The following is a 144,179-nucleotide window of genomic DNA, read 5'->3' on the forward strand; positions in this document are numbered from 1 at the left end:
TCTTTCCACAGGGAAATGGCCATTTTATTATCACAGTCCAATGAGAGAATATCCCTCTCCTTCTGTCAATTCCCTACCCCCTTTCCCCATCTCTCTCTCTCAGAGACTCCATTAATCTTTCCCGCTGTGCTATTCGTAATTCATAAGGATTTCCCGCATTTATCGGTTACCATGTGAGACTGAATTATGAGTACCCTGCATCCTTGTCTTTTTGCTACTGAAATCAGGAAAGCAGTGATAGGGTAACAGGTACTAACTACTACTGATAGGGTAACAGGTACTAACTACTACTGATAGGGTAACAGGTACTAACTACAACTGATAGGGTAACAGGTACTAACTACTACTGATAGGCTAACAGGTACTAACTACTACTGATAGGGTAACAGGTACTAACTACTACTGATAGGGTAACAGGTACTAACTACTACTGATAGGGTAACAGGTACTAACTACTACTGATAGGGTAACAGGTACTAACTACAACTGATAGGGTAACAGGTACTAACTACTACTGATAGGGTAACAGGTACTAACTACTACTGATAGGGTAACAGGTACTAACTACTACTGTGTGTGAGTAAAGCTTTTTATGCCGTTACCACACCACAAGCTCTACTATTTTAATTTTACTAGGCAAGTCAGTGTCGTGTATTGAGATTATGACGTTGTTAATGTTTTAAGTGGAACCAGAGAGGACGTTAATTTTAGTATCAAGAGGGAATGTTTTAGTGTAACGCCACATACAACAGACAGGAAGTGTGTTGTAGACAGGGGAGACTGGTGATTGGCCAGAAGAGGGAGCCCATCTTTTTGCATTGTTTATAAGTAGGGGTTAAACGAAGAAGAAGGGCAGAGCGGCCATTCTGAGGCGTCGCTCTCCGGATGTCATGACATCTGTCACTTATGCTGAAGCTTGTGAAATGAATAAACCTTATGATCCAAGTTCAGTATGAGCGGACTCCTTTGTTCATCAGCAATAATTGCCACCATTCACCCGATACGACATCAGTTAAGAACAAATTATTATTTACAATGACGGCCTACCCCGGCCAAACCAGGACGACGCTGGGCCAATTGCGCTTGAATAAAAGTGTGCAATAAGGAGAAAAACGAAAGATCTCAGCTAGTTACATCTGTCACGGTGTCGGCTATGGATAAGTGAATAAGAGGTGTGTGAGGGAAAGTAAGCTTTTGAATTGTGTGTGTGTGTGCATGTGAATGTGTGTGTGCATGTGAATGTGTGTGTGCATGCGTGCGTGCGTGCGTGTGCGCATGTGTGTGTGTGTAGGGGGCATCTATGAGGGTGTATCAAGACCTCTCTATTCTCTCTGTCTGAGTCACTGTTATTTAACCAGTTATTTTTGTCATCCACCCTCTGTCTATCCATGGTGTTAGTTTGTGCACTTCTAGTTACTTTCAGTTGTGTTACATATTAAAATAGTCCATGTTCAAAACAGAATAAACAGTGTATTTATTTTGAACTTAGTTGTAAGAGTACAACTCTTTTTCATTTAGGCTTTTGTCATTTAGATACTGTTTAATCTCTTTTGAAAGAGATTCCTGTCCTGATGAATAAGGGTGGTCTTGCTAGGAATAAGAAGGGGTGCATATTGGAGAATATGGTCAAATTACCAACACTGCTAAACGCTAGCATGACAAATCTACTCAACAGCTTAGCGAAATATTGTCTCTGCATTACTCACTCACTCTGTTTCAACACACACACGCACGCACGCACACACACACACACACACTGCTGCTCACACTCCGAGGTGTTTTTGTCACTCAGAGAGAGAGATAGAATGGAGTGGATTAATTTCTTGTAGTTTGCAATGAAACCACTGTAAACCGTCAAAAGACAGTAAAATCAATCAACTGGAAGTCAGTAGGACTTACTTGGATATTTTCCCAGTCTGGCCTAAGCTCCCTCTGCTCTAACCTACTTGGCTTTAGCTGAGGGGCTGAATGGGCGAGAGACACTCGGCGATCGATAGCATTGTAATCTAGAGATGTGGATGCTGGCTGCTTATGCAGAGTGTTTCATTCATGCAAACATTGATGTGCTTACTATGACAACAAACACAAACATAGAAACAAACAAAACCAATCCAGCTGAACCTTTTCAGAGAGTCTCTAAAAGAGAAATCTGGCCCCAGGAGCAATCTTAACATAGACGTTCTACAGGGGTGACATGGCCTTCAGGTCACTTCAGCTTTTAGAGAAGAGAGAAGCAGATTGTTGAGGTGTTTATCTATAACAGAAGATGCCAGATAAGCAAGTAAAGAGGTTTGATTGTTGTTGATTGTCAAAGTAAAAAAAAATCTAACTGCTTCAAGTGCTATTCTGTTTCAGAGTGGAAGAGGGGAAATGCAGGGACAGAAGTATATTTCCATGGCAACGGAAGTTGTTGAAGCATTATTTGTTTAATATTTTCTGGTGTTACTGTGGGGATAGTAATGCTATGGTACAACACACAGACACATACATAAACACACAGGTCATACCCTGCTGTCCCTCTTAATTATGTGGATGCTGAGTTATTATAAGCTGAAATCAATGGCTGTCATCTCTGGCTGAGTTGACTAATGTGTACAGGACCAGCTGGAAAACATGCCCATATCGCCTTACCTAATGCCTTACCACACACACACACAATAACACAGACACAATACAGCGTTTCAGACCCTTATCTATTATTAGGCAGGTAACTGCAGCAGCAGAAGACAAAGCCTGGGTCTTGTAATTTTAGTATGGCTAGGCCTCCTTAGGGATTGTTCCAGTGGTTTCCCTGCCCTACCTCAGATAGATGAGTTCAGACAAGCAGCTGTGTGGGAGTGTAGGCTTATGTATCGCAACTAATTTTATTGGTCACATACACATATTTAGCAGATGTTATTGCGGGTGTAGCAAAATGCTTGTCGCCATAGTGAGGTTGATTCAGCCACCAGATAGGTGTCACAATCATTGAGAGACAGGTCAGACCAAGGTGCAGCGTGATATGCGTACATATTTATTAAGACAAATAAACACTTGACAAAATAACAAAACGTGAAGTCCTATATGCTATACACACACAACAAGCCTAACAGGAACACAAACAAGATCCCACAACTAAGGTAGGCAACCAGGCTACCTAAGTATGATCCCCAATCAGAGACAACGAGCGACAGCTGCCTCTGATTGGGAATCACACCCGGCCAAACATAGAAATACAAAACTAGATCTCCAACATAGAAATACAATGACATAGATCTCAAACTGAACTCACACCCTGACCCAACCAACAAGAGTTCTCTAGGTCAGGGCGTGACAATAGGCCTATAGTCATTTCTCCCAGCAGCAGCTTGGTGGTGATAATTATAAAATGAGTTACCACTAACAAAGTAGGCCTAACCGCCATTATACCATAGAAGAAGAAGAAGAAGAAGAAGAAGAAGAAGAAGAAGAAGGCCTAAAGTGCTTTGAGCATCTGGGGGGGAAAGCCCCATGATGAATCCAATACAGTGGCAGTTGCATACAGTGATTTAGCTGCATTACTGATATTTGTTTTAATCCACACTAATTATATTTCAAACCAATTTGTTTGTTCACTGGTCAATGAATGCAAATGTTTTTGACAGGACAGTACGTGGCCACAGATAGTGTTATAAAAATCTTTGACATGGTCAGCAGTGAAACTCATGTTGCAATGGATTTAGAATATTAGCTTGCTAGCTGTTTTTTTTTTTGTAGACAACAATGCCGACAATATTTCAGATAGGCTTTCTTTAGCTAACCTAACTACTACTTATCGTTTCAGCTGTGAAACTGTGCAGGAAAGTGGCTGATTTTGTCCTTATTCCCTTTGAGTCATATCTTCGATAGTTGTTTTGACAGAATGAGTGCAAGGAGGAGAGGCTCCGATACTTCACTGTGACCCTGACAATCAAGCCCAAGTCCCGCGGATAGAAGCTGCAGGCCGAAACGCCGGGCACTGGGCAGATTCTCCGCGGCCAAAGACAACAGTGGCCCACAACACTCAGTCCTTAACCGTCAATTTCACTGTGGAGTACAGGTACAGGTGTCGTTCGCCATTTTAGTGAAAATAGCCAACAGTTTAAATGCCCAGAGCAAAGACCAAATTAGAGCCCGACCAATATATCGCTTAGCGATATTATCGGCCGATATTGGCCTTTTACCGCTATATCGGTATAGGCCAATAATTCCACCGATAACCAATATTCAATAAATAGGATGAAAAAAGGGAATCTCATATCTGAACACTTGCGGCAATTCTCATGATGTGTCATTATTTTCACAATGTGTGAAATCAACATTTGAAACATAGTTATTGGACAATTGCTCTTTTGGATGGCAATTTATGAGAATTCAGTGTGGAAAAATTTAACTTTTTCATTTCCCTACTGTAAAACAGTATATCGGCAGATATATCGGTATCAGTAAGTTCTGTCACCCAAAAAATCGGAATCGGTATCTGACCCAAAAAAACATATTGGTCGGGCTCTAGACAAAATAGTCGTATTCAATTAGAATTGAATGCCCCACTATTCAATTCAAGTCCAATTAATCTGTGTAGGCCTATGCCCATTGCCCGCCTAGCCCACTTCACAGTAAAGCTCAAGTTAATACTTGACAGCTAAAGCAGTAGACCTATGGATCAACCGACCCAATTGATCAGAGTAAATGGGTTAAATAGCCTGAAACAGGAAATGGTCCCATAGGACATAGGCCTACCAATGACAGGTGGATCCATCTGACCACACATGAAACAAAAAGACACCTCAAATGGGGATACATACAATTAACATTTGTTTTACCTCAACAAATAGCCTAATGGTAATTGGAAATAGTATAATGCATTTTAATTAGCACGAAACGTACGTAGGAAGCAACCCATTGGATTCCACAACACTTCCGGTAGATGGTTTTGACTAGATGGTATACAGCTATCTACGACTAGTCGAGAGGTTAGCAGCAGGTTAGGATAATTAACGTAGCAGATTAGGAGAATTAGGTTAAGGTTAGGAAAAGGGTTAGGGTTAGCTAAAAATGCTCTCCTAACCTGCTGCTAAAAGTCACTTCCGGTCATAGCTGTACTCCATCTAGTCACAACCGCTAGGCGTCGCATTTTCATGGAATCCAATGGGCTGCTTTAGCCTAGCTAGCCTAGCATGAGGACGAAAAAGGCAGGTTAATTAAAATCGAGCAGTATTTCAGTCTTCTCAATTTGTCAGTTTGGATAATGGGATAATTAGGAGTACAGCGACATCTTCCATCCCTACATTTACAGTGAGGGAAAAAAGTATTTGATCCCCTGCTGATTTTGTACGTTTGCCCACTGACAAAGGAATGATCAATCTATAATTTTAATGGTAGGTTTATTTGAACAGTGAGAGACAGAATAACAACAACAAAATCCAGAAAAACGCATGTCAAAAATGTTATAAATTGATTTGCATTTTAATGAGGGAAATAAGTATTTGACCCCTCTGCAAAACTTGACTTAGTACTTGGTGGCAAAACCCTTGTTGGCAATCACAGAGGTCAGACGTTTCTTGTAGTTGGCCACCAGGTTTGCACACATCTCAGGAGGGATTTTGTCCCACTCCTCTATGCAGATCTTCTCCAAGTCATTAAAGTTTCGAGGCTGACGTTTGGCAACTCAAATCTTCAGCTCCCTCCACAGATTTTCTATAGGATTAAGGTCTGGAGACTGGCTAGGCCACTCCAGGACCTTAATGTGCTTCTTCTTGAGCCACTCCTTTGTTACCTTGGCCGTGTAATTTTGGGTCATTGTCATGCTGGAATACCCATCCACGACCCATTTTCAATGCCCTGGCTGAGGGAAGGAGGTTCTCACCCAAGATTTGACGGTACATGGCCCCGTCCATCGTCCATTTGATGCGGTGAAGTTGTCCTGTCCCCTTAGCAGAAAAACACCCCCAAAGCATAATGTTTCCACCTCCATGTTTGACGGTGGGGATGGTGTTCTTGGGGTCATAGGCAGCATTCCTCCTCCTCCAAACACGGCAAGTTGAGTTGATGCCAAAGAGCTCAATTTTGGTCTCATCTGACCACAACACTTTCACCCAGTTCTCCTCTGAAACATTTAGATGTTCATTGGAAAACTTCAGACGGCCCTGTATATGTGCTTTCTTGAGAAGGGGGACCTTGCGGGCGCTGCAGGATTTCAGTCCTTCACGGCGTAGTGTGTTACCAATTGTTTTCTTTTTGACTATGGTCCCAGCTGCCTTGAGATCATTGACAAGATCCTCCCATGTAGTTCTGGGCTGATTCCTCACCATTCTCATGATCATTGCAACTCCACGAGGTGAGATCTTGCATGGAGCCCCAGGCCGAGGGAGATTGACAGTTCTTTTGTGTTTCTTCCATTTGCGAATAATCGCACCAACTGTTGTCACCTTCTCACCAAGCTGCTTGGCGATGGTCTTGTAGCCCATTTCAGCCTTGTGTAGGTCTACAATCTTTCTGATTGAGAGGGGGTCAAATACTTATTTCCCTCATTAAAATGCAAATCAATGTATAACATTTTTGACATGCGTTTTTCTGGATTTTTTTGTTGTTATTCTGTCTCTCACTGTTCAAATAAACCTACCATTAAAATTATAGACTGATCATTTCTTTGTCAGTGGGCAAACGTACACAATCAGCAGGGGATCAAATATTTTTTTCCCTCACTGTAGGTAAGTTTTCGAGCCATATCTCCGCGGCGCTCAAATTATGGCTTAGCATCGTTTCGACTTGGAGAAGAAAATCTCTCAAGTCGAAAGGTTTTAGCTAGAACAAGGGTCTATTGTCTTCAGCTAAAGCGGTGATCAGTGGTAGCCATAACCTGACCAGACTACCAGACAAATGTGTGGCTGGTGATTTCTTTAGCAATGTAAAAAGTCCCTCTGGTGGTATACAGTATTTCTCTCCCCAGACCAGGTCACCACAGACAGTTAACATCTGAGCCGATCCTGCTTGTATACAGCGCCTGGATTTAATGCCTCGTCTGTAACGATCTGGTGGGATGTCGTCAAGCCGTCTTCTCCTGGTCTTCTGGTTGTTAATCTTTGTGTCCTCTGCTTGGTCATTTAGTTAAGCTTGGGTCAGAATTAGACCATCTGCAGAGGAGAGGAGAGGCCACGAGCTCAGCTCAGTCCACACAGCCCAGTACAGACAGTTAAAGAGCACACACAACACAGTGTAACCTCACTGGCTTGGGGGTCAGCAGCTTGCACACATGCATGCAGGCACACTCATATGCACACACACACAGCTGAACTGCGACTTTGTATATTTGACTCTGACTGTGTGTCTTTGACTTTGTGTAGAGATGCCTGGTTGACCCAGAGAACTCTCCAGTTCCACCTCCGAGCTTCTCCTCCCTCCACAGCAGCCCAGAACCACCTGCCACCATGGAAACAGACATGTTTATCACTGAGGACAACATGGACCTGATGGAGAACAACATCTTGGACCACTAGAGCCTGAAGGTGAGCAGCCAGTAATAGGCCCCAGTCTGGACGTGATCCACTGTAGCTCAGCTGGTAGAGCACGGCGCTTGTAACGCCAAGGTAGTGGGTTCGATCCCCGGGACCACCCATACACAAAAAAATGTATGCATGCATGACTGTAAGTCGCTTTGGTTAAAAGCGTCTGCTAAATGGCATATAATTTATTATTATTATATCCACCAATCACAGGCCTCTGCCTGGAGGAGCTCCACCAATCATTAGCTCTAACCTAACATAATGATGTTTCAATCTCTCCTGTCCTGTCCTGTAGGCCAGTGTATTGTCTGAGCTGAGGAAGTGGAAGCTGGGGGTTGTCGTGTTGCATGGGCTGGAGCTGAGGAGAGAGAGGAACACACACGCCACACAGCTCAGCTCAGCTCAACACACACACACAGCCTCATGCAGCTGATACACACGCAGAAGTGTGAGTGCCAGAGGAGAAGCCAGGTACACACACCACACACGTCATCTACAGTTTATGAGGCAATGTATTTGTGTGTTGCGTGTTTTGTCAGGTGATCACAGAGCTGACGTGTGTGGAGCAGGCACTGTGGAGGCTGCTGAGGGCTCATAATAATGGCTGGAACGGAGCAAATTAAATGGCATCAAACACATGGAAAACATGTGTTTGCTGTATTTGATACCATTCCACCCATTCTGCTCCAGCCATTACTACGAGCCCATTCTCCCCAATTAAGGTGCCACCAACCTCCTGTGGTGCAGACACAGTGGGAACGCAATCAGCTGACCAGACCCTTCACACACTGGATAATCTGCTTCTTTCAGGCCAGGGAAGAGATCAGAGCACACACACTGAGTGTTATGATGTCATCAGACACTGCAGTCTCTCTCTTACGTTAACGCAGCAACTCTAAAGCATGCTTCCCAGTTGAAACATTTAGCCAATTTATTATGACAACATTTTGTGACGTTTTTGTTCGTTTTGATGTTGGGCAAGGGTTTTACACAAAAAATCAATCTTAAGGCAAGTCTAAGTTCGGTAGCCGAAGTCTACGCCCCTTCGTCGGTGATTGGTCAACAGTACTACTCCTAGTATGAGTGGAAACTATGGACGGTATTCTTCAATTAAGTGTTTGTGGTCATTCAACAAGAGATGACTGGTTTTCATGCACATTTTTTCACTTGAGAAATAATGCAACAAACATCTTAGTTAATGTCAAATTTAGTGGGACTAAACACCTCCCTCTGCAACTGGATCCTGGACTTCCTGACGGGCCGCCCCCAGGTGTTAAGGGTAGGTAACAATACATCTGCCAAGCTGATCCTCAACACAGGGGCCCCTCAGGGGTGCATGCTCAGTCCCCTCTTGTACTCCCTGTTCACCCATGACTGCATGGCCAGGCACGACTCCAACACCAAATCAATCAAAATCAAATCAAATTGTATTAGTCACATACACGTGTTTAGCAGATATTATAGCGGGTGTAGCGAAATGCTTGTGCTTCTAGCTCCGACAGTGCAGTAATATCTAACAATTTCACAACATATACCCAATACACACAAAAAAGTAAGGAATGGGATTTAAGAATATATACATATATGGACAAGCAATGAAAGAGCGGCATGGACTAAGATACAGAAGAATATTATAGAATAGAATGCAGTATATACATATGAGATGAGTAGTGCAAGATATGTAAACATTATTAAAGTGACTAGTGTTCCATTTCTTAAAGTGGCCAGTGATTTCAATAGGCAGCAGCAGCCTCTAATGTGATAGTGATGGCTATTTAACAGTCTGATGGCCTTGAGATAGAAGCTGTTTTTCATTCTCTCGGTCCCAGCTTTGATGCACCTGTACTGACCTCGCCTTCTGGATGATAGTGGGGTGAACAGGCAGTGGCTCGGGTGGTTGATGTCCTTGATGATCTTTTTGGCCTTCCTGTGACATCGGGTGCTGTATGTGTCTTGGAGGGCAGGTAGTTTGCCCCCGGTAATGCGTTCGGCAGACCGCACCACCCTCTGGAGAGCCCTGCGGTTGCGGGCGGTGCAGTTGCCGTACCAGGCGGTGATACAGCCCGACAGGATGCTCTCAATGGTGCATCTGTAAAAGTTTGAGGGTTTTAGGTGATAAGCCACATTTCTTCAACCTCCTGAGGCTTTGTTGCGCCTTCTTCACCACACTGTCTGCATGGGTGGACCATTTCAGTTTGTCGGTGATGTGTACGCCAAGGAACTTGAAGCTTTCCACCTTCTCCACTGTGGTCCCGTCGATGTGGATAGGTGGGTGCACCCTCTGCTGTTTCCTGAAGTCCACGATCATCTCCTTTGTTTTGTTGATGTTGAGTGAGAGCTTATTTTCCTGGCAACACACTCCCAGAGCCCTCACCTCCTCCCTGTAGGTGGTCTCGTCATTCTTGGTAATCAAGCCTACTACTGTTGTGTCGTCTGCAAACTTGATGATTGAGTTGGAGGCGTGTTTGGCCATGCAGTCATGGGTGAACAGGGAGTACAGGAGGGGGCTGAGCACGCACCCTTGTGGGGCCCCAGTGTTGAGGATCAGCGAAGTGGAGATGTTGTTTCCTATCTTCACCACCTGGGGGCGGCCCGTCAGGAAGTCCAGGACCCAGTTGCACAGGGCGGGGTTCAGACCCAGGGCCTCGAGCTTAATGATGAGCTTGGAGGGTACTATGGTGTTGAATGGTGAGCTATAGTCAATGAACAGCATTCTTACATAGGTATTCCTCTTGTCTGGTTGGGATAGGGCAGTGTGCAGTGTGATGGCAATTGCATCGTCTGGGGATCTATTGGGGCGGTAAACAAATTGAAGTGGGTCTAGGGTGACAGGTAAGGTAGAGGTGATATGATCCTTGACTAGTCTCTCAAAGCACTTCATGATGACAGAGGTGAGTGCTACAGGGCGATAGTCATTTAGTTCAGTTACCTTTGCTTTCTTGGGTACAGGAACAATGGTGGCCCTCTTGAAGCATGTGGGAACAGCAGACTGGGAAAGGGAGAGATTAAATATGTCCATGAACACACCAGCCAGCTGGTCTGTGCATGTTCTGAGGACGCAGCTAGGAATGCCGTCTGGGCCGGCAGCCTTGCGGAGGTTAACATGCTTAAATGTCTTAATCACGTCGGCCATGGAGAAGGAGAGGCCACAGTCCTTAGTAGTGGGCCTCGTCAGTGGCACTGTGTTATCCTCAAAGCGGGTGAAGAAGGTGTTTAGCTTGTCTGGAAGCGAGCCGTCGGTGTCGGTGACAATGCTGGTTTTCTTTTTGTAGTCCGTGATTGTCTGTAGACCATGCCACATACGCCTCGTGTCTGAGCCGTTGAATTGCGACTCCACTTTGTCTCTATACTGATGTTTTGACAGTTTCATTGCCTTGCGGAGTGAGTAGCTACACTGTTTGTATTCTGCCATATTCCTAGTCACCTTGCCATGGTTGAATGCGGTGGTCCGCGCTTTCAGATTTGCGCGAATGCTGCCGTCTATCCACGGTTTCTGGTTAGGGTAGGTTTTAATAGTCACAGTGGGCACAACATCACCTATACACTTCCTGATAAACTCAGTCACTGTTTCAGTGTATATGTCTAAATTATTTTCGGAAGCTACCCGGAACATATCTCAGTCCGCGTGATCAAAACAATCTTGAAGCGTGGATTCTGATTGGTCAGACCAGCGTTGAATAGTCCTTAGCACGGGTACTTCCTGTTTCATTAAGTTTGCCGACGACACAACAGTGGTAGGCCTGATCACTGACAACGATGAGACAGCCTATAGGGAGGAGGTCAGACAACCTCTCCCTCAACGTGATCAAGACAAAGGAGATGATTGTGGACTACAGGAAAAAATAGAGGACTGAGCACGCCCCCATTCTCATCGATGGGGCTGTAGTGGAGCAGGTCGAGAGCTTCAAGTTCCTTGGTGTCCACATCACCAACAAACTATCATGGTCCAAACACACCAAGACAGTCGTGAAGAGGGCACGACAAAGCCTATTCCCCCTCAGGAGATTTGACATGGGTCCTCAGATCCTCAGAAAGTTCTACAGCTGCACCATCGAGAGCATCCTGACTGGTTGCATCACCACCTGGTATGGCAACTGCTCGGCCTCCGTCCGCAAGGCACTACAGAGGGTAGTGCGTACGGCCCAGTACATCACTGGGGCCAAGCGTCCTGCCATCCAGGTCCTCTATACCAGGTGGTGTCAGAGGAAGGCCCTATTAAAAATGGTCAAAGACTCCAACCACCCTAGTCATAGACTGTTCTCTCTGCTACTGCATGGCAAGCGGTACTGGATTACCAAGTCTAGGTCCCAAAGGCTTCTTAACAGCTTCTACCCTCAAGCCATAAGACTCCTGAACAGCTAATCATGACTATTTGCATTGCCCCCCACCCCACCCCAGCCCCTCTTTTACACTGCTGCTCCTCTGTTTTTTATCTATGCATAGTCATTTTAACTCTACCCACATGTACATATTACCTCAATTACCTCGACTAACCGGTGCCCCCACACATTGACTCTGTACCGGTACCCCCTGTATATAGCCTCCCTACTATTATTTTATTTTACTGCTGCTATTTTTATTTTTTACTTATCTATTTTTTACTTAACATATATTTTTCTTAAAACTGCATTATTGGTTAAGGGCTTGTAAGTAAGCATTTCACTGTAAGGTCTACACCTGTTGTATTCGGCGCATGTGGCAAATAAAATTTTATTTGATGATTTGATTTGACTAAGACCTCCTCGGCAAAAACGTAGATATTTATTACATATTTCTTGATTGATCTTAGATGAATTCAGACTATTTTGGGGAAGCCGTATACTGGCTATGTTGTTGCTACGGCGTCTCAAGAGGGACATCAGTAATATTGGCACTTTTTTCTCAATTCAAGCAAAGGTCTTTTAAGGGAGTATGCGAAGCACATACATTCCCTTCGCCTAGCCCAGTTCTGAAAGGAGCAAACCAAACCTAGTATGTGGGCGCCTTTAGGCATTACAACAGCTCTCTCTCTCTCGCTCTCCCTGCCTGTCAGCTCCTCCATTAAGTCTAATAGCAGTCATCTACTGGGTTCAGAGGAGGCTGGTGGGAGGAGCTATAGGAGGACAGGCTCATTGTAATGGAATGGAATCAATGGAACAGAGTCAAACACGTTGTTTCCACCACGCAGACAGTGTGGTGAAGAAGGCGCAACAGAGCCTCTTCAACCTCAGGAGGCTGAAGAAATTCGGCTTGGCACCTAAAACCCTCACAAACTTTTACAGATGCACAATTGAGAGCCTCCTGTCAGGCTGTATCACCGCCTGGTACAGCAACTGCACCGCCCGCAACCGCAGTGCTCTCCAGAGGGTGGTGCGGTCTGCCGAACGCATTACCGGGGGCAAACTACCCACCCTCCAAGACACATACAGCACCCGATGTCACAGGAAAGCCAAAAAGATCATCAAGGACATCAACCACCCGAGCCACTGCCTGTTCACCCCGCTATTATCCAGAAGGCAAGGTCAGTACAGGTGCATCAAAGCTGGGACCGAGAGAACGAAAAACAGCTTCTGTCTCAAGGCCATCAGACTGTTAAATAGCCATCACTATCACATTAGAGGCTGATGCTGCATATTGAAATCACTGGCCACTAAGAAATGGAACACTCGTCACTTTAATAATGTTTACATATCTTGCACTACTCATTTCATATGTATATACTGCATTCTATTCTATAATATTCTACTGTATCTTAGCCCATGCTGCTCTGTCATTGCTTGTCCATATATGTATAAATTCTTAAATTCCATTCCTTACTAGTTTTGTTTGTATTGGGTATATGTTGTGAAATTGTTAGATATTACTTGTTAGATATTACTGAACTGTCGGAGCTGGAAGCACAAGCATTTCGCTACACCCGTCATAACAACTGCTAAACACTTGTATGTGACAAATACAATTTGATTTGATTTGATTGATTTGATTTGTTTGATGTGTTTGGTACCATTCCATTTATTCCATTCAAGCCATTACAATGAGCCCGTCCTCCTATAGCTCCTCCCACCAGCCTCCTCTGACTGTGTTATGGTTTATGCTGCTCATACGACTCTGCAGATCGCTCTGGATAAGCATAGCTACTAGAGCGCTACATGTACAAGACGTTTTACAGGCTAGAGATGCAGTATCTGTGATCAGTTACCGTTTAAAATCCACACATCCGGGTCTAGTAATAGCCTAGTTTATTCCATGAATTCATTGGAATATTACAATTGCTTATTTTCCCATGTAAAGTCAACTGACTTTATTCTTAAAAGTAGACAATAAAATATGTTATTCTTGTAAATAATATATGATATATTATAGAATAATTGACTATCGGGTCGTTCCATATGAATTCAATTTCTTTCTGACTGCACCCTTTAGATTTGAACGAAACCTTCCGAACATGTTTGCCCATGGTAGAAGTGGTCAGAAAGTGCCTTTTTGGAATAAATATTAACTATTGGAACCAAGACTTAAAAAGAACTGAAATTGCCACAAGATGGAGGCAAGATGGAGGGAATGTTGGAACATAACTAACGAAATTACAGTTAAGGAAAATGTACGCTTAATTCAGTATAAACTAATGTATAGAATTTATTACGCAAGAGACAAACTTCACCAATTCTACAGCATGGCAGAGTCATGTCTTAAGTGTAAAACTAACAAGGACTCAATAATCCATGCCTTCTGGGAATGCTATAAAGTCCAAAAGTTATGGGCGGAGTTAGAAAGTTGGCTGTCAGAAGTATTACAATGTAAATTTACTTTTAATCTGTCTGTCTGCGTATTTCAAGACATGGCATATGAGTGTGCAGTTAGATACCCGATGGGTTGCACGATACTTTTCTCATCAATCATCTTGAAAAAACGTATACTTAAAAACTGGAAATCAACCATTCCTCCATCGTTAACACAATGGAAAGGTCAAATGCTTTATTATTCTAAATGTTGAAAGTGCGTGGGCGATGGAGAGAAACAAAATGGTGCAGTTTGAGGCCATGTGGCGGAGAGCGATGCGGACCCTGGAGATGGGGATGTGAGCAGGTGGGTCTGGGCAGGGATGATGATGTGGATGTTTGTGAGCGTCTGTATGTTGTCGTTTGTATGTGTTTGTTTTGAATTGCAAAAAAATTAACAATCTTACAAAAAAAAGAAAGTGATTGAAATCATATGCAACGACCCTACAGTATACAACTTTGACTATACAACTGTTTTGATCCGGAATCTTGGCTCCTTCTCTGTGTCCTGGTCTGTGTGTATCCTCCTGCCCAGGCCCAGGGTGGCAGGCTGGCGGAACGGCACTACAGGCTGGGTTTAGAGAGGTGTGTGTGGGTTAGGTGGCAGGACCTGGTCAGGGCACGGTGGAGGCAGAGGGTGGAGAGGGAGAACCACGACAGGTCAGAACAGATCTGTCTACAGCTGGCTGAGGACCACAAGACCAGAATGGAAGAGGTAGGTCGTCTTTTTTATATTGGTCTGTGTACATTGTGTGTACAGTATGTGTTTTTGCCTTCAAGTGTGTGTGTGTGTGTGTGTGTATGCAGTGTGATAGACACGAACACGTTAACCGTGTGAGTGAATCCCCAGAACACGGCACTCATCTGTGTGGGAGTCGCCTCTGATGAATGGCTGAAAGGCCCAGAGAAAAGAAGAGGATGAGAAAGAGACAAAGAAAGAGTAAAAGAAGGATGTGCTGTAGACAGGTGCATCAGCAAGCTTGGTGAATTTAAAATGCCTTCTTTTCTTTTGTCGTTCAGTGGTTAGAAACTAGCATGAGCTGGCGCACACCCAGAGAAAATTATTTAGTGTAGAGGTGCTGACTAACGGGGAATAAACTGTACGCTATGAAAACTAGAAACTAGAGGGGAACATGCAAGTACCTGCAGTGCTTTTGCGGAGAGAGGGAGAAAGAGAGAGAGCGATAGAAAGTGAGGGGAGGGTGCAGAGAGAGAGGACAGTGCAGCAGTGTAACCTAGTGGTTGTTCTTTAATGTGCACCACTACTGTCTTTGGCATAAGGAGTGGCATGTTACAAAGACGGTACCCAAACTAACTCACCTCTGCACCTGCACTTTTGTATGGTGTACAGATACTAGTCTTATTGTGATGCTGTCACTAACAGAGAAACACAGCCAGAGGAAGACCATTGGCTTTAATATCCAACATTCACAGTGGGTGGCTACATACAGGTACAGGTACATGAGCATAATATACACGCTACATGAAGCACATAGACATTAGATGGTAACTGTAGATTCAAACACGTCATTAATACATACATTCAGATAACTTCAAATGCATAAATTCTACACAGCACGTTGCAGTACACAAAGCCTACCTGGCACTAGACACCTAGCTATGGACATGTAAGAATATACACACGTTATACAAAATCAGCCACTCCTCAGTAAAAGGCACATGAAAGCCCGCTTGGAGTTTGCCAAAAGGCACTTAAAGACTCTCAGACCATGAGAAACAAGATTCTCTGGTCTGATGAAACCAAGATTGAACTCTTTGGCCTGAATGCCAAGCGTCACGTTTGGAGGAAACCTGGCACCATCCCTACGGTGAAGCATGGTGGTGGCAGCATCATGCTGTGGGGATGTTGTTCAGTGGCAGGGACTGGGAGACTAGTCAGGATCGAGGGAAAGATGAAAAGCAAAGTACAGAGAGATCCTTGATGAAAACCAGCTCCAGAGCGCTCAGGACCTCAGACTGGGGCGAAGGTTCACCTTCCAGCAGGACAACAACCCTAAGCACACAGCCAAGACAACACAGGAGTGGTTTCGGGACAAGTCTCTGAATGTCCTTGAGTGGCCCAGCTAGAGCCCGAACTTCAACCCGATCAAACATCTCTGGAGAGACCTGAAAATAGCTTTGCAGCGACGCTCCCCATCCAACCTGACAGAGCTTGAGAGGATCTGCAGAGAAGAATGGGAGAAACTCCCAAAGTACAGGTGTGCCAAGCTTGTAGTGTCATACCCAAGAAGACTCAAGGCTGTAATCACTGCCAAATGTGCTTCAACAAAGTACTGAGTAAAGGGTCTGAATACTTATGTAAATGTGATATTTCCGTTTTTTACTTTGAGTACATTGGCAAAATTTTCTAAAAACCTGTTTTTGCTTTGTCATCATGGGGTATTGTGTGTAGATTGATGAGGGGAAAAACGATTTAATCCATTTTAGAATAAGGCTGTAACGTAACACAATGTGAAAAAGGTGAAGGGGTCTGAATACTTTCCGAATGCACTGTAGACAGATAGATGATAACTTTTTAGATTACTTAAACACATATGTAGTATTCTTCACAGCAGGTTGCAATACACAGCCTGCCTAGACATATGATATATTCTACTTGTTATGTGAACATATCATGTTTGAAAATGCCTATCTAATGTCTCACAATGGTGTTTGCACAAGGTGGGAAAACAAATACTTGTCACACCGACAGTAATGGTAAACATTTTGGTTTTCCTTGTGACAACAGATAGGATTGGCTTATTTCACAAGTTAGAATTCAAGGTTAAAACTCAGTCTGTGTGATTGACAGGAGAGATGATCAGAGGGGCAGACTTTTTACCACCACTAGTAATGCAAGGGCTAAATAATGAATAGAGTTTTTCATTGAAGGTGCAGCCAGTGAAAGAGTAGATATGAGACCTGGTATCCACATCATAAAAGGAGACCTGACCCTCCTCATAATCCACAAACATCCGCACCTTCTGGGGTTTCTCTCTCAGGACAACAGAGTCATCATTAGCGTGATACTTATTTCCATTCTTCTGGCAGCTTGGTCAAACCTCTCTGGGTTGTCAGGGAGACTATTAAGTGGGTTTCTCTGTCTCCCCTTCCTGTTCTAGACAGTGTGAGACAGAAGTGAGCAGTATCAGCATCCAGAGTCACATCCACTGCATACTGCTGAATCCTCTTCGGCTCAGCATCACACAACGTCTTCACTTCACTCCACAGTGCCTCCTCCAGCTGAGAGACAGCTCTCTGCAGGTTCCCCACACCCAGACTGCTGTGAACCCTGATCTCAGACCAGTCCTTGGTGGGAGGAAGGCTGCAGAGGGATGGGGAGCTCTGGAGGAGGTGGAGGTGGTATAAATAAATAAATAATAAATCGACAGTATTGGTAAACATATTGGTTGTCCTTTGTGACAACAGATAGGATTTCCCAAGTTAGATTTGGAGGTTGCAACTCAGTCTGTGTATTCAACAGGACATATGATCAGAGGGACAGAGTTTTTACCACGATTGGAAAAATAAGGACTGAAGTATGGATAGAGTTTCTCAGTGAAGGTGCAGCCAGTGAAAGAGTAGATATGAGACCTGTTCTTCACATCATAAAAGGAGACCTGACCCTCCTCATAATCCACAAACACCCCCACCTTCTGGGGCTTCTCTCTCAGGAAGAGTTGGACAACAGAGTCATCATTAGCTTTATACTCATTCCCATTCCTCAGCTCCACAGCCCAGTATAAATCAAGAGGGCTTAGAATAATGTCTCCCTTCCTGTTGCTGGACTCTCCGGCCACTCCTAAATCCCAGCTATCCCCTTCCACTTGTACCTCATAGTAAAATCTCCCTGAGGAGAAGCCCTCATTTCCCAGCACACAGGAACACTTGGAAAACCTATTTGGGTTGTCATGGTGATTGTTTGGTGTGTTTGACAGTCTTACTTGTTTCCTGTCCTTAGACAGGATGAGATGCACGTTTGCTGTATCAGCATCCAGAGTCACATCCACTGAATACTGCTGAATCCTTTTCAGCTCAGCATCACACAACTTCTTCACTTCACTCCACAGTGCCTCCTCCAGCTGAGACACTGCTCTCCTCAAAGTCCCAACACCCTGACCACTGTGAACACTGATCTTAGACCAGTCCTTGGTGGGAGGAAGGCTGCAGAGGGATGGGGAGCTCTGGAGGAGGTGGAGGTGGTCCTCAGTGTGTGTCAGCTGCTCCAGCTCAGTGTTTCTCCTCTGTAGCTCGGTAATTTCCTGCTCCAGCTCTTTAATAAGGCCTGCAGCCTTCCTCTCTGCTGCTTTCTGCTTCTCCTCAACCACCTCAATGAAATCAGCCTGGCTTCTCTCAATGGAGTGCACCAGAGCAGTGAAGAACTGCATGCTGTCTGCTATCTCTCTCTCTGTGTCTCTCTTGCTGAGCGCTACTGAGTGTTTGATGTCCTTTACCTTCTGCAGATGCTTCTGGATCATCTGCTGCACTTGTGCCCCCGTCTTCCCCAGCTGAGCTTTTTTCTTTCCATACTCTTCCTTTAGAGGGACGGTGTAGTGAGTCTTGTGGTCTGTTTTCATACACAAGACACAAACACATGTCTGGTCAGTCCTACAGAACAGCTCCAGGAGTTTGTCATGCTCTTTACACATCCTGTCTTCCAGGTTCTCCACAGGCTCGATCAGCTTGTGTTTCTTCAGGGCTGGGGCTATCTGATGAGGCTCCAGGTGAGTCTCACAGTAAGAAGCCAGACACACCAGGCAAGACTTCAGGGCCTTGTGCTTCGTCCCAGTGCAGACGTCACAGGCCACTTCTCCAGGCTCGGTAGGGCAATGGTCTGAGCTGCTGGTAGCTTTCACTTGAATTGACTTCCTGAACTGAGCAGCCATCTCAGAAATGAAAGTATTGACAAAGAGATCTGGTCTCCTATCAAATGATTTTTTACACATTGGACACTGGCACAGGTCAGTGGTATCCCAGTACTTTCTGATACAGGCCTTGCAGAAGTTGTGTCCACATAGAATGGCTACAGGCTCAGTGAACACATCCAGACAGATAGAACACAGGAACTGCTCTTCAAACAGGAGACTGCTGGAGGACGCCATGTCTAGACCAAAGGAGAAATCATGAGACATTTAATGGAATGAGTCCACTCACAAGACATTATGTTGGTCATAGTGCATAAGCTTATGTAAAGTGTCTTTGAAAGACACATACAAAAGCTTCCATAATTGTTTGAACTCTATAGTTCTCAAGGTGGCATTATGATACACTAACTGGCCAATTCTAATAGATATTTTACCATATTGCACAAGGAATAGTCCTGAAATAATCTCAAAGAAAACAGGTGAAGACGTAAACACTAGTTAATCAGTTCTTCATCTGTCCATGTATTACTCACCTGCTTTCTCAGCTCTTTCTGTTTGTAGTATCAAACGAGGCCTGGAGATTGTATGTAGTTATTCAAAAAAGATTTGTGAAGAGTATGCAAGACTGTGCTTCCATGTACAATACACACTCTGTCTCTTAAGTTTCACTTCAGCATAGTGACACTAACATGCTCCTCCCCAACTGATATGGTCAAGCAGTTTTTCTGCACTTCCTGGTAGACTTAACCCTTTACATGGCTAGACTCTCTTTGACAAGCTAGTTAAACCAGTTAAATGTAACTAAATGTCATCGAAAATGTCATCCAAGTAATCCCCAAAAGTAAATATTTATCATGAGAGGGCCATAAACAATAACTAGTAATGCTGCACACAAAGAAAGGTTCAAATCTCAGCTTTTTAGTGAAAATAGTTATAAATTGCTGAGGTGTAGTCACTTTTGAGGACACAAGCTCAAGTACAAAGTACAAATATGGTAAAAATATGAAAATCTGAAATGTTTTGTATGAAGTATTTCCTATTCAACAAATGACGTATATGTTTTATAAATATAGCATAATCAAATTCTAAAACGACTAACTATAATATTTCACCTTCCTTATAACTGTCAAATACATATTATTTGTATATTTAGTGTTAGAGAAAATGTGCATGTTTTCTAAAGGTCTCTCTTGATCAAAACGTCTGCCCCCATCGCTGTGAACATCTCACACAGCTCTAGCTTGGCTTCCTGAACTCGTTAGGAACTCGCCTTTCATCTCACATTAATCTTGTCCGTCTATGACAAACAGAAAGTGTTTTTTGTTTCAAATCTATTCATTATTTTAGATTAATGGCTAAAAATCAACCTCTGAATGTGTGACCGTGATGAAACCACTCTCCCCTGCTAAGCTACGATGTAACGATTGCAGGCATGTGCTTTGTCCGTGGCTGCGATGTAGGGTTCAGCCAGGAGTTGATGGACAGTCAGAAGAGTGAATGAAATGGTAGGAGGGAAATCCCAGGGCTTTGTGCAGGCCAGTTAAGTTCTTCCACACTGATCTCGACAAACCATTTCTGTATGGACCTCGCTTTGTGCACGGGGGCATTGTCATGCTGAAAGAGGAAAGGGCCCTCCCCAAACTGTTGCCACAAAGTTGGAAGCACAGAATCGTCTAGAATGTCATTGTATGCTGTAAGGTTTAGATTTTCCTTCACTGGAACTAAGGGGCCTAGCCCGAACCTTGAAAAACAGCTCCAGACCATTATTCCTCCTCCACCAAACCTTATGGTTGGCACTATGTTTTGCGCACGGTGATCTTAGGCTTGTGTGCGGCTGCTTGGCCATGGAAACCCATTTCATGAAGCTCCCGACGAACAGTTATTGTGGTGACATTGCTTCCAGAGGCAGTTTGGAACTTGGCAGTGAGTGTTGCAACCGAGGACAGACGATTTTTACGCGCTATGTGCTTCAGCACTCACCGGTCCCATTCTGTGAGCTTGTGTGGCCTACCACTTCGCGGCTGAGCCATTGGTGCACCTAGACGTTTCCACTTCACAATAACAGCACTTACAGCTGACCGGGGCAGCTCTAGCAGGGCAGAAATTTGACGAACATCCTATGACGCTGCCACGTTGAAAGTCATGTAGTGTATAATACAGTGGAGACATTACTTCACTTATCCAATGACATACAGATTAGTTAGACATAGGGTACTTCCAGAAAGGTAGGAAGGAGTTAACCAATCACTTTTTGAGAGCTGTCTCATTTTGCTCATGTCGAATCCTTACAGTCATTAATTGCGCACCACACAAGTTCTGATCATTTAGTCATCACTAGATACAGTGGGGGAAAAAAGTATTTAGTCAGCCACCAATTGTGCAAGTTCTCCCACTTAAAAAGATGAGAGAGGCCTGTAATTTTCATCATAGGTACACGTCAACTATGACAGACAAAATGAGAAAAAATCACATTGTAGGATTTTTTATGAATTAATTTGCAAATTATGGTGGAAAATAAGTATTTGGTCAATAACAAAAGTTTCTCAATACTTTGTTATATACCATTTGTTGGCAATGACACAGGTCAAACATTTTCTGTAAGTCTTCACAAGGTTTTCACACACTGTTGCTGGTATTTCGGCCCATTCCTCCATGCAGATCTCATCTAGAGCAGTGATGTTTTGGGGCTGTCGCTGGGCAACATGGACTTTCAACTCCCTCCAAAGATTTTCTATGGGGTTGAGATCTGGAGACTGGCTAGGCCACTCCAGGACCTTGAAATGCTTCTTACGAAGCCACTCCTTCGTTGCCCGGGCGGTGTGTTTGGGATCATTGTCATGCTGAAAGACCCAGCCACGTTTCATCTTCAATGCCCTTGCTGATGGAAGGAGGTTTTCACTCAAAATCTCACGATACATGGCCCCATTCATTCTTTCCTTTACACGGATCCGTCGTCCTGGTTCCTTTGCAGAAAAACAGCCCCAAAGCATGATGTTTCCACCCCCATGCTTCACAGTAGGTATGGTGTTCTTTGGATGCAACTCAGCATTATTTGTCCTCCAAACACGACGAGTTGAGTTTTTACCAAAAAGTTCTATTTTGGTTTCATCTGACCATATGACATTCTCCCAATCCTCTTCTGGATCATCCAAATGCACTCTAGCAAACTTCAGACGGGCCTGGACATGTACTGGCTTAAGCAGGGGGACACGTCTGGCACTGCAGGATTTGAGTCCCTGGCGGCGTAGTGTGTTACTGATGGTAGGCTTTGTTACTTTGGTCCCAGCTCTCTGCAGGTCATTCACTAGGTCCCCCCGTGTGGTTCTGGGATTTTTGCGATCATTTTGTGATCATTTTGACCCGACGGGGTGAGATATTGCGTGGAGCCCCAGATCGAGGGAGATTATCAGTGGTCTTGTATGTCTTCCATTTCCTAATAATTGCTCCCACAATTTCTTCAAACCAAGCTGCTTACCTATTGCAGATTCAGTCTTCCCAGCCTGGTGCAGGTCTACAATTTTGTTTCTGGTGTCCTTTGACAGCTCTTTGGTCATGGCCATAGTGGAGTTTGGAGTGTGACTGTTTGATGTTGTGGACAGGTGTCTTTTATACTGATAACAAGTTCAAACAGGTGCCATTAATACAGGTAACGAGTGGAGGACAGAGGAGCCTCTTAAAGAAGAAGTTACAGGTCTGTGAGAGCCAGAAATCTTGCTTGTTTGTAGGTGACCAAATACTTATTTTCCACCATAATTTGCAAATAAATTCATTAAAAATCCTACAATTTGATTTTCTGGATTATTTTTTCTCAATTTGTCTGTCATAGTTGACGTGTACATATGATGAAAATTACAGGCCTCTCTCATCTTTTTAAGTGGGAGAACTTGCACAATTGGTGGCTGACTAAATACTTTTTTTCCCCACTGTATGTCATTATGCTCCATTCCACCTTCCACTGCTCTGATGGTCGCTGGGCTAGGCCATATTGGCCCCCTCTCTCTCTGGACCTGCAGGCTGGGTGATTGGTTTGTGTGATTGCGTGCAGCCAGGCGGTCTGGTTAAGTGGTGTGTGTGTTAGGGTAGCTGTTCTCACTCATGCGGATGAGGAGTGTAATTCAGTGGGAGAGGCAAAGTGCTGAGTGGGCTGGGCCTGGTTGGGTTGGACTGCCTGGGGAAGGTCACAGCGCTCCCTGTCAGTGACAAACCCTCTGTACTCTACTCTAACACCCACTCACTGGCCTTACGCTCCACTGTGCCTGAACGGAATGGAGACACACACACACACTCTTCCTCTGTCTCACACACTCATACTCACCCACACAGACTTGCGCTGTCATACACATACGCACACGCATACACACTCACATTGTCACACACACAAATTCTCTCACACTAATATTATTTCTTTCTCTCTCTCACACACACACACAGAGACACACTGACATACACACACAGACACACACTCCTATACACACTCGTCTCCCAGACAGCGGAGCCCTGCAGTGTGAGGGGGACAGTCAGTGTGGTTGTGGTTCATCTAGCTGCACAGCTCCTCGTTACCTTTAATTAACTCCTCATTAATCACCCACTCAGCACTATCTTATTCTTATCACTGGGCGGCAGACATCTCTCTGTCATTACAGACTCCATTTAGATTTCCCTTATTTTTTTGTATTTCTTTTTTTGTCAGTTGTCCATATAAAAAGATTGGTTATATCTGTGGTAGTTTTTTTTTTCTCCTCTCTGCAGATAGTATCCCTCCGCCATGTGATGAGGCTGGTGGATGTGGTTCGCTCCCCCAGCTGGCCTCCTTCTCTGAGCTCAACCTTGTGCTCCCCTCTGACTCCGTCACTCACAGACACTCACCACAGACACCAGTGATTTCAGGCCTCTACTGATTATTCTACTGATTTAACCTTTATTTAAACCACAAGAATCTCTTTATTTTGAAAACCTATTTTACGAGAGAGACCTGGCTAGAAACTGATGACAATTTCTGTTTACTAAAGACATGGGATGAGGAGGAGAGTTAGGGTGGGAGATGCACCCTGATGCGCCCACTCTATTGTCAGACTGTGAAGACAAAACTGACTGATTGCTACAACATAGAAAATGTATCATTGATTGTGATTATTGGTATGTTATTAATCACTGTTAATTCTTTGCTTTCTGCCCTGCATGTTTCATATAGTGATTTCCACTGGCTCTGAGGTGGGGGAGAATGAAAGGGAGAGGAGGAGAGGAAGGCACTTCCAGCAGGTGTGCCACTACTGGCACACAGATCTTCTTCTCACACACTGGCTTTACCGCCTTTCGCCCGGTAGGTGGCACCACATCCACTGTCAGACAGCTAAGAGTCACTGGCCCAGTAGGTGGCACCACATCCACTGTCAGACAGCTAAGAGTCACTGGCCCAGTAGGTGGCACCACATCCACTGTCAGACAGGTAAGAGTCACTGGCCGTGTCCGAAATCTGTCTTGCCTACTACTTACTAAAACTACATACTGTGTACTAATAGTACTACATACTATTTAGAATGTACTGTTTAGTAAAAACGTATGCATTAAGCAACAAATATCAACACACATCTCATTCATACAGAGAAGGCATCATCTAATGCACAATACCGCTTGTTCCCCACCATTTGTTCATTGTTGTCAAACACATGTGAGTGTGAAACGACGAATTCTCTTCCTCAATGGTGTGCAGCGAATTCTACTTGATGAAAATCCGGAATGACTATGACATCCAGGCATTTCAAGAATAATACATTTTCAATATTTCACATCGCCTACTATAAACCATTCTATTTTCGTATACCCCAAAAAGCCTACTATTTAGAACGCAAGTAGCATATGGGTATTCGGACACTGGCTGCCTCACAAATGACATTACGGTGCACTTTAAAATGGCTGAGGATAATTTAGGATTATTATGAAATCATACTATGACATAAGGATGTCATATGTGCTCATGACAAGTCGTACATTACTGTATCATAATGCATTGTATATTTTGCACAGCAAATGAGGGACGCATAAACTGGAGTGTATCTGTGAATCGACTTCGCTCTCTCTGAATCAGCTGGCTGTCAGTCAAGTGGCGGTGGGTAGGTTTGGCCAATCAGCACAGCCAATTCGGAACCCCTCACACACCAACAGGACACACCCCTCTTCCCCACAAAAACACACCATCAAAGTAGTGAAGTAAACTCACACACGCACATGCACATAGCTTGTGTATACCTCTGTACACACGCTATGTACACTATGCACCTCACACACAAACAAAACTACAGCTATAACATTTGTTTTGCTGACATTTCAGATGAATATACCTGACAAATTAAACATGCATAGCTAAAATGTTGTGTGCAGGAATAATTTGATCCAATAACATTACAAGTATCTTGTGGGTATGAACAATCTAAAACATATATTTCTAATGTTCTACTATAAATGTGAACATTTCCAGGAAAAGGGTTGTAAGGTTTCCAGAATTTCACAACCCTGCACACACACAAACCTCCTGACAAGGTGGCAATATATAAACGAAGAAGTGTGCTTGGAAAAGGGGAAGTTTTTATTCCTGGCTCATTATATACAGGAATTACACTTAATTACAGTAACGTAGACTCGAGTTTCACAACCCTGCACACACATACAATGTTATCAAGAGAGTTAAGAGTTCGTTACAGGAATATCTACATAGCTTTGAGCGACGTAGTCCTCTCTGTTGCCAGCCCCCTTTATAACACTGGGTGTGGGACAGTATAAAGAGGAGTACTCGAGCTACGCAGGACATTCAGTTCTTTAAGACTAAACAGAACGTTCAAGTCTTTTGCAGAATATATAATAAGAATGAAGGGAGTTCTAGCCCTGCTACTGCTGTCTCTGTGCTGCTGCCTGTCTGGGGGAGTGGGTGATCATGGGGACAGTGAGGGGTACCAGGGGACTGGGGCTAGTCTAGCCGGCTGTCTGCCCGACACCTGCACCCTGTTCAGGGAACTGGCAGCCATGAAAGAGAGACTAGGAACCATGGACCAGACACAGGCTGCCCTGAAGGAAAGTTTAGGGGCCATGGGACAGAAACTAGGAGCTGTTGAGACCAAGCTACAGGCCAGTGAGAGTCAGGTGGAGGAGCTGAATAAAGTGAATACAGGTAAGTAGCACAGAGATGTAACAATCAAAGCGTTCTGTGAAGTGTTATATAGCTTCATGCACTTATTCTTATTTCATTTATTTGAACTTTGTCTTATTGATTACTATTTGTTGAGCATTTACTGCACTGTAAGGTTGAGGTTTTGTTATTAAATCTTTGCTGTTATTTCAGCTCAAGAGGAAGAACTGAAAGCCTTGAAGAAGAGCTTATCAGCTGGTAAGAGCAAGGTTCCACTCTTCCTCAAAGTGGCATCTATCTATCTATGTCCTTCTTGATATCTACTTGATCGTTCGTTCATTCAATCATTAACTCATTAACTAATGAATTCATTCATTCATTCCCCAGCCCAGCCAAAGGTGGCCTTCTCTGTAGCTCTCAGAGACTCTGGCGGTGGGATCATTGGACCCTTCAGCACCAATACCCCTTTACAGTACAAAAGAGTCTTCTCCAACACCGGCAGCAGCTACAATCCTGCTACAGGTAGTGTGTGTGTGTGTGTGTGTGTGTGTGTGTGTGTGTGTGTGTGTGTGTGTGTGTGTGTGTGTGTGTGTGTGTGTGTGTGTGTGTGTGTGTGTGTGTGTGTGTGTGTGTGTGTGTGTGCGTGCGTGCGTGCATGCTCTCGTATACGTGTTTGCGTTGTCAATCAGGTAATATTATTTATCTTCCTTCATAGGCATCTTCACAGCCATGGTCAGAGGGATGTACTGCTTCCGCTACTCTATGTACAGCAACAACTCTGGCCGTCCCAACTCTGTCGTGTCTCTGATGAAGAACAGTGAGAAGCTGGTTACTACATGGAACACTGATGACAGTATGAATGTCCACGAAAGCGCTAGCAACGCAGCAGTAGTGCAGTTGGAGGTGGGAGACAGTGTTTACATCCAGCTCTGGGCTAACAGGGTTGTCTATGATGACATAAATAACTATAACACCTTTACTGGGTTCCTACTGTTCACAGTGTAACAAGACCAGTTGATTTAACTGAGCTTTTGTAAAGATTAGAATTGATTGACAATATATTAATTTGGCCATACAGTATAGGTTTTTAAAACTGTAAAAACATCAGAAGTGTATAAAAATGAAACTAAATAAAAGTTAATTGGCTTACTGTATTTTATCTGGTGGCTTTCTGGCCCCTTCCTAACTAATGTGTTGAAGCAGATCTATTTGGATCTGTAAATTGCTCCTGAAGCCACTAGCTAGGGTGTTACCTAATGTCATGTTATGACAGGGTATTAGTGTGCTGCTGGTCCCTGGGCTGTGACAGTCTGTTGACACCATGGAAATCCTGTGGGCTGAGCTGCTCGCTGCTGCTGCCAGAAAGCCTGAATCAACGGCACAACGTTTAAACAACAGGCCCGCTGCGGCCAAGGCCATTGTCTTACCTTCGTACTGACGTCATGTGTATCCCTGTGGATGTGTGTGTCCTGTGGATGTGTGTACACAAATCATACATCACCACAGAGGAGCCATAACGACAAGCTGCAGGAACACTGAATACATACAGTCGCTAGTGAAAGTCTACACACCCCTTGCACAGTCTTCATATTTTGCTAACTTGTTTTTTTCACCTTTATTTAACCAGGTAAGCCAGTTGAGAACAAGTTCTCATTTACAACTGTGACCTGGCCAAGATAAAGCAAAGCAGTGCGATTAAAACAACAACAACACAGAGTTACACATGGGATAAAACAAAACATACAGTCAATAACACAATAGAAAATCTATAAACAGTGTGTGCAAATGTAGTAAGTTATGGAGGTAAGGCAATAAATAGGCCATAGTGCAAAATAATTACAATTTAGTATTAACACTGGAGTGATAGATGTGCAGAAGAAGATGTGCAAATAGAGATACTGGGGTGCAAATGAGCAAAATAAATAACAATATGGGGATGAGGTAGTTGGGTGGGCTAATTACAGATGGGCTGTGTACAGGTGCAGTGATTGGTAAGCTGCTCTGACAACTGATGCTTAAAGTTAGTGAGGGAGATAAGAGTCTCCAGCTTCAGAGATTTTTGCAATTCGTTCCAGTCATTAGCAGCAGAGAACTGGAAGGAATGGCGGCCAAAGGAGGTGTTGGCTTTGGGGATGACCAGTGAGATATACTTGCTGGAGCGCATTCTACGGGTGGGTGTTGCTATAGTGACCAATGAGCTAAGATAAGGCGGGAATTTGCCTAGCAGTGATTTATAGATGACCTGGAGCCAGTGGGTTTGGCGATGAATATGTAGTGAGGGCCAGCCAACGAGAGCGTACAGGTCACAATGGTGGGTAGTATATGGGGCTTTGGTGACAAAACGGATGGCATTGTGATAGACGACATCCAATTTGCTGAGTAGAGTGTTGGAGGCTATTTTGTAAATGACATCGCCGAAGTCAAGGATCGGTAGGATAGTCAGTTTTACGAGGGCATGTTTGGCAGCATGAGTGAAGGAGGCTTTGTTGCGAAATAGGAAGCCGATTCTAGATTTAACTTTGGATTGGAGATGCTTAATGTGAGTCTGGAAGGAGAGTTTACGGTCTAACCAGACACCTAGGTATTTGTAGTCAGACCCGCCGAGAGTAGTGATTCTAGTCGGGCAGGCGGGTGCAAGCAGCGTTCGATTGAAGAGCATGCATTTAGTTTTACTAGCGTTTAAGAGCAGTTGGAGGCTACGGAAGGAGTGTTGTATGGCATTGAAGCTTGTTTGGAGGTTTGTTAACACAGTGTCCAATGAAGGGCCTGATGTATACAAAATGGTGTCGTCTGCGTAGAGGTGGATCTGAGAGTAGCCAGCAGCAAAAACAACATCGTTGCTATACACAGAGAATAGAGTCGGCCCGAGAATTGAACCCTGTGGCACCACCATAGAGACTGCCAGAGGTCCAGACAACAGGCCCTCCGATTTGACACATTGAACTCTATCTGAGAAGTAGTTGGTGAACCAGGCGAGGCAGTCATTTGAGAAACCAAGGCTATTTAGTCTGCCAATAAGAATGCGGTGATTGACAGAGTCGAAAGCCTTGGCTAGGTCGATGAAGACGGCTGCACAGTACTGTTTTTTATCGATCACGGTTATAATATTGTTTAGGACCTTTAGCCTGGCTGAGGTGTACCCATGACCAGCTCGGACACCAGATTGCATAGCGGAGAACTGGTGGCCGGGGTAGGGGTAGCCAGGTGGGAAAGCATGGCCAGCCGTAGCAAAATGCTTATTGAAATTCTTGATTATCGTAGATTTATCGGTGGTGACAGTGTTTTCTAGCCTCAGTGCAGTGGGAAGCTGGGAGGAGGTGCTCTTATTGTCCATGGACTTTACAGTGTCCCAAAACTTTTTGGAGTTAGTGCTACAGGATGCAAATTTCTGTTTGAAAAAGCTAGCCTTTGCTTTCCTAACTGCTTGTGTATATTGGTTCCTGACTTCCCTGAAAAGTTGCATATCGCAGGGGCTGTTCGATGCTAATGCAGTACGCCACAGGATGTTTTTGTGCTGGTCAAGGGCAGTCAAGTCTGGGGTGAACCAGGGGCTATATCTGTTCTTAGTTCAGAATTTTTTGAATGGGGCATGCTTATTTAAGATGGAGAGGAAAGCACTTTTAAAGAACAACCAGGCATCCTCTACTGACGGAATGAGGTCAATATCCATCCAGGATACCCGGGCCAGGTCAATTAGAAAGGCCTGCTCGCTGAAGTGTTTTAGGGAGCGTTTGACAGTGATGAGGGATGGTCGTTTGACCGCGGACCCATTACGGACGCAGGCAATGAGGCAGTGATCGCTGAGATCCTGGTTGAAGACAGCGGAGGTGTATTTAGAGGGTAAATTAGTCAGGATGATATCTATGAGGGTGCCCATGTTTACGGATTTAGGGTTGTACCTGGTAGGTTCCTTGATAATTTGTGTGAGATTGAGGGCATCTAGTTTAGATTGTAGGACGGCCGGGGTGTTAAGCATATCCCAGTAAAGGTATTAAATTAAATTTCTTTCCCCACCAATATATACAACCTACTCCACATTTTCAAAGTGAAAGAGAAATTATAGAACATTTTCCAGAATAATAAAAAATTATGTCTCGATTACATACATGTATGTCTTCACACCCCATAGTTAATACTTGGTGGAAGCCAGTGGCGATTTTAGCATATAAATCTTGGTGGGGCAAAAAACAAAACAAGTGGGATGCATGCCAGCAAAGCCACTACACAACACTAAACAATACATTAATTGCACTATAACGGTGACAAACGGTGCCCACAAACTGTTAGGACCTACATAAAGCTGTCCCAACAGCAGAGTCCCAACAGCAGTCCCAACACCTTACCACTGCTACACCTGGCTATCAGCGGAGCCTTGTCTGGCAGCGAAACAGTTCATTCAGCCTCATTTTTATAAAAACATAGCTGATATGGTGACTTGCTTAAACAAATGTGGTTTCTACTGACAATTGCGATGTACAAATTATGGCATAAGGTGACGACAAGCGGATAAGAGGCAATCTGAAATGTCGATTAAAATATTAATGCGCAAGCTAGGACGGACGTAGTCAATATATCTATTTGCTCAGCACTTTTGAAATGTACAGCGACAGAATTCAGAACATGTGCCGTTCTTACGGTGTTCTCCCTGTACACCAAGTCAGAACTGTAGGATAAATAAAGGGGGCATATAAGCAGACAATGAAAACTCTTACAAAATTTGATGATTACATTTCTCTAAAACAGGTTATAGGCTACATGTGCACCACCAAGTCAGAACAGTAGGCGAAATTAAGAGGGGAAAATATACCAAATTATTAGTGTGAGGCACATGGGCTACTAACAGCTTACTACACAACATACACATGGTATTACTTTCTTAGCAGTATACAGTATACATATCTCCCTGGCATATTACATCATTTATGCATTAGCATACAATACATTTTTGGACTCACCTTGTTGTGCTGTGCTCACTTGAACAGGAAGGTGGCGCGGCGGTCCTTCGTGGGCAAATTTTGTCATCAAACTTTGTCATCAAAGTCTGGCATTCTCTGGATTTATTGTGCTTTCAAGACAACTGGGAACTCTGAAAAAAATAAGGTTGAATCATGAGGAGGTCAGTGATCTTCAGGTCGTAGCTCTAGAAAGAGGCCAGAGTTCCCGATTTACAATTCCGAGTTGGATGACCATTCAAAATGTATTTTCCCAGTCGGAGCTTGTTTTTTTCCCGAGTTCCCAGTTGTCTTGAACTCACTGAAGTGAGATTTCCCATTTACATTTACATCATTTAGCAGACGCTCTTATCCAGAGCGACTTACAGTTAGTGCATACATTTTTATTATTTTTTATACTGGAATCAAACCCACAACCCTGGCGTTGCAAACACCATGCTCTACAAATTGAGCTACATCCCTGCCGGCCATTCCCTCCCCTACCCTGGACAACGCTGGGCCAATTGCGCGCCGCCCCATGGGTCTCCTGGTCACGGCCGGCTACGACAGAGCCTGGATTCGAACCAGGATCTCTAGTGGCACAGCTAGCACTGCGATGCAGTGCCTTAGACCACTGCGCCACTCGGGAGTATGCATTTCCGAGTAGCATTTCCGAGTTAACAGTTGTTTTGAGCGCGGCACAAATTATGCTTCATTGACAGCATGGCCAATGTTGAATGTTTATAATTTTAAGCTTGGAAAAGAGACCTTAATCCCAGACTTGGGACCACACAGCCACTCCACTGAATAGCAGGCTAGTGATTGCTTTGCAATGCTTGCAGTTAGCCACTGATTCCTTCCAAACCACTCATTGTTGAATTTGCGATTTCCAACTTGTTGTGTAATGTTTATGTCCAATGGCCGATGAGCACTGATAAGTTTTATCTATAATTTCTCTTCATTATTTCTCTTCATATGGTAAAGGATTACAAAGGATTTGTCAGTAGATTGTCGACTTTGTTCATGAGGATGACTGCTAGCTAAGATTTTGAAAGTATGATGTTGACATGATCTGTCCAATCCAAGCTACTGTAGATATAACGTGATTTTACGTCATTTTATCTGTGGCCAATGACCTTGAGCCTTCTTGAATGGGCACTTCTAATGTAACTCTATGGCAGCACCCAAGGGGCTTGAATTTTCGAGCTCTACCCTTAGACTTTGCAGTGAGGTAGTGTCCCCATGAGTGAAAGAACACTGAGACAATCACGGCGCAACTAGAGAACATTACCAACCCATACCGGCTGGCCGTCCAGGCCCATGACCGGAACCGGCTCAGAAAGGGAGAGTAACGGAACGCTGCACCCTTGGGTTGAAACACCTGCATTTTGGAGCTGCCTTACTCAAGAAAGCAAAAAAGAGACCATGTTTGTATGCGGCTTATTAACTCAATGATATTTGTATTTTATTTTACATTGTTTGCAAACTGATATGTGACACGTGTTAATGCCAAAATAACATGCAAAACAGGCAAGCCCCCCCAAAAAACACGTTTTTTTGTTTTGTGCTAAAAATGTGGGGCTCAAAACAGGTGGGGCTCTGCCCTGAATGGCGGATCGCCACTGGTGGAAGCACCACTGGCAGCCATTACAGCTGTGAATCATTTGGAATAAGATTCTACAAATTTTACATAACTCTTAGGGCAACATATATCCATTGTTTATGTCAACATTTCTCATGCTTAGTCAATTCGGTTGGGAATCATTGAAAGACGGCAATATTCAAACCTTGTCTCTGATTTTCAAGCAGATTTAAGTCAGGACTGAGACAGGACCATGCAGGAACACTCAACACCTCTTGGAAAGCCATTCTGGTGTGTATTTGGCATTCAAATGTGCGTAATTTTCCCACTGAAAATTGTAATTGCTCCATATTTATTTAGATCCCGACAAACTCCCCTGTGTCTGCTGGTGATAAGCATACCCATAAAATGATGCTGCCACAACTATACTTGAAAATACAGACAATCAACAACATTGCATTCACGCCACATTACTGGCCTGTATGACAAAGTGGAAAGAAGGAAAACTGTGTTAATAAAATCCACTCCAAATAATACATTATGTTTGCAATAAGGAAGTTAGTAATACTGCAGGACAACACAGCAAAGAAAAAAATGTTGGGGCCTAAATTAAAATCCAATAGAACACAACACAGAGTGAAACCCTCTATTTTCCAGTCTTGTGGTGGCAGCATCGTGTTATGGTTATGCTCGTCACAGGCAGGGACTGGGGAGCTCGTCAATAATGTGAGGTACAAAGTGACAACATTGTTCATAACAATTGGGTTAATCGCAATGAGAGCTCCAACCTTACTGAAGTAGTAAATATTGGGAATCAATCTAGAGTTGCTTTGTCCAGTAATATTCAAGCCAGACTGGAGGACAAAAAGGGATCAATCCACCAGTCAGCAGGCTATTGAGGAAGAGAGACCCTTCACCAGTGGAGATTAAAACCATGCATCTCTTTCTTTCTCTCTCTGGCCCCCATGGAGCAGCAATCTAAGGCCATCTCCAAACAACACAAACAAGAGAACAATAGATAGAAAGACAGATGAGGAAAGAGAGATAGGACCGTAGAGCGATCACACATACTATGGTATAGTAGATGTGCTGGTGTGTCATCTCTCTCTTACTGCAGTGATGCAGCCTAGACTGATACAGACCAGCTACATGGTTAAAAGATACTGAAAAGAGAATGATCAGCACATGTTACATTTCAGCTGTACCCACATTATTACCACATCTTCAAACCTTTTATTCTATCTAGTTTAAAACGTTCCTTTTTTATGCCAGTAGTACTCACATATTGGTTCTTATATCAGATATTGCTCATTGTCTTTGTCTGTGTGTGTGTATCCAGGAAAAAATCTATTACAACGACAATCTCCCCTGCCCAGACTTGCCCTGGTCAGACATTGGGGTCATATTGGCCAAACATTCCCCTCACCAATGATGGCAGAGCAGAGATGTGGAGATTACTATCAAGAATCCATAATGTAGGAGTCCACAGAAATGGATCTGATTGGCTAGTCTGAGTGGACAGGAGGCAAATGATGGTTTGTTCAGAATTGGGGGCAACATTTCTAGCCTGGCTTTCCATGCTACTATGGCAGCAATCCCCAGACTCTGTCCCTCTCCTCACACAGACATACACAAACACACACCTGTCCCTCCATGCTCACCTCGCTCCCCAGAGAAATTCTATACTTGTGCCTGTCTGACCGACCGGCCGCTCCATTTGTCTGATCGCCCTAGCAACGTCCTGGTCATTGCCAACATGCAGTAGAGGATAAATAAAGTGTGTGTGTGTGATGAGGATAAATGAGGCCGACAGACAGAGCCTTGCCATCGTCAGTAAACAGAGAGAGAGAGAGAGAGAGAGAGAGAGAAAGAGGGATAGAGTGATAAAACACAGGGCCTGAAAAGTCCCGGAGCAAGACGGAAAAGAGGGGGAAGGGGGTAGGTTGCTGAAGATAGGGTTATTAGAAGTTGCTGTATTTCCTGTCTTTACTGCTGGGTCATATACAATAGATATGATAAATCAAGGAGGTAAAAAGGAAAGGGAGAATCCACTTATTTATAATAGAAATTAGGCAGATGCTATAGAAATCTAACCCTGCTGTTCCCAAATGGATTATGTAATCCAGTTGCATTATCACATAATGATATGGTAGATCATTGGTACTAGTACTATAGCTAACCCATGTATGATGATGGCTTGCTGTAAATTACAATGAAAACAACGTTTGAAGTGCTCTTCTTCACTGTGGTCTGCTATGTAGACATAGGTTCTCCCAACTGTTTTCTTTCACTACCAGTGATTCTGATTAGGTAACCATTGGTGTCTTCAAATTGGGCCATGAGGCCACATGCACGCAACACACACACACACACACACACACACACACACACACACACACACACACACACACACACACAGTGCAACAAGGTTTTATTGCATCCCTCTGTCTTGCCAAGTCAGTCAGCTCAGTGATGTCATTGTGTCAGTGTGCCTATACAGGATTACTGCCACAGCTGTTGTACCTTACTGAGATCCAAAAATACACACACAAACACACACCCTCTCAACTAGACATAGGCTACAGTAAAAACAAAGGACTGATAACCGAATGCACGCATCTCACACCGACAGAGAGTGAAGATAGACAGTAATACTCACATTCCTGCTCAAGGATGTAGACTCACTCACCATCAATGATTACATCAACAACACAACAGCACCATCCCAGCAGTGTGAGAACTAAATAATATCTCTTACCAGTAAGGGGCATAAGAAGTGTCTGAGGAGGGTTGGTGTGAGGTTCTCCTCCATGCTGTGATCGTTTAGGGAGGGTTAAAGAACCCTTAACACCTGCTGGGTGTGAGTCATTGAGCAGGAGGAGTGTGTGAACACACACACATATACACATACACACAGACACATACACACATGTTTGTTTTACTATCCTTGTGGAGACCAGACAATTGATTCCCATTCAAAATCATATTTTCCATAACCCCTAACCCTAACCCTTAATCTAACCTTAACCTTAACCTTAAACCAACCCCCTAAAGCATGAAATACACCGAGAATCTGATTGCCGGTGGACTGCCGATAGGTACTTATCACAGTAGGAGGCCGTTACTTCTCTTGCTAGAACAAAATATGTACCTGCTGTGTACCGACCTTGTACCGACGAACCTAGCTAAAAATGTATCTATGTTGTATGCGATAACTTGCAAGCTAGTTATCTAGCTGTGGCCATCTGGCTAGTATCAACATTGGCTTTCTACAACAATAGCAACATTATCGCAGCTAGCTAGCTAGCTAGCTATCTGTGATAGGGTTAGGTTTAGATTTAGGGTTATAATTGAGACACAATGGTAGGTTTGTCAAACGTTACCCTGCATGCCGATAGTACTTAGCACCTCTGAACAGAGTGTCGGCAGTCAATTTCCTTTGTGTTCACACTGCAAAGACCTTGAAGTCGTCAGCCACTCAGTCTTGTTAAAATAATACAAACCAGAAGGTGGCAGTAGCGTTATTTGGCAACGCATGCTAGCTAGCTAGCTAACATTGACTAGACCATAAGGAAACACACGAACATGCATTGCCAAATAACGCTACTGCGCATTGACTCGATTCCGGTACCCCTTGTATATAGTCTCGTTATTGTTATTTTATTGTGTTACTATTTTTCCTTTAGTTTATTTTGCGAATTGTTCTTACTTACTTTTTTAAAACTCTTCATTGTTGGTTAAGGGCTCGTAAGTAAGCATTTCACATTAAGGTCGACCTACACCTGTTGTAACTGGCGCATGTGACAAATACAATTTGATTTGTACACACATGCACACCACACACACACACACACACACACACCACACCACACACACACACACACACACACACACACACACACACACACACACACATACACATACACAATGGGCCCAACAGCCAGCAAATGAGGAATATGCAATAAGAGTGGGGGAGTGATTGAATTAACCTGCTGTCTCTTGGCTCCCAGCTCTTGACTCACAGCCCATAACTGAATAACAATGCCAGGGAGTCCAGGGTGATTTGCATCTCATGGTGATTGAATCAGATCCGTAATCTCATCCACTCTACTACTACACAACAGGTCATTTACAAGCATTCCCCTTGGCTATGCTATCAGTATTATGAGATTTTGGGAGGATCTTTAGTGGCACAACAACTAGAGCTGACCTCAAAATGTGTATCTCACTCTTCTACCATGAACTCTGGCCTGAAAATAGTTTTGGGATTGCAAACATTCACCCTGGCCTGCACTGCTCCCCCCCCCTCTCTCTCTCTCTCTCTCTCTCTCTCTCTCTCTCTCTCTCTCTCTCTCTCTCTCTGTCTGTCTTCCCCCCTCTCAGTTCAATTCAAAGGGCTTTATTGGCTTGGGAAATATACAGTATGTTTACATTGCCAAAGCAAATGAAATAGTTAATAAACAAAAGTGAAATAAACAATAAAAAATGTACAGTAAACATTACACTCACAAAAGTTCCTAATAGAGACATTTCAAATGTCATATTATGGCTATATACAGTGTTGTAACTAGGGCTGTTGCGGTGACCGTATTAACACTACACCGGCGGTCATGAGTCATGAAGGCAGTTAAATTCCACATGACCTTTTAGTCACGGTAATTAGGCTTCTCCAAGCTCTGATGCTGCTGCTGGTCATTAGTAGCCTACCAAACTTGCTAACTGCCTGGTACTCAGCATTCTATTGTCACAAATGTCGAAAATCTGATCAAACACTTAATGAGAGCCAATGAGCGCATGTTACGCAACATTTCTATAGGCTACGCAATTGCAAGAGAAAACAGAGTGATGGCCGCAAATAAAAAGAAGAGGATCCCATCAGATTTCTATAGGCTAGGCCTACTATATTTATTTCTCAACTTTCCTATTATTAAGCACATTGCTTATATTTACAACAGGAGTAAAACTGAAATATCACATTTACATAAGTATTCAGACCCTTTGCTATGAGACTCGAAATGGAGCTCAGGTGCATCTTGTTTCCATTAATCATCCTTGACATGTTTCTACAACTTGATTGGATTCCACCTGTGGTAGATTCAATTGATTGGACATGAGCTGGAAAGGCACAGACCTGTCTATATAAGGTCCCACAGTTGACAGTGCATGTCAGAGCAAAAACCAAGCCATGAGCTTGAAGGAATTGTCCGTAGAGCTCAGAGACAGGATCGTGTAGAGGCACAGATCTTAAATGGAAGAAGTTTGGAACCACCAAGACTCTTCTTAGAGCTGGCCACCTGGCCAAACTGAGCAATCGGGGGAGAAGGGCCTTGGTCAGGGAGGTGACCAAGAACCCGATGGTCACTCTGACAGTGCTCTAGAGTTCTCTGTGGAGATGGGAGAAACTTCCAGAAGGACAACCATCTCTGCAACACTCCACCAATCAGGCCTTTATGGTAGATTGGCCAGATGGAAGCCACTCCTCAGTAAAAGTCACATGACAGCCCGCTTGGAGTTTGCCAAAAGGCACCTAAAGACTCTCAGACCATGAGAAACAAGATTCTCTGGTCTGATGAAACCAAGATTGTACTCTTTGGCCTGAATGCCAATCGTCACATCTGGAGGAAACCTGGCACCATCCCTACGGTGAAGCATGGTGGTGGCAGCATCATGCTGTGGGGTTGTTTTTCAGCGTCAGGGACTGGGAGACTAGTCAGGATCGAGGCAAAGATGAACGGAGCAAAGTACAAAGAGATGCTTGATGAAAACCTGCTCCAGAGCACTCAGGACCTCAGACTGGGGCGAAGGTTCACCTTCCAACAGGACAATGACCCTAAGCACACAGCCAAGACAACGCAGGAGTGGCTTCAGGACAAGTCTCTGAATGTCCTTGAGTGGCCCAGCCAGAGCCCGGACTTGAACCCGATCAAACATCTCTGGAGAGACCTGAAAATAGCTGTTTAGCAACGCTCCCCATCCAACCTGACAGAGCTTGAGAGGATCTGCAGAGAAGAATGGGAGAAACTCCCCAAATACAGGTGTGCCAAGCTTGTAGCGTCATACCCAAGAAGACTCGAGGCTGTAATTGCTGCCAAAGGTGCAGAGTACTGAGTAAAGGGTCTGAATACTTATGTAAATGTCATATTTCCGTTTTTTTTATTATACATTTGGCAAGCTTTTTAAAAACCTATTGTGTGTAGATTCATGAGGGGAAAAAACAATTGAATACATTTTAAGATAAGGCTGCAACGTAACAAAATGTGGAAAAAGTCAAGGGGTCTGAATACCTCCCGAATGGCACTGTATTATTTAGTATATGTAAAGTCAAGATTAAATCAAGAATTGTCTGATGGGTGACAGTATTAGCCTGTCACTTGTGAATTATATATTATCACTTGTGAAAGATGCCCAGCATAAGAAACAATGCCTTTTTTAGGCTACTTTTTCTAATCATAGTCGCACACCTCATGTAGCCTAGCCCATAGGCCTATATGTTTTAATAAGGTTTGTATCACAACTAAAGTGGCCAAATAACTTCTTAAAATAATGCACATTTATCCGCTTTACAAGGGGTGTAGAGCCTAACTGGCATACATAAGCAGCGCATGAGTTTCAAGATTGGGGAACATAACTTTCACCATAAAAATGCACCTTTATAATAAAAGCATTACATGCATAATTGCATTTGCGGTCACTTTCTGTCACGGATACGGCCAAGGCTGCCCCTCCTCCTCGCTCGGGCAGGCTTCGGCGGTCGTCGTCACCGGAGTACTAGCTGCCACCGATCTATGTTTCTGTGTCTCACTAGTTCTGTCTTTATTTTTCACACCTGTTACTCATTAGGCTTATTAGTTTCCCTATATTACCTCTGTTTTCCCTCCTGGGTGTGTGCGTGATTGTTCTTTGTTACGTCGTCTGTTGAGCTGTTGTTTTGCTCTTCCCTGCGTGGAGGGTTTGCTATGGTTTACTTTGAGTCTAGTAAAGTCATTTATCTCTCAGTTCTGTGTCCTGCGACTGATTCCGTTTCCCCACTTCACCCAGACGCTGAAACTTTCGATGATGTTGTTTTCCGCTAATGGAACATTCGCGCTTATAGCCCACTACCATGTGCCCATTGCTGCGCTTATAATGTGAAGAAATAGCCTAATAGTTTATTAACATTTTATGCTAAACGTTCTGATCTGTTGTGTCTGCTACATTGCATAAAAAAATATGTTTTATGCTAGTGGTTGTATTAATTTGGGATCTATCGCATCCCACAACTGTCCCAGACTATGTTTGGAATATTTATTTCTCGCACAGAATAGAATAGGTCGACATTTGTACTATGGGGGATAGTAGATTGACATAGGCTAGTGCTTTTGTTGCTCGTTAGGCCTACTCATGTTGTTGGCTGACGGAAAAGAAATGTGGAAAGTTCTTCCAATATCTTCAATATGCACCTCGGAATTGGATAAGGATGCACGCAGTTGCGTCCCCGATGTGTCTGTCTTCACTTGTAGCCTGTGAGAAAGACCTGATCATGTGATGTAGTGCGCAGCACTGAGGGAGAAGGGCACAACGGCCACTGGCCGCAAAAGGCATCGATTCTTTGAGGGTGCATTACGGCCACACAAAGGGGATTCTAGGCATTATCAAGTGCTTGTCAAATTGTGAATGAGTGACTGATGTAGTGTCTACAGCCTGCACAAAAAACAAAGCAGAGCTCATGCCTTTGAAGTGACTTTTTTCAAATCATCATTAGAGTCGCATCATGCAGCCTTACTGCCACGCCTGCTCCCGCTCCCCCTAGGCTGCCCATCATTACACACACCTGTCACCATCGTTACGCGCGTGTTTTGTTCCATGTCTTTTATTTATTAAATCATCACCCTGTACTTGCTTCCCGTCTCCCAGCGTCTGTCGAACCGAGATCGTTACAGAATGCTGACACCATTATCAGAAGCATCAGGGAAGTTTTTTGTTTGTTTGTTTGTTTGGGTTGGTGACGTCGGGTCTGGATGCCGCTGCCGAAGGAACCAGGGATGCCTCAGCTGGCTCGTCAGGCTTCCATGCCTTAGCTGGCTCGAGACGTTTTCTTGCCTCGGTTGGCTCAGCAGGCTCCCATCCCACGTCATGCATTAGCCGGCACGTCAGGCTCCCACGCCTCAGCCAGGTAGTCAGGCTCCCACGCCTCAGCCGGCTCGTCAGGCTCCCACGCCTCAGCCGGCTCGTCAGGTTTCCACGCCTCAGCCGGCTCGTCAGGTTTCCACGCCTCAGCCGGCTCGTCAGGCTCCCACGACTCAGCCGGCTCATCAGGCTTCCACTCCTCAGCCAGCTCGTCAGGCTTCCATGCCTCAGCTGGCTCGTCAGGCTTCCACGCCTCAGCCGGATCATCAAGCTCCCACGCCTCAGCCGTCTCGTCAGGCTCCCACGCCTCGGACGGCCCGTCAGGCCCGACAGGTTCCCGTGCCCGTCAGGCTCGCCCAGGTGGGACGCTGGGTGGCATCCCTAGAGAGGTGGGGGGTACTGACACGCCTGCACCAGCTCCCCCTCCCTGGCGCTCGAGGGCGCCAGGCTGCCCCATCATTACGCACACCTGTCACCATCGTTACACGCAGCAGCTCTCATTGGACTCACCTGGACTCCTTCTCTTTGTTAATTACCTCCCCTATATCTGTCCGTTCCTCTGTTTGATCCCCGTGTCAGCATTGAGGTTGTTTCATTTCCCCTGTCCAGACGCTGTCCGTGTTTTGTTCCATGTCATTAATTTATTAAATCATCACCCTGTACTTGCTTCCCATCTCCCAGCATCTGTCGAACCGAGATCGTTACACTTACAATGTATTAAAAATGAAAACATATAGCCCAACGTTTGTAGAACAACTAAAGTTACATTAATAACTCTAAATTAAGCATAAAGGAGTACCTATTCCTTTGTTAACCGCTCAACACAGAATAGCCGCATGTGCGCATTCCCTCAAATCGTTTGGAGAAAATATCCTTTATATTTTATTCACCTTTGTTCAATTGTATTCTACATACTATAAAATAATGCCATGGAATTCTAAGAAAATCTTGTCTGCTAAATGAACTAGTGTAGCCCACAGCCATTTGGCATGGCCAGATCAGGACCTAACATAAGGACAACTCAGAGTATGCTATTCTGTTCTTCTGAAATAGACTACATTTTCTTCATATCATGCTTCTTTAAACCTGTCTAAAATAAATAATGGATTTATTGTGAAAGTGTAGGCTATATTACATTGATTTATTATACTTTTTTAAATGTAGATGTTCCAAAGGTCTGCATCAGTGGATTGTAGGCTATGTGTGGAAGTCAGGAGATGCTAAATGTGTTTATGTTCATTCAAGGTAAATTACCGTGAGACCGACAGTTATTTGCTTGACAATCAACGGCTGATGAAATTTCGTGACCGCCACAGCCCTAGATAGTTTTGATTTCAATTTCATTTGAAGTACAAAATATGGGATGTATTTACAATGGTGTTTGTTCATCACTGGTTGCCCTTTTCTTGTGGCAACAGGTCACAAATCTTGCTGCTGTGATGGCACACTGTGGTATTTCACCCAATAGATATGGGAGTTTATCATAATTGGATTTGTTTCCAAATTCTTTGTAGGTCTGTGTTATCTGAGGGAAATATGTGTCTCTAATATGGTTAAATATTTGGCAGTAGGTTAGGAAGTGCAGCTCAGTTTCCCCAAACTTGAAACTCAGGCACTGCTTATGTATGCCAGTTAGGCTCTACACCCCTTGTAAAGCGGATTCATGTGCTTAATTTTAACAAGGTATTTGGCCACTTTAGTTGTGATACAAACCTTATTAAAACATATAGGCCTATGGGCTAGGCTATATGAGGTGTGCGACTGATTCGAAAAAGTCGCCAATAAAAGGCATTGTTTCTTATGCTGGGCATCATCCTCAAGTGATAATAATAATAATATAATAATAATATGCCATTTAGCAGACGCTTTTATCCAAAGCGACTTACAGTCATGTGCGCATACATTTTTACGTATGGGTGGTCCCGGGGATCGAACCCAATACCCTGGCGTTACAAGCGCCATGCTCTACCAATTGAGCTACAGAGGACCATCTAATTCACAAGTGATAGGCTAATATTGTCACCCATCAGACTATTATTGATTTAATCTTGTCTTTATATATACTAAATAATACAGTGCCTTCGGGAAGAATTCAGACCCCTTGACTTTTTCCACATTTTGTTAGGTTACAGCCTTATTTAGAAATTGATTAAATTGTTTAGTTCCTTCAAGAATCTACACACAATACCCCATAATGACATAGCAAAAACAGGTTTTTAGAATTTTTAGCAAATGTATTACAAATACAAAAATGAAATATCACATTTACATAAGTATTCAGACCCTTTACTCAGTATTTTGTTGAAGCATCTTTGGCAGCAATTACAGCCTCGAGTCTTCTTGGGTATGACGCTACAAGCTTGGCATGTATTGGGGAGTTTCTCCCATTCTTCTCTGCAGATCCTCTCAAGCTCTGTCAGGTTGGATGAGGAGCGTTGCTGCACAGCTATTTTCAGGTCTCTCCAGAGATGTTTGATCAGGTTCAAGTCTGGGCTCTGGCTGGGCCACTGAAGGACATTCAGAGACTTGTCCAGAAACCACTCCTGCCTTGTCTTGGCTATGTGCTTAGGGTCGTTGTCCTGTTGGAAGGTGAACCTTCGCCCCAGTCTGAGATCCTGAGCGCTATGGAGCATGTTTTCATTAAGGTTCTCTCGATACTTTGCTTCGTTCATCTTTCCCTCAATCCTGACTAGTCTCCCAGTCCCTGCTGCTGAAAAACATCCCCACAGCATGATGCTGCCACCACCATGCTTCACCGTAGGGATGGTGCCAGGTTTCCTCCAGACGTGACGCTTGGCATTCGGGCCAAAGAGTTCAATCTTGGTTTCATCAGACCAGAGAATCTTGTTTCTCATGGTCTGAGAGTCTTTAGATGCATTTAGGCAAACTCCAAGCAGGCTGTCATGTGATTTTTACTGAGGAGTGGCTTCCATCTGGCCACTCTACCATAAAGGCCTGATTGGTGGAGTGCTGCGGAGACGGTTGTCCTTCTGGAAGGTTCTCCCATCTCCACAGAGGAACTCTGGAGCCCTGTCAGAGTGACTATCACATTCTTGGTCAACTCCCTGACGAAGGCCCTTCTACCCGATTGCTCAGTTTGGCCGGGCGGCCAACTCTAGGAAGAGTCTTGGTGGTTCCAAAGTTCTTCCATTTAAAAATGATGGAGGCCACTGTGTTCTTGGGGACCTTCAATGCTGCAGAAATGTTTTGGTACCCTTCCCCAGATCTGTGCCTCGACACAATCCTGTCTCGGAGCTCTACGGACAATTCCTTCGACCTCATGGCTTGGTTTTTGCTCTGACATGCACTGGAAACAGTGGGACCTTCTATAGACATGTGTGTGCCTTTCAAAATCATGTCCAATCAATTGAATTTACCACAGGTGGACTCCAAACAAGTTGTAGAAACATCTCAAGGATGATCAATGGAAACAGGATGCACCTGAGCTCCATTTAGAGTCTGATAGCAAAAGGTCTGAATACTTATGTAAATAAGGTCTTTCTGGTTTTTATTTTTAATACATTTGCAAAAAAATCTCTGTCATTATGGGGTATTGTGTGGAAAAAGTAAAAGGGTCTGAATACTTTTCGAATGCGCTTCATGTTGAAGAGGGTGGGGCTCAAGCTGCATCCCTGTCTCACCCCACGGCCCTGTGAAAATACATTTGTGTGTGGTTTTGTTTGTGTACATGGATTTCATAATGCCATATATTTTTCCCCCAACACTGCTTTCCATCAATTTGTGTAGCAGACCCTCATGCCAAATTGAGTCAAAAGCTTTTTTGAAATCAACAAAGCATGAGAAGACTTTGCCTTTGTTTTGGTTTGTTTGTCAATTAGTGTGTGCAGGGTGAATATGTGGTCTGTCGTACGGTAATTTGGTAAAAAACCCATTTGACATTTGCTCAGTACATTGTTTTCACTGAAGAAATGTACGAGTCTGCTGTTAATAATAATGCAGAGGAATTTCCCAAGGTTGCTGTTGACGCACATCCCAAAATAGTTATTGGGTTCAAATTTGTCTCCACTTTTGTGGATTAGGGTGATCAGTCCTTGGTTCCAAATGTTGAGGAAGATGCCAGAGCTGAGGATGATGTTAAAGATTTTAAGTATAGCCAATTGGAATTTGAGGTCTCTATATTTTATCATTAATTTAGGATACCATCAACACCACAGGCCTTTTTGGGTTGGAGGGTTTATAGTTTGTCCTGTAGTTCATTCAATGTAGTTCATTCAGTGGGTTCTGGTAGTCTTTAATAGTTGATTCTAAGATTTGTATTTGATCATGTTTATATTTTTGCTGTTTGTTCTTTGTTATAGAGCCAAAAAGATTGGCGAAGGGGTTTATCCATACATCTCCGTTTTGGATAGATAACTCTTTGTGTTGTTGTTTGTTTAGTGTGTTCCAATTTCCCCAAAGGTGGTTTGATTCTATGGATTCTTTAATTACATTGAGCTGATTTCTGACGTGCTGTTCCTTATTTTTCCGTAGTGTACTTCTGTATTGTTTTAGTGATTCACCATACTGAAGGCTCAGATTTTCTGGGTCTCTATGTTTTTGGTTCGATAGGTTTCTTAATTAGAGCTAATACTGGCCTCCTGAGAGCTACAGTAGAGACATATGCTCCCAGACAGACAGACATGCCAATGGGTATAATTTACATAGGCCTACTACTGTACATGCTGTAATCTAGGTGGATCTGTATATTATCTAGCCTGTTTTTGCCAGGGTGCAGGGGTTTGCCGACTGCACAATAATTTTGAATCCCCACACAATGCCCTTACATAATGTCTGTATATACTGTCTCTATATACTGCATTTGGGTATTTTGTGTTTGTGTAAGGTCCGGAGCTAATATTGCTAAGGTGGGCCGAGGAGCTAATGTTGCTAAGGCGGGGAGCTAACGTTTCTAAGGCAGGGAGCTAACGTTGCTAATTTATGCTGAGCTTTGCCTGGAATCCACAGAGCTGGAGGTAATCTGCTGCTTCTAGGGAAGAGGGATGGTATTGTTGTTTGGCTAACAGAGGTGTGCGTGAGTGTGTGTGTGTGTGTGTGTGTGTGTTCAGCTAATGGAGGTCTTGTGGTTTCCTCTCACGGGTCTCATGATTGCACTGAGCTCCAAGTCAGGGCCATGGAACCCATGACACAGCCATATGGTGAACTGCTAGTAGAGGAGAGGTTGCCCTTAGGCTCAGAACTAGGATCAGTTTACCCTCTTTAAATGCCAGTTTTAAATCCACAAAACTGACCCTAGATCAGTGTTTGTGGGTAATTTAAACACAAACACGTACACACACACTGAAGCTTGGCTGTATACCACTGTGATACCACTGTGATATACTGTATGTATGGTTCTAAGTAGAATAGAATCAGAGGGACCCATCTAGCGGAGCCATTCTGGAAATCATAGCGTAGCGTAGCGTAGGCCATCTCATCTCAAGACTGGAGGAGAGGAGGGAATAAGGATAGGCATATCACACAGGCGTGTGTGTGCGTGCGTGTGCATGTGTGTGTGTGTGTGATAGGGAGAGCAGCCCAGCCGAGCGGGCATGGATTATCACATGACTGTGACTTATACTTAAAGCTCTGGCTTTCCTGTGAGTCAGCTCATGTGTTCTTACCAATATGACTGGTAGAGGGAGGGACAGAGAGGAAGGGGGTGCGACAAGAAGATTAATGAACTTGGGGCTTTGGGGATGTCATGACAGTTGGACGGCTTTAAGAATTGAGTAAGGTGGGTAGGCTATTTGTGTGTGTGTGTGTGTGTGTGTGTGTGTGTGTGTGTGTGTGTGTGTGCTTCTACATCTGCATTGCTTACTGTTTGGGGTTTTAGGCTACATTTCTGCTGATGTAAAAAGGGCTTTATAAATAAATGTGACTGATTGATTGATTACTAGGCCCACATAAATCACTGCTTTCCCACTTATATGACAACACAGGTATTATACAGGTAGGTGTAGGTTTCCTCAGCGAGTCTGTTCTAATGGGCTGTTACTGAAACACAAACACACTAATCCACTGTCATCAATAAATAGTGGTGTACTGTTCCATTCACACCAGGTCATCACTGATTTCAAGTGAAATTTAAATTTAAAAAAGCTGTTTGTTCATTGAGATTGTAGCGAATAAGGGGGAACAGCTAACTAGGGCTTGACCCTTGACCATGTGACCCTCAGGGCTAATCACTCCCACCTGTGCCATGAAAATCCAGACCTCTTGGCAGACATGTTTGTCTGTCTGTCCTATAATAGACACATACGGTCAAAGGAGCATGGCATGTGAATGAGAAATAATGCATATATAGTAATTGACATGATATGCCATGCTATTTACTGTATGTAGTACACGAAGGAGGGGCTTGCTTTCTTTTTCGGGAATAGATTAAGTGACGTCACCCCAGCAGCCAGCGCCCCTTCCACACAAGCCCTAGCACGCTCTCCACTCTCTGATTCTACATCCGTGTGCATATGGTGCTTGGTAGAGGTGTCAGCCGCAATAGAAATACACATCTACTGATAAAACGCGTTTTTGTCGTAGTAAATTAGGGATTACATTACGAAATCAGTTAGAAGAGCGACATTCTTTATTTCAACGAGCTACTCGTGTTTAGAGTATTTCAAACTGGACCGTTTGCCGCTAGAAGAAGTAACATAAAGGGGCAGGTGCGATTAATTGCTAGCTCCTGTCCTGTGCAACATTTTAGCTAATCTGACGTTACAGGCTGGTGAGAAATACTGAGGCTGCCAGGCGAAGAGCCAATTTGGACGAACACTAGCGATGCAATAATTATTTAGGACATTTTTATAGCTAGATGTGTCTTTCCTAACACTTTCATTTTTTGATATCTGTGTTCATTTAATCGACTGTCAGATAACGTTAGCTTGTTAGCAAGCTAGATAGTTAAACAACAACAATGTCGGATAACCAGAGCTGGAATTCTTCGGGTTCCGATGACGATGTGGAGACCTCGGAATCGGGAGTCGGGCAGCCAGTTGTTGGCATCGCCGAGTTCGGTGGAATCCTCAGCAAGGTAACATTAACGTCAAAGCTGGCTTTAGGCTCACTCCCTAGTAGGACCCTAAAGTAGTTTATTAAGTCAGTCTGGGTTGTTAAGATGGGTAACTAGCTAGAGACGGCTAACGAGACAAGAATGAAACAGGTTGATGATTTGAGGGTACTTGGCCAGTACAGATGTGGTGCAAGTTCAACGAAGCAGTGTTGGTTTCCCTCTCCCCTCACATAGAGCCAACTGTGGGCGAATGTAACCGCTGAAAACCCCTATGTACAGGAGAAGGGTTGTCAAGAGCTAAGCCTTATATAATCAGTTATTGCCTGATTGATCTAATTGAAAGCTGTGTGGGGTTGTCATTCTAAAGAGATTTTCTGCCTGACCTGCCAACCCAAGCATGTTGAGAGCATAGACATATAATTAATGAAACGGGTTTGGAATCTCTAACCCTGACAATTTGACAGGTAAACTCATGGGTACACTTGCAATGGCTGCCTGGTATTGTGATGCAATAATTCCCATGGTAATGTAGAATGTTCATTCAAATTATGCTAACTGATGTGACTCATGCAATGGAATGTATACTGAACAAAAATATAAACGCAACATGTAAAGTGTTGGTCCCATATTTCATGAGCTGAAATAAAAGATTTCAGAAATTTTCCATATGCACAAAAACCTTATTTCTCTCAAGTGATTTGCTGGAGAAGTGTGATCTTCACCGATGAATCCCGGTTTCAACTGTACCAGGCAGATGGCATTATGGCGTTGTGTGGGCAAGCGATTTGCTGATGTCAACATTGTGAACAGAGTGCCCCATGGTGGGATTATGGTATGGGCAGGCATAAACAATTGCATTTTATCGATGGCAATTTGAATGCACAGAGATACCGTGACGAGATCCTGAGGCCCATTGTTGTGCCATTCATCAGCCGCCATTACCTCATGTTTCAGCATGATAATGCACAGCCCCATGTTGCAAGGATCTGTACACAATTCCTGGAAGCTGAAAATCTCCCAGTTCTTCCATGGCCTGCATACTCACCAGACATGTCACCCATGGAGCACGTTTGGGATGCTCTGGATCGACGTGTATGACAGCGTGTTCCAGTTCCCGCCAATATCCACCAACTTCGCACAGCCATTGAAGAGGAGAGGGACAACATTCCACAGGGCACAATCAACAGTCTGATCAACTATGCGAAGGAGATGTGTCCTGCAGACTGAGGCAAATGGTGGTCACACTAGATACTGACTGGTTATCTGATCCACACCCCTAACTTTTTTAAAGGTATATATGACTAGCAGATGCATATTTGTATTCCCAGTCATCTGAAATCCATAGATTAGGGTGTAATTTATTTATTTCAATTGACTGATTTCCTTATATGAACTGTAACAACTTGAAATTGTTGCATTTATATTTTTGTTCAATGTATTTTGTGTAATGTAATTTGAGTTGATTCAACAAATTACAGCACAGATTGATGGATGCACTTTCTGCTTTTACTTTCTGTTTTGCTCCTATGGGCTAGTTGGAAGAAGACAAAGGTTAAGACAACGGGTTCTAATATACCATAACTCTTTGCGAAAATGGGACCAGCGGTGCTAGTAGTTATCAACGGCGCTGGTCCAATAAATGTGTTTATTTTCTAACGCTGCTGCATGGAATTATTACGTTGTCTTAACCTGTATATTTTCGACCTAGCCTAGTATGGGTGCACATAATAATGGCCACCAGTCCACCCATTATGCCATCATTGACTTGAATGGGGACGCCCGTTCTATGCGTTCTATTTCTATGGTTGGGAGATTATTGCATGTCATCATGTTAAACTCACCTGTGCGATCATAGTAAGCCCCTTACACGTGATACATGAGTTTTAGATGGATAAACATTACATTCCTTACATTCTCTTGTTTTTATACAGCCGTGTGTGTCTGTGAGAAAGAGCGTGTGTGTGTGTGAATGAGTGCTTGCCACAGATTGTTACCACAGTAGAAGATTTCATCAAGAAATTAGTCAAGAATCAGATATGAATGTAGACGTTATAGACTGAGCTCAAAGCACAGTAAGTTTACGGTTTGTGTCCCACTGGCTGTCCTAATCATGACTCTCCCTTCCTAGTGTTTCATCACCTACCCATTGTGTGATTTGAAATGGTTGTTGTTTTCATCCAATCCAAATGTCATTGAGCGTTTTTTCTGATTACTTGAATTGTTGTCAGAGTTTCTGCTGTAGCCAACTTGTCCCAACAATGTGTCATTGCTTTAGGGGAAAAAACGGTGTATTGTGTCCCAGACTATTGTGTGCAGCCTCACTATAACATTATCACTTTGTAAATTCCTCCCTCATAGTGAAGTAACTTTATTTTACATTCCCTCTCTCCTCTCCTTCAGTGGACTAACTACATCCACGGCTGGCAGGATCGCTGGGTGGTTCTGAAGAACAACACTCTGAGCTACTACAAGTCTCAGGACGAGAGAGAGTTTGGCTGCAGAGGGTCACTGTGTCTCAGCAAGGCTGTCATCACTGTGAGTATACTACACTATTCTATAGACCAGTGTTTCCCAAACTGTGGGGCGGGCCCCCTAGCAGGGCTCTACGCAGACCTTTTTTTACAAGGAGCACGTGTGCGTCTAAGTTGAAAAATGTAGGCACACATAAAGAAATTTAGGAGCACAATGAAAAATATGAGGTAATAATTAGGTGCGGAGAATAAAAAAAATTCCAGGTCGCACAGCGAAATATTTAGGTGCATATGCTAATAGAATGGTCGCACTGTATGGGGGGGGGCAGTGGTAGTGCATCAGCAGCTTTCCTCTTGTCATGTCAGTCATTGCAGACCTTAGAGAGCTATTTATAACTTGTCAGATGTCCAGATCAACTAGTCCATGGTTTTTTAGCCCATTGATTTTGTTGTAATGTTTGAGTCACTCTGATATCACATGAAATTGCAAAATGTGTAAAATTGCAAGACATTTTCTTTGTTGGTTGGCGGGATGTTCCGCAATGGTGGAGGGGGGCCAGAGTGAAAAAGTTAGGTTACCACATATACTTTAGTATGTTACTATACAACTTTATAAATGCTAAAGACTAAGTCAAAAACTCTGATGACAGAGAGACAGTTCTGCTGTAGAGGGTCCCTCTGTCTCAACAAGGCTTTTGTCACTGAGTACATATAATAGGCAATACGATTCCACGTTACTATTCATTGTTTCTAATATACACTGTTACGAAGAGAGCAATAGAGAGCAGCTGTAGAGGGTCCCTGTGTGTCACCAAGGCTGTCCTCCTTGTGAGTAGACATCCAAGCTCAAACCTACAAGTCAAATTCTGTAATTTTACAGCATGACAACAACAGTCTGAGGAACGGTCTGGCTTTAGGACATTGGCCAACAGATCTAGACCAGCCTAGCACAAATGACAATGTTCCAGGGCATAGAGATGGAGGGATGGATGCAATGAGGGATGTGGAGAGGGATAGAGGGATGGAGCCAGCCGAGCAAAGATTATGGGCACAGTGGTGTCTCCTGACTCAAGCTGCACGGCGTGTGGAAGTGTGTTTGAGTCAGAAAATGACCTGACATGTCTGGCGCTGTGCCAAGATCACGATCCAGCACGTACTTCTAAGCTCTTGTTGATTTCTGACTCCAGTTGAATTAGTGGGTATGTGAAAGATCTGGAAGTGGTATTTTATGGACAGTGTAACAAGCTAGTGAGGGATCAACTATTGACATCGACTCTGAGATGTGCATTGCATCCAAAATGTGCCCTCCTAATCAACTGATAAAAACTAGCTACCAGGGCCCAGTTTCCCAAAAGCATCTTAAGGCTAAGTTCATGGTTAGAATCATCCTATGATCATAGGATCCTATGGTTCTAACGATGAACTTAACCTTAAGATGCCTTTGGGAAACCGGGCCTAGAGCTATTGCTGAGTGTATGACTGAGCAGAAGAAACGGGTGTTTTCATTTGAAAAACAACAACACAAAACTCCTGATTGCGACTTAGTGCTGGAGGGTAAGTAGCTCGTCAGGTGACTTCTGGTTTCAACACAACACTGAGCTGGGATAAACATTAGCCCTACTCAGATCCTTTCACAATGCATCCATCCTTCCTCCCTTCCTTGAAGTAATCACTGATCTAAGGCCTAGATTCAATCAGATTGATAGCCGACACAAGCATAGCTGATGTTTTGGCGGTGTCGGAGATGTCAAATTGATGAGCAGCTGCTCTTGTGATTGTCACAAAGCTACACCCGTCCCACTCGCCTTAGAAGTTAAGAACGAGAAAGTGTAGGCTATAGGGCTATAGAAATAATGATGATCAAATTGAAAATCCTTCAACGAAATGAGGATTTCTATCAGTCTAATTGAGGTGTAGATTACATCACATTCCACTGTTTGAACTTGTAAACAAGGCTAAATGGGATTTTTCTTAATGCAACTCCGTGCAGCCAATGGCAATGTCCACTTTAGGTATAATGCTGGAAGCCACTTGTGGATTTGACAGCTCTAACGCAGTTCCACCTCCGACACCGACAAAACAACCACTATGCGGGTGTCGTCTAGCGCAGATCTAGCCCTAACACTATTAGATCAAGGCAAGGGAGAAAGCTATCATAGCTTTTACCAATCCAGTCATGTCATCCACTAACCATAGGAGGATGACATGAATGAGAAAAAAGGATGGGTTCAAAGGTCAGGTTGTCATGGTAACTGATGAATGTTGAAGACAGATTCCTCAGGGCTTTGAACCCTGTGAACCATCCCTGTCCTGTAACTGGCAGCTCAGTGGTTTGCCAACCACATTATCATATCCCACTGCCGTGTACACACACACACACACACACACACACACACACACAGCAGGATGAATGAGTGACTGTTTTCAGGCTGGTCAGAGTGGTCAATCTATTCAGTCTGTATTTATTCAGCTTCATCCATTCTCTATCACTGTAAATATTAACTTCCACTGTGTGTGTGTGTGTTATTTAGTCTATGTTCCAGACCTGGGGAGCATACTTTCCATAACGGAAGCTTCCATTTGATCATAAGAAATCAACAATGGAAACAAAAAAAACACTGAATTATTGTATGCCCCCTGGCTCAGACAGATTAGAATGTAAAATGTTTAATTGTGTGTGAGACACACTCGCCAGTAGGGCTGTCCCTGACTAAAACAAATCTTGGTAGAAAAGTTTAACCTTACCTTTCCATATATAGACACACACCCAATGTGTTTGAATAAAATCAACTACATATGCACTGAGCTTGTCTGATGCTTTAAGCATACTGTTTGATTATATAATAAAGACACACAAATTACTCAAGAAAGAGCCCGATGGTCACAGTGTTTAAAAAAATGACAGTGTGTGACTGGTGCACGTTGTCTCGCTTTTCTCATTACTGCAGCGAAAAGGCACCACAGCAAGTGTTTATTGCGCTGTCTGTGCTGAAGCTGTAACATCATTTCAGCCATTTAGTTTCTTACTTGTTTCTGACTGAAAGGTTCTGTTACCCAAATCCCAATTTCTTTAGGAAAAACATTCCCTATTCTCTCAACCCTTGCTCTCTTTACGTGAAACATATAAGCATCGCATGCATGTGACCAATAGGGCCTGACCTATCATAATGACATCAATAAATTGGTTAAAACAAACTCAGAACACAGTAACACGTGACAGCAAAATGGATGCAGGGGACGTGAAAAAGAAACTCAAAACGGGAATGTTTACTGGTTGCTCAGGAGGGAAAGGGGAAGTCAGATCTGTGGAAGACATTTGACTTAGTTGTGGAAACTACTGGGGATCAAGAAAAAGGAGGGTGTAGGAGCAAGCGTTGCGTGAGGATTATGTGTGCCAAACAGTTGCTGTTAGATTACAATATTATTTTTCTGATCATTTGTAACAGTGTAAACAACACTAAATAAATAAGTGTACCAGAGTCTGTTCTAACAACAAAATATATACAGTTGAAGTCGGAAGTTTACATACACTTAGGTTGGAGTCATTAAAACTTGTTTTTCAACCACTCCACACATTTCTTGTTAACAAACTATAGTTTTGGCAAGTCGGTTAGGACATATACTTTGTGCATGACACAAGTAATTTTTCCAACAATTGTTTACAGACAGATTATTTCACTTATAATTCACTGTATCACAATTCCAGTGGGTCAGAAGTTTACATACACTAAGTTGACTGTGCATTTAAACGGCTTGGAAAATTCCAGAAAATGATGTCATGGCTTTAGAAGCTTCTGATAGGCTAATTGACATAATTTGAGTCAATTGGAGGTGTACCTGTGGATGTATTTCAAGGCCTACCTTCAAACTCAGTGCCTCTTTGCTTGACATCATGGGAAAATCAAAATAAATCAGCCAAGACCTCAGAAAAATAATTGTAGACCTCCACAAGTCTGGTTCATCCTTGGGAAACATTTCTAAACGCCTGAAGGTACCACATCCATCTGTACAAACAATAGTACGCAAGTATAAACACCATGGGACCACGCAGCCGTCATACCGCTCAGGAAGGAGACGCGTTCTGTCTCCTAGAGATGAATGTACTTTGGTGCGAAAAGTGCAAATCAATCCCAGAACAACAGCAAAGGACCTTGTGAAGATGCTGGAGGAAACCGGTACAAAAGTATCTATATCCACAGTAAAACGAGTCCTATATCGACATAACCTGAAAGGCCGCTCAGCAAGGAAGAAGCCACTGCTCCAAAACCGCCATAAAAAAGACAGACTATGGTTTGCAACTGCACATGGGGACAAAGATCGTACTTTTTGGAGAAATGTCCTCTGGTCTGATGAAACAAAAATAGAACATGACCATCGTTATGTTTGAAGGAAAAAGGGAGAAGCTTGCAAGCCGAAGAACACCATCCCAACCGTGAAGCACGGGGGTGGCAGCATCATGCTGTGGGGGTGCTTTGCTGCAGGAGGGACTGGTGCACTTCACAAAATAGATGGCATCATGAGGAAGGAAATGTATGTGGATCTATTGAAGCAACATCTCAAGACATCAGTCAGGAAGTTAAAGCTTGGTCGCAAATGGGTCTTCCAAATGGACAATGACCCCAAGCATACTTCCAAAGTTGTGCCAAAATGGCTTAAGGACAACAAAGTCAAGGTATTGGAGTGGCCATCACAAAGCCCTGACCTCAATACTATAGAACATTTGTGGGCAGAACTGAAAAAGCATGTGCGAGCAAGGAGGCCTACAAACCTGAAGTGGTGATCCTAACTGACCTAAGACAGGGAATTTTTACTAGGATTAAATGTCAGGAATTGTGTTTAAATTTATTTGGCTAAGGTGTATGTAAACTTCCGACTTCAACAGTATGTATAACGCCTTTATTAAAGCAGACTAAAAACAGTTGCATGCATTCGTGAATTGATGTTTATTAATTGTTTAGGCTAATTATTCAAAGCTCTTTGTTATTTAACTTTAAAGCTAAAATGCTTGATTGCATTTAAAAGCATGAAGGTCTCGTATGCTGAGATTGATTGATTGATACAGTAGCCTATATATTGAAATATACAGTGGGGGAAAAAAGTATTTAGTCAGCCTCAAGAGGTGGGTGGACAAACAAAAACTCACAAATTCTGACAAACTCCAAGTATTGATTATGCAAAAATGGGCTGCCATCAGTCAGGATGTGGCCCAGAAGTTAATTGACAGCATGCCAGGGCGGATTGCAGAGGTCTTGAAAAAGAAGGGTCAACACTGCAAATATTGACTCTTTGCTTAAACTTAATGTAATTGTCAATAAAAGCCTTTGACACTTATGGAATGCTTGTAATTACAGTGGGGAAAAACAGTATTTAGTCACCTACAAACAAGCAAGATTTCTGGCTCTCACAGACCTGTAACTTCTAATTTAAGAGGCTCCTCTGTCCTCCACTCGTTACCTGTATTAATGGCACCTGTTTGAACTTGTTATCAGTATAAAAGACACCTGTCCACAACCTCAAACACACTCCAAACTCCACTATGGCCAAGACCAAAGAGCTGTCAAAGGACACCAGAAACAAAATTGTAGACTTGCACCAGGCTGGGAAGACTGAATCTGCAATAGGTAAGCAGCTTGGTTTGAAGAAATCAACTGTGGGAGCAATTATTAGTAAATGGAAGACATACAAGACCACTGATAATCTCCCTCGATCTGGGGCTCCACGCAAGATCTCACCCCGTGGGGTCAAAATGATCACAAGAACGGTGAGCAAAAATCCCAGAACCACACAGGGGGACCTAGTGAATGACCTGCAGAGAGCGGGGACCAAAGTAACAAAGCCTACCATCAGTAACACACTACGCCGCCAGGGACTCAAATCCTGCAGTGCCAGACGTGTCCCCCTGCTTAAGCCAGTACATGTCCAGGCCAGTCTGAAGTTTGCTAGAGTGCATTTGGATGATCCAGAAGAGGATTGGGAGAATGTCATATGGTCAGATGAAACCAAAATAGAACTTTTTGGTAAAAACTCAACTCGTCGTGTTTGGAGGACAAAGAATGCTGAGTTGCATCCAAAGAACACCATACCTACTGTGAAGCATGGGGGTGGAAACATCATGCTTTGGGGCTGTTTTTCTGCAAAGGGACCAGGATGACTGATCCGTGTTAAGGAAAGAATGAATGGGGCCATGTATCGTGAAATTTTGAGTGAAAACCTCCTTCCATCAGCAAGGGCATTGAAGATGAAACATGGCTGGGTCTTTCAGCATGACAATGATCCCAAACACACCGCCCGGGCAAGGAAGGAGTGGCTTCGTAAGAAGCATTTCAAGGTCCTGGAGTGGCCTAGCCAGTCTCCAGATCTCAACCCCATAGAAAATCTTTGGAGGGAGTTGAAAGTCCGTGTTGCCCAGCGACAGCCCCAAAACATCACTGCTCTAGAGGAGATCTGCATGGAGGAATGGGCCAAAATACCAGCAACAGTGTGTGAAAACCTTGTGAAGACTTACAGAAAATGTTTGACCTGTGTCATTGCCAACAAAGGGTATATAACAAAGTATTGAGAAACTTTTGTTATTGACCAAATACTTATTTTCCACCATAATTTGCAAATAAATTCATTAAAAAATCCTACAATGTGATTTTCTGGAATTTTTCTCTCTCATTTTGTCTGTCATAGTTGACGTGTACCAATGATGAAAATTACAGGCCTCTCTCATCTTTTTAAGTGGGAGAACTTGCACAATTGGTGGCTGACTAAATACTTTTTTCCCCCACTGTAGGCCTAAATAAGTTGCGGTATTGAGACTATACAGGCCTACAGCTCAATGGTGTTTATACAAGGCTACTATACAAAGCCTACTAATAATAACGACATTACTTATTATTATAATGATTATCATAAGAATTACCAAAGAGCTCCCTGACCTATGAAAGGAAAATTAACAAGTTGGTACCTCCCTGCTGACTCCCGTAGTCGACACTCGTGTTCTCCTGGGAGAAGAAGGGGAAGGAAATGACGAAGAGGCAGGAAACCCATTGGGGATAAATGGTGGAAGAGGAGGAACAGGAAGCGCGGGGGGGAGGGGCCTGGAAATTCTTATGCCAATGAGTATAGGGGATGGTTTGGGACGGCTCAGCTTAAAGACCCCACACTACAGAACGGCAGACGTAATGTCAAGGTAATAGATGGTGTACCTGTAAATCCTGCTCATGTACTCACCTTTCCCCATTTTTCCATGAGAAACAATCTCTTATACCAGGTCACAAAGTCCAATGATTCACAGTGGAGCAGCTGTTGGTTCCAACCCCGTTTCGGAGGACAGTGCTGAATCTGACCCATAGCCACTTGTTGGGAGGACATTTACGGAGAGAAAAAACACAAGAACGGGTGTTACGACGCTTCTTCTGGCCGGGGGTATAGTAGTAAGGTATTGTCAGGGGTGTCCTGACTGTCAGAGAACCTCACCCCTCCCTGATTTACGAAATCCCTTAAATTCCAGGGACAACGGTCCATCAAAAATCTTACCGTGTGCCAGAGGCGAAGAGAGCGGCAATAAAAAGTGGGGAAGATGTTGGAGCTGGATGTCATTGAAGAGTCACACAGTGCGTGGTCCAGCCCGATAGTCCTGGTGTCGAAACCAGATGGTTCTGTAATGACTTCCATAAATTGAATGCCATTTCGGAATTTGATGCTTATCCCATGCCGAGAATAGATGAGATGATTGAATGACTGGGAAATGCCCGGTTCATACACTTCACCTAACTAAGGGGTATTGGAAGGTTCCTCTGACCCCTGCAGCTCGTGAGAAGACTGCATTCTCCACTCCAGACGGTCTGTTCCAATATGTGGACTTCATGGAGCCCCGCCACGTTTTAAAGGCTGATGGACCGCATTCTGCGCCCACATCAATCCTATGCTGCAGCCTCCCTGGACGATGTGATAATCCACAGCCACAAGTGGGAGGAGCACCTAATCCGATTAACAGCGGATCTCGACGCCCTTCGGCAAGCAGGACTCACGGCCAATCCAAAGAAATGTACGCTGGGGGTAGGTGAAGCAAAGTATCTGGGCTATTCCATAGGTTGAGGGTTGATCAAAGCACAAGAGAAGAAGGTCGCTGCGATCAGTTTTTGGCTTCGACCAGTGAATAAGAAACGGTTACGGGCGTTTCATCCAGGATTATGCAATCATTTCAGGACCCCTGTGTGACCTGACTCGGAATGCCAAACCTGCCATGGTACTTATGGCCTTATGCACTGCCCCTGTGTTATATTCGCCAGATTTAGCAAAACCTTTGATTGTACAGACAGATGCATTGGACACTGGAATTGGAGCTGTACTCGCAGGAAGTGGATGGAGAGGAACATCCTGTGCTGTACATTAGCTGTAAGTTGATTCCCCGTGAAACCAAATATGCAACAGAGGAAAAAGAGTGTTTGGCAAACAAATGTGCTCTGGAGTCCTTGAAATATTATGTTCTGGGCTGCAAGTTTGTGTTGATGACAGATCACACTCCACTTACCTGGAAGAAGCAGAATAAGAATAAGGACAATAACTCCCGGATCACCCGGTGGTTCCTCAGCCTCCTGCCTTTCCACTATCGGATCGTCCACCGTTCGGGTTCTAAACATGGTAATGCTGATGCCATGTCTCGTATGCATGCCATGTTTTCTTCGACCGCTCTGACCACAGGGTCAACCCTGAGGGGGAAGGTATGTAGCGGTTTCAGGGGTTGTGTGGTGGATGGACGTTAAGTGCCTGCGAGGTTTCTTAGTTTTTTGGCTGCCAGGACCACGGACAGCACTGTGAAGTATTCCCCAGAGGCAGGACCACGGACAGCTCGGGGGAAAACTTCTAGACTGCAGCAGAACATCCACACCTGTCTCCAGTTGTAATCAGAGCCAAACTGCAGACAGGTGAAACCAATCAGTGCCTCTACTTAACCGCGCCCTGGGTTTTCTTTCTTTGTCTTTTCTTTGACCCCGGCAGGTGAAGGAGTAGGAGGTTATTGGGGAGACAGAACGTACGGTGGGGAAGGAGGATTAACGGAAGATAGGAACTTATGATTTCAACATGGATTGAACCCCCAAAGACTTAGATTGGAGGACCGTCCATGGTGACGAAGTGTTTACTCTGTCTGTTTTGAGTTTAGTATATCAGGAACGCTGCCGAAACCTGATAGTAATAAACCGGTTGAACCCTTCACTTGGACTGGTGGTGTGTGTTTGTATGTGTAAACCCTGCCTTACAAAGATCTTGGCACCGAAACCACCACAATATATATGGATGATTTATAAAGCCAGGCACATTTAACAGTTAGGCTATTGATTATAGACCTAATTAAGTTGGGGTTTCCTCTCTCCTCAATTTTCTTAGACAATTAGGCTAAGGCAAGGGCTGTTTCCTCATCTCTGCTGCTGCTGCCTCCACCGCATTGTTCTCAACCCAATATTCTGGTTAACTTTGCTATTATGCACATACTTTAGCAATATAGGGAAAGGTGCCAATTTTACGGCACACTGAAGAATGTTCCAGAACCGTGGACAGCGACCTTATACAACACGGGAGAAATCCATTTTGTTATAAAATAATATTACATTTATTAGTGTTGCACCATTTATTTTTATATAATATAACCATATGTCTTCGAGTGATGGACTGTGCCGCCCACGTGGCCTCCACAATAGATTAGTCCACTGAGACAGGCGCGAATCAGACAGGTTTCTTGTGCACCATGAAAACAATTATAATAATTGCAACTGCTCGACTACGATATATCGGTCGACCAAAACATTTTTAACCAGTCGACTAAATGGATCCACCCTTCTCGCCAGCTAGGTAGTGGAGGATGGTTGGCTGTCAGGACAATTGGGTTCCCAGTCATTGTGACTGGATCGAATACTATCTACTGCTCTCAGCTCTATTCAATTGAACTGATTGCATTTAGTCTGGAATGCACCAGCCCCCCCACTCATTCAATTTTTTCTCACTCGGTCTCCCTCTCCCTGTATGTCTGTCCCTTTCTGTATACACTACTGTTCAAAAGTTTGGGGTCACTTAGAAATGTCCTTGTTTTCGAAAGAAAATTAATTATTTTGTCCATTAAACTAACATCAAATTGATCAGAAATACAGTGTAGACATTAATGTTGTAAATGGCTATTGTAGCTGGAAACGGCTGTTTTTTAAAATGGAATATCTACATAGGCGTACAGAGGGCCATTATCAGCAACATTCAGTCCTGTGTTCCAATGGCACGTTGTGTTTGCTAATCCAAATTTATCATTTTAAAAGGCTAATTGATCATTAGAAAACCCTTTTGCAATTATGTTAGCGCAGCTGAAAACTGTTGTGCTGATTTGAAGAAGCAATAAAACTGTCCTTCTTGAGACTAGTTGAGTATCTGGAGCATCAGCAATTGTGGGTTCGATTACAGGCTCAAAATGGCTAGAAACAAATATCTTTCTTCTGAAACTCGTCAGTCTATTTTTGTTCTAAGAAATGAAGGCTATTCCATGCGAGAAATTGCCAAGAAACTGAAGATCTCGTACAACGCTGTGTACTACTCCCTTCACAGAACAGCACAAACTGGCTCTAACCAGAATAGAAAGAGGAGTGGGAGGCCCCGGTGCACAACTGAGCAAGAGGACAAACACATTAGTGTCTAGTTTGAGAAACAGACACCTCACAGGTCCTCAACTGGCAGCTTCATTAAATAGTACCCGCAAAACACTAGTCTCAACATTAACAGTGAAGAGTGGATGCTGACCTTCTAGGCAGAGTTGCAAAGAAAAAGCCATATCTCAGACTGCCTTAATATTTTCTTTTTATTGGCCAGTCTGAGATATGGCTTTTTCTTTGCAACTCTGCCTAGAAGGTCAGCATCCCGGAGTCGCCTCTTCACTGTTGGCGTTTCTTTGTTTCTGGCCATTTTGAGCCTGTAATCGAACCCACAATTGCTGATGCTCCAGATACTCAACTTGTCTCAAGAAGACTATGGTCCCAGCTGCCTTCAGATCATTGACGAGATCCTCCTGTGTAGTTCTGGGCTGATTCCTCACCGTTCTCATGATCATTGCAACTCCACGAGGTGAGATCTTGCATGGAGCCCCAGGCCGAGGGAGATTGACAGTTATTTTGTGTTTCTTCCATTTGCGAATAATCGCAACAACTGTTGTCACCTTCTCACCAAGCTGCTTGGCGATGGTCTTGTAGCCCATTCCAGCCTTGTGTAGGTCTACAATCTTGTCCCTGACATCCTTGGAGAGCTCTTTTGTCTTGGCCATGGTGGAGAGTTTGGAATCTGATTGATTGCTTCTGTGGACAGGTGTCTTTTATACAGGTAACAAGCTGAGATTAGGAGCAGTCCCTTTAAGAGTGTGCTCCTAATCTCAGCTCGTTACCTGTATAAAAGACACCTGGGAGACAGAAATCTTTCTGATTGAGAGGGGGTCAAATACTTATTTCCCTCATTAAAATGCAAATCAATTTATAACATTTTTTACATGCGTTTTTCTGGATTTTGTTGTTGTTATTCTGTCTCTCACTGTTCAAATAGACCTACCATTAAAATTATAGGCTGATCATTTCTTTGACATTGGGCAAACGTACAAAATCAGCAGGGGATCAAATACTTTTTTACCTCACTGTATACACACACACATTGTCATTCTTCAGTGCTCAGTGATCATCACCAGTCAGGTTGGGACATGCAAAAATGTGGCTTTACTTCCCTGTCAGTGTTAATAGACATGTTATCATGTAACAGCAAGACACTGAGGTAGATGTGTGTGTGAGAGAGGTCGCAGGGTTCCGCTTCAGATGAAATTGCATTGTGCAGTGTGTGTGTCTGTTCCCTGAGGGAAGCAGAGAAAACAAAGAAATAAATGACCCAGGGAAAGAGAGAAACTCATAGAGGTGAACTCCGCCTCTACGGAGCCATAGAGGGGACTGACAATGGGTCTGTCTGCAGTCTGCTGCTGCTCTGCACAAATTCAATGAACCGTGTAGGCCTAGCTTTTTATCTCCTCTCTCTGGTGCATGTGTGGTTGTGCATGTGAGTGTGTGGTAAATCCGAGACTTGAGCCAGTGTATCGGTTGAGTGGTCAAACAGCACAGATCCTTGTGGATATGCAGCATGGGCATTTCCTCTCTAATTCTCGCTCTCATAATTGTTCACCTCACTCACTCATTATTTTCACTCCCATTCTCTCTCTCCTATATTCCTCTCTCATTCAGTGGGGATTTCGACTTTCAGCTGAATGCTATTAAAACGTGACTGCTCATAGTCAGGCCACTGCTTAAGGCGTCTGCATGCTTCCCAGCCGAAACAGTTCAGAGGAGTTTGTGCATATATTATGAAAATGTTTCTTGAGGCAAGCCGAAGTCAGTAGCCGAAGTCTACGCCCCTTCGTCGGTGATTGGTCAACAGTAAGGATTATTCAGTAAAGTCTTTGTTGTCATTCAACGAGAGACGACTTGTGTTCATGCACATTTTTTCATTTAGAAATACTGCACCAAACATCTTAGATATAAAAGTGTGCAACTAAGATCTCCTTGGCAAAAACGTCAAAATCAATGACAGAGTTCTTGTTATTTTAGATTAATTCTGACTATTTTGAGGAAGTGTAAACCGACTTCGGCTAGCCGCCAGCCGAACTGAAGCATGCGGACACCTTTAGCCAGTGCATACAAACGACTGAACAAAGCCAGAGGGAGACGTGTGTGTTTGTGTTGGTCAATCAGTTTGTGAAAAAGAAAGAGCGAGTCTACTGTTAGAACTTAAACTAGAGTTGCTCAAGCCCACTTTAGCCTGCTGTCCTGGCTAAATACACACACACACATTCGGTCCGCTAGACATTGAGAACGATGTTGAAAGAAAGCACCTTTTCTATTGTCACTCTCGTTTTTCATAGCCGTACAAGAAGAGCAAACATGAAAATAGTAGTCATGTAAATATTACAGCCATTCAGCTAACATTGCGTAATAATACTGTAATATGCAGCATTGTTTGTATGCCTACTGTATGCTGCTACCAAGCTACTGGCTGGATTTTTTTGGGACTTTGGCCTATTTTTTTCATTTGGGTGGTCCAGGAATTAATATGGTCCATTTGTTTATTCCCAGGACAATGGGGATAAAATGTGTGTGTGTGTGTTTTAGGAGTTAGGTTACCCTGCTTAAGATAACAACAAAAGGACACTTTAGGTAGCCTGCCGGGTAGGAGCGTTGGGCCAGTAACGAAAGGTTGCTGGATCGAATCCCCGAGCTGACAAGGTAAAAATCTGTTGTTCTGCCCCTGAGCAAGGCAGTTAACCCACTGTTCCCCGGGCGCTGATGACGTGGTTGTCGATTTAAGGCAGCCCCCCGCGCCGCTCTGATTCAGAGGGGTTGGGTTAAATGCAGAAGACACATTTCAGTTGAATGCTTTCAGTTGTACAACTGTCTAGGTATCCCCCTTTAAGGATCAATTCCTCAGTTCAAAAGGCTGGAGAGTAGCTTAGAGCCCTAATATAGTAGACCTGGCCTTTAGCCTCGCCACTCAGAATGCCACTAACATCCATTACTATCTCCAGATTTAGCTTCAGCTCTCCTCTCTGCTCCCCTCAGGGGCTTGGAGACAGACCACACGGGAGGGTCTGTTGATTGATTCTCTATCTCTCTCTCCTTTCTTTCCATCACTCTTTCTCTCTCTGGTTCTCTCTCTTTCTCTCTCTCATTCTCTCGCTTGTTGTCTTTCTCATGTTCTTTCTTTCCTTCTCTCTCGTTCTTTCTCTCTCATGTTATTTATTTCCTTCTCTCTCTATCTCGTTATTTCTCTCTTTCTTCTCCCTCTTTCCCCCTGTCATCCCCCCTTCTCTCCGACTCTCTTTTTCTCCCTCTTCTCTTTCTCTCTCGTTCTCTCTCTCATTCTTTCTCTCGTTCTCTCTCATGTTCTTTCTTTCCTTTTCTTTCTCGCTCTCATTCTCCTTCTCTCTACCTTTCTTTCTTTGCTTCCCCCTCTCTCTCTACATCCATCTCCCCCCTTCTCTCAGACTCTCTCTGCATATTCGATAAAACCAAGGCCACTGGCAGTGATACTGTCTGAGGAAGGCTGGCTGGCTGGCAAAGCAGAGGTCAAGAGAATTGACAGATGTCAATGTCTTTCAATTCAGCAGTCTTCTCTCTGCCCACCTCAAACCCTTCAGCCTATTTATGGTGCTATTGCAGATGGAAGCTCTTTGATGGGTTTAATCTGTCCAAGGAATGGCTGAATCTGTGGTCTATTCAGTGATATTGTAGGTTGATGGAGAGAGTGATGAGGATGAATAGAAGGGGCAGGGGCAATCAGGGTTGATTTTCAAGGGTTCACTAAGAGAGAGTGGAGGGGTGGGTAGGATGGAAGAAAAGAGGGCGAGACAGAGACCGACAGACAGAGCCAGAGAGACAGACAGGCTTTGGGGGGAGGTGTTGAAAGTGTTAGAAAGGGTCAGTTGAAACAGGGTCAGTTGAAACAGGAAGTGGGTCTCTTCCTCTAGTCTGGTCCTCATGACTTCCTGTGGGCTGATATCACAGGAGACGAGTCGTCGTCTCTGGCCCTCTGTCCTAGCCTTCTCTCCCATCCTGTCCTATTCTTCTCGCTCTCATTCAGCTAGATCAGTCTTTTCCATTATAGTGTCCTTCCCCTAGTGACCCCACCCATCTATCCTTTTAGGATTTGACAGTGTTTGTACCAAAATATCGATTTATGCCCAGTGTTGTTGTGTACGCCATAGTAATACTGTCTGTGAAATGCTGATAACATACAGAAATAAGTCATGTTTATCTATGTAGATATGTGGTGGGCTGCAAATGTTTAGATTGGTTTGTCTTAGGGATGTTAACGGTTTACCATTAATCGGTTAGCCGCCGAAAATACATTTGAGCGCCATGCTTATTGGTCTATAGGTTCATTTGCATAATTGAGTGGAATTAAATTGATGCGTGTATTTGTTAGTTTGTCATGTATATTCTTTATCACACGCGCACAGCATATGTTACAGAACCTAGTAACCTATGAGCTGAATAATATCAGTGCAGCTCTCGAACATCTGGATGCTGCTGGAGTGAAACGTTTTCTTATTCGAAGCTCAGTCATTGTGCAACAATTCTAAATGCAATCGCATGTTAAAAACAGTTTTGATGGCCACGATTAACAAGTGGATCCCAGGTTTATATTGCTACTATTTTTATTTCTCAACTCCTAATTGAAGCACGTCATCCATTCACCATTCGAGTGCATAAGCAACATGGTAGGCAGGCTATCAGCACGTCACCCACCACCTTGCACTTGGAGGCAGTATTAAGTATACTTGTTTGAAACCTGGATGTTTTACTTCATATTATGAGGCATGTCTTACCTTGCTTTAAAGTAGCCAGCCTAGCCAACATCCGACCATAGAAACGGGGAGGCAATTAAATGGGGGGCCCGCTCAGAAGCACAATGGGAAGTTTGTCTTGGGAAAGACAGGAGTGATGGACTCCTCCCTACGTGCTTCAGACAGAACATAAAGATAAAACATTGGAGGAGAGTGTAACTAAGTATTCACTCGTGTGTGTGTGTGTGTATCTGTCTGTCAGCTGAGAGATCCACTCTTTGCCTCTCCAGAGGAATGGGTGTTTATTTTAACCCTGCTTCCCAGTATACCCTCCCAGTTTACCCACGCTCGGCAGACCATTCCAAGTAGCCCTCTCAGTAACCCCTCGGCTCCCATTCCTAGCACCCTAGAGTAGGCTTGGGCAGTATACCATATACCAGGGTATTTGAAAATAGCCACAGGATGGTTTTTCAATACTGTCAATACTGTTGAAACAATTTCTTTGACGTTTTTCAATACATTTTAATGTTTGTAGCTACTTTTTAAGTAAATACCTGCAGTCAACTTGTGCAATACGTTAGGAGATAAAGCAAATCGCGTTCTTCATTTTTACATTATGAAGCTTACCATAGTTCCCCAGAACAGTTGAGCCAGTCATGTGTTTGTTTGTAAATGGCACAACGGGAGAAGGTGGGAGCAGATGAGTCCAGCTGTGTATTGACAGGGGTCGCTGAGTTACAAAACTCAGCAAGATATTTCTTATGTGTTTAAAAAAAAAAATCCTGCGTGAAAAACAAAGAATTCTGCATTAACTAGCAAGTTAAACTTAGGGGTCGCGTTATCTAAGTAAGTGGCTGAATTAATAAGGGGATGAGGCATCATATTGTGTTGGCTTTCTGCCGTGTTTGAGAAGTCAAAGCCCTTTGGATGAGTTATCTGTACAGCTACCACTGCTATCTTTTGATTTCCTTACGCTCCTCTCCCATCTTCTCCGAGCAGAGCAGGCAGGCCCATTGCCCTAGCGACTCCAGACTCCACACAGACACAGCATGTACACATGCTGCTCCAGAGCTAGTGCGCTTCTTCCTTTATGAGCTGGATTGCCTGTCTTTGCAATTAATTTATTTTCATTTGCACTCGTTAGCATATTTAGCTAGCAGCCTCCATGGAAATTCGTTATTACTTTTGTTAGCATTCTGGTAATAGATGGCCAGTGGGCTTTTTTGGGGTCTTTTGGCGCCCCCGTGTTTACTAAACCGGTAATACCATAAATCCCCGGATGAGAGATGGACGGTATGATGATATGAAAATCTGGATACCGCCCAACCCTACCCTAGAGACCCCCTCTCCTCTCCCCTCCTTAAACACAGAGGCATTCTTTAAGGCTAGTGGTAGATTATTAGTGAAAAATAGAGAACAGTAAAGGACCAAGACAGCTGCCTTGCAGAATACCACACTTTACATGTTTTACATTAGAGAAGATTCCATTAAAGAAGACCCTCTGTGTTCTATTGGATAGATGGCTCTCAACCCATAATATGGTAGAGGATGTAAAGCCATAACACTTACGTTTTTCCAATAACAGACTATGGTCAATAATATCAAAGGCTGTACAAAAGTCTAACAATACAGCTCCGACAATCTTCTTATCAATTTCTTTCAGCCAATCATCAGTCTCATTTAAAAAAAACGTTTTACCCCTTTTTCTCCCCAATTTCGTGATATCCAATTGGTAGTTACAGTCATGTCCCATCGCTGCAACTCCTGTACAGACTCGGGAGAGGCGAAGGTCGAGAGCCATGTGTCGTCCGAAACACGACCCTGCCAAGCCGCACTGCTTCTTGACACACTGCTCGCTTAACCCGGAAGCCAGCCGCACCAATGTGTCGGAGGAAACACCGTCCAACTGGCGACCGTGTGCGCCCGGCCCGCCACAGGAGTCGCTAGAGCGCGATGGGACAAGGACATCCCCGGATGGCTAGACCCTCCCCTAATCCAAATGACGCTGGGCCAATTGTGCGCCGTCTCATGGGTCTCCCGGTCACGGCCAGCTGCGAAACAGCCCGGGATCGAACCCGCACAAAGAAGACTGGAGATTGACGTTCTGCAGAAATTAGCTTTAGTCATGGACAGCCACATTGAAAGTGTGTTTGTATGCCATTTACTATTACATTATTTTTCACCAAAACTGAGCATCTGGTCTTGTCCTCTCTCCCGTCCAGGTTTCAGCACAGCTAAATTACTCCTCCTCCACTGAGCCCCATTCTACAGAGCTGGTGCTGGCTGGATGGGCTAGAACGACTCTGCCAACTCCCTAAAGTAGTCTCATTCTGCTGTGATGCACACACTTTCTCTCATTACATTTCAGACTCAATCTGCCAGTGTTATAAAATAAATTGACCATCTTACGAGGTACTAGTCTGGAGGGGCTAACATTAGTTCACCCACAAATTAAAGTTTGTTGGATGTTTTCATAGCTCTCCAACACGGTCTGAGCCTAATGTCAGTCTTTATAATTTATGTGGGATTGAGGCATTCAGAGTTCTGCTAATGCATGAATTACAGAACAGCATTATAAAACCACTTTTAATTAGCCTAATGTTTGACGTTCAGAATTTGGACAGGTCTTACAGTGAGGGGGAAAAAGTATTTGATCCTCTGCTGATTTTGTACGTTTGCCCACTGACAAAGAAATTATCAGTCTATAATTTTAATGGTAGGTTTATTTGAACAGTGAGAGACAGAATAACAACAAAAAAATCCAGAAAAACGGATGTTATAAATTGATTTGCATTTTAATGAGGGAAATAAGTATTTGACCCCCTCTCAATCAGAGAGATTTCTGGCTCCCAGGTGTCTTTTATACAGGTAACGAGCTGAGATTAGGAGCACACTCTTAAAGGGAGTGCTCCTAATCTCAGTTTGTTACCTGTATAAAAGACACCTGTCCACAGAAGCAATCAATCAATCAGATTCCAAACTCTCCACCATGGCCAAGACCAAAGAGCTCTCCAAGGATGTCAGGGACAAGGTTGTAGACCTACACAAGGCTGGAATGGGCTACAAGACTATCGCCAAGCAGCTTGGTGAGAAGGTGATAACAGTTGGTGCGATTATTCGCAAAAGGAAGAAACACAAAAGAACTGTCAATCTCCCTCGGCCTGGGGCTCCATGCAAGATCTCACCTCGTGGAGTTGCAATGATCATGAGAACGGTGAGGAATCAGCCCAGAACTACACGGGAGGATCTTGTCAATGATCTCAAGGCAGCTGGGACCATAGTCACCAAGAAAACAATTGGTAACACACTACGCCGTGAAGGACTGAAATCCTGCAGCGCCCGCAAGGTCCCCCTGCTCAAGAAAGCACATATACAGGGCCGTCTGAAGTTTGCCAATGAACATCTGAATGATTCAGAGGAGAACTGGGTGAAAGTGTTGTGGTCAGATGAGACCAAAATGGAGCTCTTTGGCATCAACTCAACTCGCTGTGTTTGGAGGAGGAGCCTATGACCCCAAGAACACCATCCCCACCGTCAAACATGGAGGTGGAAACATGCTTTGGGGGTGTTTTTCTGCTAAGGGGACAGGACAACTTCACCGCATCAAATGGACGATGGACGGGCCATGTACCGTCAAATCTTGGGTGAGAACCTCCTTCCCTCAGCCAGGGCATTGAAAATGGGTTGTGGATGGGTATTCCAGCATGACAATGACCCAAAACACATGGCCAAGGCAACAAAGAAGTGGCTCAAGAAGAAGCACATTAAGGTCCTAGAGTGGCCTCCTCCAGACCTTAATCCCATAGAAAATCTGTGGAGGGAGCTGAAGGTTCGAGTTGACAAACATCAGCCTCGAAACCTTAATGACTTGGAGAAGATCTGCAAAGAGATGTGTGCAAACCTGGTGGCCAACTACAAGAAACATCTGACCTCTGTGATTGCCAACAAGGGTTTTGCCACCAAGTACTAAGTCATGTTTTGCAGAGGGGTCAAATACTTATTTCCCTCATTAAAATGCAAATCAATTTATAAAAATGTTGACATGCGTTTTTCTGGATTTTTTTGTTGTTATTCTGTCTCTCACTGTTCAAATAAACCTACCATTAAAATTATAGACTGATCATTTCTTTGTCAGTGGGCAAACGTACAAAATCAGCAGGGGATCAAATACTTTTTTCCCCTCACTGTATGATGAATGAAGGAGCTATCTTATGTTGTAGCTTGGGGATGTGGACATTTTACCTTACTCTCTATCGCTCGATGTCCTAAACTGCCCTTGACCAACCCCCACCCACACACACACACACCGTCCTCTGGCTGTGATTAACCCTGGTTTGTGATTTAGCGTTCGGGTCCTAAACTCTCACTGCAGAGGCGTCCTTCAGAGGGCCTGAAACGGCTCATAAACGCCAAACACACACCACACACACACAGAGAGAGAGGCGGTGCCAGCACAGCAGTTTCTCAGAGACGAGCAATAGGGAGAGTGAGGCCACTGGAGAGACATTAGGGGTCTGTTCAGTCCTGCTGATCGGCCACTTCAAAAAAAAACATTTGTCTGTGTGTCTCTCGCCTGCCTCATAAAATGGAGGTTGTTCTGATTTTGGACTCTGATTTCTCTCTCTACCTTCTCTCCCTCTTTATTTCTTTCAATGGCCTGCTATATAGGCTACAAAAGCGTACAGCTTCACAGTCCCATGTGAATCGTAAATAAGTATTCTTGCTGTCTTATGTTATAACCAATACTATGGCCTATGCAATGTGAAGTGTTTTGTTGATGTATATTGACAGTTTTTCTCCCTTTCTCTTTCCTCCCTCCCTTCATCTCTCTCTCTCTCTCACTCACTCACTCACTCAGCCCCATGAGTTTGATGAGTGCAGGCTGGACATCAGTGTTAACGACAGTGTGTGGTACCTGAGGGCCATAGACCCAGAACACAGACACCAATGGATCAACTCCATCGAACTACACAGGGTAAGACTTATAATAATACACACACTGGAGTGTTCAATATGTCTTTCTGTGTGTATTTTGTGATTTTTACCTATGCTGCATGTTGCCTATCGTCACATCTTATGTCTATTTATGAATGCCAGTGAGTGAATAGATCAAATGAAAATAAGATAAGTCCTTATCATGTAGGTCACAGATTGTGGTCATGTCATGGTTGCACAGGGATGTGGTACATATACTGAACAAAAATATAACCGCAACAATTTCAAAGATTTTGAGTTGAAGTTCATATAAGGAAATCAGTCAATTGAAAGAAATTCATTAGGCCCTAATCTATGAATTTCAGATGACTGGGAATACAGATATGCATCTGTTGGTCACAGATACCTTTAAAAAAAAAAAAAAAAGTAGGGGCGTGGATTTAAAAAATGGTCAGTATCTGGTGTGACCACCATTTGCCTCATGCAGCGTGACACGTCTCCTTCGCATAGAGTTGATTTGGCTGTTGATTATGGCCTGTGGAATGTTGTCCCACTCCTCTTCAATGGCTGTGCGAAGTTGCTGGATATTGGCGGGAACTGGAACACGCTGTCGTACACGACAATCCAGAGCATCCCATACATTCTCAATTGGGGGGGGGGGGGGTATGCAGACCATTGAAAAGTGGGAGATTTTCAGCTTCCAGGAGTTGTGTACAGATCCTTGCAACATGGGGCCGTGCATTATCATGCTGAAACATGAGGTGATGGCGGCGGATGAATCGCACGACAATGGGCCTCAGGATCTCGTCACGGTATCTCTGTGCATTCAAATTACCAACGATAAAATGCAATTGTGTTCGTTGTCCGTAGCTTATGCCTGCCAATACCATAACCCCACTGCCACCATGGGGCACTCTGTTCACAATGTTGACATCAGCAAACCGCTCGCCCACACGACGCCATACACGTGGTCTGCGGTTGTGAGGCCGGTTGGAAGTACTGGCAAATTCTGGCTTATGGTAGAGAAATTAACATTCAATTTTCTGGCAACAGCTCTGGTGGACATTCCTGCATTCAGCATGCCAATTGCATGCTCCAATTGCATGCTCCAAAACTTGAGACATCTGTTGCATTGTGTTGTGACAAAACTGTACATTTTAGAGTGGCCTTTAATTGCCCCCAGCTCAAGGTGCACCTGTGTAATGATCATGCTGTTTGATCAGCTTCTTGATATGCCACACCTGTCAGGTGGATGGATTATCTTGGCAACTGAGAAATGCTCACTAACAGGGATGTAAACGAACTTGTGCCCCAAATTTGAGCAAAATACGCTTTTTGTGCGTCTGGAAGATTTCTGGGGTCTTTTATTTTCAGTCTTTTATTTCAGCTCATGAAACATGAGACCAACACACTTTACATGTTGCGTTTATATTTTTGTTCAGTGTAGATGGTTGAGAGTTGTTTCAGTCATTTCGTATCAACCTAGCACTCACTCCCTGTTACAGTTGTATTTGTGAGTTTGAGGGTGTGTGTTACCTGTGTGTGTGTGTTTCTATCAGAGTCTAAGAGAGGGGAGGATAGACAGTGGAGTCATCCAGAGGACATCACTAGTCTCTCCAGCAGCAGTGTGTTTAATGGCAAGTCTACCTATACTAAACCAGCTACTGTGTGTTCCACTACCATATAGCAGAGTGCCCTTAATCTAGTGTGTGTGTGTGTGTGCGTACGATCAGACTTGTCATGTTCTGTTCTCACCATTTGAAAGCAGGTCAGATAAGGGGGAGTGAGTGGCACCTATTGTTTACATTCCAGTATTAAGGACAAAGTTCTCAAGGAGGGGTTCTCACTGGCACACATGGACACACAGTAATGGGTTGTACAGGGCTCTGCATCACTGATCCAGTTTATACTATTTTCCACAGACGCTCTGATCCTTCTGGAATTAGGTCCTGTTACTCATCAAAGAGAGGGGGGAGCGGGGGAGAGCGAGGGAGGAGGGCAAGAGAAAGGAGGAAGAGAGGGAGTTGTGGATGGATTAGCGTAGGTTGTAGGATAGAGAGGAGGGGTGGGAGAGAGGCAAGATGTGGAGGAGGAGTGTAGGAGTGGAAGGACAGTAATAGACAGAGAAGGGATTCATCACTCTGACATTGAGGCAATCTTCTAGGGAGGGATTTGCTTATGCAATGGTAATGGGTTGTTGGATTTTCATATTGTCATACCGTCCTTCTCTTATCCTGGGATTTACGGTATTACCGGTATAGCACACAAGTGGGTGCTAAAAAAGCTAGAAAAGCCCATTGGGCCTCGATTACCAGAATGCTAACAAAATTAGCACGAACTAATAGTGAAATCACATACACTGTTAGCTAAATGCTAACGAGTGAAAACAAACAAACTAATTGCAAAGGCAGGCAAATCCAGCTCATAAAGTTATACAAGAATAGCTAGTAGCTACCAAATGTCATTTTCGGTGAGTGTCGACATTTACAAGCAGAAAGTGAACGAGAGAAATTAACAGCTTCTACCCCCCAAGCCATAATACTCCTGAACAGCTAATCATGGCTACCCGGACTATTTGCATTGCCCCCCCACCCCCCCACCCAACCGCAACCCCCTCTTTTACGCTGCTGCTACTCTGTTTATTATTTATGCATAGTCACTTTAACTCTACCCACATGTACATATTACCTCCACTAACCGGTGCCCCCGCAAATTGACTCTGTACCGGTACCCCCTGTATATAACCTCCCTACTGTTATTTTATTTTACTGCTGCTCTTTAATTATTTGCTTTTTTATTTTTTTATTTCAAAAACTGCGTTGGTTAAGGGCTCGTAAGTAAGCATTTCACTGTAATGTCTACACCTGTTGCATTCGGCGCATGTGGCAAATAAAATTTGATTTGAAGTGAACAAAGTTGTGATGCATGCGTTTCTGAAGGAAGAGCAGCATGTGTACACAGAGCAGAGGGGAGAAGAACAGAGGAGGAAAAAATACGCTAGTAAGAAGCACAGGGGAAAAATGGCCCCTGTACAGACAACTCATCCAGAGCTCTTTTGGCTTATAAGATATCTGATGGCAAACATTTTGTAGTGAATTGCATACAAGTGTAACTTCATCACCTCATGTGCGCCGCTCAACAGAGACTCGCCGATAGATATAGAACGCTATGGACTCACCAGCTCCCGCAGTCTCCCGTTGTGCTATTTACAAACAAACACGTGACTGGCTCAACTGTTCTGGGGAACTACGGTAAGCTTCATAATGTAAAATAATGCGACAGGTGAAATGAAGAATGCGGAATGCTTTGTCTCCTAATGTATTGCACAAGTTGACTGCAGGTTTTAACTTAAAAAGTAGCTACAAATATTCACATTTATTGAAAAACCATCCCGTCTTTTTCCAAATACCCCGGTATACGGTATATTGCCTAGTTGTGAGGTTGCAGATAGTGTGAAGGAAAGGGTGTGTTTGTGAGAGCCCAGAGCACAGCACACAGCAGAACAAATAGTAGACCTTGTCCTATGAGCATGTAATTAACATATTTAAATAGTGAACATTGTGTTTGTATGTGGTGTCTGAGGCTAATGAGTCAGACACTAACGCTTTAGAACATAATGCTGAATTTGTCTACTAGCCACCACACCCTTAAAGGGATACTTCGGGATTTTGGCAATGAGTCCAGTATGAAGAAAGTTGGAGGTAGTTTCGCAAGCCAATGCCCTTACAATGACTGGAAGTCTATGGGTATCTGCTAGCGCGCAAACACAAATTAGCAGCTTCCTTCAAACTGCACGCAGAGACATAAAAATGGTATCCATGAGTTCATCTGACTCTGGGGAAGAAAATAAAGGGCCTCATTCTCAAAATCCTGAAGTATCCCTTTAAGGCGTCCCGATGCTTCCCATCCAAAACACTTTGGAACCGTTCATGCATATATTATGATGACATTTTGTGACGTTTTTGTTCGTTTTGGTCTTCGGCAAGGGTTTTTTCGGCTGTTCGTGCACACAGGAAATTCTCGAGACATACCGAAGTCGATGCCCTTTCGTCGGTGATTGGTCAACAGTAGGGATTCTTCAATGAAATGTTTGTCATTCAATGAGACTAATTGTTTTCATGCAAATTTTTTCACTTGAGAAATACTGCACCAAACATCTTAATGTAAAATTGTGCAAACATGTATGACAGATTACTTGAGTTATCTTAGATTAATTCAGACTATTTTGAGGCTGGCTACGACGTCTCAAGATGGACAAACGGTACTATATGCGAGCACACTCGTTGGGTTTGCCTAGGATAGGCGTCAGCTGAACTGAAGCATGCGGAAGGCTTTCTCCTCTCCCGCCCTCCTTTCCTCTACCCCTTGCTCTCAACTTCCCTCCTGACACATGTTAGTCATTCCTGGCTGTGGGTTTTGGGAAACCCCTCTGTGTCACTCTCTCCCTCTTTCCTCTCCTCCCCCTTTCCCTTGTTCCTCCCAGCCCCAGGGTGACCCTCTGACTCAGCCAGAGCAGGAAGGAATGAGTCACACACACACACACACACACACACACACACTACCCCTTCTCCCCACAGTGAGTCACCAGTCAGAAACTCTTGGCCTGTGATGAGGCCCTTCTGTCCCCCTCGCTCTCCCCCCCTCATTCTCTCTCTCTCTCCCTCTGATCACTCTTCAGACTCACAGCAAAGTGTCAACTCTCCCTAGAGAAAAACAATCTGGGGAGGGCTGAAATGTTTTCTTTGTTGATATAGTAAATCATATTTTGTATTGCTCTATCCTACATGAGTAAAAATGGTGTGTGTGTGTGTGTGAGAGAGATTTGTATGGAAAGCATACCAGATTTTTGTTTTTACTTTTGGTTCTCAAGTTCCACGTCTGTACTGTAAAATATTATTATCTGTTAGTACACCTAGAGAGACAGCTGGTTTCAAATAACCAGACCACATCACACACACACACTGCAAGACCACACACACACATTGACACACACACACGTTTTAATACTGTAGCTGTGTGTGTATAAGTTCCATCCAGACTCGGGGCATTGCACATTTATTCTTTCTCCCTCTCTTTCCTCTCTCTCCTCTTCTCCCTCTCTCTCCTCTTCTCCCTCTCTCTCCTCTTCTCCCTCTCTCTCCTCTTCTCCCTCTCTCTCCGCCTCTCCCTCCTCCATCTCTCCCTCTCTCTCCTCTTCTCCCTCTCTCTCCTCTTCTCCCTCTCTCTCCGCCTCTCCCTCTCTCTCCGCCTCTCACTCTCTCTCCGCCTCTCCCTCTCTCTCCGCCTCTCCCTCCTCCATCTCTCCCTCTCTCTCCGCCTCTCCCTCTCTCTCCGCCTCTCCCTCTCTCTCCGCCTCTCCCTCTCTCTCCGCCTCTCCCTCCTCCTCTTCTCCCTCTCTCTCCTCTTCTCCCTCTCTCTCCTCTTCTCCCTCTCTCCAACTCTCCCTCCTCCATCTCTCCCTCTCTCCGCCTCTCCCTCCTCCATCTCTCCCTCTCCCTCCTCCATCTCTCCCTCTCTCCACCTCTCCCTCCTCCATCTCTCCCTCTCTCTCCGCCTCTCCGCCTCTCCCTCCTCCATCTCTCCCTCTCTCGGTCTCTCCCTTCCCCATCTTTCTGTTGAATGTGTTTGTGTAGACTGATATCAAACACACCGCTTCTTTGATCCTGTGGGTTGATTGTCTTTTATCAACCAACCAGATAAGAAACTGCATTATATTCAATAGCAGCTCTGTGATTTGTCAGATAGCGGCTGTATTGTACAGTCATTGTAGAAATGGGTACAGCTGAGAGGGCGACAGTAGTGATGAAAGCCCTGGTGGAGGCAGGAAAATGGTTACTCCCAGTCGTTGACCGATAGGACCCTCTGGGTGGCTGATGCAGGGCCAGGCAGCAGCCATGGGAACAATCTGCCATCTGGTGGTGATGAATGGAAGCACATGTTTTCATCTTCGTTGAAAATACTTAACTAGGCTACACGCTACATGCTCTGTTCCACTTGAACCCTTAACCCTCTGGTAGGCCCCACACAGTGTCTGTACTATTTTCTGAGTGCTATTTCACACAGGGTGAATCACTATGTCCTCTCCAGACAGAGCTTCCCTCTTTTCCCACCTTGCTCTCTCGCTCACTCCTCTATTTTAAGTGTATCAGGGTTATGTAAAAAGTCAAGAGAGCTGTAGAGGCCAGAGGGCTTCCATCCTCAGTTAGAGGAAGTCACCTGATACCGCATTCTGTTGCCACGGTCACACTGTTGCTGTATCGAGGTCATAGAGAACTCTCTGTGTGGTCAGGGTGATGATGTTGTTGCACACACACAGGAGTGGTTGTGTAATGGTGAGAGAGGATGTGATTCTCATTTAACCTAGACGTTGTTTTTAAGTCAAATATAGCGGTGGTACAACACCCTCTCATACTAGATGTATTAGCTAAGCCTTGTTTACCAGAACTGTGAACATATGAAAAGACGTGAATGACATGTACAAAGAAGAGTATGGGACAATGTAATTGATTCATGACTTGTCAGAAACACATGAAGTGATTGGGAGGGAAGGATAGAGGGAGGGATGGGATACATGGAGAAAATAAATAGGGATGGAGAGTATTTAACATTCACCTCATACTCTGTCCTAGTGTGACAAGTAGCGGTGAAGGTGCTTGTGGATCAGTAAGTTTACTAGCTGAGTCTTTGACTGAATATACCATGGGCCTGTCTGACTGTGTGACGGTGAGTTTAGATGTGTTACATGTGACGGTAGATATAGTGACATGATATATGGTGATTGTATGTCACCCCCCTTGCTGCGGCTGATTGATGCTTAAGACACTTAATATTGTTCTGATGTGTTAAGTTGATTATGATGTCATCTGTTTTCAATATATACTGATCTGTTCATGTCTCTCTCCCTCCCTGTGTCTAGGCTGAGTCTGGGTATGGGTCAGAGTCCAGTCTGAGGAGACATGGCTCCATGCTGTCTCTCACGTCTGCTACGAGCGGCTACTCCGCCACATCCACATCCTCCTTCAAGGTGAGACTTGACCTAACATACACACACACATACACACACACACACACACACACACAGAATGTTTGCTGACCATACGTTCCTCTGTTTGGGTCCGAAGGGTCACAGCCTGAGAGAGAAGCTGGCGGAGATGGAGACATTCAGAGACATCCTGTGCAGACAGGTGGACACGCTGCAGAAATACTTTGACGGCTGCTCCGACGCTGTCTCCAAGGACGAGCTGCAGAGAGACAAAAGTAAGACGATGAATTCATCAATGGATCAATCAGTCAATCAATCAGATGCTTATGTCAGACAATAAAATCTTAAGTGCCTGACAGCCACAGGTCTACGATCCTTTGTCTAACCGTGGGGGAAGATACTTCCACATGCACTCTGTGACAGCAAAACCAATGGGTTCCTTCCTACTTAATGTTTAACTTGCAAATGAACAGAAAACACAACAGCTACCTGAAAAAACAATGACAAAGTACCACAAATGCCTCCAAAAAATATTTGGTGTTGCCAGCAGAAATGCTATGCATGTGTGTGGATCATGAAAATATTTAGAGCTTTGGGGAAACATTTGCAGAATCTTCAACGGAATGTGTTCCGTCAGCCCCCTCATTGAGATGCAGTCATTTCACTCTCCCTCTTAGTTTTTCTTTTTTCCTTCTCTCTCTCTCTCCCTTCCTCACTCTCTCTTTCTCTCCCTCCACCCCCCCACTCTCAACCTCTCCCACTCTCTCTCTGCTGCCTGAACATTTGCTCATGGTAGAGTTTGTGCTTTGTCACCGTGCTGAACGACGGTTCTGGATGACCACAAACAATCAAAGCGTTCCTTTGTTACCTATCAAATCCTTCCCTCTTTCCCTCCTCTCATGTCTCTCCCTCCCTTTCCCCCCCCTCCCTCCACCCTCCACCCCTTACTCCTGAAGAAGAGTCCAGGCCATTGTTGTGGTTCTGAAGACAGTACAGTAGAGTTCTGTTAGCGTGCCGTGCTGGGTGGTTGCGTAGGAGACTCTTTGCACTACTCTGGCTTTATTGGTGGCTCTTTGCAGGGGCTTTGTAGGGACTAGTGTACTACTGTATGACGATTGCTGATCTCTCTCTTTCTCTCTCTCGTTCCCTCTTTTTCTCTCTAGTTGTGGAGGATGATGAGGAGGATTTCCCCAACACTCGGTCAGACGGAGAGTTCATCCACAACAACAACGGCAGCAAAGAGAAGCGTGAGTACAGAAGAATCACTTCTATAGAGTTCAACCCTTTGAGGCTATTCAAGTGTTTTTTTAAACTAACTAAAATTAAAACAATTTGTAGTCCGTGTGTGTGTGTACGTAGTAAACATGAAATACGATTTGTGTCTGAAATAAATGTTTCAAAACACAGAGCTATGTTAAAACATCAATTTTTACACACACATTACTCTCCTCTGTGCAGTGTTCCGATCGCTGAGCCCTAAAGGCATCAATGGGATAGACTTTAAGGGCGAGGCTATCACGTTTAAGGCCACCACAGCTGGGATCCTGTCCACCCTGTCCCACTGCATCGACCTGATGGTGAAGAGAGAGGACAGCTGGCAGAAGAGACTAGACAAGGAGACGGAGAAGAGGAGGAGGATAGAGGAGGGCTACCATTCTGCTCTCTCTGAGCTCAAGAAGAAGTCTCACTTCGGAGGCCCTGATTACGAGGTGAGAAGATTGGGTCAGTTCTAAGATTGTTTTGAGCCAGGTGAAAATACATCTGTCATTCCCATTCTCAGTAGGTAATGAACGCCATGTTACTCTTCCCTTGTCTCCTCCTTCTTTTCCTCCTCCCTCTCTTCTTCCTCCAGGAGGGGCCTAACAGCCTGATCAATGAGGATGAGTTTTTCGATGCCGTTGAAGCAGCTCTTGACAGACAAGACAAGATGGAGGAACAGGTACATGTGCAAGGGCAAACAGCCTCAGCCTCTATTGATAGAGAATAAATCAAATTCTATAATAATAATGATAAGTCTTCGTATTACCTTGAGTGTTTTATCCTGGCCGTGTGTGTGTGTGTAGTCTCACACCGAGAAATCGAGGATACAGAGGTCCAGTCCAGTTCCCCCAGGAGATGTCTACTCCACCATAGGATCACACAGATTCGCTGACAAGGTAATTCACCTCACTTAGTCCTGAACACGTTACTTTTACTCTCTCTTCCCCTTACCTCACTCTCTCTTTTTATGGTTTATGTTCTCTTGTGTTCCTTCATCATCCCTGTAGCCCCATAGTCACTGCCCTCTGATAGTCACTGCCCTCTGATAGTCACTGCCCTCTGATAGTCACTGCCCTCTGATAGTCACTGCCCTCTGATAGTCACTGCCCTCTGATAGTCACTGTCCTCTGATAGTCACTGTCCTCTGATAGTCACTGTCCTCTGATAGTCACTGTCCTCTGATAGTCACTGCCCCTCACTGCGCTCCTTGGCAGAGCAATAGCAACCCCTCCACCACTGGCTGACTTACTGCACTCCCCCCCAACAGGCATCTGTCTAGCATGATATTATTGGTTGCCACCCTGAGTCACTACACTATATTTAGCTAGCATGCTTTTGTCTTTGTCTGTTAGTACAGAGATTGACTGGCCTTTGCAGTTTGCCTGTCATAGCTGCTACATCACCACAGTACAATTGGTGGTTTGTCTTTCCTTTAACACATTTGTGTTTGTCAGTGAGCTATTATTTCAATCTGACATTTAACCCCATCTGTCCCTCCTGTTCCTCTTCCTGGTTGTTTTTGATAGGTGGAGGAAATGGTGCAGAATCACATGACCTACTCGCTGCAGGATATGGGCGGAGACGCCAACTGGCAGCTGGTGGTGGAGGAGGGAGAGATGAAGGTAGGAGAGAGGGAGGAATGAAGAGAGAGAGCGAGGGATGATGATTTGATTTATGAATGTGCCTTATGTGAAAGAAAGAAAACCTTTGTGTTGCCAGCACTTCAACTAAGCCATTCTGTCTTCAATCACATAGTTAAAGTAAAGTATTAACCACGGTACCCCTCTCTGTTGTGTGTAGGTGTACAGGAGGGAGGTGGAGGAGAATGGCATTGTCCTGGACCCCCTGAAGGCCACCCATTCTGTGAAGGGAGTCACGGGACATGAGTTGTGTCACTACTTCTGGGACACGAACGTACGCAACGACTGGGAGAGTAAGTTTCATCTGAACAATATAATACATACAGTGGAGCAGTATTTTTGCAATGTTCCTTATTTCTGTAGTAATGTTTTTGAATTGAGTCATTTAGTGGACATGTTCTACTCTGTTTCTCTGTCCTTCTCTCTTTTCATTTATTCAGCTACCATTGAGAACTTCAACGTTGTGGAGATGTTATCAGACAACGCTGTAATCGTCTACCAGACACACAAGGTAAGAGGGAACACACACACACAATCTTTGGGCTCTGAGAAGAGATTGGGGTTTTTAAAGGAAGGAGACAAAGCCAAAACATGAAGACTTGTGATGTGCAGTAAAGCATACATGTGAACTGTCTGTTGCAGAGGGTGTGGCCAGCATCCCAGAGAGATGTGCTGTACTTGTCTGCTATGAGGAAGATCCTGGCTAACAACGAGAATGACCCAGACACCTGGCTGGTCTGCAACTTCTCTGTGGACCACGACAATGCCCAGGTCATTTTAACTATCCTACCGCTTATGAGCTCAAAGATTTTGGGACGTTGTATTGATTAGTTAAACTCTTATTCAGGTCTATCTTTGGCCAGGTCTCTCTGGCAATAAATATTTTTATCTCAATGAGACAACCCAAATAACAAAATATTGATAACAAAATGAAGGTTAATTAAAATATTCAACCAGGTAAGAATCTCCTATGCTTGTAATTGATCTTCCTCCATGTCGTTGTCGCCCTGCAGACCACCAACAGGTGTGTTCGCGCCAAAATCAACATTGCCATGATATGCCAGACCCTGGTGAGCCCACCAGAGGGCGACAGAGAGATCAGCAGAGACAACCTTACCTGTAAAATCACCTATGTGGCCAATGGTGAGCTCACCTCCTTAACCACTCTAATAGGCACTAGAGATGGCCATGCTAGAACGGACAAAATAAGCAGTATTACAATAGCCATGTAGTACATTGCCAGTAACTATGTATTCTTCAATTAGGATTTGAGTAACTTGCGTTTCGGAATAGTAAGTTTAGGGTCAGGGTTAATGTTAGGCAAGCCAACAAGAGGCAAGCTAGCTATTCCTGCCTCCCCGCGGTGGAGTTGCTTGGGTAGCTTTCTTGTTTAGTATATGTAGCGTTAAGTCGCTTGGTTATTCTAAATGGACCGTGCTGCGGTCAGAGGCTAGCTAGCCTAGCTTAGACTAAAGAGCATCCTGGCTAACGTCAGCTAGCATGCATAACTTCCAGTGAATTAAGCTTATTAGCGTTCCCCAGCGCTATGACAACCCCATTCCTATTTTCATTCCTGGAGTTGGAGGGAGTAGAGAGAGCGGGGCTTGCGTGCTCCTCCAATGAAGATGTAGCCCCCGAGCAGCTGCACCGCTACACAAAAACATAGCTGTGATGACAGTGGCCCCACGTTTTATTACAGCAAACGGGGTACTAAGTCAGCCGGGCTTCATGCAGGCTATAAAGTTTCACAGAAGCACAACGTGTTTTGGAAGTTTGTCCATGTTTAATTACCCTCTGGTACCCCGCGTTCCATGGTGTTCACGGGGTTCAAGGGGTATATCAATCTCCCCAGCGTGGGAGTAATAAAAAGGGCGATTTGCTCTCTGTCCAAAAGGAGGCACCTCTCCCCCATAGGTGGCTTATCAATGGTGTTTATTGTGGATTCCTGCCAGTAGCTCACCAGTCCCTATGAGGTGTCTAGGGATACAGGTTATGGGCCCTGAAGGCGATTGGTGGTTGGTAGCAGAGTTGACGGAACAAGCAGGGTTGGACACGACCATGCTATTATCCCACATACCGTCTCTGTGGTTCATATGAACCCTGAAATGAGCGGTCTTTCTCCAGCTTGGCGCTTTTCATTCCTGGGAATTAGATTTGATTACGAATCACCCCTATCGGTTACCACAGAAGGGGTCCGTTTTTTCAGAGCTGTCTTTCCCATGCCCAGCTAGGTTACAAGGCGCTTTGTTGCCAGTACCTATGACTGGTCGGTAGGGTAACCTCCATTATGTTTTTTTCCCCTGGGTCTATTTAAAAAAAATTCCGGAACGCATCTTACCGCCTAAACCGAGTGAGGCTCGTTGTCACTGATCGCCGGAGCCCTTGTACCCAGAGTGGGCCAGGCTTTAGGCAAACCTTGGTACATAAACAAAACAATTTCAACCCCAAGTTCCACAGCGTTCACGGGTGTCAAAAGTATTGTCTCCCGCATGTGAGTTCGATGAAAAGTGTTCCTTCTCCACATTCAGACACACTGTTTGCAAGAGTGGTGGAAATGGAAGAATAACCAATCTCTCCTAGTCCACAAGGTGGCGTCACACCCTTTCAGATGGCACTTCACGGGAAGCTCGCTGTCTGCTCCGACCAATGGCACGCATGTGAAGTGTCTCCCTGGATCATGTGAACAGTGACGTCAGGGTACAGGCTACAATTTGTTGTGCGTCCCCCACGCTTCTGCAGCGTCACCACGTTGGCTGTTCCTGAGGCCTCAGCACCCGTTTTGAGGGAGGAAATATCCTCCCGTCTCCAGAAGCAGGCAATCCGAATGGTTTCTATGTCGAAGATCCAGGACGGCTGGTACAGGACGGCTGGTACAGGGCGGCTGGGCCCCGTGTAGCTCAGTTGGTAGAGCATGGCGCTTGCAACGCCAGGGTTGTGGGTTCGATTCCCACAGGGGGCCAGTATGAAAATGTATGCACTCACTTAACTGTAAGTCGCTCTGGATAAGAGCGTCTGCTAAATGACTAAAATGTAAAATGTACAGCCGGTATTTCCTGGTTCCGAAAAGGGATGGGACTTTGGGTCCCATTCTAGACCTACGTGCCCTCAGCAAGCACCTCAGTCTACAAACTCAGAATGCTCACGAGCCGCTGGCTATTACAGCTGATTGGCTGGTGGCGGTGGAGTCGAGGGGTCAAGTGGTGTTATACACATCCATGCTACTGTCCTGTATTCAGTCTCTAGACTTCATAAGAAACCAGAAAAAGAGCTGTCTCACTCCATCTCAGCGCATTCCCTTTCTGGGTCTAGAGCTAGACTCACTTGTGGCTCCCCGTTGACCCAGGCAGCCTTGGTTCGCTGAGATCATTCGCCTTTTAGGCGGGGACCAGTGGCAACTCCTTTGTGCAGGGACCTGTTGTCCCAGGAGCCCGGGAAGGTTTGGCAAGTGAGGCTGGAGATTTGGTTCCTATGGGCCTGGCCCCTGAGAGTGGCAATCTGATGGCTAGAGGTTTACCTCCGAATGTTATTGCTACCATTCAGTCTGCAAGGGCGCCCTCCACAAGAGGGCTGTATACGTATAAGTGGCAAGCGTTTGAGCTCTGGTGCCAAGATAAAGGACTTAGTTCCTACAGGAGCTTTTCAAGCAGGGACGGGCATTCTCCACGTTAAGTGTACATGTATCTCAGTCCTGGTTATGCGGTTATCCCACCCCCTGGTTGTGCGGTTCCTGAAAGGTGTAAGTCAGCTCAAACCGATCTCTAAACCTACATGGGACTTGGTGCTGGTTTTGGAGGCACTGTGCGCGGCCCCCTTTGAGCCTCTGGAGTCGGTAGATCTGACGATCCTCTCCTACAAAACCTCTCTGCTCATGGCTTTGGCCTCGGCTAAACGTTTTGGGGACCTCCACGCGTTATCCGGTACTCAGTTTGCTCGGGGCGACTCTAAGGGGATGTTTCGTCCAAATGTGGCCTTTGCCCCAAAAGTCATGGCTATGTCCTACATGTCCTTAGTTTTTGAGTTGTAACTTTTTCACCTCCTCCTTTTGCTTCTGAAGAGCAACAGAGGTTACATGCCCTGTGTACGTTGCGAGCTTTACTTGCGTAGATTGAACGGACCCAGGATATCCGGATGTGTGACCATTTATTTTTGTCTGTTTTACTAATCCAACTCCCAGCATGGCACTCCCTAAGCAGCGTCTCTCCCACTGGCTTGCGGAGGCTATTTCTCTAGCATATAGCAGCAAGGGTTACCTAGCGGTGTATGCACCCGCTCCACCAGGGGTGACTATAGGAGATATTTGTGCTGTGGCGAGTAGTTAACTACAGAAATGTTCTTCGTTTGACAGCCCTAATTAAATATGAAGGTGTTGTGAATGAAACTGTTCTCTGTGATATCCTGTGTAACATGTATTTCCTCTTCCTGTCTGTCTCAGTGAACCCGGGAGGCTGGGCTCCTGCCTCAGTTCTGAGGGCTGTGGCCAAGAGGGAGTACCCCAAGTTCCTCAAGCGCTTCACCGGCTACGTCCAGGACAAGACAGCCGGGAAACCTATCCTCTTCTGAGTCTCACAGGACTCACAGCACCCCTGTCCACACAACTGACTGTTCCGAACATTGCAACCCAACTCTAGCTAGCACTCATGCTAAGTGCTAGGGTACAGCTAGGCCTTTTTTAGACTAGCTTCCATGCGAGCTCTCTTGCTAGGTCTTCAGCTAGCTTAAATGTAAGCCCTCATGCTAGCGTCAATGCTAGTTTCCCATTCAATACCTCATGCTAGTTTTTTATACAAGCTCGCTCCTCATGCTAGCTCTTATGCTAGTTTCCTTTGCTAGCTCTCATGCTAGTTTCCTTTGCTAGCTCTCATGCTAGTTTCCTATGCTAGCACTCATGCTAGTTTCCTATGCCAGCTCTTATGCTAGGTCCTTTGCTATTTCTCTTGCTAGTTCTTATGCTAGCTCCCATGCTAGTTTCATTAGCTAATGCAGAAAGACCTATAAGAATAGCCAAAATGTAAATTGTGTTCCCTTTTCTGGCAGAGATATATTAATTTAATATATACATGTAAGTATGTGTTATAAGACATTTATAAGAAAGCAATTTAAGACTGGAAGACAAAACATTACTCTATTTTAGTCCTGCTTTTTGTAGTCGTCCTTTTTTAAGAAATTGAGTTTGTTCCTATTTCGTGTTGATTTAGCTTTTTATAATAATCAGTGATGTTACAGCTTATTCTCATGCTGCTAATTTTCTTAGTACGACAACTTGGATTGCCTTTTTTCCAGAATGATTGTCTTGTTTGAAAGAAACAAAACAATGACAAAATTCCAGAGGGCTGTCATTGAACTATGATCTCTAGGACATAAGACTTTATTTTTTGTTTTGTCTCTCTGGTGAAAACACCACTTTGCTGGTGCTGATGGAGGGACAAGACTAAAAGTTATTTTATTTTCAAATGTTGAAAATGTATTAAATCTTCACATTTCTTTATTTTGGGGTTGTACTTGGGTTTCAATGTTGTTATACTGTAGCAACACAATTTCGATTTGGGATTTTAGATATCTGGATTATAACTGTATATAATGTCGTCAAACATTTCTGCTTCACAACCAGCTGTAAAAAATGTTTGCAAATGCTTTTTGTGACTCAATTGACTCCATATGCCTTAGACTGGGGGAGATAATACAATAGGTTTTGGGTAGGGGAGAGGGTGCTGATAGACAGTACACCCATATGAAATCACTAGAGACGTGCCAAGGGCCTAGTTCCAATGCCTGATTGTCGTCCCTTTCTCTCCTGCCTTCGTTGAAGTAAATCACAACCCTGATATGACTGAGTGGAAACCTGAAACGTGACCCTTATCCAATCAGGATGATGTCAGGGCAGTCGTTAGTAGGAAGGGAGGAAGTAAGGAGGTCCTTTTAAGGCATTGGTGTCAAACTCATTCCATGGAGGGCCTAGTGTCTGCGGGTTTTTGGTTTTTCCTTTCAATTAAGACCTAGACAACCAGGTGAGGGGAGATATTTACTAATTAGTGAATTTAATTCATCAATCAAGTACAAGGGAGGAGCGAAAACCCGCAGACACTCGGCCCTCCGTTTAGACAGTTTCTACATTTTACAGCAGACAGAAGCTTTGTCGCCTGCTGGGTACTTCAGTGAAAACAATGATGGTCTCCACATAGTGAAGACCTAAGTCTTTCATTTCAGATAGGCTACCTATTTATATGAAAGTAAGGGGTTTGGGGGTTAATACGATGTCTAATTCATTTCATACCCCTTTTAATTCAAACATTGTGATATTGCAATCAGCAGAAACTGATTTTCACCGAAGGCCAGCTCATTGGAGGAGCTATATGCCAATCAACTTTTCTGTCCAATGGAGAGATTGGTTCAAATCCTTAGAGGATGATGGTGTGAACTGTATGCTGGCTTTCATTCCAAGTGATCCTTGATTTGGTCAAGTGATTATAGCTTTGTATGTTCACCCCTTTGCGAAGAAGTCCAATAAATTATTTCTACATTGATAGCACAAGTAATGTATAAAGCCAAGTGGAGAAATACCTGGTTAGAAAGACATTTCAAAGGCTGGTTTCCCAGACTCAGATTGAGCCCACTTCTGGACTAAAAAAGCATGTTCTACATACATTTTCCTGGAATCAGCATAATGTGGGTCTGGCAAACTGTCCCAATAAGTTGTCCCTCTCCTACGAATTACATTTGTACTGAATGTAACATTTGGGGGAAATCGTGTAAATAAAAATGGTCACACTAAAGCTGTTGCGATTGACTTAAAACCTGAACTGTGAAATTGTGGCACTTATTTAGTCCTGTTTGGTGTGCCTTGAATCATTGTTTTCCCCATTCTCTCACAATCTAAAAACTCAGGATTTCACTGTAATTTATACAGAAAGCCAATCAGTCAAGGTACTGATTGGAAACAAATAATGCATTAGTGTTTGTTTTTGTGACAAAGTACATGTGAATAGAAAACCAGTTGACAGTGACATATGGATTCCAACACAAGCCATAAGGCCAAGCATCCCAACAATCGATAGAAAGCCACTAGTGAGCTACTTTACTTTTTTTTAACAAATGGCAAACATGAAACCTTGTCATTTTCCAAAAAAGTTAATGTAAAGTTAATGTCTCTTGTTGGAACTAATTTGGGTGTATCTTATATTATGGTAACATTCGGGCAATTACACTCCAGACAACTAGGTGCAGATAAATGGTGGTGGTAAACACACATCAGGTGATGTGGGTGTGTGAGCTCATGGTTCTTACCGCCAGGAGTGCACACACACATTCTGAAATAGCATTTTTGCACCCCAAGTTTTATAAGTATGGAGAAAAAAAATGTATGCACTCACTAACTGTAACTGTAAGTCGCTCTGGATAAGAGCGTCTGCTAAATGACTGAAATGTCAAATGAATGTGATCCAAAACCAGGCAACTGTGTGCTTTAGGACCATGCAGACGCCTCCGAGCGGTCGGGTAGGCTGTTTGGACCTCACAGACACCTAAAGGCAAAGCTTCTGAAAGGCTGGCTGGACCAGCTCAGGAGAGTTGAGCATAGGTCAGTGTATGCTTTGCGCTCTTTCACCGAGTTGTAAAAGGAACAGAAACTGGCTACTCTTTAGTTGACTGATGTAGCTGGCAAGGTAACTGCTGTTTAACTTAACAGAAGAAGAAAAAAACGAAACTAGTGTTTATTCGCAGTGCTGAGCTAGTATTGTAACTGACATGTAACTTCAGCTAATGTTTCATCCCCTCTTGACTGAGGTGAATGAATAAGCTATGCTTGTGAGTAGCTACCACAGCCAGGTCAGCTCTAGCCTCTAGTTATCTGTCAGATAGGGATTATTACTATCTAACAGCAGTTGTTTGTATGGGCATGTTTTGTAGCCTTTGTTTTGTCATGTTTCAGAAGTAAATGAACTTGGCAAGCTTTCGCCAGTTGATGTACTGTTAGAAAGAGAGCTGGCCAAAAGTTGGCTTACATTTGCTATTATTTTTGCCTCAATCAAACTAGACCTGAGTCAAACGATGAAACCATCAGCCAAAGGATTGAAGATTGATATTCTGATGTTTTTTCAGTGCAATTTGAGTTGTATTACTCAGTATGTCAATGTAATGTTATTGATCTGTCAGTTTCCCTAGCTAATTCCCTACTTTTCACAGTGACACCGTAATAAACAGCTCTAACATTACAGGCTTCACTGTCATGGTGCACAGTAGAGGTCTGCACGGGACCGATTTCTTCATCCCGCACCCGCTGGCTTTCTGTCCGACTCCCACCCGCTACTGCAAGAACTGGTCCCAAACCCAACTGCAGTCCCGCAATATAATTTAAGGCGTATATGATGCAGCTCACTTGCCAGCCATGGTCTCAGCAATTTTGCGCCCTATAGGCAATATCAAATGCGAAAAATAACTTAAGAAATAGGTTAAATTACCAGAGATTCTCACATGGCCCTTACATTGTATTACTGGTCTATATCAGCCAGTTTGCTAGATGTAGCTTGAAGAGCGCAGAGTTGGAGAGACCTACACTTTCTCTTGAGCTATTTTTGTAGCCTACCTTTTAGGAGTGGGAAGGTTTTCCGATAGAGAAATATGGGTGATCAACATTTAGGCCTATTTCTAAGCATTGTAGTAAACTATAGCCTAATCATAGGCCTATTTAGGAAGTACATTTCCTTGGAAAGATAACTGTCCCGTGCTTCTGCCCATATATACATAGGCTATAGCCTACTCTATTTAATTGAGACCACACACGCACCTGATCTCGCAGGTATGGCTACTGAACTGGAGGCAGCAAGAATGATGACAGCAACACTTGCTAGGTTTTACATAGGCCTATAGGATATAGTCTACCTTTTAGGAGGACGATTTGCAGGCAGAGACAAATAAATGGGTAATCCATACTTATTGAAAATGAAAAGGCGCAACGCTCGCTCACCATAGTAGCCTAACCTACAGTGGGGAAAAAAAGTATTTAGTCAGCCACCAATTGTGCAAGTTCTCCCACTTAAAAAGATGAGAGAGGCCTGTAATTTTCATCATAGGTACACGTCAACTATGACAGACAAATTGAGATTTTTTTTCTCCAGAAAATCACATTGTAGGATTTTTTATGAATTTATTTGCAAATTATGGTGGAAAATAAGTATTTGGTCACCTACAAACAAGCAAGATTTCTGGCTCTCACAGACCTGTAACTTCTTCCTTAAGAGGCTCCTATGTCCTCCACTCGTTACCTGTATTAATGGCACCTGTTTGAACTTGTTATCAGTATAAAAGACACCTGTCCACAACCTCAAACAGTCACACTCCAAACTCCACTATGGCCAAGACCAAAGAGCTGTCAAAGGACACCAGAAACAAAATTGTAGACCTGCACCAGGCTGGGAAGACTGAATCTGCAATAGGTAAGCAGCTTGGTTTGAAGAAATCAACTGTGGGAGCAATTATTAGGAAATGGAAGACATACAAGACCACTGATAATCTCCCTCGATCTGGGGCTCCACGCAAGATCTCACCCCGTGGGGTCAAAATGATCACAAGAACGGTGAGCAAAAATCCCAGAACCACACGGGGGGACCTAGTGAATGACCTGCAGAGAGCTGGGACCAAAGTAACAAAGCCTACCATCAGTAACACACTACGCCGCCAGGGACTCAAATCCTGCAGTGCAAGACGTGTCCCCCTGCTTAAGCCAGTACATGTCCAGGCCCGTCTGAAGTTTGCTAGAGTGCATTTGGATGATCCAGAAGAGGATTGGGAGAATGTCATATGGTCAGATGAAACCAAAATATAACTTTTTGGTAAAAACTCAACTCGTCGTGTTTGGAGGACAAAGAATGCTGAGTTGCATCCAAAGAACACCATACCTACTGTGAACCATGGGGGTGGAAACATCATGCTTTGGGGCTGTTTTTCTGCAAAGGGACCAGGACGACTGATCCGTGTAAAGGAAAAAATTAATGGGGCCATGTATCATGAGATTTTGAGTGAAAACCTCCTTCCATCAGCAAGGGCATTGAAGATGAAACGTGGCTGGGTCTTTCAGCATGACAATGATCCCAAACAGACCGCCCGGGCAACGAAGGAGTGGCTTCGTAAGAAGCATTTCAAGGTCCTGGAGTGGCCTAGCCAGTCTCCAGATCTCAACCCCATAGAAAATCTTTGGAGGGAGTTGAAAGTCTGTGTTGCCCAGCGACAGCCCCAAAACATCACTGCTCTAGAGGAGATCTGCATGGAGGAATGGGCCAAAATACCAGCAACAGTGTGTGAAAACCTTGTGAAGACTTACAGAAAACGTTTGACCTGTGTCATTGCCAACAAAGGGTATATAACAAAGTATTGAGAAACTTTTGTTATTGACCAAATACTTATTTTCCACCATAATTTGCAAATAAATTCATTAAAAATCCTACAATGTGATTTTCTGGAGAAAAAAAATCCTCATTTTGTCTGTCATAGTTGACGTGTACCTATGATGAAAATTACAGGCCTCTCTCATCTTTTTAAGTGGGAGAACTTGCACAATTGGTGGCTGACTAAATACTTTTTTTCCCCACTGTATGTGCGCGTTGTGCCTTTTCCTTTTCAATCACCATTAAATGTTTTGATTGCCCTTCGACTCACGTTGGTTGAGCGCCCTCCACTTTCACAAATGTTCTGAACCTACAGTGCATTCGGAAAGTATTCAGACCCGTTGACTTTTTCCACATTTTGTTACGTTACAGCCTTATTCTAAAATGGATTAAATCATTTTCCCCTAATCAATCTACACACAATACCCCATAATGACAAAGCAAAAACAGGTTTTTAGACATGTTTGCAAATGTATTGAAAATACAAAATGGAAATATAAGATTTACATAAGTATTCAGACCCTTTACTCAGTACTTTGTTGAAGCATCTTTGGCAGCAATTACAACAGAGTATTTTGGGTATGACGCTACAAGCTTGGCACACCTGTATTTGGGGAGTTTCTCCCATTCTTCTCTATAGATCTTCTCAAGCTGTGAGAGTGTGATTTGAAGGAGTCAGGCGCAGGAGGGTAAATCACTGAATACAGAGTTTATTCCGTAGGACACAGTTACGCTGGATAGCGTCAACAAAATACAGGCACACAGGGAACAATATCCCCGGAAATACAAGGTACGGGTAGCTCAAACGAGCTACACTCAACTCACAAATAACAATCACCCACAAGGACAAGGGGGGCAGAGGGAACACTTATACATGTACTAATGAGGGGATATGAACCAGGTGTGTGTAATTGACAAGACAAATGGAATGATGAGATATGGAGCGGCAGTGGCTAGTAGGCCGGTGACGACGAACGCCGAAGCCTGCCCGAACAAGGAGGGGAGGCAGCTTTGGAGGAAGTCGTGACACAAGCTCTGTCAGGTTGGATGGGGAGCGTTGCTGCACAGCTATTTTCAGGTCTCTCCAGAGATGTTCGATCGGGTTCAAGTCCGGGTTCTGGCTGGGCCACGCAAGGACATTCAGAGACTTATCCTGAAGCCACTCCTGCTTTGTCTTGGCTGTGTGCTTAGGGTCGTCATCCTGTTGGAAGGTGAACTTTCGCCCCCAGTCTGAGGTCCTGAGCGCTCTGGAGCAGGTTTTCATCAAAGATCTCTCTGTACTTTTCTCAGTTCATCTTTCCCTCATCCCCACAGCATGATGCTGCCACCACTATGCTTCACCGTAGGGATGGTGCCAGGTTTCCTCCAAACGTGATGCTTGGCATTCAGGCCAAAGAGTTCAATCTTGGTTTCATCCGACCAGAGAATCTTGTTTCTCATGGTCTGAGAGTCTTTAGGTGCCTTTTGGCAAACTCCAAGCGGGCTGTCATGTGCCTTTTACTGAGAAGTGGCTTCCGTCTGGCCACTCTACCATAAAGGTATGATTGGTGGAGTGCTGCAGAGATGGCTGTCCTTCTGGAAGGTTCTCCCATCGCCACAGAGGAACTCTGGAGCTCCGTCAGAGTGACCATTGGGTCCTTGGTCACCTCCCTGACGAAGGCCCTTCTCCCCCGATTGCTCAGTTTGGCCGGGCAGCCAGCTCTAGGAAGAGTCTTGGTGGTTCCAAACTTCTTCCATTTAAAAATGATGGAGGCCACTGTGTTCTTGGGGACCTTCAACGCTGCAGACATTTTTTGGTAACTTTCCCCAGATCTGTGCCTCGACACAATCCTGTCTCGGAGCTATGGACAATTCCTTCGACCTCATGGCTTGGTTTTTGCTCTGACATGCACTGTCAACTGTGGGACCTTATATAGACAGGTGTGTGCCTTTCCAAATCATGTCCAATCAATTGAATTTACCATAGGTGGACTCCATTGAAGTTGTAGAAACATCTCAAGGATGATCAATGGAAACAGGATGCACCTGAGCTCAATTTCATGTCTCATAGCAAAGGGTCTGAATACTTTTGTAAATAAGATACTTCTGTTTTTTATTTGTAATACATTTGCAAAAATGTCTAAAAACCTGTTTTCGCTTTGTCATTATGGGGTATTGTGTGTAGATTGCTGAGATATTTTTATTTTTTTATCCATTTTAGAATAAGGCTGTAACGTAACAAAATGTGGAAAAAGTCAACGGGTCTGAATACTTTCCGAAGGCACTGTATATACATTTTACGGACAAAGTATATTTTGTTGTTATTAGTCCCACCCTTCAGCTCTATTCAACCCTTCCAATCTATCTCTTAACACCATCCATATTGGATTTCTATTTGCCATATATTTTTCAACTGTGCTGTGATGTTTCACAAAAGTTCTGAACCTTTCTATTCTCATAGTTTCTACAGATTGTAAATTAAAGATAAACATTTTTGCTAAAAGTATTATTATATTATTGATCGATTGACTATGACTTTTCAAATCACCCAGGAGTGCTATCTGCAGAGTTAGCTCCAGGTAAATGTTGCAATTCTTCAGCCATTCCTGGACCTGTGATTAAAAACAAGCTACATATGGACAGCACCAAAATAAATGATCTAATGACTCTGTCTCTTCACAGGAAAATCTGCAGAGCTGGGAAGGTTGTATCCCCCATATATATAATGTTCTATTGGTTGCAAGAATTTTGTATAATAATTTAAATAGAAAAATTATACGTTTTGAATCTGGCGTCGTTTTGCATATCAGTTCATAAACCATGTGCCATGGAATCCGTACATCGAAAATCTCTTCCCAACTATTTTGCAATCTATGTGGCACAGCTGTCAATTTTTTGGTCCTTAAATTAAATTGCTATACTTTTTTATTTGTCATAATTTTCTTTAACCAATTTTGGTCTTTAATGCAGGGCCAACAGACAAGTTCCTTACTTTTTCCCCATTCCACTTGTCTCTTCCATTTTTGCGGTAATGCTGCAATTAGTTGGTTGTAATTTTGGGTAGAGTAGACATTTTCATATATTTGTGTTAGCTGCATGTGTGACAACTCCACCAGTCCTATTTATGATATCATTTACAAAGATTATACCTTTTTTTTTTTTTTTTATCGAAAAATAATGTTTTTTATCAATTAGTATATTTGAGTTTAACCACAATATTTATTGTATTATTTGTTCTGTCTTTTCTGGTGGATTAAACTGAAATTGCAACCAACTTTTTATGGCTAAGAGCGATATTTGGGAGATGAATTCATTTTCAAATAACCGAAAGTGAGAGGTTGTAATCTGAATAAAGGGGAAAAGGCCATTCTTGAACATGGGGTGAGACATTCTTACTAATTTGCTAGAGAACCAGTTCGGATTTAAGTATAACTTTAGTATGACTAACGCCTTTAGTGTGAGGTCTAATGCTTTAATATTTAATCATTTCTGCCCTCCAAATTCATATTCATTATATAAATAGGCCCTTTTCATTTTGTCTGGCTTGCCATTCCAAATAAAATGGAATATGTTTTGCCCATATCATTTTTTTAAACAGGTCGCTAGGTGTAGGCAAGACCATAAGCAAATAGGTCAACTGGGTACTGATATTAAAGAGTTAATCAGGGTGATTTTTCAACAAAAATACAGGCATTTCCCTTTCCATGGTAGCAAGATCTTTTCTATTTTTGTTAACTTTCTATTAAAATGTATTGGAGTGAGATCATTTCTTTCTTTCGGGATATTTATACTGAGTATGTCCACATCACCGTCAGACTGTTTTATTGGTCAACTGCACCGTAATGTAAAAGTTGTATTTTTTAGTGATCCAATTCGTAATATAGTACATTTATCATTATTTGGTTATAATCCAGAGATGTTAGAAAAAGTATATAGATCCTCTATGAGGCTGTGGAGGGATCCAAATTGTGGATTTAAAAGAAAACATGAATCATCAGCGTACAATGACACCTTTGTTTTTAAGCCCTGGATTTCTAACCCCTTGATATTAATGTTGGATCTTATTTTAACAGCTAACATTTCAATGGCAACAATAAATAGATATGCCAATAGTGGACAACCTTCTTCTACTCCTCTTGACAGTTCAAAACTTTCTGAGAAGTAGCCATTATTGACTATTTTACACCTAGGGTTACTATACATAGCTTTAACTCATTTTATAAGAGATTCTCCAAAAGATTTATATATCAACTCCAGTCGTACTTTATCAAAAGCCTTTTCAAAGTCAGCTATGAATAGCAGGCCTGGTTCCCCAGAGTTTTCATAGTGTTCTATTGTTTCCAGTACAGTCTTATATTATCTCCAATGTATCATCCATGTAAAAAACCTGTCTGATTAGGATGACTAATATCAGAAAATACCTTTTTAATTCTATGCGCAATGCATTTTGCTAGAATTTTTGCATCACAACACTGAAATGTAAGAGGCATCCAATTTTTTAAATGGACTGGATCTTTATATTTACCACTTGGATCCTGTTTCAGTAATAATGAAATCAGACCTTCTTGTTGAGTGTCTGATAATCTACCATGTATATAGGAGTGGTTAAAACATGCTAATAACAGTCCTCTGAGTATATCAAAAAAGGTTTGGTATACCTCCACTGGTATGCCATCCAGCCCTGGAATTTTACCAGACTTAAAGCCTTTAATTGCATCAATACGTTTTTCCTCTGTAATTTGGCCTTCACATTAGTATTTCTGTATAGCTGTTAATTGTACAATATTAATAGAAAGAAATCCATACAATTAACTTCGGTTAGTGGATATGAAGGAGACTGAAATGAAAACATATGCTTAAAGTATTTTACTTGTTCTTTCAAAATATAATTTGGTGAATCATGGGTGACTCCGACATTTGTAGCAAGTTTCAGTCAATTATTTTTGGTAGCATTTTTATATTGAAGATTTAAAAATAATTTGTTGCATTTGTCCCCATATTCCATCCAGTTTGCCTTATTTTTTATAATATATTACACTTGATCTTTCTTGAATAAGTTCCTCCATTTCTTTTAGTTTTTCCTCCAACTTACTATCTATCTGTACCGATAGTCCTTCCATTTCCTTTGTTAATATGGACTCTTTTGACCTAAATTGCTTTTGTTTTAGAGATGAGTACTGAATTGCATGGCCTCTAAAGGCACATTTAAAAGTGTCCCATACAATAAGGGGATCTGCTGTAGCTATGTTATGTTGGAAAAAAGTCAGTTAAAAATTATTCTGTCCTAGTTAAAAACAAGTTATCATCCAATGATCAAATGTCCAATATACTCGCCCACGTGGAAATTCTGTAAGAGTAATATATATATATGCCAATTATTTGATGGCTGGACCGCATTCTGTCCCCTATCAACACTTTATTTTACTTTTGGTGCCAGAGAGAATTACATAAGAAAGGAGTCAAGACGACTAGCTTGATTGAGCCTCCGCCATGTACAGTGAGGGAAAAAAGTATTTGATCCCCTGCTGATTTTGTACGTTTGCCCACTGACAAAGACATGATCAGTCTATAATTTTAATGGTAGGTTTATTTGAACAGTGAGAGACAGAATAACAACAAAAAAATCCAGAAAAACGCATGTCAAAAATGTTAGAAATTGATTTGCATTTGAATGAGGGAAATAAGTATTTGACCCCTCTGCAAAACATGACTTAGTACTTGGTGGCAAAACCCTTGTTGGCAATGACAGAGGTCAGACGTTTCTTGTAGTTGGCCACCAGGGTGCACACATCTCAGGAGGAATTTTGTCCCACTACTCTTGGCAGATCTTCTCCAAGTCATTAAGGTTTCGAGCCTGGCAAGTCAAACCTTCAGCTCCCTCCACAGATTTTCTATGGGATTAAGGTCTGGAGACTGGCTAGGCCACTCCAGGACCTTAATGTGCTTCTTCTTGAGCCACTCCTTTGTTGCCTTGGCCGTGTGTTTTGGGTCATTGTCATGCTGGAATACCAATCCACGACCCATTTTCAATGCCCTGGCTGAGGGAAGGAGGTTCTCACCCAAGATTTGACGGTACATGGCGCCGTCCATCGTCCCTTTGATGCGGTGAAGTTGTCCTGTCCCCTTAGCAGAAAAACACCCCCAAAGCATAATGTTTCCACCTCCATGTTTGATGGTGGGAATGGTGTTCTTGGGGTCATAGGCAGCATTCCTCCTCTTCCAAACACGGCGAGTTGAGTTGATGCCAAAGAGCTTGATTTTGGTCTCATCTGACCACAACACTTTCACCCAGTTCTCCTTTAAATCATTCAGATGTTCATTGGCAAACTTCTGAATCATTCAGATGTTCATTGGCAAACTTCAGACGGGCCTGTATATGTGCTTTCTTGAGCAGGGGGACCTTGCGGGCGCTGCAGGATTTCAGTCCTTCACGGCGTAGTGTGTTACCAATTGTTTTCTTGGTGACTATGGTCCCAGCTGCCTTGAGATCATTGACAAGATCCTCCCGTGTAGTTCTGGGCTAATTCCTCACCGTTCTCATGATCATTGCAACTCCACAAGGTGAGATCTTGCATGGAGCCCCAGGCCGAGGGAGATTGACAGTTCTTTTGTGTTTCTTCCATTTGAGAATAATCGCACCAACTGTTGTCACCTTCTCACCAAGCTGCTTGGCGATGGTCTTGTAGCCCATTCCAGCCTTGTGTAGGTCTACAATCTTGTCCCTGACATCCTTGGAGAGCTCTTTGGTCTTGGCCATGGTGGAGAGTTTGGAATCTGATTGATTGATTGCTTCTGTGGACAGGTGTCTTTTATTCAGGTAACAAACTGAGATTAGGAGCACTCCCTTTAAGAGTGTGCTCCTAATCTCAGCTCATTACCTGTATAAAAGACACCTGGGAGCCAGAAATCTTTCTGATTGAGAGGGGGTCAAATACTTATTTCCCTCATTAAAATGCTAATCAATTTATAACATTTTTGACATGCGTTTTTCTGGATTTTGTTGTTGTTATTCTGTCTCTCACTGTTCAAATAAACCTACCATTAAAATTATAGACTGATCATTTCTTTGTCAGTGGGCAAACGTACAAAATCAGCAGGGGATCAAATACTTTTTTCCCTTACTGTATATCTCACTAGGTCAGGATACATTCACTAGTTCCAATATATCCATGACATTCGTGATTTCCTTAAGTGCATGAGGGTGATAGTTTGTAGTGTGATTTCCTTTATGGTCCATAAACGTATATAAAACCGTATCATAATCTCCCACCATAATAATAGAGTCTTGTATTGCTTGTAGGGTTGATAAATTATTATATATATTTTCAAAGAAGCGTGGATCATCATTATTTGGACCGTATAGGTTAATGAGCCATATCTGTTTATGGTCCAATAACATATTAAAAATCATCCATCTACCTTGCGGATCTGTTTGGACAATTTTCACATTCGGATCAAAATTACTGTTAATATCATCACCCCTTTTGAATTTCTTTGCCCATGGGAGAAATATATTTAGCCCCCGTCCTTTTTCTACACAACTTCATCTAAAATAGTTGAATGAGTTTCCTGTAAACGATAGATATTATATTCCTTCTCTTTTAGCCAGGTAAATACTGATTGTCTTATTATCTGCTAAGCCATTACAGTTATAACTGGCTATACTTATTTCACCAGTTACCATAATGAGATACAAGTTTCAAATCTATTTATCATAATATATGTTTGTAAACTCACCATTAAAAAGTGAGTACCATAGTGATTGAGTGTCCACTAAGTAAACCTCCAATTGTTCCCCACTATTCCACCCGCTAAAACCCCTCCCCATCCCAAGTTGGGTTGTCATTCCAGTGACCGGCAGACCACCCCAGTACCCTCGGATCCCAGGGCCCCCGAGAGACCGGGACCCATCCTTCGAAAAGAGCACACAGTGCCACCCACAGAGCAGAAGCAGATCAACCACCTAAAGCATTTCCATCGCCCTCACCTCGATTTGCATTATATATAGCTATTAAAAAATATATATATAAAAAAAATCCTGCGTATCTTATTTTCCATAATTAACAAATAATATGTGAAATGATGTAGGCAGTTCATGCAAAGGATTGTTACCTATAAACAGGATTGCCATTACAAAAATTACATTTTTAGCAAGCAATTATTTTTTTTGCAAACAATTATTGTGATTCATCCTATATTGTCCCTAACATCATTACCCCCCAAGCAACAGATGTGGGATACATACACACACTCAACCCCTTTCCCCCACAAACAACCATAAGCTCAGATGCTCAACAGTTGTTCCATCCCTGAGCCCAACTCAAGAAAGGACTTGACTTACGAATGTATATACAGTTGCAGCTGTTTGAGAAGGCATGCAAAATTTAGCAAAAATGTGCAAAAATGGGGAGATTTTATTAACTATTGTCAAGTCCTAGGTGATACACCCCCTTCCCCTGAAGCACACACATGCTGGTCCCCCGTTGTGACCATTTTCCCAATCATCTCTGTGCAGACAGATCTTTGATTATTTTGTTGCCACCAGGGCCACAATAGTATGCCCCCTCTCTGATTGTCTGAGTGTGACCCCCTCCCCATGGGTTACTGCAGCTAGTGTTGCCAGCGCTGCCACTACCTGGGTGGGGGCACCTCACCGGTATCCCCACCGGCTAGGTACAAGGTCATCAAGGTTCTCATTAGCAGCTTTGAGAATGTCCTTGTATATTATGCTCTCCCATCAGTGGCCTTTGGCTTTGTTGGACCAACCCTGCCAGGCAGGCTCAGAATCTTGAGGGGGCGGTGCTGCTTTAGTAGGTCTCTGATCGCGTTTATCTTTCTGATTTGGCTGCGTATAGGCTACTTACAGTAGGCCCATAAAACAGACAAGGACTTCTCCTTAGTATATGGGTCGCTCAGGTGGGTGTCTAGGATATAGGGTTGTGGACCGTTCCATCATGATAGGATAAATAAACAATAAATAAATAAATAAACAATATTTATAATTTATTTTAACCTCTACGGGATCGGTGTCCCATATACGGGACAGTTGAGCTAACGTGCGCTAATGTGATTAGCATGACTGTTGTAAGTAACAGCAAACTTTCCAGGACATAACAGAAAGCTTAGATTCTTGTTAATCTAACTGCAATGTCCAATTTACAGTAGCTATTACAGTGTCAAAATACCATGCTATTGTTTGAGGAGAGTGCACAACAACAAAAAACGTATCACGGCAACTGGTTTGATACATTCACCTCTGAAGGTAAATAATGTACTTACATTCAGTAATCTTGCTCTGATTTGTCATCCTAAGGGTCTCAGAGATAAAATGTAGCATAGTTTTGTTTGATAAAATCCATTTTTATATTCAAATGTAGGAACTGGGTTCTACAGTTTGAACCCCTGCTGTCTCTGGCTCCACACACACCCCACCCGGCCATCTAGATGTGTGAAAGTTAGTGTACAGTGGGGAGAACAAGTATTTGATACACTGCCGATTTTGCAGGTTTTCCTACTTACAAAGCATGTAGAGGTCTGTAATTTTTATCATAGGTACACTTCAACTGTGAGAGACGGAATCTAAAACAAAAATCCAGAAAATCACATTGTATGATTTTTAAGTAATTAATTTGCATTTTATTGCATGAAATAAGTATTTGATCACCTACCAACCAGTAAGAATTCCGGCTCTCACAGACCTGGTAGTTTTTCTTTAAGAAGCCCTCCTGTTCTCCACTCATTACCTGTATTAACTGCACCTGTTTGAACTCAACCTGTATAAAAGTCACCTGCCCACACACTCAATCAAACAGACTCCAACCTCTCCACAATGGCCAAGACCAGAGAGCTTTGTAAGGACATCAGGGATATAATTGTAGACCTGCACAAGGCTGGGATGGGCTAAAGGACAATAGGCAAGTAGCTTGGTGAGAAGGCAACAACTGTTGGCACAATTATTAGAAAATGGAAGAAGTTCAAGATGACGGTCAATCACCCTCGGTCTGGGGCTCCATGCAAAGCATGTAGAGGTCTGTAATTTTTATCATAGGTTAACTGTGAGAGACGGAATCTAAAACAAAAATCCAGAAATTCACATTGTATGATTTTTCAGTAATTCATTTGCATTTTATTGCATGACATAAGTATTTGATACATCAGAAAAGCTGAACTTAATATTTGGTACAGAAACCTTTGTTGGCAATTACAGAGATCATACGTTTCCTGTAGGTCTTGACCAGGTTTGCACACACTGCAGCAGGGATTTTGGCCCACTCCTCCATACAGACCTTCTCCAGATCCTTCAGGTTTTGGGGCTGTCGCTGGGCAATACGGACTTTCAGCTCCCTCCAAAGATTTTCTATTGGGTTCAGGTCTGGAGACTGGCTAGGCCACTCCAGGACCTTGAGATGCTTCTTACGGAGCCACTCCTTAGTTGCCCTGGCTGTGTGTTTCGGGTCGTTGTCATGCTGGAAGACCCAGCCACGACCCATCTTCAATGCTCTTACTGAGGGAAGGAGGTTGTTGGCCAAGATCTCGCGATACATGGCCCCATCCATCCTCCCCTCAATACGGTGCAGTCGTCCTGTCCCCTTTGCAGAAAAGCATCCCCAAAGAATGTTTCCACCTCCATGCTTCACGGTTGGGATGGTGTTCTTGGGGTTGTACTCATCCTTCTTCTTCCTTCAAACATGGTGAGTGGAGTTTAGACCAAAAAGCTCTATTTTTGTCTCATCAGACCACATGATCTTCTCCCATTCCACCTCTGGATCATCCAGATGGTCATTGGCAAACTTCAGACGGGCCTGGACATGCGCTGGCTTGAGCAGGGGGACCTTGCGTGCGCTGCAGGATTTTAATCCATGACGGCGTAGTGTGTTACTAATGGTTTTCTTTGAGACTGTGGTCCCAGCTCTCTTCAGGTCATTGACCAGGTCCTGCCGTGTAGTTCTGGGCTGATCCCTCACCTTCCTCATGATCATTGATGCCCCACGAGGTGAGATCTTGCATGGAGCCCCAGACCGAGGGTGATTGACCGTCATCTTGAACTTCTTCCATTTTCTAATAATTGTGCCAACAGTTGTTGCCTTCTCACCAAGCTACTTGCCTATTGTCCTTTAACCCATCCCAGCCTTGTGCAGGTCTATAATTATATCCCTGATGTCCTTACAAAGCTCTCTGGTCTTGGCCATTGTGGAGAGGTTGGAGTCTGTTTGATTGAGTGTGTGGGCAGGTGACTTTTATACAGGTTGAGTTCAAACAGGTGCAGTTAATACAGGTAATGAGTGGAGAACAGGAGGGCTTCTTAAAGAAAAACTACCAGGTCTGTGAGAGCCGGAATTCTTACTGGTTGGTAGGTGATCAAATACTTATTTCATGCAATAAAATGCAAATTAATTGCTTAAAAATCATACAATGTGATTTTCTGGATTTTTGTTTTAGATTCCGTCTCTCACAGTTGAAGTGTACCTATGATAAAAATTACAGACCTCTACATGCTTTGTAAGTAGGAAAACCTGCAAAATCACCAGTGTATCAAATACTTGTTCTCCCCACTGTATAAGCTAATGGTCCAACAGATGTATGACATTCCTGGGAGTGTATAAACTTACATTTTGTATTACCATATCATTTTTGTATGTTCTCTATAGTTATGTACTTGAAAATGTATCAATTGACCAATTCGGCACATTTGGGCAGACTTGATACGAAATAGTCCAGTATTGCAATGCTTGATCAATCTGAAACTTTTCACACACACTGCTTCCATCTTGTGGCAAAAATCTAGATGGCACCTAAACTGCAATATTATATTGTGGCATTTCTCTTGCATTTCAAAGATGATGAATTATTTTTTCACATTTCCACAAACTTCAAAGTGTTTCCTTTCAAATGGTATCAAGAATATGCATATCCTTGCTTCAGGTCCTGAGCTACAGGCAGTTAGATTTGGGTATGTCATTTTAGGCGAAAATTGAAAAAAAGGGTCAGATCCATAAGAGGTTAAAATGCATATCCCATATCTGCACAAAATTGAAAGCTCTCTCTCACAAGCCCTGCTCACAAATACACCTGGGCTCTGGGATTTGCAACAGTTTTCCTTTTTCACTCACTTAACTCCACACTTTTCCAAACACACATCTGCACATACCCACATACTGTGCCTCCTATGTCCTCTTGTTTGCTGTGTTTTTATCTCTACCATGTTGAGTACTTTTATGTTTCAGTTCCTTATATTTGAAGATGTTTATTTAGCTAATTATCCTTTCTTCTAATGCGGTCTTATCAATTTATAAAATAGTTGGATTTTGTCGACAGCTTCGCATGGGATCTGAAGCGCTGTAAGTAAGAATTACTTCACCAGATTTTCAGGAACTTTGCCTTCTTTTTCTTGGATACCAATAAGTACCAGATTTTCTCTCATAGATCTAGTCTGTATGTCAAGTAAGGCTTCTCTCAGAAAGATGTTCATTAACGTCAGTTTCAATCTTATTGACTGTCCCTGTAAGCTTGTTTGTTTCTTTCTCCATTGTCGCAGCTTTTTCGTCACTCATCTCGAGACCTTCAACTCCTTTACTGACTAATTTAAGAATGCCCAGTTTGTCATTTATCGATTTTAACAGATCGGTTTCCACCCTTACCATTCCCAGTGGTGAAAAGCATAAATCGTCTGTGTCCGTGGAGGAGTCACGTTTTCTTTTGGAGATTGGTTCTCCTTGTTTACTCTCCGTCATGTTTGGGTGTTGCTTGTATTTGTAATATTTGTCGATACATTTCTCTAGCCTTATTTGTTTTGTGTTGTTATCCAGATTGAAGGTAATTACCTATGAGTATGTAAAGTGCTAATATTTAGTCTAACTTACAGATATTGAATATTACGTTTTTATCTTGAGGCGATCTGCACCGCTGTGTTCAGTCCGCCATCTTACTCCAAAGTAATTCTTTGTCATGCCAAATTTTAGGAGGATCAGATGGCGACAGGGGTGAGATGAATTTTTGCAGATACAACACTTTATTCTCTCTGTCCAGCAAACACTGGACAAGCCAGACGCTATTTTAAGGCAGTCTGACAAACCTCCTAAGTTGATTTCCATACTGTATCAAGGGTTGATAGGCTTTTCTCGATGACACAAAGCATGTAAAACGAAAATGTGAGGAAAACCTGGGAGACGCTATTGATGATGATGAATCGATACAGATATGTTAGAATGCCCAGTTATGTTCATATAATCTCAGACATAAATTACTGCAGTTTAAGACCATCCATAGAATGTACTATATGCCAGTGAAACGGAATATCATGCACTCAGAAATGGTATTATTCTGCTGGAGGTGTAAAGCACAAAAGGGGACATATTTGCATATGTTGTGGTCTTGTGAAGGCTGGCTGAATTCTGGCAAAGAGTATGTTCTTTTATCTCAGCATGTCTACAGATTATCCCATCTCCCTGTTTTGTTTGCTTGGAAATGTTGATACTGAAGACTTATCAGAAGAAACTGTGTAACCTAGCATTTATAGTGGCTAATAAATGTATTGCCATGAATTGTAAGGTTGGTTATCCTCCCACAATGTATGGAAGAAATGTCAAGTTATGTACAGTTTCACTAGATTTGTTTTAAGATTAAGGGTATACTGGATAACTTTCATAAGGTCTGGATGCCTTATATGGAATACTGTACAACAAAAGGAGTCTGTATTGAAAACATGCCCACGTCAGGATAGATTTAGGCAATCCCTAGCTGCTGGGCTGCTCAGTCCTGGCCCTGGGGGTCTGCTGTACTGTTGTCACTCTGGCCTTGGCCTAACACACCTGAAATCAATAATGAATGTTTCACTAAGATCCTAAAGCTGAGTGGGGTGTGTTGGGTTGGGGTGCTACAGGGCCGTGGACCCCTAGGGGCAGGACGGGGTGACCCAGCTATATTGTGTGCAAGTCAAAAGATGTCTACAGTACTATTAGGCCTATGATATGAATTATATGGAGGGTGTACTGTTTGTGTGTTAATGTGTAGGTGTATGTGTGTTTTCATTCAAATTTGGTTTACCAAACCTTTCCCTTGATACATAAAAAAAAAGATGGGAAGGAAGTTGTGTTGGGGAGAGAGTTGAGTTATTGATTAGACTGGTGGGGGTCGGGCGTGTAGGCGGCTCGGGTTGACTGAGCGGTCTGGGTGAAATGTGATATAGAGGATGTCTTAAAAACAGTAATGAATACTCATGGAGAAAAAGGTGTAGATTCGTGCACAGAGCGCGGCAGGTGTTTACTTCGCCTTCGCAAAAGGCATGAATCGTGGTTGCAGGCAGGCAATGGTCATACACAGGTAGGCAAACAGGCAGGAGAATCAAAAACTAGGACTGAAGGCCATAACTGGTTACCACAAATGAGCTAGGAAAAGGCTTAGTAGAGTCAAAATGAACAATACCTCACAAGGCACAAACAGAATGAACTGAACTAAATAAGGAGCTAATGAGACCAGGTGAGTAACAAACACAGGTGAAATCAATGAACAACAATGAAAGACAGGGCTACGTTCGAGAACACAAGGTTGACTAAGAAAATAAATACAGAACCTCGAAGAGAGAGACAGGAAATAACAAAATTATTACAGACAAATCCGGAGTTTAGAACAAGTCTTTTGTAAAAGTAATATAAATCAAATAATGTGCAAATGGATGTTAAGTAAATTAGGATTTTTCTATGTGGAACCATATGAGTGATAGGTCAGCATGGACAGATAATGACTATCCTCAAGACGGTAGTTTTAAGAGGGATAAATTACAAGTAGCGCAAAAGTATATAATTGATAATACAGCCATATGCAACCCGAAATGGGATTTACATTATATGACAGAGGTGTATAAAGCATGGAATTTTATGTGTGCACAATGGCTGGTAAATATAATTAGGAAGGAGGAAAGTCAGTTATGATATTATGTAATTTGGTAATGGAGCAACATAATTTACCTTATAAAAAAAGTCAGTCTACATGGGCTATTCCTATAGTTAAAATAGATCATTTTGAGATCAAACAGTGGCGCGAGGAATGCTTTGCATTGTGGTTACAAAGGTTTGGTAGAGCTTTTGAACCGGCAGAAAGAAAGTTGAGGTCATACAGGACGAATAAACATTTAAAAAATTAGATCTACTAGAGAGCGTGTGGGAAAGGAATATAAAATGATATTTACAATAATCAAACAAAACCAAAATGTCGATTTAAACAATAGATTTGCAAATACAATTATGGAATTTTTCGTTGAAGTAAGGGAATGGTAATAATCGGGGGAGATAGAGAGGGGAAATTGGACTCCTGCCCAACCGCACCCTAACTCCCAGAATAAACCTAGAGAGGTTGAAAGTGTCCTTTAAGTAAACAGAAAGTCCAGTGTATCAGAATTAGTGAAATATGCAAAGTGATCATATATCTCTCCCATTACAAATTGATATTCATTTTCAACATTCATTTATAGTAAACGCTACAACTACTATGGCGTTCATGGGAAGAAACCTTTTAAGTAAACTCGATGCAACCATTTTTTGTTAACCAGATGGCAGAGGGTTTTAGAACAACAGGCTATTTTATGAACAAAGAGCAGAGAGTAATTTTAATTTGAAAGAGGGCATAATCAATTATATGAATGTGTATGATAAGTTGATATAAGTTTGGATAATAAGCTTTGATAGAACATTATATTGTGGTTCCGTACATCAATGCCCATCATATGATATCTAGGAGTGGTATGGAGAACGTGAGTTATTTTAGAGTGTAGGGGAGAAGTATATGTTTTAATGAGAGGCTTGACTTTGACAGGGTTTCCTGAAGGTTAGAGAACCGGCGAGGGTACAATGACAGGAAGGTCAGTGTCCTTGAAACTACAGTATGTCTGTTGTTTGCGTCCGCTGGGAGTATGTTTGTAGAAGTTGAGTTGTGTCAATTGTGAATCGTTACAAACACGAAAGTATTCTTTGATGTGAGTACCTAGAAGTTTCTAACGTTCTATATGGAGTTTGTGACGATGTGGAAATAGGATGTAGTTTATGTGGGTAATCGATTACTCTAAGTGAAAGAATCATAATTAGAGTGCTATGTATGTATTAACTTGCTCACCCAAACATAGACGTACGTCATGGGTGGGAAATAATACAGGTTTTCTGAGTTTGAGACGTTGACATACCTGCCAACTTTTTTAAAAACCTTGGAGTGAGATTTTGTCCTGGGTCCGCCTGGGTCCTGCAGTCGGTGAAAAGCAATTGCACTGCCTGCGTCTCAGAACTGCGGCCGCCTTGATCTCATGAGGATATCGTTGCCCACGTGTGCATGACGTCAGAGAATGTCGGGATCAAGTCGGACACAAATCTAACCAGCATGCATTGGGCAGTGATCGCCGGTGATAGATTCTGCGCAGACCTGGCTCATCTCAAATGAGCCTCTTGTCTATGATCTGTCGGCATGGTTATACTGGCCTGTGGCCTTCTTGGAGGCCTTGATGATATCGGAGGGGGGCTCCCATTTGAAGCAGGGCTCCAGATTGCTAGGCTGTTTCTTCTCTTGGTTTTGTTCAGTCCCACAACTGAAAACACCCTCTCAGCATCTGCGTTTGCATGGGGCAACACCAGGACAAGCTTGGCGACGGCAGCAAGCCTCTTGAATTCTTTGGCTCCTGTCACCTATGGAAAATGCACCAAAACACAATGGAAAAACATACCTTGATTTTTGATTGATTAATACTGTAAGTATACTGTAGGTTGAACCATTAACAAAGTTCAGATAAAAACATGCATAATTCGCAACATGCATGACACATATATGCATGCAACAATTTTAAGCAACAGATGTAGCCAAGCCACACCTGCCAAAAGGAAAGTCAAAAAAGGAAAAAATGTTTACCTTATGCTTCCGGGTTGCCATTTCAGCCAAGAAGCTTTCCATTTCAGTTTCGTCCTACAGGGATATCATTGGCATGGTCTGATAATTTAGAAACTCCTCACCCAGAAGGTCATGCTCCTCTGGCCCATGGTATGGGAGGAGATGGGGAAACCTATTTATGAAAGTAGAGTTACAAGTTGTTACGTTTTAGGTATATAGTCATCAACCAGCAGCAGTTCATACACATCTTTGAGGAGAAGCCACATAAGAATATCTCATGTGCAGTTTAGGAGTGAACACACCTCATCATAAAACACAGGGTATTTTAGCTAAAATGATAGACAATAATTAGAGAAAAAAAACTAACCTTTCAACAAAGTACAGGACATCTTCGATGTCACTTTCAGCCCTTTGCCGTACATCTACAAATTGTGCGTGCTTGATCAGTGGCTCTTCCAGTGGCAGCTTCTTACGTGCATAGTCCACAGCACTTGTCAGGAAACACAACACAGCTTCATGGAATGAATCCACCTGCTGTGGTGTGATGTCACCCTCGTCGAGTAATCTGTTAAATTTAGCCCTGGTTGTGAACCCAATGTTCAACTTTCTTCCTGTCACAGATACAGCATATCGGTATAAGGTACAAGGCTAAATATCACAGTGTTTGATCATAATAATAGTCAAATACTAACCTGTTAAATGGTTTGCCTTTTCTTTAAAGGCAATTTCACAAGGCTCCTCATGGCACTGCAGAGCTGCTGGAACCATAAACTTGGAACATAGCTTGCATACGAATTTCACCATTTATAAACAGACATTTACAAAAATAGTAGGTGAAACCTGTTTTAGAGGATCCCTGCAGATATCAGCAAGAAACACAGAATGGAAAAAAACTGCAAAATCCAATCCCACCTCATCATGTAACAAAAATATTGATGACTGCTCTCTCTGAAGTAGTAAGTTGAAAGAAGTGAAAGTTGGTACGGTGGCTTGGAAGAACAGCAGGTACACTTCTGTCATGGGGTCAGTGAATGTCTGCACAAGTCTACTTCTATTGCACACATTTCCTGTATTTATGTTAAATTCTTTGGAATACATCTTACCTGTTCGAAATCAGCTGAGTTTACATTCACCACACTAAATCATGTTCACACGCACAAACAAATAATTTCTTTCAAGATTTAAAGTTTAAGAGAGTGAGTACTCAATTGGACGACATTTCATTGTTACATACCTAGTCTCAGCTCAGCTTCTTATCAGACTTCTTGAGGTAGTGACCGTTGTCCTGTTGTCTTTTTCTGTCGCTAACTTCGGGGTGCAGCGCATATGGTTCAGTGGCGCTCATCAGCGCCATCTACCGTCGGGGAGTTTGAAAAAAGGAACGAACGAGTCTCGGCCAATTTTTTTTGCGTGAGAAATTGGATGTGTGGCGTGAGTGCGTGTGAAAACAGGCAAAAACGTGTGTCACACTGCGAAAGCGTGAGTTGGCAGCTCTGCGTTGATGGATCATTTGATAGAGATAAGATTTAAGAAATTAACTCCCCATAAGGAGTGGAATTTATAGATGTAAGTTATAATATTGTACAAAGCCAATTTAGGGTTTCCATTAAACCAATTATCAGTGCGGAGCTAAGAGGGTGAAGTGAAGGAATGTCATTTTGTATCAGATGGTAAGACGACAAACCATTGTAATTGCGTTATTTGTGGGATGTCTGTGTCATTTCAATAGCATTGGGGCAATGGCATACAGTAAATAAATCTTGGTTTCTGAGTGTAATTCTACTGTTGGTATGTGTTGCTTAGATAGATAATACAAAGAATTTGGTTTGGTGATGTAGAAGGGAAGGTTTGAAGCGTGCGTGGTTCAAATGGAAAGACTCACTTATTTAACAAGAATAGCGAGACGATTGCGTGGTAGTCATTTTTTTTGCATTGCCTAAGGGTTTGCTAGATTAAACGATTGAGAATGGTGGCATAATGTCACGACTTCCGCCGAAGTTGGTGCCTCTCCTTGTGCAGGCGGCTATCGGCGGTCGTCGTCACCGGCTTTCTAGCTGCCACCGATCTACGTTTCGGTTTTCCATTTGTTTTGTCTGTATTGTACACACCTGGTTCCCATCACGTTAATTCGTTTCCCTATTTAACCCTCTGGTTCCCTCTTGGTGTTGTGCGTGATTGTTCTTTGTTTGGTGTTTATACTGCTGTGAGCTGATGTATTTCCCTGCGTGGAAATTAGATTCGTTGTTTTTCGAGTAAAGTTTGTCTATTACTCAGTTCTGTGTCCTGCGCCTGACTCCGTCCTACCGCTGCACACTGACACCTGACACGTAATGTCTATCAATTAATTGGATATTGATTATATGGATATAAATTCAATATATGCTGGGCAACTAAAGTAAATGTTTGGTTTATTGCTTGTAGCCTACTTAGAAAGGAAAGTTACTTAGATCGTCTGACATCTAATAATAGTGGATTGGTGGTTTCATTAGAGCTGTGGCTATGATATTGGTGGATAACAGGAGGAATATAGGAACTTGTAGCTGAGGTCACTATATAAGTATTACTGACACAATATCGTAACAGAAACTGAACCAAACATGAAGCTACGACAGCAATTTAGCATTGTTAATGTTGTTAAGTTAGTTTTTAAACCCTACGATAGAGGGAAAGGCAGAACGCTGTTTGAGAATGGTTTTTATTTGTTGTTTGGAGAGTTTCTAGGTGTTGATCTGTGGGTGTTAGCAACTGGGGCTCGCTGAAACGTGAGAGAGCAGTACGGGACATTATAGGTTACGTTTGGTGTACACGGATCAATGGTTGCTGAGGAGAAGGAAGTCAAAAGGGGGGTGAGTGTTACCGGTGTGAAAGGGCTAGCTAGTTAGTGGTGAGAACTAGTAGCATTTAGAGTGGTGAGGTAACTTGCTCTGCGACCTGGAAGGATTTGTTTGACTTGCTCTGCAAGGTTGCGTCTTTTGTTGAATGACGAGTAATGGTGCTTAGAGGGTGACTATTTTGAATGTGTGCAGAGGGTACCTAGTTAAAGCCCATGTAGGGAAGGAAGCAAAACTTGCATTGATGCTATTGACCTAGATCACTGGGTGAATTGATAAGATTATAGGAAGGGGATTGTCTTACCAACACATGGCAGCATAGGATAACATAGTAATTTAAGTTGCATCTCTGTGAATTGATGTTTTGACTATAACTTCACAATAATTTGTCATCTGTTAAAGTACCGTTAGAAGGAAAGTCAGCGATAGAGGATAATAGAGATTGTAGAGGGTTGTATGTGTTTGACAAGGAAAGTAGGTTAATTAGGAGATGAGAAATGTTGAATTGGATTGTTTGAAGGAGGAAGTAGATTAACTAGGACATGAGAAATTTAGTAAGAGGAGGTTAATATGGAGCACATGTCTAGATAGTTGAATATGGAACGTTCTTTGACAATTTCTAATTATTATTATAAAATTCTATAGTTTGTTTAGATAAAAATGAGTTATGCAGACAGTTCATTAATTCTATAAACGATAATCTGTTTATGGTATGTTGTACAATGGGAGATAGTTGTTACTATTAGGCTGATGGGGTAGTAAAATATTTTTTTTAAGTTCTGAAGTTATTAAACAATAGCTTGTTATTTTCAAACATCAATGAAACAAGTGGAGATGATTACATTACCAAACAGGGGTTATAGGTTGATATTAGTAGGTGTAGTGAAATTAACGAAACGCGGTTATCTGATGTGTTTTGAGTGATTTTCATCTTTTGAGAGATTGTATGTTATCTTCTTCTGGAGTAGTTATGGGGAATTCGGCGTTACTCTTGACCCTGATCTCTCTTTTGACGAACATATCAAGACTGTTTCAAGGACAGCTTTTTTCCATCTACGTAACATTGCAAAAATCAGAAATGTTCTGTCCAAAAATGATGCAGAAAAATTAATCCATGCATTTGTTACTTCTAGGTTAGACTACTGCAATGCTCTATTTTCCGGCTACCCGGATAAAGCACTAAATAAACTTCAGTTAGTGCTAAATACGGCTGCTAGAATCCTGACTAGAACCAAGAAATTTGATCATAGTACTCCAGTGCTAGCTTCCCTACACTGGCTTCCTGTTAAGGCAAGGGCTGATTTCAAGGTTTTACTGTTAACCTATAAAGCGTTACATGGGCTTGCTCCTACCTATCTTTCCGAGTTGGTCCTGCCGTACATACCAATACGTACGCTACGGTCACAAGACGCAGGCCTCCTAATTGTCCCTAGAATTTCTAAGCAAACAGCGGGAGGCAGGGCTTTCTCCTATAGATCTCCATTTTTATGGAACAGTCTGCCTACCCATGTGAGAGACGCAGACTCGGTCTCAACCTTTAAGTCTTTACTGAAGACTTATCTCTTCAGTAGGTCATATGATTGAGTGTAGTCTGGCCCAGGAGTGTGAAGGTGAACGGAAAGGCTCTGGAGCAACGAACAGCCCTTGCTGTCTCTGCCAGGCCGGTTCCCCTCTCCACTGGGGTTCTCTGCCTCTAACCCTGTTGCAGGGGCTGAGTCACTGGCTTGCTGGTGCTCTTTCATGCCGTCCCTGGGAGGGGTGCGTCACTTGAGTGGGTTGAGTTACTGACGTGATCTTCCTGTCTGGGTTGGCGCCCCCCCTTGGTTTGTGCTGTGGTGGAGACCTCTGTGGGCTATACTCGGCCTTGTCTCAGGATTGTAAGTTGGTGGTTGAGGATATCCCTCTAGTGGTGCGGGGGCTGTGCTTTGGCAGAGTGGGTGGGGTTATATCCTTCCTGTTTGGCCCTGTCCGGGGGTTTCTTCGGATGGGGCCACAGTGTCTCCGGACCGCTCCTGTCTCAGCCTCCAGTATTTATGCTGCAGTAGTTTATGTGTCGGGGGGCTGGGGTTAGTTGGTTATACCTGGAGTACTTCTCCTGTCTTATCCAGTGTCCTGTGTGAATTTAAGTATGCTCTCTCTAATTCTCTCGTTCTCTCTTTCTCTCTGAGAACCTGAGCCCTAGGACCATACGTCAGGACTACCGGGCATGATGACACCTTGCTGTCCCCAGTCCGCCTGGCCTTGCTGCTATTCCAGTTTCAACTGTTCTGCCTGCGGTTACGAAACCCCTACCTGTCCCAGACCTGCTGTTTTCAACTCTTAATGATCGGCTATGAAAAGCCAACTGAGAGACCTGAGCCCTAGGACCATACGTCGGGACTACCGGCCGTGGTGACTCCTTGCTGTCCCCAGTCCGCCTGGCCTTGCTGCTATTCCAGTTTCAACTGTTCTGCCTGCGGTTATGGAACCCCTACCTGTCCCAGACCTGCTGTTTTCAACTCTTAATGATCGGCTATGAAAAGCCAACTGAGATTTATTCCTGATTATTATTTGACCATGCTTGTCACTTATGAACATTTTTGAACATCTTGGCATGGTTCTGTTATAATCTTCACCCGGCACAGCCAGAAGAGGACTGGCCACCCCTCATAGCCTGGTTCCTCTCTAGGTTTCTTCCTAGGTTTTCGCCTTTCTAGGGAGTTTTTCCTAGCCACCGTGCTTCTACACCTGCATTACTAGCTGTTTGGGGTTTTAGGCTGGGTTTCTGTACAGCACTTCGAGATATTAGCTGATGTAAGAAGGGCTATATAAAATAAAATTGATTGATTGATTGATTGAATTAGATTCAAACAAACGATTATTGATGTGAGATAGGATAGGGTATATATGCATCATGTTTTGTGTGAAATTAATATTTTTGGATTGCTGATTTATAATTTAATGTTAACGACATGTATACTTTCTCTTCCAGGAGAATGGGGATTTCCTTATATCTCATTGGGATGTTTCAAAAGTCTGTGGGATAGGTGGAACAGTTAGTAAAAATAGGCAGTCTTGTTATTAGGTCGTAAAAGGGACCTACAAAATTAAATAAGGCCTGGCCATTTTTGTTTTTCAAACAACCACACACAACCCACCTATTACAATGGTTAATATAGGCTTTTCATTTTAGGGTGTTTTAACAGGTCAAAGGTGATAAGTCTTAAAGGAGCACACACATAGAGCTTTATTAAGTTTTTTTTCTTTTATGAGTAAGTTTTGGGTAAACACGTGATTTATTTTGAGAAGAAATGTCATGAGGACTTAATGTACACTGGGGATAAGTAACATTTATGAAATATTTTGACTGTTGTTAATGATTAGTTTATACTATAGAATGGAACACTTGTCCTGACTTTCTAGTGTGATTTCATCATCCACACTGGAAATCCTAGAGACATGGGATGGGGAATTTAAGGTAATTTATTATACAGAGTTGAGGGTCATTTATAAAAAGGATACTTATGAAGACGTTTGGCAATAGTTATATATATATATATATATATATATATATATATATAGAATCGGACAAAAAGAGAGAGCTAGTCCTGAATGAGGGATATCTGTCACTAGTCAATTTTACTATTTTAAAATTACTTTACGGGATACAATTGAGTTAAGGTATTATCAAATGTTGTCATGTTAATTTCATTTATTATTTTGGTTTCACAAACAATGTCGTTGTTTTGTTTTTGAACGCATGAATCATGATGTGAGTCGTGTCAAAAGGGGGAAGTACTGCTCGAATTAGGATTTATTGGTAAATATTCAAATTGTAGTAGGAATATGAGCAGTAGTAATTAATGTGTTATGGGTTAGATTAAAGGTTTTAGGTGAACATTTATTTCTGGTAAGGCAGGATGTAGAGGAGGCCTGTCTAGGAAACTAGTGGACTATAACAAGCTGAAAAAAATTGCACTTTCTAATATCAAGGTTTCTACTGAATGATATGAAGACAGGATATAATAGCATAGGGTGTAACATCTAACAATGTTCTGAAGACTTTCTTCCAAGGGTGAAGGCTTCTCTGCCAAACCTAACAGGAGAATCTGGGCATTGTATGCACTTGGAGACTATGTGGCAGTAAAGGATTACAGAAGTAGTCCCATGTGGCTCAGTTGGTAGAGCATGGCGCTTGCAACGCCAGGGTTCGTTTCCCACGGGGGGCCAGTATGAAAATGTATGCACTCACTAACTGTAAGTCGCTCTGGATAAGAGCGTCTGCTAAATGACTAAAATGTAATGTAAATGTAAGTAAGAGCTGCACAGAATCTAGGTCGAGAGGTCAGTACTGGGTGATGGCTGATTACCTCGGCAGAGGGACAGACCTACAAGAACTTCAAAATCTTCCAGAATTTCAAGAATCACCTGACTGTGACACCATTCACTTCTATGTATTTGGAGGGTTTACCTAACAGAAATTGGGGAGTATATTAGAAATTGGTATTAAGAATAATTGGTAAAACATGATAATATGCTTATATGGATTAGAAATTAAATCAATTAAACCGTTGTGTTTTGTCTTCTATTGAGGTAGAGACAGATGGTGTCTTGATACATAGCAGGGACAATTTGGCCTAGAATGGTGTGAACCTTAAAAAGAAACAAACTCTGTACCGGCTGAAGATGAATATCAGAGGCGTTGAAGACGTTCCTGTACAGCACCACTTCTACATGCAACTGGTGTACAACAGCCAATAGAAGCTATCAACTGATTTTCTCATGTTTTTATATCGAGATAGTGGTACAGGAGTCCACCATTGAGTGAGAATGGAGAAGGATCGGTTCAAATACAACATTTCTCATGTTGTTGGTATACTGGTTGGCAAATGAACAAGACACAATGGGGTGTAGAGATGGTGGTGACTAGGATGAGACATTGAAGTTGGGACATAGTCATGGGCAATTCATTTTGAAATATGAAGAACATAATGAAGAGACGCCAGAAGATTTACGTGCCGGAGAAAGAAGGGGTTGGTTAGCTGGGTTGATAATACATTTGGATTTATCTACATTTCATAATTTGGATAGGAGGTATATACACTGCTAAATTAGTAGTATTAAGAATGCATTGAGATAATGATCTGTATTTTTTATCATGAGGAAAGTCATAAAATTATGGATGTTTATACTGTATGTTCATATAAGTGTGCATTATGACAGTTGTAATGGGTGATAAAGTTGAGGGTTTTAATTTTGAGTGATAGGACCAAGTGAATCAATAAGAATGGTCATTCTAAATTTGGTTGAGTTAAGTAATTTGGTTGTGGGTTATCATTTTGTCACGAACGTTGAGAGACGGGTCAGACCAAGGTGCAGCGTGAAAAGCGTACATGTTTATTCACCCAATAAACATACAAACCAAACAAGAAACAACGTAACGTGAAGTCCTCAGGCTATACACATACAAGCCTAACCGGAACAAGATCCCACAACTAAGGTAGGCAACCAGGCTACCTAAGTATGATCCCCAATCAGATACAACGAGCGACAGCTGTCTCTGATTGGGAATCACACCCAGCCAAACATAGAAATACAACCTAGCTCTACTACAGAGAGATACACTAACATAGATCAACAGAAAACTCACACCCTGACCCAACCAACGAGAGTTCTCTCGATCAGGGCGTGACACATTTATAAGATGACTGAGTGATTTAAGTAAATCATTAGTATGTATTAGTATAAATATTTAAGATTAAGGATATTGCTTGTACAATTGAGAACTGTCTTATATAGGTATTAGGTTAAAACAATGATACATTATGGTAATGTCTTAGGATACACTTATATGATTTATTTTTAGTAGACATTGTTGAATCATACTGTTTGAAACATGGAAGTTAATATAAGGATTATGACTGATAACATAACATGTTGATTATTAAGTTACCGTATTCACATATTAGTCACTATATACATTTGAAGTATTGGGTGGTATTGATATGGATGTTTAGAGTGGTACATATCTCTGTTGCTAGGCAAGAACTTAATTGGTTCCTATCATGGGGTTTTGGTATTTGTGACATAGGAATGTTTATGATATTTCCATGTAATTTGATTTGTTGGTTCATCAATGTAGTTCTCCATTGCCTCATTTTCCGGGATAGATAGGGGTTAAACACGATCCTTCGGTGGGGCCACTCCAGGGAGTAAGTCAATAGCACAGTCCACTGGGCGATGTGGTGGCAGAGTGGAGGCCTGGATTTTGCTGAAGACATTGCTGTACTGGGCGTATTCAGATGGTATAGTGGGTGGCACTGCGGAGGCAGTCCTCAATGGTGGTGGCTCTGCAGGGTAGGCTGAGACAACTGTTGAAGCAGGTAGAAGACCAGGACAGTAGTTCACCTTGTCACCACGAGATGCAGGGTCGTGACGACAAAGCCAGGGGTGTCCGAGGATGAGTGGCTGTTTGGGGGACGATAGTTCCATGAGTTGAATGGTTTCGGTGTGGAAGACTCCAATCTGGAGGGTGACGCTCTGTGTCAGGTGCGTAATGAAGCCTGTGCCCAATGGCTGCCCGTCCAGGGCATTAATCCTTAAGGGAGGGGTGACGGGTGTTAGATCAATGTCAAGCTAGCTGGTGATCGATAAAATTACCTGCTGCTCCCGAATCTATCAAGCCCTCTACGTACTTAGTAAGCCCCTTCGCCGGTTATCAATACTGGGATGGAGAATTGTTTCTGGGAGATATTTAGAAATAAGGACACGCCTACCTGCATGGCACCGGAGGGACCCTTCTCATCTCTCCGTGGGAGGGCGAACAGGGCAATGGCTGAGTAGATGATCTTTCCCTCCACAGTATAGGCAGAGCCCTTCTTGGATCTGCCTTTGATGTTCGATACGCGGGAGAGGAGCATGGCCCAACTGCATGGGCTCTGGAAGACTCGGACGGGATGACGGAATCATGGAAAGAGAAGGTTTCAGGTTCCTGGGTGGCAGAGTTCTTCGATGGTCGGTGATGAGGTGGTCAATGGAGATGGACATACGAATGTATTAATTCAAATCCTGAAGGTCACCTCTACAGGACAGCTCCGCCTGAAGTTCGCTGTTGAGCCCTTTTCGGTAGACGGTAAGTAAAGCAGCCTCAATCCATCCACTCCCTGGTGCGGAACTCGAGGGCATACTCGGCAGCTGAATTGCATCCTTGTTGAAGTTCTATGAGGAGGTCTCCTATAGGACGACCGGAAGGAGAGTGATCGAATACCTCTTTGAAGAGGGTGTGGAAATGGGTCTCGGATCAGAGTTCTGTGCTGTTGGCAGTCCATATGGCGGTGGCTCAATCCAGGGCTTTGCCTGTGAGTAGAGACACAACAAAATCCACCCTGCTCTTGTCGAAGTTAGTGGGGATGTGCTCAATGTATTTGCTGCATTGCATCAGAAATCTCTGACATTTCCCAGGTGAACCGTCATACTTTCCAGGCATGGATATGAATGAAGGAGGGCTATGAGTTACAATACCTGGCATCGGAGGAGTAGGGATAGGCTGGCGGAGAAGATGGTAGATTTCCTCCCTACACTCCTCTTGCTGGGTTAGGCGCCACTTTAGCTCCGCTGAATCCATTCCATGTTTTGGTGAGGTATTCTGTAATGAATACTCAGCGAGAAAAAGGTGTAGATTCACGCGCAGAGCGCGGCAGGTGTTTATTATTTATAGCCTTCGCAAAAGCCAGGAATCGTGGTCACAGGCAGGCAATGGCCATACACAGGTAGGCAAACAGGCAGGAGAATCAAAAACTAGGACTGAAGGCTGGTTCTCACAAAATAGCTAGGAAAAGGCTTAGTAGAGTCAAAACGAACAATACCTCACAAGGCACAAACAGAATGAACTGAACTAAATAAGGAGCTAATGAGACCAGGTGAGTAACAAACACAGGTGAAATCAATGAACAAAATGAAAGACAGGGCTACGTTCAAGAACACAAAGAAACAGGGCTACGTTCAAGAACACAAGGTTGACTAAGAAAATAAATACAGAACCTTACAAAGACAATCAAAAGTTGTCTTTGTACTTTATTTGTAAGAGTTGTTCATTTGTTAGGCTATTGGTTAAAGGTGCAACACAATATTAATTATTGAATTATCATGGATCTAGTAAAGTCTTATCAATCACTTAAACATATTTAATAATCTCTTACCTAGCTTAATGACTGTGGGTATTTTTGCTTTCTTTTTGTTGTTCTAAATAGAGATGGCTAGAAGGGCCATGGGTTATATTACATTGTGTAGAAATGCAGGAAATGTGCTTTAGGTGCTCCAAAAAATGGGAGGGCCCCCAGACCCCCTGCCAAGTTATGTCCCCCTCTGCAAATAGCACTGCTGGGTGATTTAAAAAGTCAGTCAATCGATCAATAATATGATAATACTCTTAGCAAAAATAAATAGAGAATGCCAATAGTGTGCAAAGCTGTCATCAAGGCAAAGGGTGGCTATTTGAAGAATCTCAAATATATAATATATTTTGATTTGTTTAACACTTTTTTGGTTACTGCATGATTCCATATGTGTTATTTCATAGTTTTGATGTCTTCACTATTATTCTACAATGTAGAAAATAGTTTAAAAAAAAAAAAAAAAACTTGAATGAGTAGGTGTGTCCAAACTTTTGACTGGTACTGTATAAGCAGTGTTTCCCCTAGGATATTTTTCAGTAGCCATGGCAAAGGTAGTGGGGGGGTTTGGGGCAGGCACCCCCAGGAGACTGTGAAAAGGTCACTTCTGGTGACTTTTTAAAACGACATTCTACTCCAAAATGCATGAAAATGCAATTATGTAGACACCATCTGAAATATGACTGATGCGCGCCACTGTACTGCAAGGAGATGATGAGGAGCAAGTGGTGGCTGTGCACTCAGGGCCCTCATTCGTGCCACTGCTCGCTTGATTTGCTACAAATATACTTTGTAACTTGTCACTCTGATCTTAAAGGGATAGTGTGAGATTTAGGCAATTAAGCCCTATTTTACTTAGCTGGAGTCAGATGAACTCATGGATACCATTCTTATGTCTCTGCGTGTAGTTTGAAGGAAGTGGCTTGGTGAGTTAGTTTCACATGCCAATTGCCCTAATGGTAGTTAGCAACCTCCTTCAAACTGCACGCAAATATAAAAATGGTATCCAGGAGTTCATCTGACTCTGGATAAGTACAAAAACAGCTTAATTGCCCAAATCTCACACGATCCCTTTAAAAGGGTGTCTCAGCAGAAAGAAAAAAATGTTTGATGTAAATGAATGCAGGGTAAACTTGTGTGTGTGTGTCTCCATGTGTGAGTTATAGCTGGAACATACACTATATATACATAAGCATGTGGATACCTCTTCAAATTAGTGGATTTGGCTATTTCACCCACACCCGTTGCTGACAGGTGTATAAAATCAAGCACACAGCCATGCAAACTCCATAGAAAAACATTGGCAGTAGAATCGCCTTACTGAAGAGCTCAGTGACCTTCAACGTGGCTCCGTCATAGGATGCCACCTTTCCAACAAGTCAGTTCATCAAATTTCTGCCCTGCTAGAGCTGCCCCGTTCAACTGTAAGTGCTGTTATTGTGAAGTGGAAACGTCTAGGAGCAACAATGGCTCAGCCACGAAGCCGAGTGCTGAAGCACATAGCGTGTAAAAATCGTCTGTCCTCGGTTGCAACACTCACTACCGAGTTCCAAACTGCCTCTGGCAGCAACGTCCGCACAATAACTGTTCGTCGGGAGCTTCATGAAATGGGTTTCCATGGCCGAGACGCCACACACAAGCCTAAGATCACCATGCACAATGCCAAGCGTTGGCTGGAATCAGTGGAGGCTCCTCAGAGGAGGAAGGGGAGGACCATCCTCTTCAGTGAATTTCATAAAAATAAATATTTTACAAAAAAAATTTAAAGTCATCCTTTTTAGATAAACCTATACTAAATATATTCACGTCACCAAATAATGTATTAAAACACACTGTTTTGCATTGAAGGTCTACAGTAGTCTCAACAGCTAGCTTCCGTCCTCGTCTGTGTACATTGACTTCAATACAAAACCTAGGAGGCTCATGGTTCTCACCCCTTCCATAGACTTACACAGAAATTATGACAACTTCCGGAGGATGTCCTACATCCTATCAGAGCTCTTGTGGCATGAACTGAAATGTTGTCCACCCAATCAAAGGATCAGAGAATGAATCTAGTACTGAAAGCGTAAGCTACAGCTAGCTAACACTGCAGTGCATAAACTGCGGTGAGTAGTTAACTTTGAGTGAGAAAGACAATAGTTGAACAGTTTTGAACAAATTAATTTATTCCAAAATGAAGGGTAAGCAAGAGAGAGACGGAAAGAGATTGTGTCTTTTTTTTCAGTTTCACTTACTTAGCTAGCAAATGCAGCTAGCTAGTTTAGCCTACTCAAACACCCTGCTCAAACAGAGGGTTGCTATGATAGCTAGCTGACTTTGACTATCCAACACAACACTGGAACTCTTCCAAGTCAAGGTAAGCTTTTGGTTTCACTAATTTATTGCCACAGGGGCCCTCCGGTGTAACTGGTAAACTGCTAACTGACTATATACACTGTAAAGTTACTGCATACTAATGCGCTACTAGTAGTTCTATTAGCTATGTTGACTATGATGTTACTTTAGCTAATATGGTGACAACGATGTATGCTGTGTGTAGCAGTTATGATATGGTTTGGCTAGGAAAGGTGAGAGGAGGAGAGCGCATAGATGCGAGAAGGAATACAACATGGCTGCTATGAATGTGAACTGTGTTTACACATGACCAGGGGTGTATTCATTCCGCCGATTCTGTTGAAAAACATTTCTTAAACGGAAGCAAACGGAACGAAACAGGGATAAACATACCTGAATTTGTCCAATAGAAACTCTAGGCGGTATTGAATGTGTCGCTGTCTGTCCATGTGTCACTGTCTGTCACCTAAACATTTTCTCTCGACCTGTGTGCACCTACGTTGGAATCTTTCATTCATAGGCTAGGTTGTATCAACCTCATGATGGGTATAGGGACAATTTGAGTATCATGTAGTAGCCTATAACCTATCGATGTTACATTGAACTGGGTGAATGGAATATGAATGACAGTCATCCAATGTGCTATAATAGAAATAAGGCCTTGCTCATAAAAATAGAAAATCATCCTCCCTTATCTTAAACGCCACTGACCGCCACTGGCTGGAATGGTGTAAAGCTCGCTTCACCATCTGGCAGTCTGACGGACAAATCTGGATTTGGCAGATGACAGGAGAACGCTACCTGCCCCAATGCATAGTGCCAACTGTAAAGTTTGGTGGAATAGGAATAATGGTCTGGGGCTTTTTTTCATAGTTCGGGCTAGGCCCCTTAGTTCCAGTGAAGGGAAATCTTAACGCAGCGCTTCCCTTCCTTAGATTTTCTACAATCTATTGGAAAGCCTTCCCAGAAGAGTGGAGTCTGTTATAGCATCAAAGTGGGGACCAACTCCATATTAATGCCCATGATTTTGGAATGAGATGTTCGACGAGCAGGTGCCCACATACTTTTGGTTATGTAGTGTACCTCTCGGACCACCCTGGCAGGGACGGTGGCCTCACACATAGCAGACTTGCCCCGGCCCAGGATCCAGTTCATGGCTGAAGGTTTCTTATCAGTGCAGTAGTTCCCGCTCAATGCTATTACCTGGAGCTCTGCTGGAGCCTGCTCACCGCCTGCTCTGTACCCTGCAGACAGACACAGAGACAGTTAATATGTGGTATTAGACACCAGAAAACGGACACAGAAATGAAATTCTTGTTTTTCAGAGGTCCATTCCATCACCAGTATGTAGGGCAGGGGCGCAACTTTTGTTTTAGAAGCTTTAATATTGCAAATAGATTGTGGCTTCCATCAATGTGATTGTCTGCATCATTTCCAATCCCCCATATATTGTTTTGTAAATATATATACATATATTTTCCTTTATTATTTTCCCCTAACCCTACCATCCCTCCCCTACTTGGAGTAAACTAATAGACAACAACATTTAGGCTTCTACTTCCAGGTTATTCATACTATATACATTTTACGGACACAATATATTTTACAATAGTTATATTTGGTTTGTTTTTAGTCCCATCCTTCAGCTTGTTCTGTGATGTTTCTTTCTATTCTCATAGATTCTATATATTGTAAATTAAAAATATTATGTATTATTATGTTATTGATCGATTGACTATGACTTTTTAAATCACCCAGCAGTGCTATTTGCAGAGGGGGACATAACTTGGCAGGGGGTCTGGGGGTCCTCCCATTTTTGGGGGCATCTAAAGCACATTTCCTGCATTTCTACACCATCTAATATGACCCATGGCCCTTCTAGCCGTCTCTATTTAGAACAACAGAAAGTAAGCAAAAATGCTCACAGTCATCAAGCTAGGTAAGAACAAATTCTTATTTACAATGACGGCCTACACCGGCCAAACCCGGACGACGCTGGGCCAATTGCACGCCGCCCTATGGGACTCCCAATCACGGCCGGTTGTGATACAGCCTGGAATCGAACCAGAGGGTCTGTAGTGACGCCTCAAGCACTGAGATGCAGTGCCTTAGACCACTGCGCCACTCGGAAGCACATGCCCGACCCCCACCGGTCTAATCAATAACTCAACTCTCTCCCCAACACAACTTCCTTCCCATCTTTTTTTTATGAATCAAGGGAAAGGTTTGGAAAAGAAAAGTTGAATGAAAACACACATTAACAGTATACCCTCCATATAACTAATATCATAGGCCTAATAGTACTGTAGAGCTCTTTTTACTTGCACACAATCTAGCCGGGTCACCCCGTCCTGCACCCCAACCCAACACACCCCACTCAGCTTTAGAATCTTAGTGAAACATTCATTATTGTTTTCAGGTGTGTTAGGCCAAGGCCTGGTGCTAGGTTACACAGTTTCTTCTGATAACAGTCTCCAGTATCAACATTTCCAAGCAAACAAAAACAGGGAGAAGGGAGAATCTGTAGACATGCTGTGATAAAAGAACAGCCAGCCTTCACATATGCAAATATGTCCCCTTTTATAACATTTCTGAGTGCATGATATCAGTTTCACTGGCATATAGTACATTCTATGGATGGTCTTAAACAGCAGTAATTTATGTCTGAGATTATATGAACATGACTGGGCATTCTAACATACAGTGGGGAAAAAAAGTATTCAGTCAGCCACCAATTGTGCAAGTTCTCCCACTTAAAAAGATGAGAGAGGCCTGTAATTTTCATCATAGGTACACGTCAGCTATGACAGACGAAATGAGGAAAAAAAATCCATAAAATCACATTGTAGGATTTTTAATGAATTTATTTGCAAATTATGGTGGAAAATAAGTATTTGGTCAATAACAAAAGTTTCTCAATACTTTGTTATATACCCTTTGTTGGCAATGACACAGGTCAAACGTTTTCTGTAAGTCTTCACAAGGTTTTCACACACTGTTGCTGGTATTTTGGCCCATTCCTCCATGCAGATCTCCTCTAGAGCAGTGGTCCTCTGTAGCTCAGCTGGTAGAGCACGGCGCTTGTAACGCCAAGGTAGTGGGTTCGATCCCTGGGACCACACGTACACAAAAAAATGTATGCACGCATGACTGTAAGTCGCTTTGGATAAAAGCGTCTGCTAAATGGCATATTATTATTATTATTATGTTTTGGGGCTGTCGCTGGGCAACACGGACTTTCAACTCCCTCCAAAGATTTTCTATGGGGTTGAGATCTGGAGACTCGCTAGGCCACTCCAGGACCTTGAAATGCTTCTTACGAAGCCACTCCTTCGTTGCCCGGGCGGTGTGTTTGGGATCATTGTCATGCTGAAAGACCCAGCCACGTTTCATCTTCAATGCCCTTGCTGATGGAAGGAGGTTTTCACTCAAAATCTCACGATACATGGCCCCATTCATTCTTTCCTTTACACGGATCAGTCGTCCTGGTCCCTTTGCAGAAAAACAGCCCCAAAGCCTGATGTTTCCACCCCCATGCTTCACAGTAGGTATGGTGTTCTTTGGATGCAACTCAGCATTCTTTGTCCTCCAAACACGACGAGTTGACTTTTTACCAAAAAGTTCTATTTTGGTTTCATCTGACCATATGACATTCTCCCAATCCTCTTCTGGATCATCCAAATGCACTCTAGCAAACTTCAGACGGGCCTGGACATGTACTGGCTTAAGCAGGGGGACACGTCTGGCACTGCAGGATTTGAGTCCCTGGCGGCGTAGTGTGTTACTGATGGTAGGCTTTGTTACTTTGGTGCCAGCTCTCTGCAGGTCATTCACTAGGTCCCCCCGTGTGGTTCTGGGATTTTTGCTCACCGTTCTTGTGATCATTTTGACCCCACGGGGTGAGATCTTGCGTGGAGCCCCAGATCGAGGGAGATTATCAGTGGTCTTGTATGTCTTCCATTTCCTAATAATTGCTCCCACAGTTGATTTCTTCAAACCAAGCTGCTTACCTATTGCAGATTCAGTCTTCCCAGCCTGGTGCAGGTCTACAATTTTGTTTCTGGTGTCCTTTGACAGCTCTTTGGTCTTGGCCATAGTGGAGTTTGGAGTGTGACTGTCTGAGGTTGTGGACAGGTGTCTTTTATACTGATAACAAGTTCAAACAGATGCCATTAATACAGGTAACGAGTGGAGGACAGAGGAGCCTCTTAAAGAAGAATTTACAGGTCTGTGAGAGCCAGAAATCTTGCTTGTTTGTAGGTGACCAAATACTTATTTTCCACCATAATTTGCAAATAAATTCATTAAAAATCCTACAATGTGATTTTCTTGAATTTTTTTTCTCAATTTGTCTGTCATAGTTGACGTGTACCTATGATGAAAATTACAGGCCTCTCTCATATTTTTATAATAATATGCCATTTAGCAGACGCTTTTATCCAAAGCGCCTTACAGTCATGCGTGCATAAATGTTTTGTGTATGGGTGGTCCCGGGGATCGAACCCACTACCTTGGCGTTACAAGCGCCGTGCTCTACCAGCTGAGCTACAGAGGACCACACGTGCAAGTGGGAGAACTTGCACAATTGGTTGCTGACTAAATACTTTTTTTCCCCACTGTATTTACAAAAAAGTCGATCCTTGCACAGGGAGTTTGTCATGTCAAAACGTACATAAGCGATAAACAAACAGTCTTTGTTGCTGTCAGTTGCTTCATCGAACTGTAAGGCAAAACGTTTGTCTTTGAGTTTATCTACCAGCTGTTCTTTAAGATCGTTAGCAATATCATTTATACGTCTGGCGACAGTGTCATTGGACAGAGGGATAGTTTTTATTTTTGCAGCACTTGCGTCATCCAGCATGACAGAGACCATGTCTAATGCTGCAGGCAGTATCAGCTCCTCTGCTATGGAGTGGGGTTTTGTCAGAGTTCGGATGTGGATGCAGTGGTGGAGTCAAGCGCAGGACAAGGAGGTTCAATCAAAAATGTCTTTACTAAAAATAAAGCACAGGGAAAAACAAAAGGCCTCGAAAACAAAGGAGGCGAACGATTACGCAAACATGCGTAAACACTAAACATACACGAGACACCGAACGGACAAGCGGACAATTACACACAACTGCAAACAAACCAAAAGGGAAACGTATAGGTGACATAATCAAAACTCAATACGGAACAGGTGCACACACAAGACATAACCAAACAACTATCGAAACATCCAGCGGTGGCAGCTAGTACTCCGGGGACGACGAACGCCGAAGCCTGCCCGAGCCAGGAGGAGGAGCAGCCTCGGCAGAATCCGTGACAGGTTTATTGCACTGAGCAATTTGGTACGCCACCTTATATGATGCTAACAGTGCTCGCTGGTTTACTGAAGTAGCATTCACAAAGCGGGATGATTGTTGGCAATATTCGGCACGTTTTCGCTGAAAAAACTCAAGCGGCTTATCAGCGTGATTGGGCTGTAATGTCTTTAAGTGACGCCTTAATTTATTTGGCTTCATGCTGTCCGCTGCCAACATTTTTAGACACAGTAAACATACCGGTCTTTCCTCGTCTCCCACCGTAGTCAAAGTGAAGCCAAGCGCTACATACGCTTCGTCATATTTCCTCGTCTTAGCTTTCGGGAGACTTACGTTTGTCTCATTATATCCGTCTCTCTCCGCCTTTCTTTTCATCCCAGTTAAATATTTTTCCATGGTGTCTCTTAAGGGTTTGTTATAGGCACTTCATATCTCCTGCTCTGTGCTGTGTGCTCTTGTTCAGTGCAAAAAAAACCTACTCCCTGCGGCAAAAAAAAGCATGTTCCCCGGGGTCACACGCGCCCCCCCTGGCATCGCTCCGAGCCCCCCCAGGGGGGCGCGCCCCACTATTTGAGAAGGACTGGCTTAACCCAACGTGAGAAGGTCACAAGTGTTTCCCTAAAAGCTGTCTGGGTTTAAACATCTTCTATTGTACAGAAAGTGACTAGCTTAATCAATTGATAGTGACAGAATTAGATTACTTCCCAAGCAAAGTCAGCCTCTGAATGTCAAAGAAACGAATCAATGATATCCCCATATGCATCGGAGGTACATCTTTACCGGGTATTTTACAGCTTGTTTCTAGCATAAAGCATCACCGACCAAAGCGCCATTATAGATCACTTTATATAATCTGATCCTTTTATTTTTTTCAAAATCATGAGCTAACAAGGGGTAGGCCTGTGCTTTTTGACATTTTCTTTAATAAAAGGTAGGCTTATGGCATACCCTCTCACACCCCCTCAATTTGAGTATTGGTTAACTTAACAGCCCTTCACTGACACCGAGGTAGGCTATTTAAAGAGTGCATGGTGGGTGGAGGAATTGACTGACAAATCTATGGATATAGCAGCCTATAGCCTAGTTTCATCTGTCAAACAGGTAGGCCTACCTCTTATTTCTTAAATAGGAAGAAATAGGCTCCAACACAAAGCCCTCTTGTTGTTAGTAAGGCCTAATTAAAATGAAGACTGTTGAAATGAATTATGCCTACTCGAATTTGCCTACTTTTAGCACCATGAGCTGTCCATTTCCGATTGATTGTGTCACGGCTGCTGCTTCAAGTTTCAGCACCACAATGTAAGTTACTTGAATCTGGCTTATTTTGAGGTCAATAACTCTGGTAAATAGCCTGCATCACAGGCAAGAAACATATTGTTTTTAATAAAAACTATTATAGTAGTAGCAAGCTATGAAAGTTGACCTCCGGTCCTCCTTCTCATCTTCGCTCTCTCCTTCCAAACTGAACAGAACATAAGCTATAGACTAGTCTGCGTGCAAGATAAATAAAAATAAATCTGAAGAATCCTTTGACTCTCTTCCTGAACTGCCACCGTAGCCCTACACAGCACAGCCATTGGTTAAGCTCCACACAAATACATTTGGATCAGCAAGAGCAGAGCAGGCCGGGGCTCAGGGTTGGAATATTCATGTGATGCAGCCTCATTTTATTTACACCATCCCAGCAGCTATCTTAGAAATATAACTTTGCTCTGTGCTTCTCCGAGCATGCACTTCGTAGCCTATAGCCTATGGATCATTTGATTGAGACCACACTAAATAGGTGCAATTGATATTGTTCGCCCAGTGGAGAATCAGAGATGAGGTGAGGGGCGGCGTCGGGCACACATCGATAGATAGCCTAATAAGCAAATAATTCTAAAACACTGAGAAATATAGAAATGTCATCAATTACAAATTACATGTCTCTCCCCTCTGGACTAGATATTTGTTTAACTAAACCCTGCCCATTACTTTAATTGAAAAAGCATGACCCTCCCCCATTTTCCTCCAGGTAACCATTCTGTACATTTCGATCTGTCCCTTAGTGTTGTAAAAATGTGTGTGTGCTACATTTACTATCATCATATATTTAATTATTTTCACATTTTATCATGTTATATCATGCTAAATTCCGCATGGTGGACAGAATGTGAGAGTTGAACACATGAATTACAGGAAATACACATCCTTTTTACCTCAGATTGGTGATGTTAGTATTAAAGTTTATAGTCTTCACGAGCTCACAAAATCGATAGCTTAAACCAGAACAATATACAGTATTGGTTTAGGGCCAGTATTTTTGTCATATGCTCTGGCCCCAGTCCGCTAGTCTGTAATTTTCAGACCAAGGTGGCTAGAAAGAATTGGCCGCTCCTTCTATAAATGTCTCTGGCCTCACATGAATTCATCGATTTGAGGGTTATGCTATCATTCAAGTGAAAGACAACCCCTATTGCTATTCTACTTTATCGGGTAAAAACTACTGAATGAGCCCAAAAACGTGCTATGATTTATTTTGATTTTTAATGATATTAGTGAAATCGTGAAAGAATCGGGCGCTCCTTCTATAAACATCTCTGGCTTCACATGAATTCATTGATTTGATGGTTAAGCTATCATTCAAATGAAAGACAACCCCTATTGCTATTCTACTTTATCAGGTAAAAACTACTGAACGAGCCTAAAAACATGCTATGCTAGCTAGCTAGCAAATGAGCTAATAAACAATACAAATAGCAAACATATAGCTAACCAGCTGTGACTGTATCTAACTACATTGTTCACTACCATTTTTGACAGCATGGTATTAGCTATCGTTAGCTTGCTAGTTAGCTAACAACAGGCTTAGCATACTAGCTGTCACTCCCAACCATAGACATAGATAGATAGATAGATAGATAGATAGATAGATAGATAGATAGATAGATAGATAGATAGATAGATAGATAGATAGATAGATAGATAGATAGATAGATAGATAGATAGATAGATAGATAGACTCATCTTTGTATCTGTGCCATTACAGCATCTGTGACAGCATGGGCAGCGCCATTGAGGCTACAACCCAAGTTCACTACTTGGAATTCCAAGTTGGATGACCATTTTAGAAGATTTTTCCCAGTCGGAGCTCGTTTTTTTCAGAGTTCCCAGTTGTTTTGAATGCAGCATGGATGTCTCAAATCACTCAGGATAAGTTCATTTTAGACCACGTTATGACTGATCAACTACTCACAAGTGCTTTTAATTTCATAGCTTATATGTTGGGGCAAAACATTACCTTCATTACTCAATGCATTTTATGCATGCTTTGACAACAACACCATTGTGCCGGGTGTGAGGGCCGTCACTGACCCAGAGGTTTGGGTGACCTTGCTCTCCAAAGCAGCGTGAAAAGGGTTGGGTCTTTAATAATGTCAACACCCGCAAGGCCGCGGGCCTTTAGGTATTCCAGGGCACGTTCTCAGAGCATGCACAGAACAGCTGGCCGGCATATTCACAGTAATTTTCAAACTCTCCTTATCCCAAATGTAATCCCCACATGACTACCATCATTCCTGTCCCCAAGAACTCTAAGGCTTAATGCCACAATAACTACCACTCTGTAGAACTCACTTCTGTAATCATGAAGTACTTTGAGAGGCTGGTTATGGCACACATTAACTCCACCATCCCAGACACCATAGACCCACTCCAATTTCCATACTGCCCCAACAGATCCATAGATTATGCAATCTCAATTGCTCTCCACACTGCCCTCACTCACTTAGATAAGAGGAATACCTATGTGAGAATGCTGTTCAATGACTACAGCTCAGCGTTCAACACCAATTGCCCCCTCCAAGCTCGTCACCAAGTTTAGGACTGGGTTTGAACACCTCCCTCTGCAACTGGATCCTGGATTTACTAACGGGCACGCCTCCAGCGCTCCTGCACCTCATCACCACCACTATATAGCCCTGGACTTTTCGTTCATTGTTGTGTGTAATTATTAGCGTCGTGTTGTTTACGTGCGCGTTGTCATTCTCTATGTTAAGTAAAGCTTTACTGTGTTAATTCCTGCGTCTGCGTCCTGCCTCTTCGTATACTCAGTACTCGTCATATGCCATTATTATGAGCCGTTTTTCTAGCATTACATTGTTATTGCATTGGTGGGTTTTGAGTTTGCAAGAAAGGCATTTCACTGTACTTGGGCATGTGACATTGACACTTGAAACTCATTTGACAGGCCCTCCTGTAGCTCAGTTGGTAGAGCATGGCGCTTGCAACGCCAGGGTTGTGGGTTCGTTTCCCACGGGGGGCAAGTGTGAAAAATGTATGCATGTATGCATCACTAACTTTAAGTCGCTCTGGATAAGAGCGTCTGCTAAATGACAAATGTAGAAATGTGTCCCTCAAACTGACCCATCCACAGGCACACAGCTACTGTCTGATGTAATCATGGAACCTTTGTAGGAGCATCGTTAAATATCCGAGCTGTTTCCCAAAACCATCGTTTTTAACGTTGCACTTGAAAACACTCGTAATCTAACGACTGCCTCAGACCACTCGTAGAACAGCTAGTGCCGCGTTCACATGCTAGTCGGAACTAAGAAACTGAAATTTCCGACATGCTAATTCGTTGAACGCGGCACGTGGATAACTACTACCATGACGTTTTCGAGTTTCCTAGTTCCGATTAGGACTTGAATGCCACACAGATTTCCAATAAACAGAATCACGTGGTTCATCCGTATCTGTGACCGCTGATAACTTCAGAACAAAAGTTGACTACAAATACTAAATTGCCAACGTCTTTGCAATTGATACAAACAAGCGAGTATGAAAATATGCTTCAAATGAAAACAGAGATGACTGCATTAAAATATAAACAGTAGGCTATAGGTGTTTTCAATCATATTGAAATACATTTCATGTTCAATTAATTGTTATATTTTGCTACATGTAGGCTGCTGTCTGTAATTTGTCTCAATATAGCCTAATATGTGTGCAATGATGTGCTAAATCTGTGATTTGTATTGGGTAAGCATTAGAATAAGCCACCTCAATATTTTCAGCCATAGGTGGTAATATCTCTCTAGGAGCTGATCCGTCATCAGTATTGTGAAATAATTATAATGTTAAGGAAAGATTTGAATGGAGAAAGCTAATCTGAGAGCAGCGCTGTCTGTCTTTCGATCCTATCAGTATCTATACATGCTCCACAACTCACTTAGTGACCAACCTCTCTGCATGGTGTTTTGGGAAACACGTTACATCTTCAGCCGTTGTATTTGTAAGTCTAAATTCAATCTTTATTGGGAAACCGGGCCCAGAATGATTTAGATTTTTGCTGTAAAACATTTCCGATTTGTGAAACTACAATGGAAGTCTACTTGGCTTTCATCATGACAGTTTATTTATTTTATATTTTTTATGTGCTCTGACTGTACATTTCAATTTCCTTACAGCGTTATTTTCACTCTATTTTTCACTTTCTCTATTTTTCAGTTAAATCTCCTCCAATAATTTGTATTTTTTAAGTGTTTCTATTTTCTTACACTTTTGTACTTCACCTTTTCAAAGATAGAGAAACAAATATTTGTTTTGTGAGGGAAGGAAAGAAGCAAATCTAGTGTTCCAAAACTGGGACCATTAAAAACAGTATATTATCTCTCTATCTCAACTTTGAACAAACATTCATCATATTAAGCAGAGCATCCACCAAAAGATTTACCAACTCATATTATTGTATGGTATTGATAATTTGTACATTTTCTGGCAAGGAGATCATAAGTGCCTGTGACAATGACAATGAAATGCCATGAGGTGAGAAGTTTTGGAAAAAATTACTCCAGTGCATTCTGTCTTTGTTACACAGCTTGATCCCTGTTGGAGCTCTATTTGCTCTTATTCGGAAAGTATTCAAACCCCTTGACTTTTTCCACATTTTGTTACGTTACAGCCTTATTCTAAAATTGATTAAATAAATAAAAATCCTCAGCAATCTACACACAATACCCCATAATGAGAAAGCGAAGACAGGTTTTGAGAATTTTTTGCAAGTGTATTCAAATTAAAAAACAGATACCTTATTTACATAAGTATTCAGAACCTTTGCAATGAGACTTGAAATTGAGCTCAGGTGCATCCTGTTTCCATTGATCATCCTGGAGATGTTTCTACAACTTGATTGAAGTCCACCTGTGGTAAATTCAATTGATTGGACATGATTTGGAAAGGCATACACATGTCTATATAAGGTCCTACAGTTGACAGTGCATATGTCAGAGCAAAAACCAAGCCATGAGGTCGAAGGAATTGTCCGTAGAGCGCCAAGACAGGATTGTGTCGAGGCACAGATCTGGGGAAGGGTACCAAAAAATGTCTGCAGCATTGAAGGTCCCTAAGAACACAGTGGCCTCCATCATTCTTAAATGGAAGAAGTTTGGAACCACCAAGACTCTTCCTAGAGCTGGCCGCCCGGCCAAACTGAGCAATCAGGGGAGAAGGGCCTTGGTCAGGGAGGTGACCAAGAACCTGATGGTCACTCTGACAGAGCTCTAGAGTTCCTCTGTGGAAATGGGAGACCCTTCCAGAAGGACAACAATCTCTGCAGAACTCTACCAATCAGGCCTTTATGGTAGCGTGGCCAGACGGAAGCCACTTTTCAGTAAAAGGCACATTACAGCCCGCTTGGAGTTTGCCAAAAGGCACCTAAAGACTCTCAAACCATGAGAAACAAGATTCTCTGGTCTGATGAAACCAAGATTCAACACTTTGGCCTGAATGCCAAGCGTCACATCTGGAGGAAACCTGGCACCATCCCTACGGTGAAGCGTGGTGGCAGCATCATGCTGTGGGGATGTCTTTTAGCGGCAGGGACTGGGAGACTAGTCAGGATTGAGGCAAAGATGAACGGAGCAAAGTACAGAGAGATCCTTGATGACAACCTGCTCAGGACCTCAGACTGGGGTGAAGGTTCACCTTCCAACAGGACAATGACCCTAAGCACATAGCCAAGACAATGCAGGAGTGGCTTCGGGACAAGTCTGTGAATATCCTTGAGTGGCCCAGCCAGAGCCCAGACTTGAACCCGAGCGAACATCTCTCAAGAGACCTGAAAATAGCTGTGCAGCAACGCTCCCCATCCAATCTGACAGAGCTCGAGAGGATCTGTAGAGAAGAATGGGAGAAACTCCCCAAATTCAGGTGTGCCAAGCTTGTAGGGTCATACCCAAGAAGACTCTAGGCTGTAATTGCTGCCAAAGGTGCTTCAACAAAGTAGGTCTGAATACTTATGTAAATGTAATATATATTTTTTATTATAAAAAGATTTTACCCCCTTCTCTCCAATTTCGAACTTGTCTCATCGCTGCAACTCCCCAACGGGCTCGGGAAGCGAAGGTCGAGTCATGCGTCCTCCGAAACATGACCCACCAAACCGCGCTCCTTAACACCTGCCCGCTTAACCCGGAAGCCAGCCGCACCAACGTGTCGGAGGAAACACTGTTCACCTGACGACCGAGGTCAGCCTGCAGGCGCCCGGCCCGCCACAAGGAGTCGCTAGAGCGCGATGTGCCAAGTAAAGCCCCTGGCCAAACCCTCCCCTAACCCGGACGACCCTGGGCCAATTGTGCGCCGCCCTATGGGACTCCCGATCACGGCCGGTTGTGATAAAGCCCAGGATCGAACCCTGGTCTGTAGTGCCTTAGACCGCTGCGCCACTTGGGAGGCCCCACTGTTTTTTATTTGTAATAAATTAGCAAACATTTCTAAACCTGTTTTTGCTTTGTTATTATGGGGTATTGTGTGTAGATTGAGAGGGAAAAAACATCAATTTCAGAATACAGCTGTAACCTAACAAAATGTGGAAAAGGTCAAGGGGTCTGAATACTTTCCGAAGGCATCAAATAATGTCTCTACTTGAAAGTATTTTAGGTGTGCTTGATTTACATTGGAGTCTGCACTTTTGGGACAATTCCATTGGTTCCATTATACAGCTAAAATTATTGTTATTAGTAAAATAAATTATTTCAGTAATGAAGTTATTCCTGTCTCTACCAATGGGAATAGATCCCTTTTGTTTCCTGGCTTGAGCACCATTGGTCTGTTTTTTCAGGCTAGTAAAAGGCATGAGCTGGCGTGAGCTGACTAACTGAATGTAAACTATAACAATAAAGACAGCCACACACTATGCTCCCAGAAATGTATTGGGTAAACCACATCACATTGCTTGCTTCAGGGTTAGTTCTTCACCCTCCCTGAAGAAGGAAATGTGAGTGGTTTACCCAATACATTTCTGGTAGCTTATACATAGTGTGCAGCTCTCATTTTTTTATAGCCTTCTGTTTATTCAGGCTGCAATATATTATGCATCCTCCAGGTGAGGCTGTTTCATATAATTTTACAATATTAGTCATTCTTTATGGAGGACTAAAAGTGCCACAATTAAATAAATAAATACACCATTAAATAATTACTTAAATGTGTCATTAATTAATTAAAATTAGAATTAAATACATAAATGTGTTATTAAATGTGTCATTAATTAATTCAAATACCGATTCATTTTATGTAAAATACATATATAATAATTTCACTATTTACATTTACATTTCATGGTCCTGCGTTGGAGTGCTTCCTGAATTACTTAAAACTGTCAAACTGACCCATCAAAAGTTGGTAGGCGGAACCTAACGCCTGATTGGTTACCCTCTGCATCAAGCCAAGACAAATCAATTCCGGATAATGTCAGCAGGTCCTGCTTCTACATCCTCTGCTAAGTTTAAAATGTCTCTAACCAACTCCCTGGAAAGTTCACGGAGATCCTCCATTGTCTCTATCCAGGTTGGCCTACTCTACTTCAGACCAAAGCAATGGATCAGACTAGATTCGCGTTAGCCCCGCCCACTGACTTTGATGGATCAGTTTGACAGTTTTAAGTAATTCATGAATCACTGCAATGCAGGATCATGAAATGTAAATGTAAATAGTGAAATAATTATATATGTATTTTACATAAAATGAATCGGTATTTGAATTAATTAATGATACATTTAATTACACATTTATGTATTTAATTCTAATTTTAATTAATTAATGACACATTTAAGTAATTATTTAATGGTGTATTTATTTATTTAATTGTGGCACTTTTAGTCCTCCATAATTCTTTCAGTCTTTGGCTGTGCATACAATGTCCATAATGTGTTTGTTACAGTATAAACGACATTCTGTTGACAGTTTAGATTTCTGTGTACTCTATTTCAGAAATGCTCGTTTGTAGCCTATTCCAATGCATGCTGAATGAATGTACACAATGTGTGAAGAAACCCTATTTATTCAACTTAAAATATTATGCTAAAGAAGGTCAAGGAAAACATTGTTGGAACAACGTTTGTTATGAGTGGGGGAAGCTACTACTGCTACTCAGGCTTTACTTTTCTGCCCCAAACTGATGTAATATGGCACCTGCACCCACTGAAGGGATAAGACAATAGTATCCAGCTGCAGCCCCTTTCCTAGATTCCTTTACTCCTTTCCTCGCTCCCTTTCTTTTCCTCCTTTCCTAGCTTCCTTTCCTCCTACCCTAACTTCCTTTCCTTCTTCCTTTGCTTTCCTATTTACTGGCTGTGGTTAATCCTACCACATACACGTGAACTCTTCCTTTTCTTTCCTTGATTATTTTCCTCCTTTCCAAGATTATTTTCCTCATTTCCTAGAACCCTTTATTTTACGCCTTTCATAGCTCCCTTTCCTTTCCACCTTTCATTGCTTCTTTTCCTTCCCTACCTCAATTTCCTCTCCTTCCCTATCTTCCTTTATCTCCTTTCCTAGCTCCCTTTACTTGCTCCCTTTCCTTTCCTTTCCTCCTTCCCTAACACCCTTTATTTTCCTCCTTTCCTAGGATTAAACACGGCCAGTAGAGAGGAAAGGAAGAAGGAAAGGAAGCTAGGAAATGGGGCTAGGAAAGGAAAGTAGGAAAGAAGGGAAATAAAGGGATCTAGGAAAGGAGGAAAGGAAAGGGAGTGAGGAAAGGAATCTAGTAAAGTAAAGGAGTTCACATGTATGTGGTAGGGATTAACAACGGCCAGTAGAGAGGAAAGGAGGAAAGGAAGCTTGGAAAGGAAAGGGAGTGAGGAAAGTAAATTGAACGAGGAAAGGAAAGGGAGCAAGGAAAGGTGGAAAGGAATATAGGAAAGAAAAGGAGGAGTTCACCTGTATGTGGTAGGGATTAACCACGGTCAGTAGATGGTTATAGTATTGGTTTTAGTGACAGGCTAGATTTAGTCACAGGCTGCTGCGGGGTGCATCTCGGATAGGCCGGGAGGCAAATCGACCGCACCCCCGGTCACGTGGTTTGAGCCTGACAACGACATGATGCGTTGTCAGCTGACTGCAGTAAATTCACCGACCAGCAGCTGGAACACCATCTTCTTGTCCATCTAGACATCTCTCTCCGAACCAAATAATGGCTAGCCAGTCCCAGGGTATTCAGCAGCTACTGCAAGCTGAAAAACGAGCTGCAGAAAAGGTAGCAGAAGCACGTAAACGTAAGTTAAAATCTGTTGATATTCAACGGCTTAGGTCAATTTAGCTAGCAGTGAACTATCTGACTTTAGCTTGATTGGCTAACATTTTGCTGGAAGGTAACGTTAGCTAGCTAATGGCATAACAAACATTTGATCAATAAATAGCTACTAGAATATACCCCAGATTTGATAGGAATAAATTCATTGATTGGCTAACGGCACAATGTGGAGATGGCAAGGCCTGCAAATCCTTGCTTCAATCCAAGCTAACTAACTAGCAACATCTGATAGCTAGCTACCGGCAGTATGTTTATTTTTTATTTTTTTTACATAACTAACGTTAGCTAACTGTTAAGGTATCTGTGGTTTGTTTGTTAGTTTGCTAACTATTGCCACCTGTAGTAACTGTTTGTTAGCTAACTAGTTAGCTACTGTTATTTATTGTAAAGGTCTATGCACAAGCCAAGGGTGTCGTGCACATGATAGATGTCAACCAAATGGGCCTAATGCTATGTTTTACAATTGGCATTGGCTGGCTGTTCCATATCATACACAACTGAGCCAGTAAGATGAGAAATGTTCCATAGGGGTGGCAATTTTAAGGGATAGCAATCGGTGTGTACGGTAACTCCCCTATACTGGCCCCTTAGAAATTATCTTGGGAAAAACACACCTAGCCTACATCTAGAGAAGACTGGTAAGTGTGAGATCAGATGAGATCTACAATAGGCCTAACTCTAGAGAACCCGCCAAGGTGCCAGTCAGACCTAAGCGCTAGCATTACAGTAGGTGAATGGGTAGCCCTTGATCATGACTCTCAGTTCCATTACATTACACATAAGAGTTATTGGACGAAGGCGTCTTCTGTAGGGGGGAGTTTTATTAAGAGCCGCGACGCTTGGTCTTAACATTAAGCTAACGCGTTGCTTGCGGTACGGTTTTGGAAGCATAAGGACCTTATTTTTCATATCGGCAACAACAAAAAAAGGGTTCCCACACGACTATATTCCCATGTTACAGCGCTTGTTTACGGAAAACAGATGGAAGGCACAGTAGACTATGCTAATTAGCTATCTACGTCTCCGAACACCTGTGTGTAAACGGAAGACAGAAGCCACAAATGTTGTCACTGAAATACTTTCAGCTTCAACTGGGTTAAAACAGTGTACAGTAAGTGTGGGTTTTGCATTTGTGAAAATATTTTGATGTGATATGAAAGAGGGATTTATGTTTCTAAAACTGTATGCAATTGAGAATCGATTAACGTTTAGATGGAGTATTTGGAAGTTTTGGCTTCCAGAGCCAATTCGCCTTTTAAACAGAACATATAAGGTCCTTGGACTATGGAGTAACGTTAGGCTCCTGTAGTCCAATATTGGTCTAGTGAATGGCCAACAATAGACATAGATTTAACTTTAGCGTTGTCTGTCTGACAGTCATATTCCAGTGAGTGAATTTAGTCAGAGTAACATGACTCGATCACAAAGAGAGCCTTAACTTAAATACTTCCTTGTCTTTATTTTTCCTTTACCCCCCAGTTTACAGGTTTCCCAGACCTAGATTAGGCCTACCCCAGGACTAAAAAACACTTTTGAATGGAGATTCTTCACTGAACCCCGGAGTAGACTGTACTCTGGGCCTGGGAAACCTGCCCTGACAGTAGGCTACTTGCTTGTCTTTCCTCACAATTCTTTCACTAGGTCTCATTTCCCTAACAATAGGATTTCCCACTTCCTCTATTGCCAGGAAGCACACAATAAACTGCATAGTTATAGTAGACTTGATGGGACTGGGAATTCAATGTCTGCTCCAATGCATTTGACTTACTAAGCCTAAGTGCAGATTGTTTCTGTGTTTGATCAGGTAAGAACCGTAGGCTGAAGCAGGCCAAGGAGGAAGCCCAGGCAGAGATTGAGCAGTACCGTACGCAGAGGGAGAAGGAGTTTAAGACCAAGGAGGCTGCGGTGAGTCACTGGGGGGAGGATTTGAATTGGCAAAGGAGAAACACAAGTCATATGCTTTCCTAGTCATAAGGAACTGTAGTTGGTAGCTATCCAAGTGAGGGAAGCAGCAGAAAAGCCAACTGTTTTGCTACTTTATTAACCGGAGCTACAGAGAAAGGGAGAGAGCGAGGCACAGAGCGAGCAGCCGTAGCTACTAGGGAACGGGGGAAGATGTGTGAGTAAGACGCAGGAGGTTCAGATCACCAGAGCAGGCACAGAGGGAGAGAGACAGCATCCACTTAACTCGCATTAATAGACTAACTTCTTGCTAGTTATTTATCATCCCATCCGATTACATAGTACCTGTCTTGACTGCATCAAACAGAGAGAAGCTAGCTATAATGTTACTGTGCTTCTCAGCTTCCTACAGTTGGCCTACAAATAACAACAACTCCGTTCAGATTATAAATAGCAGCCTACCTGTTGGCTTTTGATTGTTGTAGCCTTTCGTTCTCATTTTCCATTGATTAGAAATCTCCTGACTTGCTTGCTACAAGCAGAGCAGCCATGCAATTCTCTCAGTGGGAAGCGCAAGGATCAGAGCGCATGCCTTTTTGCAACTTTTTCCAAATCACCAATATAGAGTAGCATCATGCAGCCCATATGTTTTGATTTCTAAAACATTCCAAGGTTTTTGTAGGCCTGTCACAGCTAAAGTTACCAATTAACTCTAAATTAAGTGTAGCCTATAGGACCTGTTTCATGTATTAAATATTACATTGATTTATTTCACTTTTTAAAATGTAGCTGTTCCAAATGTGCGCATCAGCAGCTTGTATGCATAGAAGCCTGGAGATGCTAAATGTGTTTATGTTCATTAATGGTCAATTACCATTAGACTGGCAGCCATTTGCATGAGTTACCTGCTGACTTTCATGACCGCCACAGCCCTACTTAATACTTACTGTATGTTTGTGAAGTGGTTTGTCTTGTAAGGTGGCCTTAATCCCATTTCTCCATTAGGCTCTTGGATCCCATGGTAACTCTGCTGTGGAGGTGGACAAAGAGACCGTGGGCAAGATGGGCAGCATCCAGACTAGCTACCAGCGGAACCGTGAAGGGGTGCTGGGCAATCTGCTGAAGATGGTGTGTGACATCAAGCCAGAGATCCATGCCAATTACCGTTTTTCTGGTTAGACCCCCCCCCCCAATCCCTTAAACTAAGGAAGCACTGAGACACTCCCATTGTACTGCCACCAGTTGACATACTTCATTAATACATCTACGACACCCATGAATGGCGCAACATCTTTCTCTGCCTACTCACTTGAATGCTCTATTCATAAGTCTTATTTCCTCTAGATATAGAATCATCAGATGGGTATAAGATTCACATAGGTAGGCTATACATTTGTCCAGTCAAATATAAAGCAAATTGACTCTCTCAATTGGTTAATCAAAGCAGGCAGAGGTTGTTTTGGTCCGATGTAGTGCAATGTCTCTGTGGTTCCGTCTTATTGGCTTCTAGTATCAAGGTGTTTCTGTGATGGTTAGTGTGTCTTGCTATGCAGTGTGACGTTTATTTATATGGACATATTTTTGTTTTATTTGTGGAGACCAAAATACAGTACTTATTTCAATTAATAGAATTTTAGCCTAAAAATAAACAATTAAATTGTGAAAATCCAATCTGTTTTGTTTAAATGTTTTCCTGCTATGAATATAAGATCCTGTATGTGTAGTGGACATTCTTCTGTTCAGACAGCGTGACATAATGAAACTGTAATAAAGTGTTCTGGTGACTTTAATCTTAATTGCTGAAATGACCATATGCAGTTTTCCTCATTTATACTGAACAAAAATATAAACCAAATCAAAAAGTATTTGTCACATGTGCCGAATACAACCGGTGTAGACCTTACTGTGAAATGCTTACTTACAAGCCCTTAACCAACAATGCAGTTAAGTAAAAAAGAAAAAACAAATTGAAGATCAGCAGTAAAATAACAGTAGCGAGGCTATATGCAGGGGGTACCGGTACAGAGTCAATGTGCGGGGGCACAGGTTAGTCCAGGTAATTGAGGTATGCAAATAGTCTGGGTAGCCATTTTAGCTGTTCAGGAGTCTTATTGCTTGGGGGTAGAAGCTGTTAAGGAGCCTTTTGGACCTAGTCTTGGCACTCCGGTACCGCTTGTTGTGCAGTAGCAGAGAGAACAGTCTATGACTAGGGTGGCTGGAGTCTTTGGCAATTTTTAGGGCCTTGCTCTGATACCGCCTGGTATAGAGGTCCTGGATGGCAGGAAGCTTTGTCCCAGTGATGTACTGGGCCGTACACACTACCCTCTGTAGTGCCTTGCGGTCGGAGGCCGAGCAGTTGCCATACCAGGCAGTGATGCAACCAGTCAGGATGCTCTCGATGGTGCAGCTGTATAACTTTTTGAGGATCTGAGGACCAATGCCAAATCTTTTCAGCCTCCTGAGGGGGAATAGGCTTTGTCGTGCCCTCTTCACGGCTGTCTTGGTGTGTTTGGACCATGATAGTTTGTTGGTGATGTGGACACCAAGGAACATGAAGCTCTCAACCTGCTCCACTACAGCCCTGTCGATGAGAATGGGGGCGTGCCCGGTCCCCCTTTTCCTGTAGTCCACAATCGTCTCCTTGTCTTGATCACGTTGAGGGAAAGGTTGTTATCCTGGCACCAAACTGCCAGGTCTCTGACGACCTCCCTATAGGCTGTCTCATCGTTGTCGGGGATCAGGCCTACCACTGTTGTGTCGTCGGCAAACTTAATGATGGTGTTGGAGTCGTGCCTGGCCATGCAGTCATGGGTGAACAGGGAGTACAGGAGGGGACTGAGCACGCACCCCTGAGGGGCCCCTGTGTTGAGGATCAGCATGGCAGAGGTGTTGTTACCTACCCTTACCACCTGGGGGCCCCTCAGGGGTGCGTGCTCAGTCCCCTCCAGGATCCAGTTGCAGGGAGGTGTTTAGTCCCAGGGTCCTTAGCTTAGTGCTGAGCTTTGAGGGCACGATGGTGTTGAACGCTGAGCTGTAGTCAATGAATAGCATTCTCACATAGTGTTCCTTTTGTCCAGGTGGAAAAGGGCAGTGTGGAGTGCAATAGAGATTCCATCATCTGTGGATCTGTTGGGGCGGTATGCAAATTGGAGTGGGGCTAGGGTTTCTGGGATAATGGTGTTGATGTGAGCCATGACCAGCCTTTCAAAGCACTTCATGGCTACAGATGTGAGTGCTGCGGATCTGTAGTCATTTAGGCAGGTTACGTTAGTGTTCTTGGGCACAGGGACTATGGTGGTCCGCAACAATTTCAACGATTCTACTGAGTTACAGTTCATATAAGGAAATCAGTAAATTGAAATAAATTCATTAGGCCCTAATCAATGGATTTCACATGACTGCAGGGGTGCCAGGCCCACCCACTTGGCAGCCAGACCCACCCACTGGGGAGCCAGGCCCAGCCAATCAGAATTTGTTTTCCCCCACAAAAGGGCTTTATTACAGACAGAAATACACCTCAGCGTTCTTGGGGAGGTACTCGGTTCCAGACTCAACTGCTGAAAATTAATGAACGTCCGTGGTTGTGTAGCGTATGGACGGAGCAAGTTTGGCCCAATATGTATTTCTAACAAAGACAGTACAGGATGCAGAAATCAAATAAAAAATCTAATCAAAGAAACTTCAATAGAAATCTCCAGTAATGTTTGTAGGCAATGTCATGGCAACGTTGGCTAGCTAAGCTCATGCACAGAAAGGTCATCGGGTGGATGCATATGCGTTTTGTTTTGCCCGATGTCTAGGCTACATTTTTCCATACTTGACGCCCATGTGCTTCGCTTTTCAACTAGCTAAACGCTAGCTAGTTGGAGTCTGTGTGTACTTCCGTTTGTACCACAACATGGTAAAGAAACGTACAAGTTGAAAATATTGAACGCATGCGGGACACAGAACGCACTGCAGCCTAGTGCGGGATCCCCAATGTAGCTTTGTGGACTGCTCCATTGACAATTAATGACTTCAGCTGGAACGCAAAGAGTTTGATGCATCTCGTGGACATGAGGCGTAACATGGGATATTATTGTAGGGGAATTCTTAAATGGCAATTTTAGAGGCTTAATCTGTGTCCGGGCCTTAATGAGCAAGTACCCCAGAATCCAGTTGTGGGGTCAAATACGAAGTGCATTTGACTGCTTGGCATATTGCTTGGCATATTGTTTACCCAGTAATTTATGTGAACTGCTGTATACGTATAGTCTAATCCCCCCCATACTCAACTGGCGGACCACAGTCCGGATCCGAACCTTACAGCCTTATTCTAAAATTGAATAAATTGTTTTTTTCCCCTCATCAATCTACACAGAATACCCCTGACCAAGGCCCTTGTCCCCCGATTGCTCAGTTTGGCCAGGCGGCCAGCTCTAGGAAGAGTCTTGGTGGTTCCAAACTTTTTCCATTTAAGAATGATGGAGGCCACTGTCTTCTTGGTGACCTTCAATGCTGCAGAAATGTTTTAGTACCCTTCCCCAGATCTGTGCCTCAACACAATCCTGTCTTGGAGCTCTACGGACAATTCCTTCGACCTCATGGCTTGGTTTTTGCTCTGACATGCACTGTCAACTGTGGGGCCTTATATAGACAGGTGTGCCTTTCCAAGTCATGTCCAAGCAATTGAATTTACCACAGGTGGACTCCATTCAAGTTGTAGAAACATCTCAAGGATGATCAATGGAAACAGGATGCACCTGAGCTCAATTTCGAGTCTCATAGCAAAGGGTCTGAATACTTATGTAAATAAGGTATTTCTGTTTTTTATTTGTAATACATTTCTAAAAACCTGTTTTTGCTTCGTCATTATGGGGTATTGTGTGTAGATTGATGAGGAAAACAATGAATTTAATCAATTTTAGAATAAGGCTGTAACGTAACAAGATGTTGTAAAAGTAAAGGTGTCTGAATACTTTCCGAATGCACTGTATATATGTAACAGTGTTGCTTCCGTCCCTCTCCTCGCCCCGAACCAGGGACCCTCTGCACACATCGACAACAGTCACCCTCGAAGCACCGTTACCCGTCGCTCCACAAAAGCCGCGGCCCTTGCAGAGCAAGGGAAACAACTACTTCAAGGTCTCAGAGCGAGTGACGTCACCGATTGAAATGCTACTAGCGCGCACCGCTAACTAGCTAGCCATTTCACACCGGTTAAGGGAGCTTGGTTGGGCATCGACCCCTGCTATCATATAAACACATATAAGTTATGGGAAATTGCAGGAAATTATATTTAAAACAGCAAAAAAATGCCCTGCCCCATGCAAAATGTGTACAATTGTGGGAAATTAGCTTTAAAACTGCAAAATGTTCTCTCCGCCAAAAAGA

General features: G+C 43.1%; 4 protein-coding genes across 5 annotated transcripts; 3 read left to right on the forward strand and 1 right to left on the reverse strand.

The window, feature by feature from the left end:
• Nucleotides 1-15,658: 15,658 nt before the first annotated feature.
• Nucleotides 15,659-19,741, reverse strand: LOC311100107 (zinc-binding protein A33-like). The gene is made up of 2 exons (XM_084140859.1): nt 19,656-19,741; nt 15,659-19,361 (listed from the first exon to the last, which is right to left on the reverse strand). Exon 2 carries the CDS (start codon nt 19,357-19,359, stop codon nt 17,722-17,724), a length of 1,638 nt encoding a protein of 545 aa, XP_083996985.1. The 5' UTR covers nt 19,360-19,361; nt 19,656-19,741; the 3' UTR covers nt 15,659-17,721.
• Nucleotides 19,742-25,894: 6,153 nt separating this feature from the next.
• LOC311099735 (complement C1q-like protein 2) lies at nt 25,895-27,396 on the forward strand. Its single transcript, XM_084140472.1, has 4 exons — nt 25,895-26,284; nt 26,456-26,500; nt 26,630-26,764; nt 26,958-27,396. Exons 1-4 carry the CDS (start codon nt 25,984-25,986, stop codon nt 27,245-27,247), a joined length of 771 nt encoding a protein of 256 aa, XP_083996598.1. The 5' UTR covers nt 25,895-25,983; the 3' UTR covers nt 27,248-27,396.
• Nucleotides 27,397-47,301: 19,905 nt separating this feature from the next.
• Nucleotides 47,302-87,289, forward strand: LOC311100155 (ceramide transfer protein-like). Of its 2 annotated transcripts, XM_084140938.1 has the most exons (16): nt 47,315-47,891; nt 50,271-50,405; nt 70,534-70,650; nt 72,170-72,247; nt 77,527-77,634; nt 77,732-77,867; nt 78,756-78,839; nt 79,051-79,301; nt 79,445-79,531; nt 79,656-79,748; nt 80,379-80,474; nt 80,653-80,785; nt 80,933-81,003; nt 81,135-81,263; nt 81,506-81,635; nt 84,925-87,289. In XM_084140938.1, the coding sequence occupies exons 1-16, from the start codon at nt 47,775-47,777 to the stop codon at nt 85,050-85,052; spliced, it is 1,893 nt and encodes a 630-aa protein (XP_083997064.1). In that variant the 5' UTR covers nt 47,315-47,774; the 3' UTR covers nt 85,053-87,289. The 2 variants fall into 2 exon arrangements, with proteins under 2 accessions (XP_083997065.1, XP_083997064.1); XM_084140939.1 differs by lacking the exon at nt 72,170-72,247 and having other exon boundaries at nt 47,302-47,891.
• A 49,336-nt stretch (nt 87,290-136,625) lies between these two features.
• LOC311100093 (V-type proton ATPase subunit G 1-like) lies at nt 136,626-140,602 on the forward strand. The gene is made up of 3 exons (XM_084140838.1): nt 136,626-136,866; nt 138,709-138,809; nt 139,812-140,602. The coding sequence occupies exons 1-3, from the start codon at nt 136,785-136,787 to the stop codon at nt 139,983-139,985; spliced, it is 357 nt and encodes a 118-aa protein (XP_083996964.1). The 5' UTR covers nt 136,626-136,784; the 3' UTR covers nt 139,986-140,602.
• Nucleotides 140,603-144,179: the final 3,577 nt, after the last annotated feature.

Source organism: Coregonus lavaretus (genome assembly GCF_964263955.1).
Source record: "Coregonus lavaretus genome assembly, chromosome: 24".
In the NCBI taxonomy this organism is placed as follows: Eukaryota; Metazoa; Chordata; class Actinopteri; order Salmoniformes; family Salmonidae; genus Coregonus; species Coregonus lavaretus.

Bases quoted from the DNA above. Each gene is read 5' to 3' on its own strand.
- LOC311100107 (XM_084140859.1), bottom strand. From the start codon at position 19,359: ATGGCGTCCTCCAGCAGTCTCCTGTTTGAAGAGCAGTTCCTGTGTTCT.
- LOC311099735 (XM_084140472.1), top strand. From the start codon at position 25,984: ATGAAGGGAGTTCTAGCCCTGCTACTGCTGTCTCTGTGCTGCTGCCTG. The intron at 26,285-26,455 runs GTAAGTAGCACA...CTGTTATTTCAG, and splicing joins GCTGAATAAAGTGAATACAG to CTCAAGAGGAAGAACTGAAA. The intron at 26,501-26,629 runs GTAAGAGCAAGG...TTCATTCCCCAG, and splicing joins GAAGAAGAGCTTATCAGCTG to CCCAGCCAAAGGTGGCCTTC.
- LOC311100155 (XM_084140938.1), top strand. From the start codon at position 47,775: ATGTCGGATAACCAGAGCTGGAATTCTTCGGGTTCCGATGACGATGTG. The intron at 72,248-77,526 runs GCAAGTCTACCT...CCCTGTGTCTAG, and splicing joins CAGCAGCAGTGTGTTTAATG to GCTGAGTCTGGGTATGGGTC. The intron at 78,840-79,050 runs GTGAGTACAGAA...TCCTCTGTGCAG, and splicing joins CAACGGCAGCAAAGAGAAGC to TGTTCCGATCGCTGAGCCCT.
- LOC311100093 (XM_084140838.1), top strand. From the start codon at position 136,785: ATGGCTAGCCAGTCCCAGGGTATTCAGCAGCTACTGCAAGCTGAAAAA. The intron at 136,867-138,708 runs GTAAGTTAAAAT...GTGTTTGATCAG, and splicing joins GGTAGCAGAAGCACGTAAAC to GTAAGAACCGTAGGCTGAAG. The intron at 138,810-139,811 runs GTGAGTCACTGG...TTTCTCCATTAG, and splicing joins TTAAGACCAAGGAGGCTGCG to GCTCTTGGATCCCATGGTAA.